Source organism: Pan paniscus, chromosome 8 (genome assembly GCF_029289425.2).
Source record: "Pan paniscus chromosome 8, NHGRI_mPanPan1-v2.0_pri, whole genome shotgun sequence".
In the NCBI taxonomy this organism is placed as follows: domain Eukaryota; kingdom Metazoa; phylum Chordata; class Mammalia; order Primates; family Hominidae; genus Pan; species Pan paniscus.
Window position 1 is genome coordinate 125,679,831 of NC_073257.2, and position 127,988 is coordinate 125,807,818.

A 127,988-nucleotide genomic window follows, 5' to 3' on the forward strand; every position below is an offset into this window, starting at 1 on the left:
CCAATTACATTCCAAGTACTAATCAAGGCACCAGAACTATAAGAGTTCGAGACCATCCTGGCCAACATGGTGAAACCCCATCTCTACTAAAAATACAAAAATTAGCCAGGTGTGGTGGCGCGTGCCTGTAGTCCCAGGTACACAGGAGGCTGAGGCAGGAGAATCGCTTGAACCCGGGAGGTAGAGGCTGCAGTGAGCCGAGATCACACCGCTGCACTCTGGCCTGGCGACAGAGCAAGACTCCATCTAAAAAACAAACAAACAACAACAAAACAGACCAAAGAAGTAAAAAAATTGCTGATCTCATGGAGCTTACATTTTGGTAAAATCATCAATTCCAGCATAAAAATTATAATAATAGATCTGTTTTCCACACAAAGTTCTTAGAAGCTATATATTTCCTGCCAATTATTTTAGGGACTTTTTAATGACTGACATCTGAATTGAAAGTTAATAGTGAGGCCGCGTGCAGTGGCTCACGCCTATAATCCCAGCACTTTGGGAGGCCGAGGCAGGTGGATCACTTGAGCTTGAGACCAGCCTGGCCAACATGGCAAAACATCATCTCTACAAAAAATACAAAAATTAGCCAGGTGCGGTGGCATGCACCTATAGTCCTAGCTACCCTGGAGGCTGAGGCAGGAGACTTGCTTGAGCCCGGGAGGTGGAGGTTGCAATAAGCCAAGATTGTGCCATTGCACTCCAGCCTGAGCAATGGGAGGGAAACACTGTCTCAAAAAAAGAAGAAAGAAAGAAAGAAAAAGAAGAAAGAAAAGGAAGGGAGGGAGGGAGGGAAGAAGGAAGGAAGGAAGGAAAGAAAATTAATAGTGTACTTATGCTAAAATTAAGTATAATTATGCTATGGACTAAATACACATATTTTAAATTAATCATCTAAAAATTTTCAATAGATTTAACATACTGATAACATCGAAACCCTTTTGTGAATTTGCTGTTACTCCTAAAATCTTGGGTCTTGCTAGATTGCGTTTCTGCTGCCAGCATAATCTTGCCTTTCTCCTTTTTTGTCTGACAAATGTAATCTTTTGAATAACTTGTCTTTGTCCTGAGAAATAGCAGTCCCACATAAGTACCCTTGTAAAGCCTCCAAATATTTTTTTGCTTCATAATTTTGCTGCATTTCTGCAAGGCGGTTGGAATGGATCAGACATTTCCTAGTGACATCTTTTGGAATAAAGAGCTCTGGAATTTAACATTCAAATGACAGAGTGCACAGTTTGAAAAAGGCAAGAAATTGGTTTAAAATCTGCAGAGGTTTGCATTTATCAAGAGAACTAAAATGAGAGTATTGTCACTAATGAGTTCAACAGCGGGGTTCCCAAGGCAATGGAACATTGGTGACCATCAAAACATCTGAATTTAGTCCCACCCTCCCCATTTACTCACTGTACAACGTTGAATATGTTTTAAGTTCTCTATGTCTCACCTTGATTTTAAACCTGTCTGCCCTCCAGATAACGAAACTTCCCTTCCAAACAATTTGGTGATGTTTAAATCCAGTAAACTGGATTTCCGTGAGTAATCCTGTTTAGTTTAAAATAGTTTAAATAGGTATGACAATTCATTTTAGTGATAATATTTTGGTTGAGATTGACACTAATCTCAGGAATTTAAAACTAGCTGTTTATATTTCAGTATCAAAGGGCGCTGAAATGGTTTCCTTCCATGTACAAAATAATTTTAACAGAAATTTTAAAAATCACATTATACCCCTAGGTCTATTGTAAATAATCAGAATTAGAATCTTAATCTAATCAAGTTTGGCTAAAAATACTCACCAAAGACATAGCCATTGTTCTAAGCCTCTAATTTTAATTAATATTGAGAAATTCACCAGGACAATCATTTAATCTTCTAGATAAAATAAGGGTGAGAGATTGGGCTAGTGGGTTGTTTTCAAATTATTTCAAGATCACATCTCTCTAGTTTTGTAACTCATTTCTTCAGCCATGGAAATAACTACACGATATTTTTAGAACTTAAGCCAAGTTGAAATCAGGCAATAAAATGGAAAACAACTGAATTTACTCTGCCTTTCTTTCATGTTGCCTTAATTTTTGTAAGGTTAGTATTTACTGGAAATCTTTTAAGTTCAGTGAAAATTTCAGATCCATCTTGTTCAAGAATTGCTTATGTTCTATTATATTATTTCCCCAAAAAGTTACCATTGGGGCTAACAGTGACAAGTCTCTCTCATCAGACTGAAAAATCACTCCTTAACAAGATTGTGAATTTTGTGTGGTGTTCCTAAAAGTTTTAAAGCTCAAAGTCTAAAAGCCAAAAGCTACTAAGTGGGTTTTTTGTTGTTTGGTTGGTTTGTTGGTTAGTTGGTTTTGAGTTTGGTTCTGTTTTTCCAGAAAGCTCACATAGTTAAGGAGAAAATGCCACAGCTTCGGTGTCCCTAGTTCCAGGTGGCTCAGCAAGTCAGAGGTACGGGCAATGATTAAAAAAAAACTGACATTCTCTACTGACAACATGGAAAGCATTCCAACAATTATGAGAATCTATTAGAATATGCACATCACATTTCCATTTGGGCTACTTGAGATTGGGGTTAGCTGGGGTCTAGGGGTGCTTCCTGACCCTCAGACCTACAGAATATCTCCTGGGAAAACAGGACTGATGCTTGCTTATTTTATTAGATATTCTTTGGATCATTTGTTAAATTCACTTCCAAGAATAGCAAACCCTTATTCCCACTCATTTGAAATATGTAAAAATACATAGGATCTGTACATAATGTATTGTGTGTATATAAAGCTTATATTATTTTCTTCTGCAAATTTTCAGTTTTCCTCATGATTAGACAGAAATTCAATCTCAAATAAATTGCCTTTTCAATCTATCTGCTTACAAAGTAATCAAGCTTCTGATTTTTTAGCCTAACTTCAATGTGGAAAAGGGATGCAACATTTATAGGAACATTAATATAAAATACAAGCCTACTTCTTCCTGAATTATACCTTTTTCAGAACTCATTTTATTTTTAGTACTTGTTTATATCATAGCTTATAATATGAAATGTGGAAAAAATAATAAAGCTGATTTACTTTAGGCTGTATTCCTGTTTAATCATGAGGAAAATCCTGAAAGACTGCAAATAATTGATTTCAATTTTTTAATCCATAAAAAGCACATAGAGTTGAAGTGAGTTATATTAACAGTATAAAATGAGTTGGAAAACTCATCTAGATATGACCAAATTGAATGCAGATTTTCCTTGGTTACATTAACTTTCCCATTATCTGTACTAGTTAGACTTGATTGTTTAGGCCAGTGGGTCTCACTGGCTACGTATTACGTATTAGCTCTCTGGTGAACTTTTCAGAAAATACTGGTGATCGTTTCCAAATTAAATGAATCTGAATCTCTAGGGGTGGGACTTGGGCATTAATACTTTTGAAAATGTCCCATATGATTCTAATATGCAGCTGGAATTGAGAATCACTTAAGTCTTACAGAGAGTCTGACCCAAGGAACACGAATGATCTTGTGGCTTATGTTCTGGAAGATGCCACTGCAGATGTACTACCAGCAGATGGCAGAAGAGGGAAATTAAAAACAGGCCGGACGCTAGCCCTGATTAAGAAGCACACCGGACACCAAAAGGAATCTTTAAGGACTGAAGAATTTCTTAAAATTATTCTCAAGGATTGGTGTGGAGTTTTCTGGCTTTTCCTGAAATTCATACTTGGGTCTGATATTTGGGAAGTTCAATGCATGCAACCGAGGCAAGGTATGTGAAAGCCTGGAAAAGTATGGGGAAGAAAAATGTCACTGAATAAAGGATTTCTTCTTTCTTGAGGACTTTTTTGTTTTGAGATGTAATTTTCACTCTTGTCACCCAGGCTGGAGTGCAGTGGCATGATCTCAGCTCACTGCAACCTCTGCCTCCTGGGTTCAAGTGATTCTCCTGTCTCAGCCTCCCAAGCAGCTGGGATTACAGGCACCTGCCATCACTCCTGGCTAATTTTTGTATTTTTAGTAGAGACGGGGTTTCACCATGTTGGCCAGGCTGGTCTTGAACTCCTGACCTCAGGTGATCCACCCATCTCAGCCTCCCAAAGTGCTGGGATTACAGGTGTAAGCCACTGTGCCCAGCCCTCTCGAGGACTTCTTTACCTCCAAAGAATGCAAAGTTATTAGGAGAAATATATCTATTTATCTATTCTTATAGTATGCATAAAATATAGATATTTATATAGATATGGTGATATATATAGATATATATGATGTTTATGTAGAGATATATGGAGATTTTTTGATATATGTATATATTATAGAATTATTAAATCAAATAATTGATGTATCCATCACCTCACATACCTAGCATTTTTGTGATGAGAACATTTAAAGTCTACTCTCGTAGCAGTTTCCAAGTATACTATCTATCTATAATTATTGATTATAGTCACCATGCTGTATAATGGATTTCCAGAACTTATTCCTCCTAACTGAAGCTTTGTACTCCTTAACCAGCATCTCTACCTGTGTTTATGTCTGCATTTATCTGTGTTTAAAATCATCAGCACTTTGGAAAGAATCACGGAATTTTAAGTTAAAGGTAGAGGACTCTTGATGCCATGAAAATGTGATCTTGAGCAGGTTAATCTCCATAAATCTCAGTTTTTTCCTTTGTAAACTAGGGTTTAGATGAGAAAATAATGGAAATGCAAACGACTTTTATAATGTTCAAGTGCACCAGTGTTAATTATTTTTTCTTTTTTCCTTTTTTTTTTTTTTTTTTTGAGATGGAGTCTTGCTCTGTTGCCCAGGCTAGAGTGCAGTGGCGAGATCTCGGCTCACTACAACCTCCACCTCCTGGGTTCAGGTTCTGCCTTAGCCTCCCAAGTAGCTGGGATTATAGGCATCCGCCACCATGCCCGGCTAATTTCTGTATTTTTAGTAAAGACAGGGTTTCACCATTTTGGGCAGGCTTGTCTTGAACTCCTGACCTCATGATCCACCCACCTTGGCCTCCCAAAGTGCTAAGATTACAGGCGAGAGCCACTGCGCCTGGCCTATTTTCTTTAATTCAAGTTGGCTTTCAGTTACACTGGAATTTCAGGGGAAATCCCCTAACAATAATTTTTTGAGGGTCTTCCATGTGGAGAGGCCTAAACTAAGGGCTGTTATTTAATGGGAACCCTGGTGCATTATCAAGTGTGGCTAAGAACACTCACCCAAAACGTAGCTATTGTTCCAAATACCTGTGCATGCCCTGACTTTTTCTTGGTGTTTCAAGAACTAGCTAATAGGAGTTAAGGTTCAATTAAAGTTACTTAACTGTGACTAAAATAGGACATTAACTTTTCAGCAACTGGAAAGAAGACTGCTGCATCTCCGAGTGCTGGCTTCTGGAGAGCAGCCGAGTTTTAAAATGTTTATATCCCCATGTCCGCCTGCCCCAAAGGCTTAATAAAGATTCTGGTTGGAATTAAATTTACAATATGGTGACTGGACATTTCATTCCAATAAAATCCCCTTAGAGTGTTGTATTTCATCCATGTAAATATCTACAATTTGCAAACATCTGTCCCTATGCTAACAAATTGCAAAAGACTTGATGATATTTGGCCTCCCAAGAGCTCACAGACTTGTTTACGAATTGCATTCAGTATTATTTTCCAGTGCTGCAGTCAAAATTGTGAGTCTCAGCCATCAACGGCCTGGGCATTCCATGACACATAGCCTCATACTGATAACACTGTGTGGTGCCTTCACTCCCCAACTGCACTCTAGTTACTGAGGAGCAGGTACCAAGACTCTGTCTCATTCATAACAGGCACTCAAAGCTTCTCTATAATACATGGCGTGCTGGGATTGGACGGAGTATGGGAGGCCATCCAATCTAACATTCTCATCTACAGAATGAGGTTTAAGGACCCCAGGAAGTTGAAAGACTTGCCCAAGTTGACTCAGTTAGTAGCAAAATAAGAACTTGAACCTAGGACTCCTAACTTCTAGATCTGTTGTTTGAATCAACAGGGAGCACTGAGAAGCTCGAAGATGATCTGGTGATTTCAAAGGCTGCTGTTGAAAAGGAGTAAAGGATGTGGAGTCCTTCTTCTTCCCCTCCTGGTTCTCTGCAGGCCCCCTACGATGGAAGAACACTAAGCTACACGTCTGAGTAGAACAAACAAAAGCAGAGTAGCAGCATTTGGGAAGAGATAAGGATATGGGGAGAAAGTGGGAGAATTCTTCTAACCCAGCCTGCTTCTAGGAACTTTCTTAGCTGGTCCAAACCTGGTTCTGGAAAGAAAAGAACAAACTGGTTTACCAAAGCTCTGAGTAAGGGCTATCAGGACAGCTGCACAGGTTGGTCTGGGTTTGGCTAAGTGAGATGACTGGGGCAAGGCTTTGTAAGTAATAAAGCAGTAGATGAGCAAGAGGGAGATTAATGTCAGTCATTTATTTTAATCCAAAAAAGGCTTGGCTTTCATTGTACTGTTGGAATTTGGAGTCAGAACAAAACAGTACCAAGAATGTTACAGAATCCAATCAATCTTGGCTTTTAAAATGCAGAATGGCTTCACTGCTATTTTTCTTTTTCTCTGTCTCTCTTTCTCTTTCTTTTCTCTTTCTTTCTTTCTTTGAGACAGGGTCCCACTCTGTCATGAAGGCTGGAATGGAGTGGTGTGATCACAGCTCACCGCAGCCTTGATCTTCCCAGCTCAAGAGATCCTCCTGCCTTAACTTCCCCAGTAGCTGGGACTACAGGCACATGCCACCACGCCCAGCTAATTTTTGTATTTTTTTTTTTTAGAAATGGGATCTTACTATGTTGCCCAGTTGGTCTCAAACTCCTGGGTTCAAGCAATCCTTCCACCTTGGCCTCCCAAAGTGTTAGGATTATAGGCATGAGCCACCACATGTGGCCTACACTGTTATTTCCATCACGAGAGACCCAGCTTGCTATCAGTGAAGTTCCCTTGCTACTTCCTCATTCCACGGTACATAGGAAGTATGTATCTCTTATTGGATTCACGTCCACACATGGTTAATCTTTCAAAGGCTGACAAAACACACAAACAAAAGAACAGCTTTGCAAGTAGTTCTTGTTTAATGTAATCATTTGGGGCATTCTGGCACTGGGAAGTTTACAAAGTTAAATATCAATTTCAGTTCTGTTGCTTGATTCATGACAAGAAATCTCTGAGGTAGTAAAGACAGGAAAACAACACTGGGGCTGTAATTCATGTCTCCCTAGCACAAGACCTAGCGTGGATATGCTGGCACAACGCCTGGCAGAAAGACAATTAGAGGAACGGCTAACCTGAGTGTGTCACTGAGGGTCTAAACTGAAGGCTGTGCTTATCCCCAGTCATGGGGCTCAGGAGCCAGAATGTAATCATGCAAAAAGCCAAATATCAGATATGGATAGAGTGACCACGTCAAGTTAAAATGCAAGTTAGCTCAGGCACATGGATTTAGTGCCTAAAACAAAATAAATCCAGGCCTGAAGAACTGAGAACTCAGCCAAAGACTGGGGAAAGATGGATGATTCTTCTTTGAATAGAAAAACTGCAAATACTAATGACCTCCCCCAGGCATTTGTGCTAGAATTAGTCTTAAATTTCTATAAGTAATTCAGAATTGAGAGCTCCAAGTTTGCACATCACGATACGTTTTCTAGAAGCAGAATGTCAAGCTACTAAGAATAAATGGCAAAACAGCTCACTAAGTTCTGAGAGCGGCCAGAATAGAAGTAGAAAATTTCAAGGTAAGCAAGAGAACAAGGAAATCACACTTAAATAATTATGGGATTCAGCAATCCCTGTGAGTTCTCCTTATGGAGTTTCCTGTGAGCTCAAAGTACTGGAACTAAAAACAAACGCCAACTAAATGTAAAGCATCCTCAGAAAGGGATATGCAAGCTAAACTCTCTGTAAATTACAGTGTATCTAGAATCTTTGAAACAATTTCAATTGCCACATTCCAAGGCTCATTGGAGAGGAGTCAGAATGCCTCTGAAGGGTCTGAATGGAATTGGGAGCGCGGGCTGCCATATCAAGATTCCACAGGATGAAAGCTTGGAGGGGCCTTCAACATGACATTCCGTAAAGTGAGAGCATGACTAGGGAAGGTCAGAGCAAACATTCCAGGGTGCTGATTGCACCTGCTCTGTGCTAAACACCTAGCACACATGAATCTTCTCACTTATAATGTAGTGGCTCCATGGAGTGAGGACTAATTAGTAGCTTATTTTATAGAAGGAACTAAGGTGTAGAGGAGTTAAATAACCTACTAAGGGGCAAGAATTCCAACCAAGGCTGTTTGACTCCCAAGCCACTGATGACACTAAACTGCTTTTCTTTAGTGTTTTTATAAAATGTTGATTTCCTTTCTTCCAGGAGTCCAAACCAGCCATTAGTAATCAGTGGCTCCTTTTTGATTTGTGCTTGGGTAATTGCACTCCTTCTGCATCCCCTCCTCCCATCCTCAACAATTTCTCTTCAAAAGGTACAAAAGGGGTTGCTCTCCCTTCTTCTTGCAATGCTCCTGAGAAAGAGAAGACACTGAGACACTGAGATTGGGTAGAGACACAGTACAGCACTAGTGATATTTTGAAAGTGTAATTTGAAAGAAGTGAATTTAGGATAAACAAATTTCTGAATTTCTAAAAAAAAAAAAAAAAATCGAGAAACTCCTCATCCCATGGGGAGGTGCAGGTTGAAAACATAGATGAGTTTAAGAAAGTTTTAAATAAGTTTTTGAGTCAATGATATATCCAAATGGCTTATTTGAGGACATGGGGAATGTCAGTGGGACATCTCTAATCCTTTGGAAATGTATAGTGTTGAAATTGAAATCACATCCCTCAGTGTTACCATCAAAGGTCATTTTTACACTGCATGAATTTAGAGGCTAGCCTAGTTGGAAAATTTTTACTTAGCTTTCTTTAGGATCCTGAGCATCAACAATTTTGGGCAGAGAGTATATTAAAAAAAAAAAAATGTAGTTAACCACTCCGAAATTCTGTAGCTATTTTATGACAACATTTTCCGTTGTTTCCATTCATTGGAGTCATATTTTCCTCCTCATGCAATTCTTTTGATAATGTTTTACAGACATTGCTGATTGACATTTATTATCTGAATGTCTCCTTCCCAGACTGAAGTATGATCTTCGTTAGCCATAAGCAGTCAGCAAGCATCTCCTACGACTTGGGGTCCTGGGCTAGTTGCTGGCTACCTTTTCAGTTATTCCCAAAGTGTGGTCATTGCTTTAAGAATTCATTTATTTCAAAATAATACAAGGTCTACTCAATTAGTAGCAACAAAGAGTCAACCAACCCTAAAAATCAAGATAACAACAAAATAGGGACTATTACATTTTCCTCTTATTCTTTTTATTTTATTTTGAGACAGGGTCTTGCTCTGTCACCCAGGCTGGAGTGTGATGGCACAACCTAAGCTCACCGCAACCTCTGCCTCCCAGGTTCAAGCAATTCTCCCACCTCAACCTCCTGAGTAGCTGGGATTACAGGCATGTGCCACCATGCCCAGTTAATTTTTACATTTTTATAGAAACAGGTTTTCACCATGTTGGCCAGGCTGGACTTGAACTCCTGGGCTCAAGTGATCCACACATCTCGGCCTCCCAAAGTGCTGGGATTACAGGCGTGAGCCACTGCACTGGCCTTATTCTATTTTTCTTTATTGCAAATTTTGAGAAACAAGTTTGTATCTGGAATATGTGGATCAGGTTACTCCCAGTGTGTTCTGTTAGCACTCTATCACCCTTAGCATAAAACTCAACTTCTTTGCTATAGTCAGCCAGGTCCTGTACAATAACATCACTTCCAGCATCGTCACTGTCTCCAGAGCGCCCACACTCCACACATACTGGTTTCCGTTTGTACCTCAAATGCTTCAAGCTTTTCTCCCCACAGCAAGCTGTTTGTACATGCTGTTCCCTCTTCCTTTCCAGCTTTTTCTTCCTCTGCCTTTGCCAGCTAGATCTTTCTCGTTTACTGCCTCTTTAGAAAAACCAAAATGCAAAACAAAAATACATGTATGGGGCCAAGAGGGGAGCACGATTTCCCAAAACTTATTAGGATTGAGTAATAATGGAAAACAGTTTAGCAACATAAACCTTTATCAATAAAAAGCAGAGAGCTGTCTTAAATTTTTAATCATTCATCTCAATTATTTATTTAAAACAGCTTATTTTTGATAAACTGCAGTTTGGTTTAAGTTTAAATAAATACAAGTCTTCTACTCCCACCCATGAAAAATGAAGTCTAACAGGTGATTAAGGAGTGTAAAATAGGCTGGGTGCTGTAGCTCATGCCTGTCATCCCAGCACTTTGGGAAGCTGAAGCAGAAAGATCACTTGAGCTCAGAAGTTTGAGACAAGCCTGGGCAACATAGCAAGACCCCCATCTCTACAAAAAAATACAAAAATTAGCTGAGCGTGGGGGTGCATGCCTGTGGTTCCAGCTACTCAAGAGGCTGAAGCAGGAAGACGGCTTGAGCCCATGAACTGGGGGCTGCAGTGAGCCATCATCGCACCACTGAACTTTAGCCTGGGCAACAGAGCAAGACCCCCAACCCATACCAAACAAAAAGGAATATAAAACAGAAAACACAGGAGCTTTTTTGTTTGTTTCTTTTTTGCCTTGGGTTATTCTCAGATGCCAGGTTTTCAGGTGTGTTTGGTGATATTTTATCTTTCACCACATTGTTAGCTGGGTGGTCCTCTCCCCTGATGCTTCCTTCCCTCCCCTCCCCTGTGTGGGTCATTTATGATCATCTTCTAGGAGCTCCTGCATATTAAGCCACAGGAGAGAAAACCCAGCAGCATGGGTTCCATGATGAGGCTATGCCAGCCACCTGGCTGGGCACTAAATCTCAATGTCTTTCCACCTCATAATACTATTAATACTATTAAAAGTTGGCTGTGGCCGGACACAGTGGCTCAGGCCTGTAATCCCAGCACTTTGGGAGGCAGAAGCGGGCAGATCACTTAAAGTCAGGAGTTCAAGACCAGCCTGGCCAACATGGTGAAACCTCATTTCTACTAAAAACACAAAAATTAGCTGGGCATGGTAGTGCGTGCCTGTAGTCCCAGCTACTCAGGAGGCTGAGGCACAAGAATCGCTTGACCTGGGAGGATGAGGTTGCAGTAAGCCGAGATCACGCCACTGCACTCCGATCTAGGTGGCAGAGCGAGACTTCATCTTAAAAATAAATAAATAGGCCAGGTGCGGTGGCTCACGCCTATAATGCCAGCACTTTGGGAGGCCAAGGCGGGTGGATCACAAGGTCAAGAGATTGAGACCATCCTGGTCAACATGGTGAAACCCCGTTTCTACTAAAAATACAAAAATTAGCTGGGTATGGTGGTGTGCACCTGTAGTCCCAGCTACTCGGGAGGCTGACGCAGGAGAATCACTTGAACCCAGGAGGCAGAGGTTACAGTGAGCCGAGATCGCGCCACTGCACTCCAGTTTTAATTCCTTATTAAAACTTTGTTTCAGGTATATTATCTTATTTATACATGTTTATATTCTTAAGCTCCCAGCAGATGAGGCTCCCAAATCTTATTCTTTAGAGACCTGTTATGCTGGTATCTTTTATGCTGTCTGTGGCGTAGCAATGCAGAAGCTTTTTCCTCTTTCGGTATTTGCACATACATATTTCTTTAATATTTCAGGAGGCTTAGAGCTAAGCAACACCCACATTTCTTGCCTGATGATTCAAGTGCTAAAAAAAAAAACTGCTAAATTTTCTGTGTTTTTTTCTTTTTCTTTTCTTTTTCTTTTTTTTTTTTTTAAGTCTTGCCGAATTAAGCAGAACTAAATTTTATCTTTTACAGGGAGAAAAACAGAGTTCTGGGACCTATGGATTAAAGCAGATTCTCGAATTTTTGTTGACATCAAGAACCATCTGAAGGCCTTGTCTCTTTCAAACAAAAGCAAAAAAGCCCTGCAGATCACAAATTCCCAGGTCCCACTCCTAGAGATGCTGATTTAGGCTCAGGAATTTGTCTATTTTTTTTTAAAGCTAGGGCCCTAGGTAATTCTGAGAAAGACTCACAGACTATGCTCTGAGAAACCTTAGAATGAAGATGAGTGGTTTCAGGTATTCTCACCTAATTGTCCAGCTGCCATCAAGGGTAATTTCGGTCTGAGCTCAGAAAGAAACCCACACAAGTCCTTCTGTGAGTGAACTGAATATTCTACAATAAGTGGTTTTAGATGCCTTGGGAAGAGAGAAAGGCAAATGTTTTGTTTCAGAAAAGTAGCCTTATTTCACGCTCTACCGTCTTGTTCTTCTTGTCCTCTTCTTCTTCCTTTTCTTTTGCCTTCTCTTCCTCGTCTCCTTTATCCCCCTCTTCTTCCTCTTCTTCCCTTTCTTCTTCCTTTCTTCCTGCTTCTCCTCTTTTGGTTCATTTGGGCAAATGTTATTTTCTCCTCTCCTTTTCCAATCTCCTTTTTCAGAGGCTGAAGTGAAGTCTGCCACAAAACTCTTAAGAAGATGAGGTAGGTACGTCTCTACTGCTAGTAGAACTTAAAGGTAGGACTCAGAACTTAAGAGACCACTCTCTCCAGAGTCCTGGAATTGGCTGGGAATAAATCACCTTTCTTATTTTTCAAGATGAATTCTGATAGGCATGATGTAAAATAGTGGAGAAATTCAGGAATGCACCATTGCTTGGATCCTAGCAAAGGAGCATTGCTCCCTATTCCACTCCATACACCATAACAGGAACAGGCAAACAGGTGGCAGTCCGTGGAGTGCCACTACATTCAAACAAGTTCAAAACCATCACACACAGGAGCTAAGGAAGAGGCTGCCACAAGATTCTCAGGCAGCCCCAGTAGTATCCTCCAGGAACTGATTATCAGGATTAGCACCCAGAGTATAACTCATAGCCTAGGAAGGGAGCAGTGCTTTTGAAGGAGCCACTGGGGAATGGGAGGGTAGCAAGACTAATTTAAGAGATTGTGCGCTGGGCACGGTGGCTCATGCCCGTAATCCCAGCACTTTGGGAGGCTGAGGCGGGTGGCTTGAGGTCAGGAGTTCGAGACCAGCCTGGCCAACATGGTGAAACCCTGTCTCTACTAAAAATTCAAAAAACTCTGGGAGTGGTGGTGGGTGCCTGTAATCCCAGCTACTCAGGAAGCTGAGGCAGGAGAATCGTTTGAACCCGGGAGGTGGAGGTTGCAGTGAGCCAAGATGGTGCCACCGCACTCTAGCCTAGGCGACAAGAGGGAAACTCCATCTCAAAAAAAAAAAAAAAAAGAGAGAGATTGTGAACACAGACAAAACTATTTACAAACAAGGTCCTTCATTCTTTTGTCGGTGAAGCAAATCTGCTGCCTGTTAGTCTTGACGCTGTCATCTGAGCGGACGGTTAGCAACATCTCTCTCACTGAACCAGGAAAGGGTGACAAAGTATCTCCATGGACCCCTTGAGGGATAAATGGGTGGGTTGAGGGAAGGAGTGCTCATTGTCTTTTGAACATTTAGCTGTTGGAAAGGGAAGAAAGGAGTTGCAAAAAATGGGTGAACAATGAACAGTGGGGTTTGAATCCCAGCAGTGTCTGTACTCACCTCCTTGCAGTCAGAGGTGCTGTCCTGGGAGAGAAAAGAGAACTTTTAACAACTACTCTTTTTTTTTTTTTCGAGAAGTGGAATAGCTCTGTCCTCTGTGCCCTCACTAGGAGTCAGACCCCTGGATGGACTTGCCAGATAGGGAATTAACCCATTTTCCATCTGGGAACCTGGCTCTCCTACGACTAAAGAGGGTATCTGGAGTACATGGCAGGGAATGGCATGAAAGAGCGCTCTCCTGTGAGTAGGAGATGAGCAGTTCTTACTCAGGGTCACTCAGCTTCTATAGGTTTCAACTTCCGATTCTCCCTAAAGCCACATGAAACCTTCAAATGTATCCTTTCTGTTCATGTCTCTTGGGCCATCAATTTATTCTACGTGCAGGGGAGGAGCAGATACTGCAGTGTGTTTATTGTCCAACAGGAATCACCAAAGACATTCCATAGGCTGCTAAAAGGCTGTTCATGTGTTGCACCACTAACTCGAATCTGGAAACTGCAGTTCTGAACTGTAAGCCATTGTTTGGCAACTGATGTGAGATACATAGGTTTCACCAAGTATTTGTATCAACACATTGCTAGTCAGAATGAATAATCTGTATTGATGGATGTGCTCAGTGCCTGTGTGCTCATCCTGGGAGTGCTGAAGAGTTAGTGTGCTGTGCTCTCTAAACTCTTTCACTCACTTACTACTGGGCTGCTCTGTTGCTGTCAGCTCACTGCCTCATTTTATGGTTAATACAACCATTTTACACTTTACACCACCATGAGGGATTGATTCTTCCACTGTTGTACCTCCAGGCCCCAAACCCCAGCTGGAGGAAGTTCTGCTGTTTTATTTTTTATCTTTTTATTTTTGAGACAGAGTCTTGCTCTGTTGCCCAGGCTGGAGTGCAAAGGCGTGATTTCAGCTCACTGCAACCTCCGCCTCCCGGTTCAAGTGATCCTCCTGCCTCAGCCTCCCGAGTAGCTGGGACTACAGGTGTGCACCACCACGCCCAGCTAATTTGTGTATTTTTAGTAGAGACAGGGTTTCACCATGTTGGTCAGGCTGGTCTTGAACTCATAGCCACTACACCCAGCCAGTTCTGCAGTTTATATATCAAAAAGCATTAGATAAATACATATTAATAAGTAAAATAAACATATTAGCTCAAAACATTTTCTCACCTGACATATCTTAATATTATAGCATACATCCATTGTGATAATTAGCTTGAAAAATATGATCATGTCCAAGCCCTGGCAAACCATGCAATACTTTGAAAAAAAAATAAATAGCAATGAAGCTAACAGACTCATAGAATCTTCCAGGCAGGAACTAAGATCAATTACTTCTCATTCTAGTGGAGGAAACTGAGATGCAGGATAGTGAACTAAGTTGCCCAATGTCACAAAGTTAGTGGCAGAACCAGGCCTACCTAAATTATAGTCTCTGAACACTAAGTCAACAGCTTTCATTACTATACTGGCTGATTAAACAATCTCTTTTCAAAGAATCCTAAATAATTAGAAGTTGTGTGATCATATCTATGGCCCGGGGACGGGGCCAAGATGGCTGACTAGAAGCAGCAGCATTTGCAGGCTCCCATTGGGAAAAAACATAATAAGCGTGTGAATCCTTCACTGACAACCAAGATATCCAGGTTCTCTCATCAAAATTGACTAGAAGCTGCTGTGACCCACGGAGGGAAGGAAGAGCAGTGTGGTACAGCAGCCCACCTGAGAGCCACACAGGGAAGGGGAACCCCCTCCCCCCAGCCAAGGGAGGCAGTGAGTGAGCGTGCTACCCAGCAGGGAAAACTGTGCTTTTCTCACGGAACTGTGCAACCCACAGATCAGAAGAGCCCACTTGTGAACCCACACCACCGGATATTCAGGACTTTAACTCGGCTCTGGATCAAGTGGACCTAGTAGACATCTACAGAACTCTCTACCACCAATCAACAGAATATACATTCTTCTAAGTGCCACATAGCACTTATTCTAAAACCAACCACATAATTGCAAGTAAAACACTCCTCAGCAAATGCAAAAGAACTGAAATCATAACAAACAGTCTCTCAGACCACAGTACAATCAAATTAGAACTCAAGATTAAGAAACTCACTCAAAACCACACAATTTCATGGAAATTGAACAACCTGCTCCTGAATGAATCCTGGGTAAATAATGAAATTAAGGCAGAAATCAAGAAGTTATTTGAAACCAATGAGAACAAAGAGACAACGTACCAGAATCTACGGGACACAGTTAAAGCAGTGTTAAGAGGGAAATTTATAGCACTAAATACCCACATCAGAAAGCTAGAAATATCTTAAATGGACACCCAACATCACAATTAAAAGACCTAGAAAGGCAAGAGCAAACTAATCCAAATGCTAGCAGAAATAACTAAGATCAGAGAAGAATTGAAGGAGATAGAGACATGAAAATCCCTCCAAAAAATCAAATGAATCTAGGAGCTGTCTTTTGAAAAAATTAACAAAATAGATAGACCACCAGTAGACTAATAAAGAAGAGAGAGAAGAATCAGATAGACACAATGAAAAGTGATAAAGAGGATATCACTACTGACCTCATAGAAATACAAACTACCACCAGAGAAATAATGCAAATAAACTAGAAAATCTAGAAGAAATGGATAAATTCCTGTATATATACACCCTACCAAGACTAAACCAGGAAGAAGTCAAATCTCTGAATAGAGCAATAAGAAGCTCTGAAATTGAGGCAGTAATTAATAGCCTATCAACCAAAAAAGTCCAGGGCCAGACAGATTCACAGCTGAATTCTACCAGAAATACAAAGTGGAGCTGGTACCATTCCTTCTGAAACTATTTCAAACAATGAGAAAGGAAAGACTCCTCCCTAACTCATTTTATGAAGCCAGCATCATCCTGATACCAAAACCGGGAAGAGACACAACAAAGAAAGAAAACTTCAGGCCAATATCCCTGATGAACATCGAAGCGAAAATCCTCAATAAAATACTGGCAAACTGAATCCGGCAGCACATCAAAAAACGTATCCACCACAATCAAGTTGGCTTCATCCCTCGGATGCAAGTCTGGTTCAACATACACAAATCAATAAATGTAATCCATCACATGAACAGAACCAAAGACAAAAACTATATGATTATCTCAATAGATGCAGAAAAAGCCTTTGAAAAAATTCAACATCCCTTCATGTTAAAAACTCCCAATGAACTAGGTATTGATGGAACATATCTCAAAATCATAAGTTATTTATGACAAACCCACAACGAATATCATATTGAATGGGCGAAAGATGGAAGCATTCCCTTTGAAAAATGGTAAAGACAAGGATGACCTCTCTCACCACTCCTATTCAACATAGTATTGGAAGTTCTGGCCAAGGCAATCAGGCAAGAGAAAGAAATAAAGGTAATTGAATAGGAAGAGAGGAAGTCAAGTTGTCTCTGTTTGCAGACGACATAATTTTATATTTAGAAAACTCCATCGTCTCAGCGCCAAAACTTCTTGGAACTTATAAGCAACTTCAGCAAAGTCTCAGGATACAAAATCAATGTGCAAAAATCACAAGCATTCCTATACACCAATAATAGACAAACAGAAAGTCAAATCATGAATGAACTCCCATTCACAAATCTACAAAGAGAATAAAATACCTAGGAATACAGCTAACAAGGGATTTGAAGGACCTCTTCAAGGAGAACTACAAACTACTGCTCAAGGAAATAAGAGAGGACACAAATGGAAAAACATTCCATCCTTATGGAATAGGAAAAATCAATATTGTGAAAATGGCCATGCTGTCCGAAAGTAATTTATAGATTCAATGCTGTTCCCATCAAACTACTATTGACATTCTTCGCAGAATTAGTAAAAACTACTTTACATTTCATTTGGAATCAAAGAAGAGCTCATATAGCCAAGACAATCCTAAGCAAAAAGAACAAAGCTGGAAGCATCACACTACCTGACTTCAAACTATACTACAAGGCTACAGTAACCAAAATAGCAAGGTACTGATAATAAAATAGACATATAGACCAATGGAGCAGAACAGAGACCTCAGAAATAACACCACACATCTACAACCATCTGATCTTCGACAAACCTGACAAAAACAAGCAATGGGGAAAGGATCTTATATTCAGTAAATGGTGCTGGGAAAACAAGCTAGCCATATGCAGAAAACTGACACTGGACCCCTTCCTTATACCTCATACAAAAACTAACTCAAGATGGATTAAAGATTTAAATGTAAAACCCAAACCCATAAAACCCCTAGAAGAAATGCTAGGCAATACCATTCTGGACATAGGCATGGGCAAAGACTTCATGACAAAAATGCCAAAAGCAATTGCAACAAAAGCCAGAATTGATACATGGGATCTATTTAAAGAACTTCTGCACAGCAAAATAAACTATCATCAGAGTGAACAGGCAACCTACAGAATGGGGGAAAATTTTTGCAATCTACCCATCTGACAAAGGTCTAATATCCAAAATTTACAAGGAACTTAAACATATTTACAAGAAAAAAAAACCATCAAAAAGTGAACAAAACATCTGAACAGACACTGCTCAAAAGAAGATATTTATGTGGCTAACAAACATATGAAAAAAAGCTCAACATCACTTATCAGAGAAATGCAAATCAAAACCACAATGAGATACCATCTCACACCAGTCAGAATGGCAATTATTAAAACGTCAGGAAACAATAGATGCTGGCATGGCTGTGGAGAAATAGGAACACTTTTACACTGTTGATGGGAATGTAAATTAGTTCAACCATTGTGGAAGACAGTATGACAATTCCTCAAGGATCTAGAACCAGAAATACCATTTGATCCAGCAATCCCATTACTGGGTATATACCCAAAGGAATATAAATCATTCCATTATAAAGACACATGCACACGTATGTTTATTGCACCACTATTTACAATAGCAAAGACATGGAACCAACCCAAATGCCCATCAATGATAGGCTGGATAAAGAAAAAGTGGTACATATAGACCATGGAATACTATGCAGCCATAAAAAGGAATGAGATCATGTCCTTTGCAGGGACACAGATGAAGTTGGAAGCCATCAACCTCAGCAAACTAACACAGGAAGAGAAAACCAAACACCACATGTTCTCACTCATAAGTGGGAGATGAACATTGAGAACGCATGGACACAAAGAGGGGAACAACACACACCAGGGCCTGTTGGGGGAGTGGGGGTTGAGGGGAGGGAACTTAGAGGACGGGGCAATAGGTGCAGCAAACCACCATGGCACATGTATACCTATGGAACAAACCGGCATGTTCTGCACATGTACCCTTTTTTTGTTTGTTTGTTTTGTTGTTTTTTAGAATAAAGAAAAAATAAAAATAATAAAAAATAGAAAATAAATCATACTGATGGCCTTTTTGCAGAGCTAACCCCTGAACCCTCTGATCATCATGAAATGGTGCTAACATCCTGTTATGATTTGAATTTTTTAACTCCTCAAAACTTCATGTTGAAACGTAATCTCCAATGCAATAGTATTAAGAAGTGGGGTCTTGAGGAGGTGATTCGGTCATGGGAGCTCCTTCCTAGTCAGTGGGATTAAGGCCCTAGGAAAGTGGCTTCTCACAGTATTTGGCTTTTTTGCCTTTCTATCCCTTCCACCATTTGAGGACACAGCCTTCCAGGTGCCATTGTGGACAAAAAGACAGGAACCTCATCAGACTCTGAACCTGCTGGCACCTTTATCCTGGACTTTCCAGCCTCCAGAACTGGAATTTCTATTATTTATAAATTTCTACTATTTCTATAAATTTCTATTACTTATAAATTACCCAGTCTCAGGTATTTTGTTATAGCAGCACAAACAGACTAAAGATATGTCCTCGGCTCATTTGGCTAATTTCACCTTGTTTAATTGGAGCCGGCAAAATCTTCCTCCTCTTTTGGTTGGTGGCCTTTTCAACCAAAAGTGTTTAGTCATCTAAAGAGCCAGGCAGGGCAGTGGGGGTGCTTTACCCATTCATGGACATCTTTAAAAGGTCCCCAGGACCTGCCATCTACCACTTTGTCTGCCCCTGTCTGAGTGTGTCTATTGGCAGAGACCACCATGTCCTTGAGGAAAGCTGTCATGGCTTTATCTCCAGGGCTTTCCAAGGGTGAGGGTCTAACCTCATCTCTTCCTCTCCCCCAAAACCTTCTGATGGTAATCATGGCTGCCTGAGGCTTCTCATTTATCACAGACTAATCGAACAGCTACTAGGTGCAAGGTACTGAGCTGAGACCTGTATCTGCTATTGATATCTACAGTACGTGCAGGGTACTTACTCACCACCCAGGTGGTGTCAATAAATCTACAGAATGTACAGGGTACTTACCACCCAGGTGGTGTCAATAAATCTACAGAATGTACAGGGTACTTACCACCCAGGTGGTGTCAATAAATCTACAGTACGTACAGGGTACTTACCACCCGGGTGGTGTCAATAAAGTGTTTTCGAATAAATTTCTGACAAAACAGGTAGTATACAATTAAAAACATTTTGTTTGAACATAGTACACTCTACCACAAAACAATCAGGCTCTTAATATTCCTATGCAATTTGCTAAATAATTTATTGCTTCCAAGAGTTATTTACAAAGGGGCCAGGCACAGTGGCTCACACCTGTAATCTCAGCAGTTTGGGAGGCCGAGGCAGGCAGATCACTTGAGGCCAGAAGTTTGAGACCAGCTGGCCAATATGGTGAAGCCCTGTTTCTACTAAAAATACAAAAATTAGCCAGGCATGGTGGTGCACACATGTAATCCCAGCTACTTGAGAGGCTGAGGCTTGAACCCGGGAGACAGAGGTTGCAGTGAGCTGAGATCACGCCACTGCACTCCAGCCGGGGCAACAGAGTGAGACTCTGCCCACCCCCACCAAAAAGAAGTTATTTACAAAGAAAAAATCATGAAACACAAGAGGGAAAGATGACAGACAGAATTCATGCTATTCAAGTGGAAGCAAGAAACAGGCTGGTTAATTGTAAGGGGAACAGTCCTGTTCTGGGGTGGTGATAAGAATAGAAATAATATATTGAAGGAAGAAAGAAGAGGGGAATAAAAGCTGTATTCAGGAAATAACTATGTGCTGAGAATATTCTTGGCCAAGAAAATTTGGAAAAATACACAATCCAAATGTCAATCAATAATCAAGAATATAATGGCAGCATAATTTTTCATGCCATAATTTTTCATGTCAGTCCTTTTCTGGAGTGCGTGTGTGTGTATCTTTGTTCTAGGAAAGATGAAAAAGATACACACGAACTGTAAATGCAGTCATAAAGCAAGAAAGCCAAGTATTTGGAGGCCTGGTTTTGTGGGACCCACGTTCTGAACCAGCACAAACAAGTCTCTGTCAGCTTACTGATAGTGACCTGATTAAAAATGTGACCAAGTGGAAAAACTTCCCTGCTGCCAAACTAGTCACTGGAACTTTGATAAGAAGGTGACAATCTAGTGGTGGGTATAAGTCCAGAGACTCATTAAAATTAAAGGAGAAAAAGTTAAAAAGGAGGAAAAAGTGGCAGATTAGTCATTCAGCCTTCTTAACAAAATGGTTCCCAGTCTCTAATTTTTTATATACATTCCAAAGCACCTCAAGTGATCATCACTAACAACTTATTTGTTCTAAATACAACGGACGATGTTTAGAGCCCACCTTCATGCTGTATCAGCAGCATTTCTTACTGCTGATCGTCCCTTCTTCTGTGACAGCAGATTGTCCCTCCTGCCTCTCTGCTGCTCCTTTGTCTTCTCCTCCATAGGCCCCTGTCCTTTAATTTTGGAATTGCTTGGAGGTTCTGTCCTATCGTCTCTCGTCTCTCAATGCTATATACTGTTTTTGTTTTGTTTTTTGAGACACAGTCTCACTCTGTCACCCAGGCTGGAGTGCAGTGGCACAATCTCAGCTCACTTGCAACCTCCACTTCATGGGCTCAAGCAATTCTCTTGCCTCAGCCTCCCAAGTGGCTGGGATTACAGTTGCCTGCCACCACACCTGGCTAATTTTTGTATTTTCAGTAGAGACAGGGTTTCGCCATGTTGGCCAAGCTGGTCTCGAACTCCTGGCCTCAAGTAATCCACCCACCTCAGCCTCTCAAAATGCTGGGATTACAGGCGTGAGCCACCATGCCTGGCCTATAGTGGCCTATTACTCTTCTAATAAAGTATTATTCACCCTCTGCCTAAAGGTACCATCTGTATGCTGAGGACCCTTAAGCCTATCCCTTGCCAAGATCTTCTAGACTTGGACAGCCAACTGCTCACTGATTACCTTCCCTGGAATGAACACCAGGCATCTACAACCCAGCAGGTCCAGAGTATCTCCTTCTACCCACACTGGACCTCCTGTCATGCTCAGTGAACAACCTGTGGTTCACCAGGCAACCTGGCCAGACTTCCAAGCCGCATCCTTCATCATTTTTTCTTCTTAAGATCACAAATATTTCCTGAGTGTCAATATGCACCCGCACTGTGCTAGGCAGGCCCAGGACAGAGTACTAAACAAGGTCAAAGTGGTCCTTGCCCTCATGGAGCTTATAGCCTTGGAGCCTTCTTCACTTTCGCCAAGACTGCCAACCCTCTGCGCTGTTCTGCAGACAGTCCTCTTCTCTCTGACCTGACTGCTGCTTTCCTGTTTTAAGCATCCATCATTTCTTGCCTTGATTGACTTAAGAGCTTCCTAATTATTTTTCTGATTCCAAGCTCGCTTTTTAAAGCCATTTTCACACATCTGCCTAAAAACAATCTTATACCACTGCTGCTAAACATACTTCACGGGCTCCTTACTGTTCTTAGGATAAGGGCAAAACTCCTCACTAAGTGGCTAAAAAGAAGGATTGGACAAAGGCCCGTAGGAGTTCTGGGAAGGAAGACACTGTGTTGTCCCTTGAAACCTGAAGTCTTTTAGTATTCATTCAACATTGTTAACCAGGAAACACTGGTTCTATTAATAAAAATAGCATATTCATTTATATCTAAAGTTAGGCATTGGCTGTGTGCATGAACTATAAAAGCATCTTTTTAAAGCTGTGTGCTTCATACATGTATAAAAATTGAGTCTTGCTCTACATATGATATATTGTCATATTATAGATGTCGTTCCATGTCATTAAGCATTCTTCTACCATATCATTTTAATGACTACAGAGTATTTATTTATTTACTTATTTAGAGATGGAGTCTCACTCTGTCGCCCAGGCTGGAGTGCAACGGCACAATCTCAGCTCACTGCAACCACCGCGTCCCAGGTTCAAGCGATTCTTTGCCTCAGCCTCCCGAGTAGCTGGGATTAAAGGTATGCACCACCGTGCCTGGCTAATTTTTGTATTTTTAGTAGAGATGGGGTTTTGCCATGCTGGCCAGGCTGGTCTGGAATTCCTGACCTCAAGGGATGCGCCTGCCTTGGCCTCCCAAAGTGCTGGCATTACAGGCATGAAGCCACCGTGTGTGGCCTCTTAATTATTTCTTAAATTTGGTCTTTTCCAAAATAATATATGCACAAGTTTAAAAATCTAATAGTATCAAAAAGTTTAAAAAAAAAAAAAAGCAGTCTGTCTCACCTGTTCTCACTTCAGCCCTGATCCCCAGAAGCAACCACTTAAGAATATTTTAGCTCTTGCTTTTCCTAATGTATGTCTGTATGTCCGAACAGGGTGCGTATGGCACTTTTTACTGATTTATTTACTTTATCTACTGACCTCCCATCTACTGAATTCCCATTTGATGCAGTCAATCGCGCAGCAAATATATATTGTGCACCCACTATGTGCCAGGCACTGTTCCACGCATTAGGAATCCAGCAATGAGCAAGACAACAAGGTCACTGCATTCATGAAACTTATAATCTAGGAGAAAGACAAGTAAAAAGCAAACAACGAAATAAAACGATTCCATATACTGCTATGTGCTATCAAGAAAATAAAAGAGTGACAGAGATTTAACCGCCTGACTTTCAGTAGAGTGGTCAGAAACATTTCTCTAAGGCGATGTCAGAGTTGAGCCCCTAAATGATAAGCAGGGCCTGCCATGTGAAGCTCTATGGGAAGTGCCGTGATAGGCATCAGCGCATGTAACAGAGACCCTCTTTAACAATGGCATAAGCAAGTAAGTCTATTGTTTGCCTCATGTAGTAGCCTGAGGATAGGCCATCCAGGGACCCAGGCTCCTTCAGTCCTTCATCTGTAAGGTCCCAGGTGGCTCCACCACCTCTGTGTTCCAAACAGCAAGACAGAGGAAGAAGGAGAAGGGCAGTTCTCTATAAGGACACAACTCAGCAATTTCCCATCTCTTCTGCTCACATCTTTTTGGCCAGACCTTAGTCACATAAGCACACCTAGCTGCAAGAGAAACTTGAAATGTAATTTCTATTCTGGGCAGCTACATGCTAAGCGAAAATTCTCTTACTGTGGAAGAGGAGGAGAACACTATCCGGAACCAACTGATTTTCTGCCAAAAGAACATTTTACACAGAGTTTCCGAAAGACTGAAGGCAAAGGCCCCGAGGAAGGAAAGTACTTGACTTGTTAAAGAGAAAAAACTGCCCCTGGAGGCGTTGCAGATGTGGCTGCTGTGTCACATTTGTGTCATTAGGTGGCAGCGATTAGAGAGGCTATGTCTATGCTCAGCGTTCTGCCCCGTGAACGTTTGAATGTTTAATAGTCTGACGCTCCTGTTTTGTGGACTTGGCATCTGTTTTCCTTCACTGGTATCTGGGAGAGTGGGTGGGCCTTGTGAGTGGGCTTTCTGACCCTCAGGCTGGGCTGGGCTGGCCACTAGGGGTCTGAAGGGACAGTGGGAAGGTAGAGGGTGCCTTCACCAGGAGCAGCCTTCATTAGTGAGTTTTAAGAGCCTGTGAGAGGATGGATCAGGTCTGGCGTGTGCTGGTTCATGCTGCACACCGTGTCAGGATCACGAAGGAAAGGACTGGGGAAGGGTTTGCTGGTGTCTCAGTTAATAGCAATAACGGCAGCCACTTTATTGTGTTCTTGATTCTGTGCCAAGCATTCTTGTTATTTAAAAAAAGAGAGAGAGAGAAGTCCAGGTCACTGAACAGAGGTTAAAGAAGGGGAGAGTGGGAGGATCTTAAATCAGGTAGCAGATAGGACTGAACAATGTAGAGATTTTAAAACCAGGCTAAGGAATTTCCATGACAGAGTTTTCAGCGGCTAACTGATTCGACCATTCTCTCTCATATCTACCTCTTTCCCATTCCTTAATAGCATTACAGCCTTAATTTTGACTAAATTATTAATCACTATTTACATGGTGGATCCAGAACATCTGAGACAGGTCTCAGCTAATTCAGAAAGTTTTTTTTTTTTTTTTTTTTTGCCACGATTGAGGACATGGGCCCATGACACAGCCTCAAGAAGTGCTGACGACGTGTGCCCAAGGTGGTCAGGGCACAGCTTGGTTTTACACATTTTAGGGAAGCAGGAGACATCAATCAATATACGTAAGAAGTACATTGGTTCAGTCTGGAAAGGCAGGACAACTTGAAGCAAAGGCAGGAAGACTCAAAGCAGGGAGGGGCCTTCTAGGTCACAGATAGGTAGAGACAAATGATTGCATTCTTTTGAGTTTCTGATGAGCCTTTCCAAAGGAGGCAATCAGATATGCATCTATCTCAGTGAGCAGAGGAATGACTTTGAATAGAATGGGAGGCAGGTGTGCCCTAAGCAGTTCCCAGCTTGAGTTTTTCCTTTAGCTTAGTGATTTTGGGAGCCCAAGATATTTTCCTTTCACGACCTCATCATTAGTATATAAATATTGTTCACTGCAGAAAAAAGTAGCATGCTGAGATTACATTTCTTTTTCTACACAACTCTTAGCTTGCCTCAAGTTAATAATATCCTTTGTTTCTCACACACAGACAAAACTACAGAATAAGTGGCTTGATAGGTGATATGGTGGGGAATCGGGAATGAATTGAAGCTGTGATTTGTGTGCATATCAGCTTCAACTCACTCCAGATTGTCCATTATGTCACCTACCAAATAGCTTATTCTGTAGTTTTTTCTGTTTTCCAAAATCTAGTTGAAATCTCTCATCGATTGATGCCTCCTCTACTATCTTATCCTTGTGAACGTATTCCTTTTTAATATCTTCCCTGCCATGTTAATGAATCTTGGCATGAAGAGGAGGAAAATAAGCATTATCTATGTACCAATTTAATTGAAATTCTATTAACGTTTTAGCTTAAGAATTCTCCTATTTAACAGTGACTGTTAACCTTGTAATATACCTTATGAGACTCCCTTTTGACATTTTTTGAGGCTACAGAAAAGATTTAAATGGCTTTCCACATGTCTTTGTGAAATGGTGGTTTCTTTGAATATGGCTGAATGACAGGAGGAGATGATGAGGTGGCTTGGTTTCAATGGGGCTGTCCTTCTCCTTATCATTCAACTCCCAGCTTTGACATCACCTCTGCCCACACCATTCTCCCTCCGCAGCAATGAATTATGATCTGCTCACTTCTTTGTATAGTCCACTAGCCCTTTAAAAGCTAGCATCTCTGTCTTTTTGGTTGTTTTTCTTTTTGAGATGGAGTCTCACTCTGTGGCCCAGGCTGGAGTACAGTGGCGCGATCTCGGCTCGCTGCAACCTCCACCTTCTGGGTTCAAGCAATTCTCCCGCCTCAGCCTCCCGAGTAGCTGGGACTGCAGACTGGTGCCACCACACCTGGCTAATTTTTGTATTTTTAGTAGAGACAGGGTTTCACCATGTTGACCAGGCTGGTCTCAAACTCCTGACCTCATGATCCGCCCATCTCGGCCTCCCAAAGTGCTGGGATTACAGGTGTTAGCCAACGCGCCTGGTCTTTTTGGTTGTTTTTCAGCTGCTCACCTTATTGTCCGAACTATTTCAGTGAACACTTAAATATTTCTTGCAAGTATGGATGCTGTCCAACTCTTCCCTGAGATGAAGGTTTTACTCACAACCATCTTTGATTTTTTTTTAAAGATATAATTGCCATTCTTAGCTTTTATCGCCCCTGTGAGTATCCCAGTTGTGCTTATGTTTAAAATTCCACCTCAGGGCTGGGCACGGTGGCTCATGCCTGTAATACCAGCACTTTGGAAGGCCGAGGCAGGTGGATCGCTTGAGGTCAGGAGTTCGAGACCAGCCTGGCCAACATGGTGAAACCTCATCTCTAGTAAAAATACAAAATTAGCCAGGCACGGTGGCGCATCTGCAGTCCTAGCCACTCGGGAGGCTGAGGCAGGAGAACTGCCTGAACCCGCCGGGAGGTGGAGGTTGCAGTGAGCAGAGATAGTGCCACTGTGCTCCAGCCTGGGCCACAGAGTCAGACTCCATCTCGAAAAATATATAAATAAATAAATAATAAAATAAAATTGCACCTCAAATGCTACCTTGTCCCTGAAGATTTCCCAAAGGAATGAATCTAAGTTCCCTGTCCTCTGTCCATCACAGTGTCTTACACATAACTACCATTCAGCAAATGTTTCCTGAATAAACTAAGTCACCTGATGAGGGTTCAAATAAACTTCGTTTTTTATGTTATATATTTTAAAACATTTTCAAGCTTCTATCACTAAATTAGATGAAAAGGCTACCACTGTTAACATCAAACACCAAGCTGATATGTAGCAAAAGGATATTTAATGTTTTCCCCAACTGTTTATTTGGCACAGCAACGATAATGTAACCAAATCCATCTGTTTCCTTTCGTCCAGGGATTTCAAACGCTGACCAAAAACACTTTGTGCTGAACTTCTAATGACTCCTGACTTATCTTACCTGTTCTTTGTCAAAAACTTGTTAAAAATTTTAATACATATGAATAAAGTACTAGGATACAACCTGGAATAAGAATAGAGTTCTTATATAAAAGTCAAGACCTTGGAAACAAAAAGATAAGTTTCTTGGCTGCTTATCTATTCTCATGACATGTGAATAGCTGGGTTGTTTAAAACTCTATGCTTTTACTATGTATGTTTTTAAAAACTTGATCTTAACCAGGAATTATATAATTATAGACTCTGAGCTAAAAGTAACTCAAATAATTTATCAATTTCATTATCCAACTTTCAGAGAAGATCTATAAGAGCCTGCTGCAATTTTAAAGTTTAAAAACTAAAGATTTACATTTTATATATTCACATCAACACTTTTTAAAAATGACATTGCTTATTCGAGGTCAGCTGATGTTATCTACCTTGATATTTAAAACTCCCCTATCTCAAGTTTTCCATTCCAACTGACAATTATGAATTCATTTTCATTACTTTCTGCAATCTGGAGCAGTAACTGTCCTACCTGCACTGCATATAACCACTTCATGACACCTGCAATGCTGCTGTGCCTTTTAACTTTACCCTATTATTAATTCAAATAATTCTCATTGAAACAAAATTGTAGGCTTCCCGTGATTAAACATCATAATCATATAGCAATTCAAGGCCAAAGTCTATAAAACTATTTTGCTTGGGTTTAAATAATACATTTTAGAACATCCATTTAATTGAGTTTTCTATACATTGTTCCCTTTCAAAACAGTTAGTGAAGAGATACTCAACATCAGTGGTCATTAGGGAAACGCAGATCAAAACTACAATGAGATACCACTTCACACTCACCAAGATGTCTACAAGCAAAAACAATAACAAGTGTTGGTGAGGATGTGGAGAAAATGGAACTCTCATACATTGCTGGTGGGAATGTAAAGTGATGCAACACTTTGAAAAACAATTTGGCAGTCCCACAAAAAGTTTAAAGTTACCATATGACCCAGCAATCCTACTCCTAGGTATATATCCAAGAGAAATGAAATGTATATCCACACAAAACCTTATACACCAATGTTCATAGCAGCATTATTCATAATAGCCAAAAAGTGGAAACAACCCACATATCCACCAACAGATGAACGGATAAACAAAATGTGGCATTTTCAAGCAATGGAATATAATTTGGCCATAAAAAAGAATGAAGTACTGACACATGCTACAACATGGACGAAACTTGAAAATATGCTAAGTGAAAAAAGCCATGTGTTATATAATTCTATTTATAAGAAATGTCTGGAACAGTTAAATCCATACAGGCAGAAAATTAGTTGTTGCCTAGGACCAAAGAAGGCAGGTGGTAGGGAACTGGGGCATGACTGCTAATGGGTCCAGGGATTCTTCTTTTTTTTTTTTGAGATGGAGTCTTGCTCTGTCACCCAGGCTGGAGTGCAATGGCGTGATCTCGGCTCACTGCAACCTCCACCTCCCAGGTTCAAGCGATTCTCCTGCCTCGGCCTCCCAAGTAGCTGGGACTACAGGGGTGCAACACCACACCCAGCTAATTTTTGTATTTTTAGTAGAGACGGGGTTTCACCATGTTGGCCAGGATGGTATCAATCTCCTGACTTCGTGATCCACCCGCCTCGGCCTCCCAAAGTGCTGGGATTACAGGCATGAGCCACCGTGCCCAGTCTAGGGATTCTTTTTGGATGATAAAAGTGTTCTAAAACTGATTGTGGTGATGGTTGCTCAACTCTGTAAATATAATAACAACCAATGAGTCATACAGGTTAAATGTGTGAATCGTATGGTATATGAATCATTTCTCAATAAAACTGTTTTAAAAAAATTTTTAAATAGAGTTTGGGGGCCGGGCACACGCCTGTAATCCCAGCACTTTGGGAGGCCGAGGTGGGCGGATCACCTTCGGGAGTTCAAGACCAGCCTGGCCAACATGGTGAAACCCCGTTTCTACTAAAAATACAAAAGTTAGCCAGGCATGGTGACGTGCGCCTGTAATCCCAGCTACTCAGGAGGCTGAGGCACGAGAATCGCTTGAACCCGGGAGACAGAGGTTGCAGTGAGCCGAGATCACGCCACTGCACTCCAGCCTGGGAGACAGAACAAGAATCCGTCTCAAAAAAAAAATAGAGTTCAGCACTCTCCACAGATAAAAGACACTAATAAAAAAAACTGGCTGACTTAGCAAACAAGGATATTTGGGCTTTATTCCCTGCTTCCAGATACTGTTGCTTTTAGTTTATTTTACAATTTTATCTGTTTATCCCATGTGATATGTAATCAGAGCTCAGGGCTTCAGCAGGAAATTTGTAACAGTCCTTTCAAACAAACTTAAAAAACAGTTTAGTAACATTATCTAATGGTGTATTAAAGCCCTGCTTTGATGCCATTTTATGATCTTAAGCACTTGCTTTCCATGTTGAAATAACAGAAGGGCTTACACAGATAATGAAATTTGACTTTGCTAAACTTCCTTTTCCTTTGAAAAAAAAAAAAAAAAAGCCTATCATATTTGGGACAAAGTGGTGTTTCTGAATCTCTACATAATCTACTATAGTTCTACCAGGATTTAAACCCCCCAAATTCAGTCTGAAACACAGAAGTAGCACTTATGTAAAACCAAGTTTGATTTAAATCAAATAAGTTGTTTAAAGATCAGTCCAATTCATCACTTACGACTTTACATACCGTTTTGTTTCTAAATTAGTTTCCTGTGTGTTCTATTTCACCAACTAGATCATACAATTTCAATCTACCCTAACTCTCAGGCTTCTCAAGATATGAAACCACACAGATTAATTTCTTAAGTATTTTATATATATTAGCTTTTGTCCAGCCTCCTAAGGAAACTCTAAATTCCTTAAAGGCAAGGACCTCGTCTTAAGCTTCAACACTTCACAGAGACCCCACAACTGAAATGTGTTTCTCAAGGTCTAAGGCGTGACCTTAGACCAGTCAAGCTACAATAATATACTGTATATATTATTAAGGTATGTATATATGTGTGTGTATCAAGTTTATATCTATATATCTTTATACCGCTACCATCTATTTTTCTTCTATACTTCATTTCCAACACATAATATATTGACTACCCCCAAATCTTTAAGAACTCCCAATTTTCTTCAGAATAACCCCCAAACACCTTCCTATGGATTTCAAAGCTCTTTGTCAACTTCCCCATCTACCCTTTCTAGCCTGAGCATCAGATGCCAACACACCAGTTACTTAAAGCTCCTCTTCCACCCCTGTGCTGTTGCACCTCCAGGCCTCTGCTGTCCCTTGGATTGCTATCCAGACTATGAAAAATCTGCTACACTTTTAAGTCCATGTCAAGAGCCATCTTCTGTATAGACCCTTCCTTTTCAGAATTTCTCCTTTTTAAATCCCTCCATAGCACTTTGTCTAATACTATACCCCTTATCACGCTTGACTTATATGGTGCCTAAGACATGCCTTCTCTCCTCGTATTAATTCTCTGATGTTTGCAACTGTTTATGTGTGACTCACCTACCAAAGCACTGTGCTTGTATCCCCTTCACCCTTTACATAAAAACCACTCAATAAATGCTTGCTAGGGATGACACATTGACAGGTGTAGCAAACCACCATGGCACTTGTATACCTGTGTAACAAACCTGCACAATCAGCACATGTATCCCAGAACTTAAAGTAAAATTTAAGAAAGGAAAATAAATGCTTGCTAGATTGAATTATTCTTATCTTGAATTCCCCAAAACACCAAAAATGGTATGGGGCATATAGCAGTTAATCAATAAATAATGTTACTTGATAGAATATACATTCCTGGGGCAACGATTCAGATGCCCAATGACTGATTTTAGTGGCAGCGAAGTGATAGATCATCACCAAAAAAAGTTTATTCTCTAAATTGTTCCTACACTGAATTGGGCTTAAGTAACAGATGCTTTAATGTACCAAAACAATTAGCTGAGTGTTTACTTTCAATATATTTTTATTTCCAGTGTTCCTTCTGGAATAAAACTATTTTCATGTGAGGAATACACATAAAATAATTTTGGAAGTCAATTCTTAGAATGTACATGGATTTTTGTCACTGTTTATTAAAGATTCATTCAAGTATTCATCACTTATGTGAACAGTCCCTGGGCAGACACTGGAAAAGGTACTGAATCATCAATAAGATACAGGCTCTGATCTTAAGTGTTTACAGTATACTAGGGGAAGGATCTCAAAGGAATCTAGGTTTGATGCTTCAGAAAAACTGGTACTAATTATCTTGATATTGATGAATTTGGAAGTTCTTTAAAAAGTACTCTTTTAAATTCAGATTTAAATGTTTATGTTTCAATGTGTACTAAAAACAAAGGTATAACAATATTTAGAAAGCCATTTTTATTCATGCAAACAGCAAAAGAACATAACTAGATGCTATGAGTCAGGGCTGGGACTAGGGTGAGTAAAGAGAGGTTTTCTAGAGCAAAATTTCATGAGGCCACTCACTCTCAGGGTCCCGTAAATACAGGGTCAGCCTTAAAAAGGAGTGCCTCTTTAAATTCATCACCCTAGCGGCCTCCTCTGCCTTACCTGAGCTCTGGCCCAGCTATGAATGTTTAAGAAATTAGTAATTTTGTGTTATACTTGGTTGCGTATACTTGGTATACTCCACAACAAATGCTTTATAAATTATTTCTGATTTATAGAAAATGGAACTGTGAAATTATGGAGGGAATGCATTATGATGCAAAGGGAATATGTTTACTTTTGGGAGGAAAGAGTAGATACTTAGGGAAAAGGAGAAATGAAACAGAATTAGCACATTAAAATGATTGCCAAGTTAAAAGCTTTCAAGTGTTCAGATTGGAAGTAATTCTCGTGACCAAACTGTTCTACTGTTATTTATAACCATTAACTTATGCTTTTGTTAACTTCAAATAACTTGTATTGGCATCTGTAATTGCCCATTCTTACGCTGCTATGAAGAAATACCCGAGAATGGGTAATTTATAAAGAAAAGAGGTTTAATTGACTCACGGTTCCGCATGGCTAGGGAGGCCTCAGGAAACTTACAATCACGGCTGAAAGCACTTCTTTACAGAGCGGCAAGGAAGAAGACGAGTGCCCGGCGAAGGGGGAAGCCCCATATAAAGGCACAGGATCTCGCGAGAACTAACTCACTATCATGAGAACAGGATGGGGGAAACCAGTCCCAGGATTCAATTATTTCCACCTGGTCCCTCCCAGGACACATGGGGATTATGGAAACTACAATTCAAGATGAGATTTGGGTGGGGACGCAACCAACCCTATCATTTTTCTAAGATCAATACCAAATGAACTAAATGAATAAAAAAACAGTAAGTTACAAGCTAATATCGACATTCTTTTAAGACAGATTGTTTTGGAGATTAGCACCTGAAGATTATTTTCTTAATTCCTTAGTGTAGTTATTGATGGTTATTCAAGACTGAATAAGGAAATTCTGGGTGCACTTGATCCATGGGAATACAACTCATTTAAATTTTAAATTTAAATGAAATTTAAAATTGAAATTAAAATTAAATTTGTTGTCCAAAGGAGAAATTTCATATTTAGGTACATTATTAAATATAGACTAAGTGATAATTTAAATGTAAAAGGCATTGACATTAAGTAAGAAAGGTTTTCCCATTAGATCAAAGTTAAAACAATTTGAAATCAGCCTTTCAAGTGTCACTACACCTGGTAATAAAATGTTCAATGTCAGATAAGCTTGTAAAGAAGCTTTCTGAAGGCCGGGCGCAGTGGCTTACGCCTGTAATCCTAGCACTTTGGGAAGCCGAGGCCGGCAGATTGCCTGAGCTCAGGAGTTCGCGACCAGCCTGGGCAACATGGTGAAACTCCGTCTCTACTAAAATACAAAAAATTAGCCGTGCACCTGTAGTCCCAGCTACTTGGGAGGCTGAGGCAGGAGAATTGCTTGAACCTGGAAGGCGGAGGTTGCAGAGCTGAAATCGCGCCACTGCACTCCAGCCTGGGTGACAGAGCAAGACTCCATCTAAAAAAAAAAAAAGCTTTCTGAAAAGTTCCAAGTAAATATAAAGCAAAACATTTCCTCCACCTTGGCTTGATTCTACTTCCCCTTCTCTCCACATATTTTAGGATGTTAAGAGCTGCCAGATATTTTGGGTTGGTGGTAGGTTTCTTTTTCTTTCATTTCGCTTAAAAATGGAAAATTTTTACCTACCAAAATGTTGTATCAGAACTAAGAATTTCATATATGCTGTCAATAGAACCTAGAAAAGTTTAGCTGTGGTTGTGACTTATTTATAACACTATTTGGTATGTCCCTTAAATGAGGTACTTAATTTGGTATGTCCAGCAATAGCGGGACATTATTCCAAGCTGCCACAAATGATGATTTTCACGTAGAAAGATGTTTTTGCATAGAATAATAAAAAGGCTGAGGCTGAGGCTGCTCTTAAAATAACACGCTTGGATTTTCAAAAACGTTCAAAATCATAAAAAATCTTCTTACCTATGAAAAATGACAATTCTAGTGGGAAAAATCATTCAATTAATAAATAAAAATAACCCCAGATGACTTGACTATCTCCCCTATGTTAAGAATATCTATAATTACAGAAATATAAAGTTTTTCTAATTATAACTCTTAATAGCTTACAAAAAGTTTAAAACATCAAGACAAGCTAAAATATTTTAAATTTGTAATTTAACTGAGAACATAAACACTACCACTGTGCCCCCCAAAAGCTTCTATTCTTCTAAATGTGATCCTCTATAATTCTTACCTCTACAAAGTAAAATCCAAACCCATGAAATAAAGTTCATGGAGAATACTATCCTTCTGATTGTTACTGAAAATGTTCCATGACTATTTCTATGAAAACGTTAAGAAATTCCTTAATTTCGTTGCTAGAGCTAATGCAAGAATACACAAATACACACATGCATACATTCATTGTACTAGCTATTGTCTTATTTAGACCATATAAAAAGATCTTTAATATGCATTGGCCGCAAATTTTCACTTTGGATCAACTATTCAGTCTATGTTGGAGAGATTAGGATCCATAAATAAATTATATAATCTCACTTTATATAAAACACTGCAACTTAAACTTTTAGTTATCTAATGTCTTGAGTTGAATAGTTCAGATAAACATGCAAACTTTTCTGCATCCTCTATTGGGTGATTATCTAAGCTTTTTGAATTGTCTTGTTCAAAGCCACAAGTTGAATTATTTTCACTGAGATTCTGTAAAATTTCATGAATGTCACAGCTATAAATCCTAAAATCCAAAAACAAAACACACGATAACCTCAAGGAAATGAGCCAATTCTTTAAAGACACAACCTGTCAAAACTCACACAAGAGGAAATAGACAATCTGAATAGGCCCATATCAATTAAAGAAATTCAATTAATAATGAACAACCTTCCAAAACATGAAGTACTAGGCTCAAATCAGTTCACTGGTGAGTTCTACTAAACATTTAAGGAAGAAATTACGCCAATTCTTTACAATCTCTTTCAGAAGATAGAAGCAGAGGAATATTCCCTAATTCATTCTAAAAGGCCAGCATTACCCTATTACCAAAATTGGACAAAGTGATTATAAGAAAACTCTAAACCAATATCTCTCATTAACATAGACACAAAAACCCTTAACAAAATATTACAGCAAATCCAACAATGTGTAAAGAGTTATAAATCATAATCAAGTGGGATTTATCCTAGGTATGCAAAGCTCGTTTGAAAATCAATTAACGTAATGTATCACAACAAAAGACTGAAGAAAAGCCACAAGATCATAGATACAAAAAAAAGCATTTTACAAAATCCAGCACCCATTCATGATAAAAACTTTCAGTAAACTAGGAATAGAGAGTAACTTCCTCAACTTAAAGAATATCTAAAAAGAGCCCTACAGCTAACATCATATTTAATGGTGAGAAACTAGCAGCTTTCCCACTAATATTGCGAATAAGGCAAATATGTCCCCTCTCACCCCTCTTTTTCAATATTATACTGGAAGTCTTAGCTAATGCAATGTCAAGAAAAGGAAGTTAAATATATACAGATTGAGAATGAAGAAATAAAACCATCTTTGTTCACAAATGACATAACTGTCTATATAGGAAATCAAGATTATACAAAGGTTGAAGAATACAAGCTAGTATACAGAAGCCAGTTGCTTTCCTACATACCAGCAATGAACAAATGCAATTTGAAATTTAAAACATGTTACAATTTACGTTAGCAGAAAAGAAATGAAATAGTTAGGTATAAATCTAGCAAAATGTACACAAGATCTATATTAGGAAAACTATAAAACTGATGAAATAAATCGAAGAAGAACTAAATAAATGGAAATATTCCATGTTTACAGGTAGGAAGACTCAATATTGTTAAGATGACAGTTCTTCTCAACTTGATCTACAGATTCAGTACAATCTTAATGAAACTCCCGGCAAGTTATTTTGAGGATATCGACAAACTGATTCTAAAGTTTATATGGAGAGGCAAAAGGCCAAGAAAAGCGAATATAATACTGAAGGAGAAAAAAGTTAGAGAACTGACACTACCTGACTTAAGACTTAAAATAAAGGTACAGTAATCAAGAGAGTGTGGTATTGGTGAAAGAACAAATAAATCAGTGGAACAGACTAAAGAGTCCAGAAACAGATCCACATAAATATATTCGGTTGATCTTTGTCAAAGGAATGAAAGCAATGCAATGGAGAAAAGATAGTCTTTTCAACAAATGATGTTGGAACAACTGGACATCCACATGCCAAATAATAAATTTAGAAACAGACCTTACACTATAACTCAGAATGGATCACAGATCTAAGTGTACAACACAAAACAATAAAACTCCTAAGAGACATTATAAAAGAAAACCTAGATGACCTTGTGTATGAAGATGAATTTTTAAATACAACACCAAAGGCATGATCCATTAAAGGAATAATTGATAAGACAGACTTCATTAAAAACTTTGGCTCTCCAAAAGACATTGTACACTGTAGGCCAGGCACGGTGGCTCACGCCTGTAATCCTAGCACTTTGGGAGGCTGAGGCGGGTGGATCACCTGAGGTCAGGAGTTCGAGACAAGCCTGGCCTACATGGCGAAACCTCATCTCTACTAAAAATACAAAAATTAGCCAGGCGTGGTGGTGGGCACCTATAGATCCAGCTACTCGGGAGGCTGAGGCAGAAGAATCGCTTGAACCCGGGAGGCAGAGGTTGCAGTGAGCCAACGTTGTGCCACTTTACTCCAGCCTGGGTGAAAGACGGAAACTCCGTCTCAAAAAAAAAAAAAAAAAAAAAAAAAAAAAAGACATTGTACACTGCCAAGAGAATAAATAGACAAGCCACAAACTGGGAGAAAATATTTGCAAAAGATAAATCTGATAAAGGACTGTTACCCAAAATAAACAAATAACTCTTAAAACTCAACAATAACCAGGTGCAGTGGCATGCTCCAGTAGTCCTAGCTACTCCAGAGGCTGAGGCAAGAGGACAGCTTGAGGCCAGGAGTTTGAGGCTGTACTGTTGCTATAATCGCACCTGTGAATAGCCACTGCACTCCTGCATGGGCAACCTAGCAAGACCCCATCTCTTAAAAATAAAATAAAATAAAACAGCAACTCAAAGTACTGTATTTTTTTAAAAAAAATAAGAAAAAATAAAATACAAATTTAAAAACCCTCAACAATAAGAAAATGGACAACCCAATTAAAAAGTGAGCCAAAGATCTGAACAGACACTTCATCAGAGATATATAGACGGCAAATAAGCAGATGAAAAGATGTTCCATATCATATGTCATTAGGGAAATGCAAATAAAAACAAAAATGAGATATCACTATGCACCTAGGAGGATGACCAAAATCCAGGAAACTGACACCAAGTGCTAGTGAAGATGTGGAGCAACAGTAATGCTCATTAGTTGCTGGTGGGAATATAAAATTGTATAGCCACTTTGGAAGACAGTTTGGCACTTTCTTATAAAAGCAAACATACTCTTATCAAGGACTGAGGTTGCTGGGTAGTATATTTACCCAAAGGTGTTGAAAACTTAGCCCACAGAAAAGCCTGGATCAGGATGCTTATAGCAGCTTTATTCCTCATTGCCAAAACTTGGAAGCAATCAAGATGTCCTTCAGTAGATGATGGATAAACAAACTGCGATACATCCATACAAAGGAATAGTACTCAGTGCTAAAAAGAAATGAGCTATCAAGCCACAAAAAGATATGGAAGACCCTTAAATATTACAAAGTGAAAAAAACCAATCTGAAAAGGATACCTATTGTATGATTCCAACTACATGACATTTTAGAAAAAGCAAATATGGAGATAGCAAAAAGATCACTGTTTGCCAGGGGTTTGGGGGGATGGAAAAATGAATAAGCAGAGAAAAAAGGATTTTGGGGACAGCAAAAATTTTGTAGGATATTACAATCATGGATATGTCATTATACATTATACAAACCAAGGAATGTACAACACCAAGAGTGACCTTAATGTAAATTGTGGACTTTGGGTGATTATGATGTGTCAACGTAGGTTCATCTCTTGTCACAAATGTACCATTCAGGTGAGCAATGTTGATCACAGGGGAGCTAAGCATGTGGGGGTGGCAGGAAGTATATGGGGAATCTCCGTACCTTCTACTCAACTTTGCTGTGAACCTAAAACTGCTCTGAAAAATAAAGTCTTGGGCCGGGTGCGGTGGCTCACACCTGTAATCCCAGCACTTTGGGAGGCCAAGGCAGGCGGATCATGAAGTCGGGAGTTCGAGACCAGCCTGGCCAACATAGTGAAACTCCGTCTCTACTAAAAATGCAAAAAATTAGCTGGGCATGGTGGTGGGCGCCTGTAATCCCAGCTACTCGGGAGGCTGAGGCAGGAGAATCACTTGAACCCGGGAGGTGGAGGTTGCAGCGAGCCATCGCACTACAGCCCAGGTGACAGTGCGAGACTCCATCTCAAAAATAAATAAATAAATAAATAAATAAATAAAATAAAATCTATTAAAAACAAACAAAAAAAAAACAAAAGACACCAGAGCAAATTTTATATTAATTTTATTTAAGTATACATGTCATATAAAAGTTTCATCTCATAACTTTAAAGACACATAATTACTCATATATATAATGCTTCAAACTACTTTATTAACTATCATTAATCCTTTTGGTCCCTGAATCTGCCTTTGCTTCCTCTTCTAAGGCTTGATGCAGAATATAACTGCCCATGGAGGGCAGGGGACAAGAAATTAAGGGTCCCAGGGAGACCCAGTTTCAGTTATCCTTGATGATGCTGAGAGGCATTCAGCACCACGAGCACGTTGTTCAAACATAAATGAGAAAATAAACTATCTGAACAATCTTCATGAGGTTTTTCCACACAAAGTGTATTTCACATTTCTATAGATTTAACTACTAACAAGCTACATCCAAGGAACTTAACTACTACTGAATCCTCGGAGGTATCATCAATATCCGGCTTCCAATTTCCACTCTCTAAAATATTTCTCCATTGTGCTCCTAGATTTCCAGGTGCCCACATTTACAGTAGGTATGATTTTCTGGGGCTTCAGCCACTGGACAAAGCGCTTCATTTCTAGGTAGCTGCTGTGTTCACTGTAAGGAATTCCTGTAACAAAAAAGAAACGAATTTGTACACTAAAATCAAACTAATTTAAACTTTCACAATCCTAAAATAAAATAGAATAAAACAAAAGAGAAAAGCAATCCACAGTATTTTTGTCAAAAACCCCTCAGTGCTTTAGTTCTGATAAGAAAACTTGATATCTTTTATGAATAATAAAGATTAAGACATTAAAATGATACCGATATGGTTTGGCTCTGTGTCTCCACCCAAATCTCATCTCAAATTGTAATCCCTATGTGCTGGGGGAGGGGCCTGGTGGGAGGCGATTGGATCATGGGGGCAGATCTGCCCCTTGTTGTTCTTCTGATAGTGAGTTCTTGGTCAGGCATGGTGGCTCACGCCTGTAATCCCAGCACTTTGGGAGGCCGAAGCGGGCAGATTACCTGAGGTCAGGAGTTCGAGGCCAGCCTGGCCAACAAGGTGAAACCCCGTCTCCACTAAAAATACAAAAATTAGCCAGGCGTGGTGGCACATGCCTGTAATCCCAGCTACTCGAGAGGCTGAGGCAGAAGAATTGCTTGAACCCAGTAGATGGAGGTTGCAGTGAGCCGAGATCGTGCCACTGCACTCCAGCCTGGCGACACAGCAAGACTCTTGTCTCAAAAAATTAAAAAAAAAAATAAGATAGTGAGTTTTCAGGAGATCTGATGGTTTGAAAGTGCGTGGCACTTCCCCCTTTGTGCTCTCTCTCACTCTCCTACTCCGCTAGGATAAGATGTAAGATGTGCTTGCTTGCCCTTTGCCTTCTGTCATGATTGTAAGTTTCCTGAGCCCTCCCAGTCATGCTTCTTGTTAAGCCTGTGGAACTGAGTCTATTAAACCTCTATTCTTCATAAATTACCCAGTTTTAGATAGTTCTTTAAAGCAGTGGGAGAATGGACTAATACAGATATGAAACTTAGAACATTCAAAAATCGATTACGTTATTGCGTGTATACTTAATAACATGCATTTCCAGAGAGTCCTATTTAATTAGGTTTTTCTTATTAAACAATTCTTCCTTTAGACACTTTACTTAGCTACAGGTTTCAGGAAAATATGGAAGAAATATGAGTCAAATGTGAAGAATAACAAGCAGGAGACTCTCACTTCCAGAGAAGGTAAGCAGATTTGTCCCCAAGCTTTGCACACATAAAAAAATAGGAAAAAAAGAAAAAAAACACACACCCTTTATCTTCTTTGTTGAAAATCAAGTACCACAGAGAAAGGTGAAAAGGGTCCTATTTTCAGTATACTAGGGTCTTCAGAGGCTGAGGGTAAATCACTGGTCTGGTGACACCCCAAACATGTTTCCATCAGCTGTCACTGCAATAAGCCAACTCAGAAGGCAGTGGTAAACCTCCTTCAAGGATGAAAACAGGCAAGTCTGTATCTCCTGCTGTCACCACATCTAACCCATCATCTTCCTGCTCCCAATCTCACATTGTCATCTATACTTCCAGTATACAACCACAGTAGTCCTTTCAAGTTAATTCTGCAATTTCCTCTCAATATCACTGATCACAAAGTGAAATGATCTGTATTCATTAATGTCTAACTACTAGTCAAGCTCCTTTATATCAGTTTACAATGGACTAGATACAGGATTAGAGTTGTAGAGAGATGAAAACTCTTGAATTATTAAATTCTTTGGTGCCTGTTTTTGTTGGATTTGAACCTTACAACATTTTTTAAAATGTAAAGTAATTATAAACATTATAAGTGAGAAAATTTAATAACTATACCATATATTGAAATGTTTCCTTTGGTCTGGGGAATAACATCTGCTATTCTAGTGAACTTGTTAGAGTGTGTCCATCCTGTAGGTCGAAATGCCAAAATCTGATTGTATTTCCCACCACACTTCTTCAAATGACTCTGTAAGCCCTGTTAAATTAAAATAGCATATTGAGGTCAATGGAGACGAGTTATATGGAATAAAACAGACTGATTAAAGATGTTATACTGGCACAGGCATGGGGAGTTTTCATTTTTAAGCATTAGCTTCAACAACCTAGTGCTATGCTTCTAAAAAATAATCACTGAAAAAATATATAAAATGTTTTCTCCTTTACTTATCTGAAGTTAAACAAGTACAGTCTGGAAAAAAAAGTATAGTGAGACAACTTTAAACACAAGCAATTAGGTATAAACAAATTACAATTCTGATAGCTACCAAAAACAAAAACTACTCTCCAAATCTTACTCTACAGAGATAATAATATCAACAATGGTAAACACCAATGCAAACATATCTCCATGCATATACACCAAAAGGGGATAGCTAGGTGGATAGAAATAATTTTATGTGAATGGCATTATACTCAACACAGAGATACATTTTACAGCTGCTTAATAGCATTCTTTTCAGGTGTTTATGCCTTTTACCCTTTAAACATGAACTAGATTTATTTTAAAACTTTTCATACCACTATTGTTGGAAGTAATATGCTCCCCTTATAAGTCTTGAGTAGAACAGAACTTCCCCAAACTAATCATAAATGATGACATTTGATAAAACTCTTAGAAAATCAATGACTGAAGTTCAGTCTTCGAAAGATAACAGAAATCCAGTTATAAATAATAATGGCACAAGGAATACAAAAAAATCTAATACTTTTGGTCTGAGGACTAAAATCCATAGTTTCAAAGACTTAGAATGAATAATAAAATTCATTTTATTGATGAATTGGTAACAATCCTTTAATCTTTTGTATCAAATAAGAGCCTTTTATTAATTAGAAGTGAATATAAAAATAACTACCATAAGACAACCATATTTCTTACCAATTACTATGCACACCAAAAAAAGTTAAAGTTATTGATACATAACTAAATTTCCATTTCAATATTCTTGGCTCTGCAAATTTGCAAGTTTTTGCCTTGCTTAGTCTAGGACCTAGCTAATGTAATATTATTTGTTTAATCACTATTCCTTCTGCCCTTGTCCTCACAAAGAAAGAAAATAATAAGAAACTGAGGTTTAGAGTAATTATACATATAATACATAAACTGAGTCCAACTTTCAATACACATCATCAAACCTGTCCATTCCTATTTGTCTCTGCAAAACCATCCAGAAGAATTAAATGATAACTAATATTTGCTTTTTGTGGGACAAATTAGAGTTACCACAAAAACATCATTAGCTTGTACCATAAACAAAAACTTTGGATACTATCATATAAGCCAAATCTACAGAAAAAAAGACTACCAGCAGCTACAAATAGTCCATTAACCACAATCTGAGAACTATTCTCATGAGGAAATTTATTAAGAATACTTTAGTCAATATGAAATCTCTGATTTATGACTTGTCTCTCTCCGTTTATTGGTAACCAGTTTGGGAGAAAAACACTTTTAGCAATGTTACTAGAATTATTTTTTCAGCATGCAAATAATCATCTATAACATCATTGTTATAACATTTTACCACAATCAATCAATCAGGTTTAAATCAGGTGGTAGTCAACTACGTAGCACATACGTGAACTTGGGATGTTGAACTAGATAGCATGAATTGAATTTATAGCCTTTCAAAGGCTTTCAGGCACGCCCTGGGCACCTTGAAAACTGTATTAGGATTACCTTTTCACAAAAAGTAATTATCTCTCATGAAACACAACTTTTGGCTGGTAAAAAAAAAAAAAAAAAAAAAAAATGGCTCTAATTACAAACATCAGCTTCTACTCCATCTGTGTTTTGGAGGTAAGAAATCTTCCGAGGCCGGGCGTGGTGGCTCACGCGTGTATTCCCAGCACTTTGGGAGGCCAAGGCGGGCAGATCACGAGGTCAGGAGATTGAGACCATCCTGGCTAACACGGTGAAACTCCATCTCTACTAAAAATACAAAAAATTAGTCGGGCGTGGTGGCAGGTGCCTGTATTCCCAGCTACTCGGGAGGCTGAGGCAGGAGAATAGCATGAACCCGGGAGATGGAGGTTGCAGTGAGCCAAGACCAAGCCACTGCACTCCAGCCTGGGGGACAGAGCGAGACCCTGTCTCAAAAAAAAAAAAAAAGAAAAAAAGAAATCTTCCGAAAATATTTGGGTAAATGAGGGACAGGGGAGGAAAAAAACTTTTCACAATAGGCCATTTTCTAGTTTTGTTTTTAACGTTGTGAATGTATCATCTATTCAAAAATATTTTAAATACATATTTCCATTATCATTGCTAGAATGTTTAATAAACAAATATTAAAAGAAAAAAAAAGAAGTCTTCAGAAAATGTGATCAATACCCAGTCACTTTAATGGAGGAAGAGGAGGGACTACTGAAGGCAATACCGGTAAATATCCATTCTGGTATTACATAGTTGCTAGGGTCAGTGTGGAGGACAAGAAGATACAGACTTCACTTTCTGAGAGCTTACAGCCTAGTGGGCAGGAGGTCAGTAAACCCCACCTTCTAATGGAAACCACCTGCCCTTTCTCAGCTTTTTCTATCTCTCATCGTCTATTACACCATCAGCAGCTAGGAGCCTTACAGACTGACCTTTTCACAAAGAACTTGTGTTTTATTATAAAATCCTAGACGTGGAAACATACAGACTTGATGACTATCAAAAATATAGATTTAATGACTCCAGATCACTCCTCCAAGGACACTAGCCTCAAAAAATCATTCAAAATCAACATTTCTGAGTTATTAAAACCAACTTGAATTCCTGTATTAAAAAGTTATGCTTAGGTCAGGCATGGTGGCTCACACCTGTAATATCAGCACTTTGGGAGGCTGAGGCGGGCAGACCACTTGAGCTCAGGAGTTTGAGATCAGCCTGGTCAACATGGCGAAACCCCATCTCTACTAAAAATACAAAAATTAACCGGACATAGTGGCACATGCCTGTAATTCCAGCCACTCAGGAGGCTGAGGCATGAGAATCGTTTGAACCTGGGAGGCAGAGGTTGCAGTGAGCCAAGGTTGCACCACTGCACTCCAGCCTGGGCAACAGGGTGAGACTCTGTCTCAAAACAACAACAACAACAACAACAAAATGTTTGAGTTTGTAGTAGTGAAAATCTAAACCTTGTTTAAGTTGGGATTTGTAAATATATGCTGTCTACAAGAAGGCCATATGCATCAGAACGCACAGTCTGTAGAGTGGTAGGTTGTGACGGAACTGTCAGAGAGGAAGAGGTGGCCCTCTTCCTGTTCAAAGTGGATGCACTTCATTACTTATTTTTCAGATCTTGCTCAGAAATCTTAGTTCATCAATTATTCTCTTATCTTAGATTCTGCCTGTCCATTAAAACATAAAAATCCTCATCTCTGATGGCCAACAGACAAGCAACCCTCCTCCCTTTGGCCATCAAAGTATCCAGCTCCTCTTCACGCCATGCTCTAGTCTTCCTGTCTCCATTGCCTCACCTCTCATTCATTCTTTTTATTTCATAAACACAATAGCAAATGTGAAAATACATTGTTTCATGCATTATGTTCTGAATTTATTTTATTATACAGGTTTGATGTATTCAATTGCCAGGTGTCAAAATGTTAGTATATGGAATAAACGTTAGTTAGCATATGAATAAGTCTGACAAATAAGCCCCCAAATCCCAGCAAGGTCATATCATATGTCTTAACTTACACCTTGGAACTAATGCTCAAACTTCCTCTTAGGATACACTTCCACTATTTCATTTAATTGTCGCAACAAGTAAATTTTCAATATTTATCAATCTAGAAAGGCTTAATATTAATACAGAATAGAACAGACCTGAAATAAAGTAAGAACTTCTTAGATTCTTCACTCATTTCCCCACTCATCCAGAAAGAACTGGAAAATTATCTTAAAAATTGAAGGTTTGAATGACCAGATAGCTGCATACCTTTCCATTTTTGTTCCTTCCTATATATTAGTTCTCTAGCTCCTAAACTTCTGGTGGGCATATGAATTACTCTACAGAGTTGCACATCTAGAAAAACTATGAACATTTAAAATTCCTCTTAAAAGATCGTCTAGGGCAAATTTTACTATGGGCGACTCTATTATAATTGAATTCCTCTAAGTTAAATGAAGCTTAAAATAATCAGATTACCTTTTTTGTTCATCCTAAAAGACATATCTCTTGAATGCTTACCTTAAAATTAATTTGCATCATTGGGAGAAGGTGAACCAATGAACTGCACATGTCGGTAGTGATGAGTGAATTAATTTCTGGTATATTGAGGCACTGTAGAGTTTTATATTTTTCCCGGGACATGCCCACTTTTGAACCTAAAACATCAGCAATGGCTATGGGCAAAAGAAAAGATTAAAAATAGTAAACTTACAGCTTGTGAAAAAAAAGTTACAGCTTAAGCAAATTTTAAGGTAAGAATTTACCAAATAAAAGGAAATTCAAAACATTCACACTTTTACCATGATATCTCAAAAAGGCTGAATCATTTTGTTAGTTTACTGTGTGGAATGAATTGTGAGAAAACCAAATAATTTATTTTTAAAGGCTTATTATTTACTATTTAAAAACTGCAAAAGTGTATAGAAAGTGGGTAGAGGAAAGGAAGGAACTAAATTTGAAGAAATTAAAAGCCCCAGCTTTATCATCTTTAATGTTTGATATAATGTGGCCATACGTAAGAAGAAATGGAAAGTATTTTGCAAATTAGTACAATACTACCTGGACAAACTAAGTTATACATCCAGAAATCATTTAGGAACAAAAATTAAAACTGATTGCCAATATAATTATTATCCTCAAAGAATGCAGCAATACAACTATGCATTAATCATCTTTCAAAGTTTACTAAATAACAATGTAGCATGGGCAGCTGCTCTATAAATTTCTTATATCTAGAAAGCCTAAATTAAACACAATTATCAAATGTTTCCCTAAAGTCAAACCTTTCAAAGATTAAATGTTTCAAACTGTCAAATTTTCCTTCAACTTCAAAGGTAATATTGAATCATTACAGGAAATAATTATCAAATACAAGAGTAGAAACTGAAAGGGCATTATGCAAAAAGAATCTGATCTTTATAATATATTAATGTAAATTAGATACACCTACCACTCACCTAGGAAGACTTTCTCTTTTCCAATAGAGTAAGTGCCACAGACAACAAGAGCATGTGGGTTTAGAGTTACAGCCTCAAAGGCAGTGTTGATGGCAAACCGGATAACCTCTTGCTGAGATGGAAACGTGTATTCTGGGCTACAATATCTGTGATATGGAAACATGGTACTTACTAAAAGAACAATAAAAAAGCCATCACCTTAAGCTGGATGCTATTTTAGAAAACAAGCGTTAGCAACTTACATACAATGTAATATATTAACATTGTATGTAATATATTACATACAATATATTACAGCAGTGTAATATATTAACACCACAAGTTATCTCACTGCCTGTGGTTGGAATTATTTACCAGTTACTACTAACTTAAGATCAAATTGTAAGTTTTCAATTTATCTTTTTCATTATATTTCTTTTATCACTCTCAAAAAATTGTCTTTTTGAAGACTTTTTTCCTCCAAGAATATTTCTAGCAAGCCAGCTATTTTAGTTATAAATTATAAACCTCACTGTCTTTTATTTAACTCCAAACACTATCAAAAAATCATATTGATAAGGATTATATTTGGACTAAAGACTGACAATAAAAAATGATTAAAGTAATGAAACTAAATATGAATTTAGTGAAACAGTTTTAAATCAGTTAATATTGACATGGTTGATATTAATATCATTTCTTACAGACACAAAATATATATACTATGTGTATATATATGTACATGTGTATACACACACACATGCACATACACACACACACACATACAAATACAACAGATCCAGTTGGGTCTATCTCCATGCAATATAATCCAGTGAAAAATTAAGCTACTATCTATCTATCTATATTTGAGATGAAAAGTAAGCACTTTTTCACTAAAAATGTAATAAACTGCAAAAGCCAAAGAAACATATTTTTCCCAATTTTCAGAATTGTTTTTGCTAGTCAACCACTAGAGAAGAGGAAGAATAACCTTTCTCCTATAAAAACCCATGAGGAAATTCAGAATCATATCAGAATAGAACTAGGTAACAAAAAAGGGTTTTTTAAAAAACTTATTTTCTTAATTTATCCAGTGCTTAAAACTCATATAGAACAATGGGAAAACCAGTTATAGTGTGAGAAAACTGGATGTGGAAAGACCATCTTTTACTAAAATATTGCATCCAAATGTACGTCTCCTTGAAACAGGTTGAAATGGTTAAGATAATTTCTAACAAGTTGATGAGATATTTTAATATATAAAATCACATCATATACCAGAAATATATACAATTTTTATTTACTTAATAAAGCTAGGGAGAAATACATACACAGTTAAAATGTAATGGCTTGTGCCATTATATTTATAGCACTCAGGAATTCAAAACTGTCACTTATAAATTATCTTTTTAAGAAAAGAACAACAGCAACTTCGGATACTCAAAAACAGAGTCACATTTTGACCTCTGTCTTCTCTTCACAATTAATAGCTACACAGTTACTCTGAAAGGACAACTTAAAAGGGTGTCTTCCTAAAGTTTGCTCCTAAGTTTTTCTTCCTTGTTTCAGTAACAGGATTCTCATGTAACATATTTTCAAAAATAAATCACACAAAAAAATGAGCTGTAGTCAGTTAACACATACAATCTCAAATTTGCCCTTAAGCAAGTATATATATATTTTTCAAACAGCATCCTTCTGATAAAGAGCCTTAAAATAATAATTGGCAATAAGCCATCATTTTGATAACCATAATACAGAGAGCAAAGGCTGTCAGTGGGAAAAGGAAACACACAAAAAAAGCCTGTCTTACGTGGTATCTAAGTACAGCATATGGACTTTCTGGTCCGCAAGAAGAGAACGTTCCATGCTGGGATCTGCTCTGAAGTCTCCCGTGTGTAATATGACAGTACCATTAGGAAGATAAAAGAGGATCATGACAGCACCTGGACAGCTGAACACAAATGTCAAAGGAATGTTCATAACACAGGCAAGCACCTAAAGGAACAGTATCTATTTCAATATCAACAAGTTAGCACGCTTTATTAGTTGACCACAATGACATGGCATTGCACTACAGGAAATGCGGCACTTCAACTCAAGGAAATTTACATCATAAAAAGAACTGGTGTGCAGGAAAGGCAGACCCAGGTTGCTCAAACTCCACACATTCCCAAGAAAAGCATGTCTTCAGGACTGGCCCTTGGCTGGCTCCTAGGAAATGAACTCTGAACCCTAGGAATATTATGCCTGGTAAGACTGTTTTGTATGCCTGAGACACTGAACTATGTGATACTAGCTTGACGCTAACTTTGTGATCTATGGTGAAAACCCCATAAAGTTGACTTTAAAAATCAGAACTCGGCCGGGCATGGTGGCTCACGCCTGTAATCCCAGCACTTTGGGAGGCCGAAGCGGGTGTATCACCTGAGGTCAGGAGTTCGAAACCAGCCTGGCCAACAGAGCAAAATCCCGTCTCTGCTAAAAATACAAAAATTAGCCAGGCGTGGTGGTGTGCGCCTGTAATCCCAGCTACTTGGAAGGCTGAGGCAGGAGAATCACTTGAACCCGGGAGGCAGAGGTTGCAGTGAGCTGAGGCTGTGCCATTGCACTCCAACCTGGGCAAAAAAAGCGAAACTCTGTCTCAAAAAAAAAAAAAAAAATCAGAATTCAAACTGGCAATTAAAAAAAAAAAAAAACAGCAGCAAAGTTAGCAGACAAAAACTTAAAGGCAACCTAATGTAATAGCTTGGCCTGGATTTTAGGTAACCTAGATTTAGTCTTCTTTCTCTTCATCTATGACCTCTATGTTACAGTGGGCTAACATTCTATGGAAAGTAGAAAGAAGCAGAGTTGACAGTTGTGTTTTGACAACATGAATGCTGATAGTACTTTATATTAAACGAAAAAAAGAGGGAAAAATGGAGGCCATTTCCAAGAAAAAAAAATCTTCCAAACCTTTAATATCTAAAGCCTGAATGATTTCTTAGTTTAAAGAGGGGTAGGGGGAGATAAAACCGACCTCTAGTATCTGAATGGAATACAAGCTGTTAATTTATGTAAATGATAAATGATACTAAAGAAAATGGCAAAATGTTATCTTGCAAAGAACAGCAACAACAATATGTTAAAGTATTTAAAAAAATAAGATGGAATCTCAGATGTCAAGTGCAGTAATTTAAACTGGATAAAAAATGGGTTAGATAACATTTAGAAGATCCCTTTAATTTTAATCTCTGATTCTATAATTGGGCACATTATTTTTCAAAAGGAGAAACATCTTACTCAACTTTTAAGAAATATCAAGCATATTAATTATAATGAAAAAAGTTATTAATCATGCCAATGTGTTGTCCTTTTGAACATTTAAAAAATGTGCTATTAAGATGACTTTAATACTTACTGATTGGCATCAAGCAAAACAACTTTGACACCATTCACAATACATTCAGTGTCCAGTGGCAATGGGTGAATATATTGTTCTTGCACATGAAGCTTGTTCTTCAACAAATTGCCAGTTATCTGCAAAACAGGACGTGCTTATTGCTGATGCAGTAAAACACTAAATATTTTATTTCATACCTAGTTTAGAACCATAGCATCTTAATAACATCCATTTTCCTACTTATATTTAAGTAAACACTCCACAAGGCCAGGAAGAATTTCCTATAATGGCCGTGCCACTACTCTGCTTGAACATCGTCACTGACTTCACCTCATCTGTGAAGAGTCCATCCTTCCCACCATGACATACAAAAGCCTGAGTGATCTGGTTCCAGCCCGTTCCTGTGGATTTGTCTCCTGTTATTCCCTACCTTGTGTTCTAGCCATTTTGAATTATCTGAAGTGCCTGGAATGGGCATATTTCTCAGGTGCCTGTGCCTTTACATAAACTTTACTCTCTACCTAGAATGCTCTTTCCTCTGCCTGGTCCTGGAATCAGACAGATTTGCATACAAGTTCAGACTCTGCCATTGCTAGCTCTGTGACCTGGGGCACATCACTTAACTTCTCCAAACCCCAGGTGTTTCATTAATAAAAAGAATTCCTGAAGCATGCTTCAAGAATGCTGTGAAGATTAAATCAAATTCTAGTTCAAGCCATTAGTAATGAGCATTAAAATGTTCACTTTTTAATAATTAGTTCGAGGTATCTTTTACCACAAAACTGTGTCTAACCTTAGCCCAGGACAGGATAAAGCACTCTCTTCTCCCTACTCCTAGGGAGTACTACTTCTATTATGATACCAATCCCAATATGGCATTATTTATGAATGTTTCCTCTGGAGGTTATAAGCTCCTTGAAGCTCGATACAGTCATGTCCCTCAGTATCTGCAGGGGACTGGTTCCAGGACCCCCTGAGGACACCAAAATCTCAGGATGCTCAAGTCCTTTATATAAAATGGCATAGTATTTGCATATAACCTACGCATATCCTCTTTAAGTCATCTTTAGATTAATTATAACACCTAATACAATGTAAATTCTATGTAAATAGTTGTTATACTACATTTTTTAATTTGCATTATTTTTCATTGTTGTATTATTTTTTATTTTTGAATGTTTTCAGTTGCAGTTGGTTGAATCCATGGATAGGGCACTCACAGATACAGCAGGCTGACTGTATTTTGCCTTGAGAATCCATTTAGGCTTTCAGTGAATGTTAACTAAATGAAACTTCTTGTTTTAAGTACATCGTGAAATAGTTTATCTTTTGTTTCCATGTAATAAAACAGATGTTTTCTAAAAACTGAAACTTGACATTAACTCGTTTTAAGTTTAGAACTTTTATGTGGAATATGTTTCCTCATTTTTTTTCTAGTAGAATGAAAGATCTTACTGGTTTAATTATTATTTTTGAACCAAATTGCTTAGAAATTCACAGCATTCTACAAAGTCAAAAGTTAGAATACTAAAACTTACCTCACTACAATAAACTGGAAATGTGAAGTGTTTAGACAATCCAGCATAATGATCAGAATGAAAATGTGTGAGAAAATAGGCTGTGCAACCTTCAACCACGCCATACTGAAAAGCATCAACTGTAAAGCCGGTCCCTGCAATAAAAATACCGACACAGTACGATGAGCAAGAGCTAAGATACCCAATTTGATTATAAATACTGAATGAACCCTCTATCCTCTTTACCTCTTATTTCCAATTTAACTATATTTAAAAACTTATACCACATAAATTTAACAAAAGGTAACACTAAAGATGAGAATGTCTTAAAAGTTTCTACCAAGTATCTCAGTATAGAGACTTTTATTTGTGAATAATTGCACCAAAATTTTTTTTTTTTAATTCTAGGTTACAAACCAACTACTTCTTTGTTTTAACTAATACTTTCATAATACTTAGCACTTTACTTCTGCAAAACAGTAAAAGGAGAATGCTAACTTTCTTCTAAAACATGAATTCTCAATGGGGGCAGTATTGATCTAAGGAAGCCAAAATGGTTGAGGGCCAACATAATCTCACATATGAGACAAACAATGTATCTACCATCTTTGAATTTTGCTGCACAGTCGAACTAGAGGAGGGGGTGGGAAACAAGAAAAAAAATGCCTAAAAAGGCTGCTTAGAGGAGCAGTAATGAAGAAGAGGTTGAGAAATACTGTTCTAAAATGTGCTCATGCAAGAAATAATTAAGTGTACTGACTGGCGATGTGCAAATAAATAAGCATAACTTCCCAATTCTATTGAGGCTTATCAACACATGGTTTTTGGATCATTTAAAGTATAGAAAATTGGCCGGGCTCGGTGGCTCACGCCCGTAATCCCAGCACTTTGGGAGGCTGAGGCGGGCGGATCACGAAGTCAGGAGATCGAGACCATCCTGGCTAGCATGGTGAAACCCCGTCTCTACTGAAAATACGAAAAAAAAATTAGCCGGGCGTGGTGGCGGGTGCCTGTAGTCCCAGCTACTTGGGAGGCTGAGGCAGGAGAATGGCATGAACTCGGGAGGTGGAGCTTGCAGTGAGCTGAGATTGCGCCACTGCACTCCAGCCTGGGCGACAGAGCAAGACTCTGTCTCTAAATAAATAAATAAATAAATGAAGTACAGAAAATTAATCAAAATAATTATTAAAAACACCACTGATGTTATGAAGTATATAAATGCTATTCTTTACATAAACATATTGAACAAATTATAGATCTAGAACATCAATAAAGCACTTTAAAAATCTTTCAGCAACCAAGTATATTTTGGCAGCAACCGAAGTATATGAAAGGGCAGAGAAACTAAGTTCTAATACGGTTTTAAAATTTTTGGCATTTACTATGATATGTAAAACCTGTGACATTTCCCATCTTTGAAACTATTTAGTACTTTGTATTTCTCACAAGCACTTAGAGGCTGCCTTTTATTATAGTTATTTACAGAGATGCCTTTCCTCCTTTTGTATTAAGCTGAATCCCTATTCCTCTCTTACTAATCTTTCTATAGCCCATAATATCTACCTAACTAGTATAGTCACTTACATAGAGGGCATGTTTAATAGAAACTTGATGAATTGAATGGAGCAAAAAAAATCAAATAGGCAAAAACCAAATCTACGTTAGAGGCTCATGAAGTATCATAAAAGCAAAGGAAACATATACAAAAAATTGTCTCATACACACACACACACAATGGGCAATAAACACAAAGTTCAAAAACGTTGTCTTTGTTGATATATCGAGTACTGACATTTCAACTTACCAGGTATTTTCTTATAGAATGGACATGTCTTTTTTCTTGATCCTCCTACATTAGATGACTCTGGGATTTTCTTGTTGCCCCTTTGCAGCCCACCATGAGCTGATTTTGTGAAGACTTTGACTTTACTTAAATTGACTGCTTCAGATTCTGTATTAATAAGGTGATCTGATCTCTTCTGACACGCTCCTTCCTGCAGTGAATTTGACTTTCTACATCTCTTTTTTTGACGCTGTGACCTCTCACTAGAAAGTTCCACAGAAAGCTGACTCTCATGTAAAGTACTTGCATCAAATTCTAAATCACTTAAAGATTTTTCTGCTTTCCTCTTGCACTGCGAGGACCTCTTTTGATTAGGACTTGGAACTGGATTTAAGTTTATCCCTTCTAATGCACTTTCCCCTAGCAATTTCTCTTCTTTTCCTTTGGGAGGTAGTCCAAAATACACACCTATATCCATTTGCTTCATTAGCTTGGTAGAAGGATGTCTTGCATTATACTTAAGACCAGAAGGCAATATTTTCAAATACTTCGGAGCAGGTGTACTAGACAAGTTTTCTGTATTTAAAATTGTAGCTTTACCAACTGGCACACCCTCTAATGCCTTTCTGCAGAAACATGCTGAGTTAGTATTATTCTTAGCATTCAAGTTCTCACTTGATAATTTTCTAATTGTATTTTGGGTTGGTTGGGAAGAAAGATACCCTTCTACCTGACTTTCAAAAGGTTTCAACATTAAACTCTTAACTAACGGAAGAGAAACTTGATTGTAAACAGATGATTCTTCAATTACCTGTTTCTGTTTATTTGATTGAGCTGAGTGAAATTCTGGCTCATCAGGTTTTGTTTTAGCTGCCTGATGAACAGAAGCAGCAAGCTTCCCTGCCAATGCAGGTGGAAACAACACAAAATCACCACCAGTACATGCCAGATCATAAGGCAAAGTACTCTCATTATTTTGAGAAATAGGTTGAGACAAATCATTTAGACTATTGAATCTATACAATCCTTCATCATACTTATCCCGAGTTAAGAAGCTGTTCAGTTCGGGGCAGCTCTCATCCTGGTCCTTCAGTAAGGGACCATGTCGTTTTTTAAAAAAACCACAGCTGTCATCAACTTCTTCGAGGCTGCCGTCTTTTGAGCTTTCGGTAAAAAATAGTTGTTCTTGTGAATCATCCGGTTTTTCATCGATATCATGAGTGTCTTCATCACTCTGAAGTGGAGAATAGGAGATTTCACAGTCACTGAAGTCATTTTCTGGCAATGGCAAATTTATGTGTTCTGAGTTGTGTGCAAGACGCAAAGCAACTCCCACCAGTTTGTCATTCTCAACAAATTCTGTAAATTGTAGAGCTTGTTGGGATGTTTGGATATGAGTAGAAATCTTTTCACTGGCTTCAGTCGGAGACGGAGACTTTTTAAAATACTGTGTCATTAATAAGGGATCATTTGAAACCGAGTTATCAGTTTGGTTCTGATACGAAGACCATCTTTCCTCAAGGCTACAAAGGACGCCTGACTTAGTCTCACTGAAACTGCCACCTGACGCAGGTGATGGGCTGCTAAAAGGATGATCACCAGCCCTGCTTTGAGCTAGCAGGAAGTGAGTGTATCTCTTGTAATGAAAAGGAATGGTTGAGGTACACAGAAGACCATCAGGACACTCTGAAATTTTAATAAAGAAAAAATATTACACGATCAAAGCATAGACTAAGCTTTGACAACATTAGCAGTATAAATTGGGTTCCATTATTTAATACCCACATTGCATATAATAAAAAGCAACAATTTTAATAAGATTAGTTATAATTGTTGATACACGGAACAAGTTTTAGATTCTATTCTAAGAATAGAATTTGAGAAATTGGTTCATTATAAGGCTTTACTAATTTGGAAACTATTCCCTATCATACTACCATGATTGAGAAACTTTCTATAAGCCATCTTGGTATATCCCTGTGTATGTTAATTTCCAGATTTATCAAAAAATGACACCTCCCTCCCCTCAAAAAAGATGTTATATTTGTTATATTAAATTAGAAAACTCCATGGCTTACAACCTAACTTAAAAATGCCTCTTAAAAGCATTTGTTATAGAACGGAATTTAATTCAAGAGCCATCTGAGAGTCTACTCAAAGGAGTTTAGTGAAAAACCAAAAGCAAAATTTTTTGAGGTGGCTTCATCTATATGACATTTTACCATGGTCTTCAACCATGGACTCCAATTTCCATTCTTGATTTTCAAGTTACATGAAAGCAAATCACTAGCAAATTTATGAGGTTTTCACTTGCTATCCTTTTCTGGGAAAGGCTAATGCCAAATTTAAAGAAGAGTTTTTTTTTTTGTATCTTCATGCAGTACTTTAAAATAACTACAGGTTAATAATAAAATGTATTCTGAATCATAGCTAACATGAAAGCCATATTGAGTATTTTTTTATTTTACTGAATTTTAACTTTTTCAGATTAAAAAAATCCATATATGGAATATAAATGATTTCAAAATATATAAATCATCACAACAACCTGTTCTCCATATATATTCCAAGTAGGATTTTCTACGTTAAATACTTATTACATATTTTAAAAGATAAAAAACATAGCATACTTTTATTATCATTTGACACGTTTTTTGTTAGAATCTTAATCACCTAGGACTCCTTCACAGTTCCTCTTCCTGTATACATAGCACGATGACTAAAACATAACCATATTTAGAAACCACACTATATCTATACTTTTTTTTTTTTTTTTTTTTTTTCAGACAAGGTCTCCCTCTGTCGCCTCACCCAGGCTGGAGTGCCCTGGCATGATCACAGGGCCCTACAGCCTCGACCTCTTGGGCTCAGGTGATCCACCCACCTCAGCCTTCCAAGTAGCCCACCACACCTGGCTAATTTTTGGTAATTTTTTTTGTAAAGATGGGGTTTCACCATGTTGCACAGGCTGGTCTTGAATTCCCAGGCTCAAGTGATCCGCCTGCCTCGACCTCCCAAAGTACTGGGATTACTGGCATGAGCCACTGTGCCCAGCCTATTTATAATTTTCTATGGAGTTCCATAATAATAACCAACTGCGGCCGGGCGCGGTGGTTCACGCCTGTAATCCCAGCACTTTGGGAGGCCGAGGCGGGCAGATCACGAGGTCAGGAGATCGAGACCATCCTGGCTAACACGGCGAAACTCCGTCTCTACTAAAAATACAAAAAATTAGCCGGGTGCGGTGGCGGGCGCCTGTAGTCCCGGCTACTCGGGAAGCTGAGGCAGGAGAATGGCGTGAACCCAGAAGCAGAGCTTGCAGTGAGCCAAGATAGCGCCACTGCACTCCAGTCTGGGCAACAGAGAGAGACTCCGTCTCAAAAAAATAAATAACCAATTGGACAAGTTATCTGACTTTTAAGAACTTTCATCTATAAAATGTCAATACTACCTACCTTATATGGTGATTGTGAAAGTTGGGTAAGTAGACAGTGTGAAAGTACCCAGCATAGTAAGGATTCGGTTAACATTTATGGAAAATAATCCAGATACTTCGGAACTTTTATGAAATAACACAACGTATTTAAACTGTTTTCTAGTCTGCCATTTGCTTTACAATTATACCGTTGACTGGTATGGTGTCTCCCAGTGTCTCATCTCTCTTTTAGGTTACTGCTTGCCTTCCTTGTTTCACTGAATTGGTATGTCTGACCTAATGAAGACTTTTTAGATTATTTAGAAACTACTACGTTTTCTGCAGTCTTACCTGTTTCAGAGCGTGGTGGAGAATCTAAACATTCAAAAACATGCCATCGAGGTGTCTGCCCTATCAATGAGGAAAAAGGCATCTGGCAATTTGGACAGTATCCATCATAAACTGGACGTATCTTTGGGGACACGTGTCGGCTTTTTTGAGTTCTACAGAGTTTTCCTGGAGTGGTTTCCTTGTCTTGGGTCTGCTGAATACCATCTCCACAACTTGAATTCTGACTAGAAGCTACAGAAGTCTGACAACCTGCATTTCCAAGGGGCATTTCATGGTCCTTCACCTCTTTAGCTTCTGTGGCTCTTTTTCTGTTTCTACTCCGTTTTGACTGGTATTTTCCATCTGTTGCTTTTTCAACAGATTTTAGAATATTTTTAGAGCCATTATTTGGATCAACTCGTTTTGGTTTTCTTTTCGATTTGTATTCCCAAATGTCTTCTTCGGAAATGTCTTCTAACATGGCAAAATGATGTTATCATTCAAGAAGTATTAATCTTAAGTAAAATGAAAGTCCATTTCTTGTCACAAACAGAAAGTTATAGAATTATTTTGCTGAGAAAAAAAAAAACAAAGGTAACAAAACCCCCACCAACTCAATGGGAATCTGCAGTGTTGGTAATGAACATATTGGCAAGCTACAAACCTTGTACCTGACAACACCTGCTATTCCATTTATACCACAATGAAACTAAGATAAACCTATCACAGGAGTAGCAACTGTGAAGTTCTCCATTATGGGTGCTATTTCATTCAAATATCTTGTCCTTTTCCAGGGCTTGATTCATAAAAATAATACTTCAAAAATTAAGCACTAATGGGAAATATAGGTTCAACAGCTTAATCTTAGAACGAGATTTGTAACATTGTTATGAAGCTACTGTCAGTTCTTTCAAGTGGACAACCGTCCAAATAATTCATAAATCCAACCACAGTCCCTGGACAAAGGGCTTAACAGGTATCCCAAACACTAAATAACTATCTAACAAAACTAGTCACAACATAATCAAAGAGATGTGTAATTCGCAAAAAACTGCGAAGTCACTGCCCTCATCCACGACTAGTGGAGACTCAACCACTTCAGTTTCCCGGGACAGTCCATGATCTTCCTCCAGCAGCAATGAACAATCCCTGCACAGTGAACAAAAAAAGTTGATATGTGAAAAAAGTTCAAATATGTGAAAGGGTGGGCTTGTATTGAGGTCTGACTCCGTATTGCACCCATGGTTCCGAAGGTGGCCAGCCCTCTGTCCACCTGACTCAAAACGGGGTCACACGCCAGCCTCTCCCTTATCTTTTGGCATTAGAGGCTGGAAGGCCAGGAAGCGGGGCCTTAATCATCTCCAGGTTAAGCACAGCGAGCTCCAAAAAGCCCTCAGAGTCCTCCCCTTCTGAAGACTCTAAGGCCCGCCCTCAAGGACCCTCGCCGCCCCCCACCTGCCACTCGGCACCCCAAGGGAGCCGCTCCAGCTGCATCCGCTCCTCCCGGCACCCCCATCTAAAAATGTGTTCGCGCCCGCACTTTCAGCACTCCCAGATGACAAAACGCTGTGTTTGTGTATAAGTGAAAGCCACTCGCGCCAGTCAATTCCAGTTTACAAAGCCTTCTCTCTGGAGGTTATCCCTACCCCCTTTACCTTTAGGGTCTTGGCGGGAACAAGTTCCCGCTGCCAGTGCCGTGTCGAATCGGCGGATGCTGGTCAAAGAGAGAGACTTTAAAAATAATTTTTAAAAATACATTGCCCTTTTAAGTCCTACGGATTTATTGTATTTTATTTGTGTTCGAAAGTCCGCTAATTCCCAATGTGGAGGGTTGGGGATGTTTCCCTTAGCGCCTCTGGGACGCTGTCCCTGAGGCCTTATTCCATGTTGAATCTGACGCTCTCAATGTCCAGGCTCGGCTGCGGCGTGGGGACCGAAAAGGGGCGGGGTGGGTCGGGACGGCAGTTTAATTACGTCCCCGGGAACTGCGCCGATTTGGACTTTTGGCACTTGGACCTATGCTTTAAAAAGAAAAAAGTGTCATTGGCGTGGAGTGGGGCTAGTGGAGGGTGAGGTGAATGCGCCGTTTGGAAACCACAGGACAGTGAACGTTTCGTCTCTCCCAGCGAGACTCTCCCGCGGGCCCGGCGGCCGCATCGGGAGCCCGGCGGAAAGATGGCGGCGCCCGGAGCCCGGGGCCGCAGCCTCTCCGGCCTGCTCCCCGCGCAGACCTCGCTAGAGTACGCCCTGCTCGACGCCGTTACCCAGCAGGAGAAGGACAGCCTGGTCTACCAGTATCTGCAGAAGGTGGACGGCTGGGAGCAGGACTTGTCAGTACCCGAGTTTCCGGAAGGTGAGGGGCTGGCGTCGGGGTGGGGGCCCCTCCCGGCACCTCCCCTTCCTCGGGGACGGCGCCCTCCCGCGAAGCGGTGGGCTAGGCGGGTTTGTGTCGCTGGCGCCCCGGGGAGTGGCCCTTCGCCTAACTTGGGCCGCTGTTCGCGTGTTCTGCAATTCCCAGGGGTCCCCAAGCGTCCACCGACGGGGGTTTCCCTGGCACGGGGATCCACATACTCGTCTGTGTATCCTGAGTCCCGCCCGCGCCTGATATTAGCCAAGTGGACAATCCGTGAATATTTAGTGTCCCCGGTGGCAATGATTGCAACGTCCACACCATTCTGTCCATTCAATCTGGTTCCCCAGTGTCTTCTGGTCATCTTTCTGCATCATCTTGACATTTATTGATCACTTTTTCATGTATCACACACAGTTTTTTTTTTTTTTTTTTTTTTGATACGGAGTCTCGCTCTGTCTCCCAGGCTGGAGTACAGTGGCGTGATCTTGGCTCACTGCAACCTCCGCCTCCCAGGTTCAGGCGATTCACCTGCCTCAGCCTCCGGAGTAGCTGGGACTACAGGCCCGCGCCACCACGCCTGGCTAGTTGTTTTGTTTTGTTTGTATTTTTAGTAGAGACGGCGTTTCACTATGTTGGCCAGGCTGGTCTCGACCTCCTGATTTCAAGTGATCCTCCCGCCTCCGTTTCCCAAAGTGCTGGGATTACAGGCGTGAGCCACCGCGCCCGGCCTGCCACACACAGTCCTAAACACTTGAGGGGATACCTAAACACTTGAGGAGATATTACCTTATTCAATTACCTCTATATCCCAGTGAGGTGCTCCTATCATTCCCCTTTTACAGTTGAGGAAATGGAAGCACAGAGAGGTTAAGTAACATGCCCAGGGCCTCACAGCTGATAACTGCCCCAGTTGGATTATACAGACCCTAGATTTGCTGGTTTCTTAGCTGTACTGTGCTTCTCCGTTCAAAGTCGTGAAACTAATACTTTTAAAAATAGGAATCAATTATAGCCTATTTCCAGGGTTTAAATCCTGGCTGTGTGAGCTTTTGGAGCATGAAGGAACAGATATTCCCGGCAGGGATGTTTGTGAAGCATATCTTGCCATGATAAATGAAAACGTATTTTACCTTCTTTGGATGGGAGTAGCATTGCTTTGCCTGATGGTGCTGGCATGTGTCCTGGCGTGACACTGAAACCACATGTATAGTTAATTGGTTGGATGTGGCAGAATTCAGTTATCTCATGGGAGGTATATCGGAACCTGCCTCCGACAACAGAGTATTGGTGTCTTTCCAAGTCTTTTGCACTACCCACCTTGAGAAGTGCTTATTTTTCCTGCTATTAATCTTATACTGGATTTGAAATATTGTGGAATTCTTACAAAAGAATTGGGTACATGAATGCTTATCCCATCAAATAAACTTTAAAAGATTGTTTACATCTATACAAATATATGATTTAAAAAAGTTTTGGTGCAGAAGGTAGTTATATAGTAAGTACACTGTTATAAACAAGCAGGCCATCAACTGGGATTTGGGGAATGTTTTTTATTTTCTAGTCTTGTTTGTATTTACAGGGAGTGTATTTTATTCCCATGAGATTTGACCTCTGTGACTCATAACTAAAAAAACATAAAATAAAATATTCAGGCTTTGTGTTTAACACAGTATGATTTTCTCCTGGACCCAATTATTGAGGACAGAATGCTAGAAATGACTGTTTTCTTGGTTTCTTTAGCAGTAAACTATAATCAGGAAGTCATAAACATAACTTTATCTGAAAAACTGTATGCTTTGTTCATTTCTTAGAAGACTTACATGTTTATAGGAGACAGTGCAGTGTAATGGATAGATTCACAGAGACCTGGAATTAGATCCTTGTTATTTCCATTTTGTTGGTTGTGTGATTTTGAGCAAGTTACTTGACCTCAAAGCCTTATATTTCTCACTTGCAAAACTGAACTATTATTTACCTTTCAGGATTATTATTTGTATTGAAAGTAATATATGTAAAATTCTTAATTCACAGAAAAGCTTACTAAATGTTAGCAGCTTTTTATTGTATTCATTGTAATTATTGTTATTGTAAAATACATTTTATTAAGCCTGGTAAGTATCTAGCACGGTGACTAAGATGTAGTCATTCTTTCTATACCCCCTGATCTAAGCCACTCTTGACTATTTACAGAAAAGTCACAGAAGACAGATTAATAAATATTTTGCAAGTAGGATATGAAATATACATTAATTAGTGTGAAGTTTTGTATGATCACTTGATCTGGTGTATAATTAATATTTTAACAAAATGGATAATTAAGAGGTCACTGTACCCTGAAACCTCATTCGTTTGGACTAATTGGCCCAAATACTAGTTTGATCTGCAGATTTTTTTTTCTAGAATTTTGTTACGATTGAGTAACTACAGTTATTGTTGTTAATCATTAGCTGTTACTGTTTACTTATTCCTCCCAAGTTTGGCTTTCAGTTGCTAAAAGCTATTCTAAATACCTGCTTCAAGGTATAATTAATAGTTGTAATAGCTGCATTGAGTTATTTATAAGCAGTAAACTTTGTTTTCTTAAATTGGTTAAATAGGGATGCTGTACTTTATTATTAGTTAACAAAATCTTTCTTCATATACAGAGCTTTCTTTTTTTGGAGGAAAGGGAACACGTTCTTCATTAATATTAATGTTACCTCAATGAAATCTGTGACAATAATAAGTGTATTTTGCTTAACTTTACATTTAGCATATTTTATTTTGTATTTACGGTCTCATCCAAATCCAGAATATTTCAGTTTCTTCTCCTTTAGGAAACTGTTTTAGGCATTTTGTATGTTTATCCTTACACACATTTCACTCCTTTTTGATGTTTAGTTATATCTTACTATTCTTAAGCTTGACCTTTATTCTCAGTAGCCCATTTGTATCTAATTGTTTATGTAATTAGGTTCATTTACTATTTGATATTTCTTCCTTTTTTTTTTTTTTTTTGCCTAAGTGTGTTGCCTTTACTCCTTTTCACAGACTGTTACCCTATTTCTGAAAGAATTTAGTAGCTTTTTCTTGCTTTATTTGCAGATGGCATCATAATAGCAGCTTTCCCATCCTCTACTCCTCCTGCTCCCCCACCCGTACCCCCATCCCTTCCTTTGCTTTCTTCCCTTTTTGGGCTTTTAATCTCTGCTAATTTGCCTTTTTGGTATGTTCTTCCAAACCCAAATACCTGTTTAGTCACAGTCATAAAGATATGTCTTTTATTTCTTTTGTTGATAGAAAATGATGGTTCATAGTAAACAACTATAAATACATGCAACTGCCACAGCCTTTATATGGTGCTACTCTCTCAAAGTGTTTATTTGCATTAGTCTTAAAAAAAAAAAAGGTCACATTTTAATGGAAAGTTTTAGGTAAATTTTATCTTTCTCTTTAATCATTGTAATTTATTTTATGTAAATTTCAGGATTAGAATGGCTGAACACAGAAGAACCTATTTCTGTCTACAAGGATCTATGTGGAAAAATAGTCGTCCTTGATTTCTTCACCTACTGCTGCATAAACTGTATTCACCTATTGCCTGATCTCCATGCATTAGAACACACATACTCTGATAAAGGTATCTGCTCTTTAATTAGTTTCTAACAGACTGTCCTGGCATAGTCACTGGAAGAGTGGCTGACTCATTAGCTCATAGGAGAATGAACATTTGGCAAGACTTCAGGGATTCTAAAAGTAATCTCTTATCTATGAATTAAAGACTTCATGTACCTTTTCATAAAGGATTAAGCTTAGTGATAGTGGTTTGCCTATCTAAAGAACCAGCATTTAGTATATGGTTTTTCTCTGAGGATAGGGGCATAATTTGCTATTTTTCATGATCAGATATTTTAAAAGGTCTTTTTGTATGTTGAGGCTGACTTAAATTTGTTCTATTAAAAAAATAAAATATCTGATCTTAATTTTACACTGTTTTCACTGTGATACAAAGGTTTAAAGTTCTTATTAGGAAATGTGACTAGGCTTTCATGAATATTGAATGACATGAACTGCAGTGGAATGCAAAATATAACAGATACTCTTTCTTTGACCCTGCTTCATTAAAAAATGATTTATTACAGCTAATGTTTTTCAAAGCACACTAGGAAATCCATTTTTATGGTATTACAAATTCTAAAGATGTAGGAGATTATACTTATTGGCTTTAGAAGTTTGAAAAATTAATCAGATTTTTTTTTGTCTACTTTCTAAAAAAAGAGCATGGGAGTAAATGAAATTAATTAAAAGTATCATTTAATTAGGTTTAAGTGAATTGAAGCACTAATCTTGGAGTGGATTAAAAAAAAGAGATAAGGTCGATCCTGTGTTAGTAAAGATGAGAATAGACTATATACGTATGAAAGTAAAGGATATTCTGAAACTTAACTTTAAAGGGGAAGTGATAGAGAAATCTTCAGTGCAACTGAAACTTCAGATGCTTTTGAATTGTAATACATTGTATGTTAAAATTACCAGTCAAATGATTTATCAAGAACTCAAATATTTCTACTAGCTAAATCCTGTTATTAAAAATTTATCTGTATGGATTTAAGAAATATGGATATCTTATCTCCTAGGTTTTAGATGCCAGTGTTTCTTGTTCAAGACATCACATTTATTGAACATGTTGTTATGTGCAGGGTACTCTGCTAACTGCTGAGGAAATATGTAACAAAATTGAATAAAAAACATTATGGAACCTAAGGAAAGGAATAAGTCACTTTGCCTAGAAACATTGGAAAAGATTTCTCAGAGAAGGAGACAATTGGGCTAGAACTTGAAAAATGAGCAGGAGTGCAGCTGAAAATGAAAGTGGGGCAGAAGGGACACTCCTGGCTGAGGAAGCTTCAGGTAAACAAGCATGGAATCACAGAGGAGTAGGATTCTTGCTCCAAGAACAGGTAAATAATTTAGTGTGGCAAGATTGTAAGAGTTCATGGTAAAAGTAAAAGGAGACAAAGGTAGGTTAGGTTAGGACCACATTGTGAAATGCATTGTATAGCGTTCTTAATAGTTTAGACTTTTCCTTCTGTGAGGATACAGAGATTGAAGTTTGTTTTTGATTTGTTTTTTTAGTAGACGGATGACATTTGTGTTTTAGAATGGCATTACACATGGAGTTAAGAATCTCAAAGTTTACCAGTTCCATACCTAAGATCACCCCTGAAAGACTATTTGGTGAACTCATGGTTAACCCCATACCTTAAGCAGATTCAGTGACTTCCTAGAATGGATCCTTATAATCTCCTACTAGTTTACTGGAAACATTGTTCTTATAGCACATTGTGACAAAAAAATTAAAAATATTTTTATATACAAATATGCTTCTGAAAAGCTAAATACTTTGTAAGTGGAGCAAGAATTCACTGTCAGTTTCAACAAAGAATCACAAAGCATACACAAAGAACAGGGAAGTACAGCCCATTCAAGAACAGGGAAGTACAGCCCATTCAAAGGAAAAAAATAAACCGATAGAAATTGTCTCTAAAAAATACCTGATACATATCTATGAGACAAAGACTTTAAAACACTGTCTTAAAGATGCCCAAATAACTAAAGGGAAATATGGAAAAAGTTTTAAAAAAACAATGTATGAAGAATATGAAAATACAATAAAGAGATAGAAAACCTAAATAGAAGCTAGAAAGAAATTCTGGAACTGAAAAGTGGACTAACGGAGAGGAGAAACTCACTACAGAGGCTCCTTGACTTATAGTGCAGCTGATAAACCCATGGTAAGTTGAAAATATCATGAAGTTGAGAAAGTATGTTTAATGCTTGGTAGCACAGCAGATGGTCCCTGACTTAGGATGATTCGACTTAAACTATTTTGACTTGATGGTGGAAAGGTGATACTCAGTAGAAATCATAACTTCCTAAATCCTAAGGAGCTCTTTGACTTACAGTGGATTATGTCCAGATAAACTCATCGTAAAGTTGAAAAATTATAAGTCATACCCTCATAGGTCAGGGGCCATGTAGAGACTCGAAGACAGATTTGAGTAGGCAGAAAGAAGAATCAGTGAACCTGAAGATAAGGCAATGGAAATGATTAAGGAACAAACAGAACAGAGATTGAGGAAGAGAAAACAGAGCCTAAAGGACCTTGGAAAACCATCAATCAGACCAGCATGTGCATTTTGGCAGAGAATATTTGAAGAAATAATGGTTGAAAACATCCCAAATTTGATGAAAAACATGAACACAAACATCTAAGAAGTTTAGTGAACTCCAAGTAGGATGAACTCAAAGAGAATCATGCCAAGACACATTATTATCAAACTGCCTAAAACCAAAGAGAGAATTTTGAAAGCGAGAGAGAAGCAACTCATCACATACAAGGAATCTTCAATAATCAGCTGATTTCTCATCAGAAACTTTGGAGGCCAGAAGGCAGTGGGCCAATATATTCAAAGTACTAAAGGAACAAAACTGTCAACCAAGAATTCTATGACTGGCAAACTGTCCTTCAAAGTGAGAGAGAAAGTGAGACATTTCCAGATAAATAAAAGCTAAGGGAGTTCATTAATAGACCTGTCCTGAAAGAAATGCTAAAGGAGTCCTTCAGGTTGAAATGAAAGGACACTAGACAATAATTCAAAGCCAGTGAAGAAATAAAGATCTCAGTAAAAGTAAATAATAGGCAAGTATAAAAACTAGTGTTATTGTAACATTGGTATTTAACTCCACTTTTTGTTTTCGACATGATTTAAGAGACTACTATATTTTTAAAATTATTCTAAAAGCTAATGTTATTGTAACATCCCATTTTGTTTTCTATGTATTTTTTTTTTTTTGAGACAGAGTCTTGCTCTATTCCCCAGGCTAGAGTGTAGTGGCGCATCTCGGCCTACTGCAACCTCTGCCTCCCAGGCTCAAGCAATTGTCCTGCCTCAGCCTCCCAAGTAGCTGGGATTACAGGTGCCTGTGACCACGCCCAGCTACTTTTTGTATTTTTTTTAGTAGAGACAGGGTTTACTATGTTGGCCAGGCTAGTCTTGAACTCCTGACCTCACGTGATTCGCCCATCTCAGCCTCTCAAACTGCTGTATGGGATTACAGCCATGAGCCACCGAGCCCGGCCTATTTTCTATGTAATTTAAGAAACTAATGCATTAAAGTAATTATTAGTTTATATATTTGGAGATATAATGTACAAGGATGTAATTTGGGGCCATCAACAACTGAAAGGGATGGGATGGAGGTGTTAAAGGAGCAGAGTTTTTGTGTGTTATTGAAGCTGGCATAAATTCAAATTAGAGCGTAATAACTTTAAGATGTTAAATGTAATTCCTCTGGTTACCACAAAAAAAAAGAAAGAAAGAATATACACAAAATGAAATAAGAAAAGAATTTAAATGTTTCACTACAAAATAAAAATCAACTAAACAAAAAAAAAACAGTAATGTAGAAAATGAGGGACAAAAAAGCTCTAAGGCATGTAGAAAACAAATAGCCAAATGACAGATAAGTCCCTCTTTGTCAATAATTACTTTAAATGTAAATGGATTAAGTCCTCTAATTGAAAGGCAGAAATTGGCAGAATGAATAAATAACATATTCCAGCTATATGTTGTCTTCAAGAGACTCACTTTAGATCCAAAGATACAAACAGGTTAAAATTGAAAGGATGGAAAAGGATATTGTATGCAAATCGTAACTAAAAGAGAGCTGGGATGGCTATGCTAGTATCAGACAAAATGGACTTTAAATCTAAAAAGGTTACAAGAGACAAAGAAGGACATTATATACTAATAAAAAGCCCAAGCCGAGCACAGATTTCACCTGTAATCCCAGCTACTCAGGAGGCTGAGGCAGGAAGATCACTTGAGGCCAGGAGTTGGAGACCAGCCTGAGTAACATAGCAAGACCTCATTTATTAAAAAATAAAAAAAATTAATACATAGATGATATGATTATAATGATAAAATGATTATAAACAGGCACTTAATAACAGACAAAATATATGAACAAAAATTGACAGAATTGAGGGGAGAAATAGACAATTCTACAATAGTAGTTGGAGAATTATACCCAATATATACAGGACACTCTCCCCAACAAGATAACACTACCCAACAACAACAGGATTGCATATGGGACATTTTCCAGGATAGACCATTAGTTATGCCACAAGTTAATTTCAATAGATTTTTTTTAAAGATAAATATTAAAGTATCTCTTCTGATCACAGATGAAGTTAGAAAACAATAACCAAAGGAAAATTGGAAAATTCACAAATTTGTGGAAATCAAACAGCACACTCTTAAATAACCAGTGGACCAAAGAAGAAAACACATAGGTAATTATTAGAAAGTACTTAGAGATGAATGAGAACACAATGTAACAAAACTTATGGCACATGGTGAAAACAGGGCTAAGGAAGAAATTTATGGTTATAAATGCTTATATTAAAAAACAAGAAATATCTTAAATCTAAGGTGTAATATCTTAGAATTTTACACCTTAAGAATCTCGAAAAAGAAAAACACAGTAAACGCAAAGCTAACCGAAGGAAGGAAATAAAGATTCAAGCAGGGAGAAACAAAATAGATAATAGAAAAGATCAATTTGGGTACAACCAACCAAAAGTTGGTTCTCTAAAAGTACCAGAAAAATTCCTAGACCTTTAGCTAGCTACACTAAGAAAAAAGAAGACTCAAATTATTAAAATCAGGAATGAAAATGGGAACATTACTACTGATTCTACAGAAATAAAAAGGATTGTAAGAGTACTATGAGCAATTGTACATTAACAAATTGGATAACCTAGATGAAGTAGACAAATTTCTGAAAACAAAACCTACTAAGACTAAACTATGAAGAAATAGAAAACCTGAATAGACCTATATCTGGTAGCATTATTCTCAATAGCCAAGATTTAGAAACAACCTAAGTGTCCATTGATGGATCATGGGTGAGGAAAATGTGTGTGCATACAGTGGAATGTTATTCAACCTTGGAAGGAAATTCTAACATGGATGAACTTTGAGGACATTATGTTAGGTGAAAAAAAATTCACAATTTATGCCACTTATAAAAATTCAAATACTACATAATTTCACTTACACAGGGTACTTAGAGTAATCTGAATCATAGAGACAGAAAGTAAAATGGTGGTTGCTAGTGACTAGCAAGAGGGGAGAATGCAGAGCTATTGTTTAATGGGTACATTTTCAGTTTTGCGAGATGAAATGAGTTCCGGAGATGGAGGGTGGCAATGGTCGCACAGCAATAGGAATGTACTAAATACCCTGAACTGTACACTTAACAAACGGTTAAAATAGTAAATTTTATGGAAGAAACTATAAGAACACAAAAATGAGCCAGGCGTGGTGTCTCACGCCTATAATCCCAGCACTTCGGGAGGCCAAGGCAGGCAGATCATGAGGTCAAGAGATGGAGACCATCCTGGCCAACATGGTGAAACCCTGTCTCTATTAGAAATACAAAAATTGCTGGGTGTGGTGGCACGCCCCTGTAATCCCAACTACTAGGGAGGCTGAGGCAAGAGAATTGCTTGAACCCACGAGGCAGAGATTGCAGTGAGCTGAGATTGCGCCACTGAACTCTAGCCTTGCGACAGAGCAAGACTCCGTCTAAAAAAAAAAAACCACACACACACACACAAATGGGTTTTTAACAACTATTTTAAAAATGAACCTTACAAGGTCAGAATTGTGCACCACTGGGAGGGGTACAGTCAGTGGTGTGTTGGAGCTGGCTCCTGTAGGCTGGTGAGAGCCATTTGTTAAATATGTAAGAAATTTTAGGAGCCAGTGGTAATCTTGAAATCAGCCATAGTGGGAGTATTTAGACCATGGAAATCAACAAATGCTACAAATCAGAGGTTTTTTGGTTTTTTTTTTTTGAGACAGAGTCTTGCTCTGTCGCCCAGGCTGGAGTGCAATGGCGCCATCTCAGCTCACTGCAAGCTCCGCCTCCCGGGTTCAAGTGATTCTCCTACCTCAGCCTCCCGAGTAGCTGGGACTACAGGCGCTCCTCACCACGCCCAGCTAATTTTTTGTATTTTTAGTAGAGACAGGGTTTCACCGTGTTAGCCAGGATGGTCTCGATCTTCTGACCTCGTGATACGCCTGCCTCGGCCTCACAAAGTGCTGGGATTACAGGTGTGAGCCACGGCGCCCGGCCACAAATGAGAGGTTTTTAAAAATCGCTTTTCATCCCCCCCTCCCCCGTTCCTCTCACCATATAATAGAGCTGGTTTATTAGCATATTACTGGGTATGATTTGCTGGCCCAATAACTCACTTGTTAATGTGGTAGAGAATACTGACTAGTGTTTTTCTGTATTTGGCTTAGAATATTGTTTGTGGAATATATTTCTTTTTTAGATTACCGTAGAACTTTTTCTTTAATTTGCCACAGGTTTGTGAAGAATATTGGAAAAAAGGAAAAGCACGAGAAATAGTTGAGAATGCCATTGTGATAAGTGTTCACAGAGGCTTTCTTTTCTTTTTTTTTTTAAATATAACTTCGACTTTTTTTTTTTTTTTTTTTAGTTTAAGTTCTGGGCTACATGTGCTGAACATGCAGGTTTGTTACATAGTGGAATACATTTTTAACCATTAAAAAATATTTTGTAAGTAGTCTCAACATTGTATTTCAAAGAAACATTGCTTCTGTAATATGCTACTATGTGAAAATCCTGATAACTTAAAAGATTTTTATATTGATTAGAAGATAAGTTCAGTTCATATTAATAAAAGCAGACATAACCAGAAATGATCACATGGCAGCTCAATAAGCTGTCACTAAGTCACTAAATTGAATTTGCTTTTTTGTAGTTAAATATCTTCTCCCATTACTATTTGATGTACTTCTGAATGTATCTGCAGCAGTGCTATTTATGTTCTCGAAGTGACATTTGGCAGTATATTTAAAATTCCATGAAATGTTCTGCTCATTTTACCATAAAGCCAAAAATGCTCCACTGAATAAGGAAGTGTTTATTAATTCAAAACCTTGAAAGAGGCCCAATTTCATAATCAACTTGCTTCCTCTAAATCAGCTTTTAAACGCAGGTTTGTAATAGGGGCCAGTGCCACTTTCACAGTCGCAAATGAGAAATCGCAAATGCCAAGAAGTTTGAAAGCAAAAAGCAAAACGTACTTAATAGGAATGAATTGTTCTGATGTTTAAACATTTTTAAAGAAGCAACTATGCCCTAAGATTGTTATTAATTAATAATAACAGTACATATTTATGTTAAACTGCAAGTGATATTTTACCATTTTCTACTTGAGAACTTCTAAGTTTTTTATTTATGGTGTATACATTAATGGTATGTTATTATATAGTACTGAAATTGAACATAATGGCTATTATCTAAGGAAAAGCACTTTTGTTTTATAAGAAAACTTCTATTAGGAAAGCCTTGTGTATTTTAATGTGATTGCTAGGTGTATGTTAATGTATAACTAAGTCAGACTTCTAAAAATCTGAATTTCATATTACTATTGAGTAAATGCTAGTATTATCATATAGTATATGCTTTTTTCTGTTTTATACTTTATTAAAAATTAGAAGAATGCACTTTTAATTTTATAGTAAAACTAAGCCTTTAAATAAGTCTATATATAATTTCACTTTGTGTCATTGTTCTCAAACCTCGCCTGCCCCCCTCCCCGCCTCCACCCCCGGCTCCTTCACCAGGTTTGATAGTTTTCATTAGGAGTACTCACAAGATTCAGCATATAATTGTACTCATGACTATATTATAGCAAAAAGATACCAAGCAGAATCAGGAAAGGGAAAAGATGCATGGGGCTGAGTTGAAGGGAGACCAGGTACAAGATTCTAGAGTCTTCTTTCAGTGGAGTCAACCCAAGGTGCTCTTAATTTCCTCAGCAATGTGTTGTAACAGCACATTTGGGATGTTGCCAACCAGAGAAGCTTAGAAATAACCAAGGCTTTTATTGGGGGCTGGTCATCTAGGCAGCTTCTGCCTGCTGTCATGTTTCAAAATTCAGATTCTCAGAAGGAAAGCAGGTATTCAGTATAAGCTGTATTGTTTGTACAAACATTTTAGGCAAAGTGAGCCACTCATCAGTTGTAGGAATGGTGAAAACCCTCCTGAAATCTAAGCTCCCAGAAGCCAGGCAAGAGCCAATCTTGTTTGCACACCTTTTAAAGGATAGCAGTCAGGGCTACTATGTTAACTCTTTCTGCACACACTTTATATTTTCTTTATTCAGTAGTTTGTCTATTTATTCTATGTTCTTAAATAAAGTACTATGAAAACATTGCCAATTTATGGCACATTTTCAGATGTTTAGTGTGGACAACAGTCTGATATCAGTGTTTGATTGGCTTTCAAATTTGCTTCTCATTTATTTCCCAATTTAGTGTTCAGCGATTTTGATCCTTTCATTTTTATGTTTCCATTGTTCTTAGTATAAAAACGAAAATTTTCCCTCTCCAGCATCTTTTCCACACCCTTCTCATCCTTCCTCAAGGCTGTTCTAGCCTCCCTGGCTTTCCTTCAGTTCCTAAGTATCATTGTTCCTCTTGCTTTAACACCTTGACACAGTGTTCCCTCTGCCTGGAATCATCTTCTCATCCTTTTTGTCTAGTGAAGCCATGGTTGTCTTCTGGATCTCAGAATGTCTCCATTACAGGTTTTTGTTTTTGTTTTTGTTTTTAGCATCTTTCGAAATGCCTCAAATAGTCTCAATCCTTGCATTTAACTAGGTTTTTACATTGCCTGTGATTAAACTACACGTTCTACTATAGTATATACAATTGTAATTGAGTGCATTTAGAAGTATACGTCTCTCAATAAGACTTTTGAAGCTTTAAAAATATGTATTTTAAAAAGTGGTTTTATTACTAATATTTTAGAAGCAGTTATATATTTATCATGTTTTTGGTTTGTTAGTCAGAGACAAGGTCTCACTCTGTTGCCTGGGCTGGATTTCACTGGTGCGATCACAGCTCACGGCAGCCACGACCTCCTGGGCTCAAGTGATCTGCCCGCCTCAGCCTCTCAAAGTGCTGGTATTACAAATAGCCTGAGCCACCATGTATGTGTGGTTTTTTTATTGGTGGTGATGGTGGTGTTTTACTTCACTGAGAAGAAGGAAGTTACAATTTTTGATATAGTTTCTCCTTCCGTCATTCCCTTCTTCCTTGCCCTCTTCTCTCCCTCTTTCCTGTCTCCCTCTCTTCTTTCCTTTCTTCTGTATTTTCTCTTAAATGGAGTAATTTTGATCCCTATGTTGGCAAAGGATTCATAAAGGGAAGAATCTTTTACATCCACTTTTCAGTATGCATGATTAACAGAAAAAGCTAAATAATTTAAGAAAAATCTGCATATTGAGGTTCTTACAGAAAAAAATGGGAGTGGATATTTGGCAATTGTGTTTGTACGTAGATCAATATAGATCTCCTATTTGGACAATATGATATGGTTTATTATACAGATTTATAAATTCCTTCAGTATTTATGTCCTGTGAAATCATTTGTTTCCTACTTACGTACTAGGCACTGGAAAATAATAAAACATGCGTGGGACCTATGTAATTAGTAGGCATTATAGTCTAACAAAAGAAGGCATATAATTAATCATACATATTTTTATAATTTCTGATTAGTGATCTATAGGAAAAATTATAGGCTGCTATGATGACATTATACAGTTTAATCTGGAAGAAATCTTTCTTATGAAAGTAAAAATTGAACTTCTGTTCTAAAAGACAAGCGTGGCTTTAGTAGGTGAGAACAGATGAGAACATTCCAGTCAGAGGGAACACTGTATGCCAACCCTATAAAGCAAAAGGAATAATATTATTGAGGAACCAAAGGAAGTCCTAGAATATACTGCAGGAGGAAAAGAGTGTGGAGAAGATACTGGAGAGATGAGATTTGTTATACTAGGAACAATTGAAAGCCAATGAAGGATTTTCTGCAACAAGGTGACATGATCAGATTTGTGTTTTTAAAAGATCAGTGACTTCAGGATGGATAACTACTTGGTGGGCAAGAATGGATATGGGAAATCTGTGACAAGGCTGTTGTGCTCTCTGTGAATAGGATAACAACTTGAAACTAGTCATAGCTGATAAGAGCAATAGGACTTGATTGTGGATTAAGTATGGATGATGAGAGTGGGCTGTTTGATTACTATAGAGATGTCCTAGACTGGTTTTTTGCTTCTATAATTGGATGGATGATGGTGCCATTCAGTGACAGGAAACACTGAAAAGGTCATATTTGGAGGAGAGGGTTATGAGTTTAGTTTGAAATATCTTTGAGACTTGCCCTTCATTCTCCATATAACTTCCCATTTTTCTTAGGATAAAGATATAAATCTTTACCATGACTTACAAGACTGATCCCATCTGTATGTTTGTTCTCATTTTGTCCCACGTTCTCCATTGTTCTCTGTGCCTAGTCACTTACCTTCTTCAGTTTCTTCTATCCTTCCTGCTTCCTCTTTGTAGGTGCTGTTGTCTCTCTCTGGAATCTCCTTCAGCGTTCTCTGCACCTAACACCTCATCATTCACATCTCACTTCAGTCATCACTTCTTCAAGGAAATGTTGGGATATATTTATCAGTAGGAAAATGTGTGATACATGATAACATACTTTATGATAAATATTACATATATATAATGTACATAAAATGTATACAGATTTAACTCACGGATTCTTATTTAAAATTCATTGGGTTATAAATCATTACTGTGATAATTTATTTTGGTATTCAAATGGTCCAAGATTTGACTAATAGGATCCCCTTCAGGCTGTCTTCTGTGATCTTTTGGTATTTCTTTGTCGTTTTTTGAGCCCTTCCTTACTAAACACACCAAAATATTTCCATATGTATCTTGTGTTTTTCCAGCCCAACCCTGAGTCAGCTATTTCTTTAAGGAGCTTTGATCCCTTTTAGTAGGGAATGGTATTGAGAAACCAAGGTCTGGGAACTAGATGTGCTCATTGCTACTATGGTGTTTTTGCTTCTAGTTTCTCAAATAATTCAGAAATTACTTAGGCTATTCCTTCCCACTTCTCAGCTTCCCCCATTAAATTATGTTATTCATCTGAAGTATCGTTAGATTTATTTTTTTCTATTTGTATTTCATTTTAAGTCCCCCCCATCTTTGTTGACTTAGTTTTTGAGTGTGTAAGACAACATGGTCTTCAAAGTGAGGATGAAACAGATATTCATTCTATCCACCCATCCCTTCTAACTGTTCTTGCCTTCCCATTTCTGTCCCATATTTTTTAAAATTTCCTTTTTTTTTAAACAAAAGGTGACATAATGTAGACATTTTTATACACTTGCTTTTTTCATGTAAAAATTTATCCCAGGAGTCACTTCATAACAGTTCATAGAGAACTTCTTGACTTTTAAAAATAACTGCATAGTACTCCGCTGTATGTGTGCCATAACTCATTCAGCCACTCTCCTATCCTGTGTGTTGGCTCTTAGATCATTCCATATTTAGCAATTATAAGCAATAAATAATCTTGTAGATATGCTTTTGTCTTGCTGGTGGAATCACTTAAGGATAAATTCCTAAAAGTGGCATTGCTGGGTCAAAGTTAAGTACATATGTAGTTTCGTTAGGTATTGCCTAGTTCTTCATCAGGAAAGTTGTACCAGTTTGTATTTCTGCTAGCAGTGTGTGAGTGTACCTCTTTCTCAGATGCTGCTTCAATAAACTGTCTTGACATACTTTTTAATTTTTACCAATCTAATAGATAGGAAGTGGTATCTTGGTGTAATTTTAAGATGTATTTTTGAGTTGGGTTAATCTTATGTTTATATGGCTATTTATTGTATATGAAGTTTTGTCTGCCATTATATCCCCTAACTGGTTATTGTTTGAGTATATAAAGGCTATTGATTTCCATGTGTTAATTATTCTTGCTTCCTGCATCTTTTTTTTTTTTTTTTTTTTTTTGAGACAGAGTTTTGTTCTTATTGCCCAGGCTGGAGTACAGTGGCGTGATCTCGGTTCACCGCAACGTTTGCCTCTCAGGTTCAAGCAATTCTCCTGCCTCAGCCTCCCGAGTAGCTGGGATTACATGGATGTGCCACCACGCCCAGCTAATTTTGTATTTTTAGTAGAGACAGAGTTTCTCCATGTTGGTCAGGCTGGTCTTGGCCTCCCGACCTCAGGTGATCAGCCAGCCTCGGCCTCCCAAAGTGTTGGGATTACAGGCGTGAGCCACTGCACCTGGCCCTGAATCTTTTATTATTTGACTTAGTTTTATAATTGAGTCTCTGGGCTTTTCTTGATATACTGTTATAGCTCCATATAGAAATTTTTCAGTCTTATGCCTCTAATTGATTTCACTTGTCTAATTATGTTGGCTAATCCCCCATGCCCCACCTCAATTTATTGTTAAACAATAGTAGAGATGGTAGGCATTTTTTTCCTTATTCTTTATCGTATTGGAAGTACTTCTGTTTTTATACTACTGGAAATACTTCTATTTTATACTGTACTTCTGTTTTTATACCAGTTTCTGGTTTTATACTTAGTTAAGTTTATTTAATCAACCAACAAAGTATGAAAGATTAGTGTAAGTAATTATATGTCAATAAACCTAATGATTAAAAAGAATCTATCTCTGCTACTTCTGGGTTTGGAGGAGGATGGTGGCCACCTGATCTTGAATCTCCCCACTGTCCCTCCCCTCTGTTCCAAACAATAAAAAAGGGGAGAACAAGTAAAATCTCACTTGGCCCTGCATTTCACAATACTAGGAGACAGAGAATATCATGGCCTTGACATTAGATGTAAGTTCAGAAATAAACTAAATTCCCATAAAGGTTCTATTGCTGTAAGTCTGTGGATGCCAAGAACAAGTGTAGGGGAGACTTAAAAGACTCCATGAGAACAAGTAGAGTGGTTCAGAGTATTTAGACAACGCACAAACAGAATAGTCTCCTTACCCCCAGAAAGAGAAGCTCCAACACAAAGTATAAAATACTGAACACAGGTTTGGACATACTAGACCATATCACCAGCACTTACAAGAGCGCAGGACTAGGAATCGAAGCCTCAGAGAAGCATTGCTCCTGGGAGATAATCAGCTATATAAGAAAGATGTGGTTTCCCTTGGAGATAGGCCACTGAAGGGAAAAAAGCGTATATGAGGGAAAAGGTAAGGTTCTAATGGAAACAAAAGAGAAAGAAGATATATCAACCCCTCCTTACACCAATGCTATTCATAAATGAAACTGCCCAGAAAAAGGGAACTGTCAAAAGAGGGCACTCTCAAACTAGGAACCCTATTCGCAAAATGAACAGGAATAGAAAAAAGCAGATCACACCTATATAAAAACTACTGCAAAAGAAGCTGAAAATGCAATTCAGAGTTAAAATGCTGATACAAAATTGACAAAATTGTAACACCTTGCTTCATACTGGATTAAATATCCTTAGTCAGCATTTAGGAATAATGAAAAAAAAACAGCTTGAATCAGAAATTTCAAAATAAGAAATGGACAAAAAAGAAACAGGGAAATGAGTGTTAATTGAATCCAGAAAAGAGAAGACAAATTCAAAATTGTGTTACAAATGAAAACTAAATTTGACCAAGGGACAATAAATTTGTATAAAAATTTATTAAGGGGCATTAAAAGCAGGGAGGGAAACCCCAGAGAATGAAAATGAGCTAAAAAAAAAAAAAAAAAAAAAGGTTAAAAGGTTTAGAGAAAAAAATGATTGAATTGGAAAACAGGCAGAGGAGGTCCAACATAAGACTACTTGGAGACCTTCAAGAAAATCAGAACAGCTGACTGGAACAAATATCTAAAATTAGAATCCAAGAAAACTTTCTGGAAAGAAAAGAAACCTTGAATCTACATATTGAAAGGGCCTACCAGGTACCAGGGGTGATTGACCCAGAACAGTCCAAGAAGTATCCTAGTAAAATTATTATACTTTAAACATTGAAAAACAAAGAACGTAACTTACAAAGACATGTAAGTTAGACTGGCCATGCTTTTCACAAATAATGTACAAAGCAAGGCAACAGTAGAGTGACATTTCAGGAATCTTAATGAGTGTAAACCATAAACCAAAGAGATTATATCCAACCATTTGTCCTTCAAGAATCAATCAAGGTTAAAGAAAAACAGTTTGAATGTCCCAAAACTGAGAGAATACTGTGCACATGTGCCCTTTCTGGTGAATCTACTATAGGGAGAGCTAGAGAACCATGGGTGAGTAGGGAAACTGCTAATGGATGGATGGAGATTTTATACATGTAGAGCTAACACCAAAACTAAGATGTAGAGTTTTGGTATATTAGTCATAGTTTGATCAGAGAAGCACAACTGGGTATAATAATGAGAGAACTAATAGAGAATTCATTATAGGTAGTTGACCTTATGTTATTGTGGAGCTACATGGCTAACTAGTATATGTGAGGCTGTTGCTTCTGTGTGCTCCTGCAACCTACCTAAGTTTACTAACTTTTCACAGTCTTCAAGCAGAGGTGTGTGTGCGTATGTTCCTGTGCTTTGGTTTGGAATTAAAGTTGTAATTACTGGCAAATTATATCTCCTGATGGCAGGTCAGGCAGTTGAGAAGGAAAGATGGATATAAAGTAGCAGAGAACAAGGGCAAACCAGAAGGAACGTGCAAACATGAACTAGAACTTGCAAGGATAAACTGAAACCCATGTAAGCTTTAGTTTAGATGATGAAGTGGAGCAAAACACTCATCTGGCCCAGAAATTAGAGACACGGAAGGAGGAGATCTACAACCCTTATATTCTTATTGCTTTCATTTGCCTTGCATATCTTTTTCTACCCCTTTACTTTTAGTCTTTCTGATTCACATTTTCTTAGATGTATCTTTTATGTAAAGAACTTATCCAAATCTTTTTCTTTTAATAATGAGTTAAGCCCATTGGTATTTATTCATATGACTGGTAATGTACAAGTATTATGTGTATTTGGTTATATTTGTTGTGTTTATCAACATGATGCACTTTCTTTGCTGTTTTATTTTCCTAATCTCTTCTGATATTTATAAATGTTTACATTTATCTTTTATTAATCTTTGTACTTACAACTTTAAAAAATAATTATAGCAAAATTTGTTGAAATTTTACTCTACACTAGGTACTATGCTAAATGCCTTACACAGATGATCTCTTTTAATCCATCTGACTTATAAGGCATTTACTGTTATTTTCCTTGTTTTGCAAATGAGAAAACAGATGAACAGGTTAAGTAACTTGCCCAAGGTAACAGGTGTGCAGTCCTTCCCACTCCTCCCCACCACCTTTACCCACATCCCCCAGGCAACCATTCCTCATTGCATCTTTTTTCCCAGCTGCTTTCAAGGCATGTGTTTGTGTGTGTGTGTGTGTGTGTGTGTGTGTGTGTGTGTGTGTGTGTGTGTTTAGCCTTTGGTTTTCAGCAGTTTGTTTATGATGTGTCTAGACATGGTTTTAATGTATTTTATTTTGTGTGTGTTGAGCTTGAATTCTCTAAATTTGTATATTTAATCAAATTTTGAAAGTTGGGGCATTACTCAGTTATTTTTTTCTGCCCCAATCTTATTTATTCACTTTTTCTGGGATTCCAGTATACTTATTTAGATATTTTGAAACTGTTCCACAGGTCCCTGAGGTTCTGTTTATTTTTTTTCAATCTTCTTTCTCTTTTTATGTTCTTTAGATTGGATTAATTTCTGTTGAGCTGTCTTCAGGTTCATTAACCTTTTCTTTGTCATGTCCTTTTTGCCAATGAGATCATCCAGTGAACTTGTGGTATTTTTCAGTTCTAACATTTTTAGTTTTTTTTTTATAATTTCCATTTCTCTGTTTATATTTCCTGTCTTTTTACTTCATTTGTGTTTTTCTTTACCTCATGGAGCATAGTTATCTAGTTGCTTGAAAGTCTTTGGTAAGTCGAACATCTGCTTTATCTTGGCATCGATATCTGTTGCTTGTTTTTTTTGCCCCCCACCTTGATAACTGACCATATTTTCTTGTTCTTTTCTTTGAATATCAGGTAATTTTTGATTGTATCCTGGACATTGGAATGTGATGATATGTGAACTCTGGGTTCTGTTATAGTCCTGTAGGGAACATTGGTAGCCTTATTTTAGTAGGCATCAACCCTCTTAATTCAAATTATAACTTCTGTCTTATCTTCCATCAGCTCTCGCTCCTTCTGTAAACCCAGTTATTCAGTTCTCAGCTCCCCAAGCATTTGCTACACTTTTTAAAATCTGTTCCATGTACTGTAGTTTAGGGGTTAAACAAAGACTTCTGAGTGTTCATACTCAGAAATAAGGAGCCGCCTTCCCCAGCTGTTCTCCTCAGGGTTTCTCCCACACTGTCCAGGTTATGTGGTTTCTTGGGCTAGAGTTGCAGTGGGATTTCTGTTGGAGTTTTGGCTCTCCATACAGCTCCAAAACTGGAACCCACTCTCAGGACAAAGCTAGGAAAAGGATTGGAAAAGAAAATAAAATTGGCAGCTCACTCTTCTGTCATTTGATCTTCTGTCATTTGCTTTTCTGAGATTTGGCCCTCCTGTACAATCTATCTGGTCGGGTTTACTTTTCTCCATCTTCAAGCAGGGTGTGTCTTCAAGCATGCATGTCTGTGTTTTGATTCGGAATTGATAGTTATAATAGAAGCATGAGCTGCTGGGAAATTATACCTCCTGATTTGTGTGGTTTTATTTGTTCATCTTGCAGGTTTGAGTAGTTTTTGGTGGATGTGTTGGGAGATTTAAATGTTACTTAGCTGTTATTATCTCTACTACTTTGGTAGTCTATATTGAATTTTTTCACTGAATCCAGCCAAACACTTTTTTTTTTTTTTGGTACTAATTTCTTGAAATAATGTATTGATTAGATAAGAGAAGTATGTTTTCAGCAGTTCTGTCTACAGAAAGGCTTGTTCTAAGAACCATACAATAGGAATTTTAAATAAATCAAAAGCCTTATATTATGGAAACATCTTGCTTATATTTATTCTGTTAATCTGTAATGTAAAGTTAGATTAAAAAAAAAAAAGACAGTGATACAACAATAAATACCTCCCAAAAGCAGGCATAGTCAACTCTGAATTTCAAAGGGGCTTATTATAGGTAGAAAAAATTTCAACATTTATTAAAAAAATAAAGATAATTTTTATAGCATTATCTAAATAAAAGAAAAAAGTTTTAATCCTGCAATAGCCGTATGAATTTGATCATGTGTGTTTTTATGTAGTAATCAAGATTGTTATGAGATTTAAATTTGTTAGTTTTTTATGTGTGTTAAAATGCAGTTGAAGATCCCAGCTTAGTTCTACTTTTCGTTTTTTTTTTTAATCTATGGACTTTTAATATTTGTGATCCAAAACCTAATGTGTAGATGATGATATTCAAACTTAAATATTTAATAATGTTTAACATATAATTTTTTCCTTTCAGATGGTCTTCTCATTATTGGTGTTCACTCGGCTAAGTTTCCAAATGAAAAAGTCCTGGATAACATTAAGAGTGCTGTTCTTCGATACAACATCACCCACCCTATGGTTAATGATGCAGATGCCAGCCTTTGGCAAGAACTAGAAGTTTCCTGCTGGCCAACTCTAGTCATACTTGGACCTCGTGGAAACATGTTGTTTTCTTTGATTGGAGAGGGACACAAAGATAAATTATTTTTATATACTTCAATTGCTTTAAAGTATTACAAAGACAGGGGGCAGATCAGAGATAATAAAATTGGAATAAAACTCTATAAAGATTCCTTGCCACCTTCACCATTGCTATTTCCTGGCAAAGTAACAGTAGACCAAGTTACTAATAGATTGGTAATAGCAGACACTGGACATCATAGAATTTTGGTCGTTTGGAAGAATGGACAAATTCAATATAGCATTGGAGGTAAAACTTGCTTCTGATTATGATATATAATGTGTTTTACAGTAAAAAAAAAAGTTCAAGGTAAATATAAAAGTTGAAATGTCTAAATGAAAACTAATTATAGAAAAGTGATATACATTGACTTAATTTCCTAATAAAAATTTTTTGTTAATTAATATGATGTCTGAATTAACCTCTTCTCACTCCCTCATAAAACAAACAAAAACACTGAAAAAGCTCCAGGTCAAAAAGAGGAAATAATTCAGCTTTTAGGTATATTTGTATATTCTATCTTTTTTTTTTTTTTAAACTGCTGTACTTACTGTTTCTTATGAAAACATACGTTTTGGATTTCAGATGTTTTAAGTAGAAGTATTATGTTTCACTTTCCAACAAAATATAGCCGTATCTTTTTAAAGATCATGTCAGTGCCCCATGAACTTGAGATGTAGTTTATAAAATAAATAAGCTAGAATTTCTGCATAGTTTTACTTTTCTCTCCTTTCTTCCATAAGAACTTGAACATGTTTCTGGATCTATTTCCAGAATAGAAATAGCTGTAGCAGAGTATGAGTATCATGCAAGTATAGATCATTTTGTTCTATATCTCCCTGGTCTTAGCTCTAAAACTACCTCTTGGTTACATCTACATAATAAACTCTACTGAGTACATTCTTATTAATCTTTCTTATCTAAACTGAGCTGACATCTGACAGCATGTTAGTCAAAGACAAAAGTAATTCATTTCTTTGCAATCCTGCTTTAGTAATATATGCAGCATTAGTACATAAAGTAGAAATGTCTGAGTTCCTAATATAAAAAAGCTAGTTGTGGTCCTATGCCCTGATGTTATTCTTAATATACCAAGATACAGTATGTATTGTGTTTTGTGGTGTTTGTTTTGTTTTGGCTACTTGGTATTTTGATTTATGACAGGCAGTTATGAGAATTGAATTGTTACTCAAAAAGTGTCTTTTGTAGCACTTTGAATTTAAGTGGTTTTAAAAGTTAATAGATTCTGTGATTTTCAGAATAGTGTAAATGAATATTCTTTGTTAAAAGAGAAACCAGCAGCAAGCTACACTACCCAAACATAGTTCTAGAAATACTGTTATCTTTTGATACAGTTATTCTTTAATTTTTAAAAAAGAATTCTTTGGTCAGATACACTCAGGAAACACTTTTAATGTTATCAGATTTTTATTGGTGATGGTATCATAATATTTCCCAAATTTTTTACTCTCCTAATTTTCCTTATGGGGGGGTATAGTACACAATATTTTCCAATCTCATGTAACCACAGAACTCTCCCTTTTTTTTCAGGGAACTCTTATCAATATCAACACAATAATAGTATTATTAACAATTGTAGGTACAGTAGACACTATATGTCTGGCATTATTCAAAACATTTTACTTGTATGAACTCATTTTTGCCTGCACAATGCTATGAGTTAGGTAATTAGTTCCATTTTACAGAAGTAAAACTGAGACACAAAGAACTTTCCCAAATCACCAGCTAGAAAGAGACAGACTTGGGATTTAGACAAGGTCTATTGGGCTCTTGAGTTCGTTTTCTTTTTTTTTAAGATGGAGTCTCACTCTGTTGCCCAGGCTGGAGTACAGTGGCATGATCTCAGCTCACTGCAGCCTCCACCTCCTGGGTTCAAGCATTTCTCCTGCCTCAGCCTTCCAAGTAGCTGGGATTACAGGTGCCTGCCACCATGCCTGGCTAATTTTTTGTATTTTTAATAGAGATGGGGTTTCATTGTTTTGGCTAGGCTGGTCTTGAACCCTTGACCTCAAGTGCTCTGCCTGCCTCGGCCTCCCAAAGTGCTGAGATTACAGACGTGAGCCACTGTGCCAGGCCTTGGATTTGTTTTCTAGCCACTCTGTTACACTACCTTTTTATGGTTGCCTAGGACAATGGAGTTCCACAAAGCAGTTTGAACTGCTGATTTAGAGGCCTTGAATGGCTTGTCTGCTGGCCATGGAAATAATAGTTACATTTTATTGTGTTATATTCTCCACCCTTGAAACTCTACATGAATTGTAAAAACTGAGAAGTGGACTAGAATCACTCTCTCTTACAGTGTGTATGATATATCGTAGGACTTTCTGACAAAGTGAAATAGTAGATAAGAAGGATTCTTAATCTGGGGTCGTTGGACTCCTGAGAGTCTTCAGTGGTCCTCAGGATCTGGGATTGTTTGCATCAATTTGGCCATGTGTATTTTTCTAGGGAAAGGGCTCATAATTTTCATTGTATTATCCAAGGAGCATATCTTTCAAAATTGTTAAAAATTGTTCATCTGTTGAACAATTGGAGTTATTTTAAATCTTTGTAGTCTAGGTAATGGATAATTAGAATGCTTTTAAAATTATTTTCTTCGCTATATGCTACTATGCTTAAGTGCACTAGTAATTATACTATGAGCCCTGTCATTAGCAAAACTCACTCTTAAGAAAAATGTTCCTTGGGGAACATTTTAGTTTTTAGATGGACATACCATGTTTTTATATTAAAATCCCAGCGTTAAATACAAGTTTGTTTTGTTTTGTTTTACCTTGAGATCACTTCTTAAGTGGCAAATTTTATCTTATTTTAGGACCCAACCCTGGAAGAAAAGATGGAATATTTTCAGAATCAACTTTTAATTCTCCACAGGGTGTAGCCATAATGAATAATATCATATATGTGGCAGACACTGAAAACCACCTTATAAGAAAGGTAATTTTCATTTTAAATTTGTTTTAATACTTACAATCAGAAAAAGGAAATGTATTTGCTACATTAAATATTTGAAGTTAAAGCGTGATGCTTATGTATGTCAATGTCCTTGTTCTGCTTTTCTTGAGGTACGTACTTTAGTTTTATTCTCAAGTATCCTGTTTCTATTTGTGTCAGTATGTATTTGTCACAAAAGAAAACCCCATTCAGTTCTTTTTTTAACCCTTGTTTCAAAGCTGTATCCCTAATCACTCAAAAGCTTCTCATTTTGAAGTATCTTCCTAACCACTAGTTTACAATGATCCTTTGTCCTTTTTTAGTTGAATTTTCTCAAACTAGAAAAAAAATCCTACCACTCCTGCTTCTCTTCAACTCTTATGCTTTGGCTGGAAATACTGATTAGCCAATTCGTCTTAAAACTTGTTTGATTTTATTATGTGTTCTTATTTCTAAAAAGTCAGCTAATACATAAAGGTAAAAAAAAGTCCCCTGACCATCAATTCCAGTTTCCCAGAGGTAACCATCCACTGTTAAAGTGTGTGTCTTTTTGGAAATTTTCTACTCTTATAAAAATAAATCGATATTAAAAAGCCTTTTTGTAGAGAATTTTTTAAACAAATGTAATGATGCTGTGCATACATAATGTTTTGCAGGTTTTTCTAACTTTTTTTTTTGGCATGTTAGTCACCTGAATGATATGACTGTATCACATTCCATTGTAGATGTACTCAGTTATTTCAAACATTTCCTCCTGATGGTTGTTTTGGCTAAACCATTGGTCTTTAAGTTGCCATGTGTTTGGAAAATAAGTAACCAAGTTCATCATACTCATCCTGTCTAAATACATTGTTTCAGATACTGCCTTGTTTTTCTCACTGTTTCTTTCAGTATTGACATTTATCCTCATTTATTTGACAATATTTTCACTTATATACACATAGTAGAAAAAAATACATATAATATATAATAATATCCACTGTACTGTAAGTCTTCCTGAGGGCTAGAAATATGTTTTGTCTACTAATGAATCCTAGCTCCTAGAAAAGACCTGGCCTATGGTAGGTGTTCAACAGATATTTGTTGGATGAATTTATGAGCAAATAATACTGTTTCAGGAAGCACTTTTGAAAGTGTGTATTCCTCAATATAAAAGTGTTACATGAAAAACAGATTTTGTGGGTTAATACATTAAAGCAGATGTGTTTTTTAAAGTCTTGCAGACTTTCTTCCAGACTTAAATATGCTAATGTATTGTTGAGTGCATTAATGGGGGGATATCTGTGCAGCATTTCTAAACTTATTTGACCAGAGAGCCCTTTATAGGCAGAGCTGCTTATGGGACTGTTTCCATGGTGTATATTTTAGGGAAAAGTGGTTTTTTAAATTACTAAATTCTTAATGATTAATATTTCTTTATCATTATCTTTTTGGGGTTGTATGTCTCTATAATTCATCAGAGGGGCTAGACCTCTAATGGTGTATTGAATTAGTAAAATAGCCAGCCTGCAACATTCAGGGAGTACTTGTCCTTCTTTTTTAATTGTATGTCATTTCTCTTGCTTTACAACTTATTGGGTTTTGGAGTATTGACCATGTGCTCCATTTCAAATATTTATGCATTTAAGTAGCATAATCACAACAAATTTAGGTTACCTGAAATTGTTTTATATTCTGTGACTTAATATGGTGTCTGCAGAAATGGAAAGTGGAATTTTTTCCTTTTAAAAATACAAGAAAATTTATTGTGTTTTATTTTTGTTTAAGACCTCATTTGCAGAGGATTGAATTGATTATATTCTCATTCATGGCTCACAAACATTGTTTCATGCAGACCCTTCTCATTTAGAATAATTTATTTAAATTATAAATTCTCCTACTTCCCCATACCCCCAACTCTCACTCCCCTTACATTAGCATACCTATAAGCAGCCATTGTGATACGTTTAATGCATGTTTTTATTTGTATGTGATCTTGTAAAACAGTGTTTTGTGTATTTTTTTAATTACTTTATTGTGCTATATTTTATGTATCATAAAATTAACCCATTGCAAATCTATAATTCATTAGTTTTTAGTAAATTTAACAGGTTTTGCAACTGTAACCATACGTTGTTTTTAAAACATTTCATGCCCCAAGTAAGAACCCACATGACCACTTACAGATAGTCCCTGTCCCCTCCCATCCCTAGGCAACTGTTAATTTACTTTCTGTCTCTATAAATTTGCCTTTTCCAAACATTTTATTAAATAGAATTATATATATTTTCTTGTATTTGGCTTCTTTCATTTCACATAATGGAAAGTTCATGTGTGAAGTAGCATTTCAGTAGTTCATTCCTTTGTATTGCTGGATAGTATTCTGTTGTGTGAATATATGACATTTTATCTACCAATTCACCATTGATATTTAGATTGTGTTTTGGCTATTTTGTATATTTTGTTATTTTGGGCTGTTATGAATAATCTTGCTGTGAGCATTGATACACAGGTTTTACATGGACATACATTTTTATTTGTCATGGGTAGATACCTAGAACTGGTATTGTAGAGTTATATGTTTTATGTTTAATTTTTTGAGAGCTGCTGAATTATTTTCCATAGCAATTGCACCATCTTACCTTCCCACTCGAAATATATGTGGGTTCCAATTTTCTACATGTTCACCGTCACTTGTTATTTTTCATTTTTTAAAAATTCTAGCCATCCTACTGGATATGAAGTGGCATCTCATTGTGGTTTTGATATGCATTTCCCTTATGACTAATGATGTCAAGCACCTTTTCCTGTGCTTATGGGCCATTTTTATATCTTTGAGAAGTGTCAATATTCTTTGCCAAATTTTTAATTGGGTTGTCTTTTCTATAATAGAGTTGTAAGAATCCTTTGTATATTCTAGGTACAAGTTCTTTATCAGATATATGATTTACAAATGATTTTTCACATTTTTCTGCTTGCCTTTATACTTAGTTAATCATGTTCTTTGATACATTGAAGTTTTAAATTTTGATGATGACTGATTTGTCCATTTTTTCCTTTTGTTGCTTATGTTTTTGTTGTTGTAAGAATCCATTGCTAAATCCAAGGTCACAATTATTTACCCCTGTGTTTTATTCTAAAAGTCTTTTAGTTATGGCTCTTATAATTAGGTCTTTGATCCATTTTGAGTCGATTTTTGTATATGGTGTGAAGTAGGGGTTCAACTTCATTCTTTTACATGTGGATATACAGTTACCCCAGAAACATTTGTCCAAAAGACTGTTCTTTCTCCCTTGAATAGCTGTAGCAGCCTTGTTAAAAATTAGTTGATCATAGATGTATGGAGAGGTCTATTCCATTGATCTCTCTGTCTGTCTTTATGCCAGTACCTTACGGTTTTGATTGCTGTAGCTTTTAATAATGTTTGAAATTGGGAAGTATAAGTCCTCCCACTTTCTTCTTTTTCAAGATTATTTTGGCTATCCTAGGTCCCTTGCAATTTGATAAGAATTTTAGGACCAGCTTGTCCATTTCTGCCAAAATCTTTTGATTGTTTCTTATGTAAACATATTGTCTCCAAAAACAAATTCCCTTTTGATTTTTAAACTTCCTGTTTCCTTTTATTATATTGCTGGCTAGTACCTCTCTTGCTTTTAAGCATTAGCAATGATGGTGGGTATCTTGTCATGCTTATAATCTTAAAGGGAATACATGTATATTTTCTCCAGAAGTTTAATATTTGCTGTAGCTTTGAGGAATAAGATATCTATGAAGTAAGGAAAATTTCTGTCTATTGATAGCTGGATAAAATGTGCAATAAAGCAATTAAGTGAAATATTGAATATCATCTAAGTGGTAGGTATATGGATGTTTGCTACAAAAATCTTTTAACTTTCCTGTGTGTTTGAAAATTTTCCCAATACATTGTTGGGGAGAGGGTCTCAGGAGATGAAAGCAGAACATATTTTCCCAGTAGAATACATTAGTTTTTCAGTTTATAAAGTAAAGTCCGTAAAGTGTCATGGAACTGCCTGGGTTCAGGTCCCAGATTCTTGACTTACTAACTGTGGGACATTGAAAAAGTTACTTAACGATCTGTGTTTTAGTTTTCTCTAAAATATTAAAATCGTCACACAGTTATGAGCATGGCTGGATGGCTGGTTGGCTTGCTCACTATTGGATCAGTGCTTGGCACATGTAAGTTTTAATGTGTGTCAATTACTAGCTGAGCACAACTGAAATATGTGCATTTAATTTTTAGAAACATGTATTTTGCTACATTGTGTTTTAAAATTTCATTTTAAAATTTTTGTTTAGTTAAGATGAGGTCAATGCCAGATCTGCTGGAGGCATGATGGGAGATGGGGATAAGAGGGGAAAAGTAGAGGAATGGACAGGTGGGATATGAAAGGGACTGATTATGTGCATTTGAATAAGAAGTTCATTCTATAATTGATTGGCCTTTTTTCAAAATAAAACTTTGTACTGCACATACACTCTAAATGTTCTATTGACTATTGAAAATCTTTACACAGCAAAAGACAAAAGCAAAAGTAACATTCATTGCATAAAACCATCCTTTGAATTTCTATAGATTGACCTAGAAGCTGAGAAGGTGAGCACTGTAGCTGGTATTGGAATTCAAGGTACAGATAAAGAAGGTGGAGCAAAAGGAGAACAACAACCCATTAGTTCCCCTTGGGATGTAGTTTTTGGAACATCAGGTATGTGAACTTTTGATATTAAATGTAAAGGTAAATTTTACTTCATGTAAGATTTAAAAATATTCTTGAGGTGGTCATTTGGATTCCATTACTAGTTATTTTATTTTATACTTTTATACCTATGCCTCGGAGTTTGTTAATTGTGTAAAAACAAAGCTAGCAGTAATATAGATATATATATACTAGAGTATGTATTATATATATTACATATTTTATCTATAAGATAGACTATGTGTTACTCTAAAGAATTATATATTAGATGCACCCTCCAATTAATGTAGTTCTGAATTTCTTATACTGAAAGGATTATAGTATCAGAACTTCAAAAGGTTATTCATGAACAGTAATCAGTAATAATAAAAATAAATTTATTCATAAATGAGGAACTTATAGTGTCATTATATACTCTAGTTTGAAAAAGAAATCAAAGAGGCAGCTGCTTTTGCTTTAGATTTAAAAAATTTATATTAAAGTATGATAACTTCTTTAAACTTTTACCCTACTGAATTGTGTAGACATTGATAATGAATGAAACTTAATGTTATCTTTATTATCTATATTAATTGACTAAAAGAAGTCCAGGAGTACTCTTATTAGTATTTTTATTTTTTATTGGCTCTCAGTGATACTGAGATGGTCATCTACATGTCTAAAATTGGATTGATGAGTAAACAAAGTTAGAATATGTCGAAAATGGAATTTTGGACTAAATGGTTGGTGTTGTCTTCATACATTTAAAGAGTATATAAGTACCAGCTTAGTTGAAAAGCTTTACATTTGAGGTAATTTTCTTTTATGATGCCAATTTAATTATGATTCAAACACCCTACTTTTTGGTTGTTATTAACTTTTATGAAGCACTTAATATTCATAAAATAAATGAGTGAACTTCTAGTACTACCCGCACTTAACACTTAAGTATTTTGTGTAGGTTATTTTTGAGAATTCTACTTATGGAATTGTATGTTGTAAACATAATTTGTTTCATAGCTCACTGAGGGGGATAGTATAGTAGGAGCAGTGCATCCGACTAAAGGGATACTTCATATGTAGAGAATTTTGAAATATTAATACAGTGAACTGAAACTCCGTCTCCATTTTATTACCATGCATTAGCAATTCTAAATAATTTCAGGGCTAAATCTTCACCAGTACTTTTCACTTTTACCTCCCTGCCTTATTTGCTCTACTTTTGATTATTTTTGCTAAATCGTATTTTAGTATGATGTTATTTATTACATGAGTTGTTCTATAGTGCAAGTAAACAAACTACAGCTACATCTAGCAGCATGGACAAATATAGCAAGGGATATTTTGAGTGATAAAAGAAAGTTACAGAATATGTACAATATAATTTCTTTGTATGTAGAAATCTACAATATGATTTCTTTTATAGCAAGTACAATAACATTTAATACAAGCATTGGGAGATCCATTCAGACATAATAAAGTTAAAAAGTAAGAAGAATGATAAATGTACATTTTTATACTAGTGGTTCCTTATGGGAAGAGGAGCAGTTAGGTAAGAAAAAGAAATAAAAGGCATCCATATGGGAAAAGAAAAGTGAAATTGTCTCTATTTGCTGATGACATGATTTTATATGTAGAAAATCCTTATGACTCTACCAAAAGACTATTAGAGCTGATAAATTTTGTAAAGTTGAAGATTACAAAATCAACATACAAAAATTAATAGTGTTTCTATATACTAACAGTGAACTATCCAAAAAGGAAATTATGGAAACAATTTCATTGACAGCAGCATTTAAAAAAGTAAATATTTAAGAGTAAATTTAACCAAGGAGGTGGAAAGATCTGTACACAGAAAACTATAAAACATTGATGAAATAATTTGAAGAAGACAAATAAATGGAGAGATATTCCATGTTCATGATGGGAAGAATTAATATTGTTAAAATGTTCATACTACCCAAACCATTATACAGATTCAGTGTAATTTCTATCAAAACTGTGTTGTGATTTTTCTTAGAAATAGAAAAAAACTATCTTAAAATGTGTATGGAACTAGAAAAGATGCTGAATAGCCAAAACAGTCTTGAGCAGAAAGAACAAAGCTGGAAGCATCACACTTCCTGATTTCAAGCTATGAAGCTATTGTAATCAAAATGGCATGGTACTGTTATAAAAACACACGTATCAACCAATATAACAGGATAGAAAACCCAGAAATAAACCCAAGTATTTACAGTCAAATGATTTTCAACAAAAGTGCCAAGAACACACAATGAGGAAAGGACAATTCGTTCCATAAATGGTGTTGGGAAAACTGGATATCCACATGCAGATGAATGAAACTGGACCATATCATATACAAAAACCAACTCAAAATAGATTAAAGACTCACAAGGCCTGAAACGGTAAAGCTACAAGAAGAAAACAGGAAAAGCATTGATCTGGGCAATGAATGATTTCTTGGATAGGACACCAAAAACACAGGCAACAAAAGCAAAAATAGACCAGTGGGATTGCATCAAACTAAAAAGCTCTATACAGCAAAGAAAACAGTTAACAGAATGAAGAGACAACCTATGGGTTGGGAGAAAATATCTGCAAACCATATAACCAATAAGGGGCTAATATCCAAAATATGTAAGGAACTCAACTCAATATCAAGAAAACAACCTGACTAAAATATAGGGAAAGGGTATCACAAACATTTCTCAAAAGAGATATGAATGTAAGCAGATATATGAGAAAATATTCATCATCTCTAATCATCAAGGAAATGAGAATTAAAGCAATGATGTGATATTACCTCACACCTGTTAGAATGACTTTATCAAAAAGACAAATGATAAATGTTGATGAGGATGCGGAAAAAAGAGAACCTTTGTACACTGTTGGGATTGTAAATTAATACAGACATTTTGGAAAATAGTATGGAGATGGCTGAAAAAACTAAAAATAGAATATTTATATGATCCAGCAGTCTGACTTAACAAAGGCATTTAAATTGCTGTGTCATAGAGATATTTGCACTCCCATATTTATTTCAGCAGTATTCACAATTGCTAAGATATGGAGGCAACCCAAGTGTCCATCAGTGGATGAATGGTTAAAGAAAATGTATATCTAAGGCTGGGCATGGTGGCTCATGCCTGTAATCCCAGCACTTTGGGAGGCTGAGGTGGCCAGATCACCTGAGGTCAGGAGTTCAAGACCAGCCTGGCCAACGTGGTGAAGCCCCGTCTATACAAGAATACAAAAATTAGCTGGGCGTGATAGTAGATGCCTGTAAAAATCCTAGCTACTTGGGAGGCTGAGGTGGGAGAATCACTTGAACCCGGGAGGCGGAGGTTGCAGTGAGCCAAGATCATGCTACTGCACTGCAGCCTGGGCAACAGAGCAAGACTCTGTCTCTAAAAAAACAAAAAGAAAATGTATATCTATACACTGGAATACTATACAGCTTTAAATACTGTCATTCATGACAACATGGATGGAAGCAGAGGACATTATGCTAAGTGAAATAAGCCAAACACAGACAGACAGATACTGTATGATCTTACTTGTGGAATCTGAAAATGTCAATCTTAGGCTGGGCATGATGGCTCATGCCTATAATCCCAGCACTTTGGGAGGCTAAGGTGAGAGGATTTCTTAAGGCCAGGAGTTTGAGACCAGTCTGGTCAACATAGCAAGACACTATTTCTACAAAAGAAATTTTAAAATAAAAAGTAAATTTAAAAAAATTGTAAGAAAATCTCAGAAAAAGAACGTAGGAAGGTGGTTGCTAGAGGCTAGGAATAAGGGAAGGTATGGGGAAAGGGAAGAGGTTGATCAAAGGGTACGAAGTTTCAGTTGGAGGAATAAGTTTTAGAGATAATTGTGCACTGCATGGTGACTGACTTGTAGTTATTAATGTGTATTTCACAGCTGCTAAAAGAATAGATATTTAACATTCGCACCACACAGAAAAAAATGTTGGTAAGTTCATAGATATATTATTTAGCTTGATTGAATCTTTCTACAGTGTACACATAGATCAAAACATGACATTGTACCCCACGAATGTACACAATTATTATTGGTCAATTAAAAATTTGAAAAAAGAGATGTAGGAAAGGGACTAGAAATATCTCATTATTTTAAATCTACATGTAGTATGTAAATGCATGTGTTTATGTATTTCAAATGGTATCTGAATATTTAACCTAACTATGCCATATAGTTATAAAAATAATATAAAGTGACTTTTACAAAATTACGTTTTATCTGTGTTCATTTTTTAATTGTCATTCTTAATGTGGTCAGAACATCATGCACCAAAAATAATTACTACAGTAAGTTCATTTTTTCAGCAGATACATTGTAATGTTTCTAAAATGTGTATCAGGTCTGTGTTGACTCCATTTGTACCAGACAACAACCTGAAAGACGTTTAGCATAAAGGTTGAAACTCCTATCAGTATCTCTTTTTTTTTTTTTTTTTTGAGACTGAGGCTCGCCATATCACCTAGGCTGGAGTGCAGTGGCGTGATCTCGGCTCACTGCAACCTCTGCCTGTCGGGTTCAAGCAATTCTCCTGCCTCAGCCTCCCAAGTAGCTGAGATTACAGGTGTGCACCACCATGCCTGGCTAATTTTTGTATTTTTAGTAGAGATGGGGTTTCACCATGTTGGCCAGGCTGTTCTCTAACTCCTGACCTCTAGTGATCTGCCCACCTTGGCCTCCCAAAGTGCTGGGATTACAGCCAAAACCCCTATCAGTATCTAAGTACTTTAAGACTTTACCTGATTTTGAGTCATTTATAGAAAGGATAACGTGCCAGAATCCCATTAACCTTTCTTGGCCCTTTAATCAACATTTTCCCTAGATAGAAGTTTAGCCATTCTTCTACAACCTTTAATGGTTGAAATCCAACTATTTAGTATGCTAGTCTGATAATCTACAGTGTTCGTATTTATGTGCTTCAATAAATGCTTCTCTGACTCGCATTATTAATATGATATAAAATACCATGAAAATATTTTTGCTTTAAAAAAATCAGATGACACGGAGTTTTGAAGGAATAAATTTGATGCAGTATGACTAGTACATTTTTATTTTGTTAAAATAAGTTATATCTTTATGTCTAAAATTTGAGAGAAGATTCTTATACTGCCTTATCACATTGACTTGGTGTTGATTTTTTTTTAGGTTAATTAGGTATAATTTGTATACAGTAAAATTTACCCTTATTAGGTATATAATTCTATGAAATTTGACAAAGATGTGCAGTCTTGTAACTTTTACCACAGTCGAGATACAGAATATTTTCATCCCAAAAAGTTATTTCATAGCCTGTTGTTGAGTCTCCCCCCGCCATCACCACACTCACTGCAGCAGCTGGCAGCAGTGATCTCTTTCCTGTTCTCTGTCGTCTTTCATGTCTGGCTTCTTCCATTTAGCATAATGTTTTTGAGATTCATCCCTGTGGTTCCATGTATCAGTAATTTGTTCTCTTTTATCACTGAGTAGTAGTTCGTTGTATGGCTCTACCACAGTTTGTTTATTCATTCACCAGTTAATAGACATTTGAAGGTATTTCTAGTTTTCAGTGGCCATAGAAAACCTCCATAAACGTTTGTGCACAGTTTTTGTTTTGTGGTAATATGCATTCACTTCTCTTGGGCAAATGCCTAAGAATGAGATTACTGGGTCATATGGTAAGTGAATGTGTACAAGAAACTGCCAGACTGTTTTCCACAGTGGCTGTTTTCTTAAAGTCCCAAATGTCTGTTGGGAGTCATTGCTTCTGCCTGAAGAACTTCTTATGACACAGGTCTGCTGGCAGTGATTTTTCTTGCCTTTATTCTGGTCTGAAAAAGTATCTAGCTTTCATTTTTGAAAGTTATTTTTATTGCGTATGTGAATCTGGATTAACATTTTTTTCTTTTACTATTTTAAAGATATTACTCCATTGTCTTTTGACTTACATAGTTTTCCACAAGACATCTGTTTTAATATTATCTCTTGTTCTTTATATGTAAAGTGTATTTTTTTCTCTGGTTGCTTTCAAGATTTTATCTTTGGTTTTCAGCAGTTTGATATATCTAAGAATTATCCTGCTTGGAGTTCTTGAATCTGTGGTTTGATGTTCATCATTTTCAAGAAATTCTCACTCATTATCTCTTCAGATATTTTTTTCTGCCCCTTTCTGTCTTTCTCTTTCTGGGACTTCAGTTACTCATGTTAGATTTCTTCTTAATATTATATTCAATAACTCTTGCATGTTGTGTTCTTTTTATTCATTCTTCTTTTTTTTTCTTTTTGTACTAGTAATTTCTACCAATTTATCTTCAGTCATTAATTCTTTCTTCAGCTGTGTCTAGTCAACTGATGAGCCTGTTGTATTAGTCCATTCTCATACTGCTATAAAGATACTACCTGAGACTAGGTAGTTTATAAAGAAAGGAGGTTTAATTAACTCACAGTTCCACATGGCTGGGGAGGCCTCAGGAAACTTGAAATCACAGCAGAAGGTGAGGAGGAAACAAGGCACATCTTACTTAGCAGGCAGCCAAGAGAGAGTACCAAGGGGGAAGTGCCAGACAGTTACTAAGCAACCAGATCTCGTAAGAACTCATTCACTATCATGAGAACAGCAAGAGGGAAACTACCCCCATGATCCAATCACTTTCCACCAGGTCCCTCCCTCGACTTGTGGGGATTACAATTCAGATTACAATTCGAGATGAGATTTGGGTGGGAACACGGCCAAACCATATCATTTGTAGAAGGAATTTTTCATCTCTAATATTATGCCTTTTTAATATAGCATTTGCATTTCTTACAGATTCATCTCTGCTGAAATTCCTTATCTATTTAGGTGTGTTGACCACCTTTTTCTCTAGGTTCTTTAACATACTATGCATAGTTATTTCAAAGTCTGTATTAGATAGTTCCAAATCTGGGGACTGTCCTCGAGTCTATTTCTGATCATTCCTTTGTTACTCGGAAGTGGGTAATGTTTTTGCTTTTATGTGTGTCTTCTCATTATTTATTATATGTCAGTCATCTTGTATAAAACAATAGAGGCTGAGATAAATAGTACTTATGTTATAATTATGAAAGATTGAGTCAATTTGGTCAGGAGCTGAGCTGCGCCTTGGTTTTATTATTGCTATGTCAATGCACCACATGTTTTAAATTCCTCTAGCTGGGCAGTTGTTGCCTTCTGATTTTGCCTCAGTACATGGGCCTAGATTAGCTGGAGGGTTTTCTTAGTGTTAGTGCTCTACCCTCAGCTTTCAGTCGTCCCTGTACAATGAAGCCACATGGTGGTTCCCTCTCTCCACTCTTGCAGCCGTCCCAGGGATAGACTGCTACTCGTTGTTATTCTGCCCCAGGCTTGTGTTGTGGATGGGGGTGTTCTCTGTTGTTCAGCCTCAGCCTTGGGAAGGCCCTGAGTGCCTAGGCCTTGAGGAAAGGATGTGGGGAGCTTTTTCATTGTTGCTGTTCCTCTCTCTGGCAGCCAGACTCTGTCTTGTGTCTGTGATTGGTTTGGGGAGCCTCCTGTTTCTCCCCTAGCAGAATGAGAACTCTGCTTGGTGTCAGTAGAGCATTTTTTCATCTACCTTTTCCACAGCTGTAAATGGTATTTTCCTGTGCTCTGTGGAAAGTGACAGGCTTTGCTGCCCTTCCCTAGTGGCTTAAGACTTTGATTCATAAGAGGTTTAGAGACTTTGTAGAAACAAATCTGTGTAGAAGCACTGATGGAGAATTTCACGGATGCTGTTAGGAGGGTTCTAGTCATAGGTACTTAAAATGACAGAATTTTTTTAAAACTGGATTTCAGGTAATTTTCATGTTGATATTTCTTTTGTTGATTTTATTTCTGTTTTCTAAAAATATGTCTAATCTCTACTGATAATTATGAGTGAGTTTTGCCTTTAAAAATATTTTCAGAACCTTTTCAGCCTCTGTCATTGTCGTTTTACAAATTTTTTAATTTGTGATTGTTGGAAGTCAGTAATATTAAGTGCACTCTTTTTTGTAATTTTACCTTCTATTTGAGATTGGGAGGTATGTGTGCAGGTTTGTTGTGTAGGTGTCAGTATACTCTTAATTTAAAAGGGAAATGTTGATGATTACCACATTCTTTTTAGAGGGAACAAATCTAATACCCATACTCAGTGATGGAACTGTGTGCTTTGGAGGCCACACTCCAGGATGAACAGTTGTAAATTGTTGATATGACTCTTGTTACTTTGATAGACATTATAAATGCCAGCCCTCTTTTTTTTTTTTTTTTTAACTTTCATTTTGTTTACAAAAACAAACTCTTCAGTGCTCAGGGTAAAAATTTCTGGAGAAGTGGTCTAGCACGGTGGCTGTGAGCAAGGACTCTGGAGCCAGACCAGCTAGGTTTGCAGCTCCACATCTTAGTAGTTGTGTGACTTTGGACAAGTTTCATAGCCTCTTTATACCTCAACTTCCCCATCTAAATTGATGATACAAATAGTGCCTACCTGAAAGGCTTACCATGAGGATAAGAATTAATATATGTAAAGCACTTAGAACAGTGTCTGGTGCATAGAAAGCATAATATAATATACGTGTTTGCTATTATCACTGTTTTCTGTAAGATAAGAAGTTTGTCATAAAGTGTCATGAACAGATGCTGATGATCTGAACCAAACCAAAAATGGGAAGGCAAGGGACTAGAAAATAACTTTAAAGACATTATCCAACCATAGACCATTCCCAGGGGTACAGGGAGAGAAAGGCAGAGGGGTAAACCTCACTATGCATCCCGGATTAGGAGGCTGTGGGTACATTTAATCAGATCCCTGTTTCTGATCACAGACAGAAATGCACTTGAGTACTTGTTACCAGAGCTAAGTCTGCATGGGTCAGAGGCAGAAGGAGGGTGAAAAACGGGCAAGCAGAGAACTAAACCAAATAGTTCCTTCATTCTCATCAGAACACTCATAATCTAGAGTCAGATTCACTAATGAAGTCGTTTTCCAAGTTTAGCTGGGTGAATTTCAGCAGATTATTTAGCCTCTTTGAAGCTGGCTTTTTATAAAATGAAGATGATGATAATAAGACTTGTTAAGGTTGTTAAATTGAAGGAAATAATCCATGTAAAATTATTAGCTCGGTGCCATCAACACAGAAAGTGACCTGGGTGATGATTATCATTATCCTCATAAGTTGGTATGTAGAATTCCAAACACCTGAACCCTGACCTGACACTGCTGCTGCTTCTCTACTTTTTCTCTTTCCTCGGGCATCTGAAGGAAATAAGTACACAGAGACCAAAACTAAACCAATGCCCATACTTTATCTATCACTGGGAAGCTTTTGCCTTATTATAGTAAGCCCCAGCTGAGCTAGACCGACCTGTTTGGAGAACTAGATAACAAAGTTAAATTTGATCTTTCACTCAGCTATGCACCAACATAGCTCTCCTTTGCCAAGACAGAGGCTCTAAAAGCAAGCTAAGAAAAGCAAATGTTTTTGTTCCTAAAGCTAGAGCTAAATTTGCCTAACTCACCCTTCTGAGATTTTCTTAGAGTGGGACATTGATGTGAAAGAGAAAGAAAAATGCAGTTTTCAAGGTGGGAACAGGATGACAAACCAGTTCAGAAGGAATTCTTGCAGTAATCCCTGATAGTGGCTTAGGTCAAGGTGGAGGTGGTGAGAAGTGGTCAGATTTTGAATATATTTTGAATAAGGAGCCTACATAATTTGCTGATGAATCATGTGTGACATGTGAGAAAAAGGAGGAATTAAAGATGACTCCAAGGCTTATGACCTGAGAAGCTAAAAGGATGGAGTCCTTTTATTTTCATTTACTTGGTCAACCTTCCAGTCTTGTTACCCATAAGGTCCTAACATTGGCTGGAGCTGACTTTTCAATCAAGATAAGTTGTATAAAAATATCTGTCTATATTTCTCTCAATAATGATTCTTAGTGTAGAAGGCTTATAAATCTTTTTTACCCTTAGGTGTTTGATGTTTTTGAATGTCGTTATAAATTTTCTTGTATATTTGCTGCTGTAAACCGATAAAAGAATTTATCCTTGCTTATTGACCCTGTACCCAACAACATTGCTAAATTCCTGTATAAAATTGTGAAGATTTTGTGTGCATAATTATGTCATCTGCTAATAACTACAGTTTTATTTCTAATCTTTTTGTGCTTTGCTGCTTTTTCCTTCTTTGTTGCACAAACTAGGACCTCCATAAGGTGTTAAATAGAAGTGTTGATAGTAGGTATCTTTGTCTCATTTTTATTCTCGGGGATGTTTGTAGGATTTTGTTCTTAAGTAGGATGTTTGCTGTGACTTTCTTAAAAATGTTCTTTATAAGATTAAATAAATTGCCTTCTGATCCTAGTTTGCTGAGTTTTTATCATGAATGGAAGCTTGTTGGAGATGTTGAAAGGCTTTATTGTTATGTGTGGCTTTGGAGTTCTCAGCCCTATCAGATCCCAGATCCCCTTCCTATAATACATTTTATGAAAAGCCTCCTTTACCATACCTAAAGTGAAATTCATAGGTAGTATAATCCACCTGTGCTATATATTGATATATACATACTATAAATATAGAGAAGAAATTAGCATAATTTATAATAAAATAGTGTAGTCATTATGTAAGTGATCTGGCATGACTATATTATCATATGATATATTACCCCTCAAATATCCACAGCATTTTTTAGGGTGGACTGCCACTCCCATTCAGCGTCATTGTTTGAGAGGATAATAGTACAGGTTCACATCTATAGCAGACTTCTGGGATTAGAGATGAATCATTAGTACTATTAGGAAATACCAACCATCATTAGGATAGCTTTAGGGCTTTTTTTCTTTTTTTGTGGTTTCTAGGGGAAAGTTTACTCATTCAACAAATACCTACTGAGCATTTGGCATGTGCCAGGCACTATTCTATGTGCTGCTAATAAAACTGTGAATAAAACAAAGCTGCTGGCCTCTTAGACCTTATGCTCAGTAGAGGAGAAAGGCAGTAAATTAATAAATATGTAACATGTAAGATAGTGATAAATTCTACAGTGAAAAATAGGCAAGGTAAGGAGCTAAGAATGATGGGTGTGTGGTATTAGATAAGGGGAGTAGGGAAGAAGCTTGAGCAGAGATCTGAATGTTCATATCTGGTGTAAGCTTTCTAGGATGAGAAAGGAGGGAGCACACTAGGTATAGAAGTTGAAAGACAGCAAATTATTTAGCACCTAACATGATGCCTGGCACCATGTTAGGTGCTTTGCTTACACTGTTTTATTCCTTCCAGTAATCTTATGTAGAGAGTGATGATGTGCTCATTTTACAGATGAGGAAATGGAGGCACACACATTAGAAAGTGATGTAGCTACTACAATTCAAATCCAGACCCACCTGGTTCCAAAGCTAAGGAATTGGTGAAGGAATGCTTTCAGGAGCCCTCTTCTTTTAGTGGTCTATCACATTACCATAGGAATAATTACATTTCATTGAGAAAAATGGGAGAACTGGGTAGAGGACTTGAAAACATAATCATTTACATTTTTTCATGTAGCATTTTAAAAATATTTGAACCTCCACAATGAGATACCATCTCACACCAGTTAGAATGGCAATCATTAAAAAGTCAGGAAACAACAGGTGCTGGAGAGGATGTGGAGAAATAGGAACACTTTTACACTGTTGGTGGGACTGTAAACTAGTTCAACCATTGTGGAAGTCAGTGTGGCGATTCCTCAGGGATCTAGAACTAGAAATACCATTTGACCCAGCAATCCTATTACTGGGTATATACCCAAAGGACTATAAATCATGCTACTATAAAGACACATGCACGTGTATGTTTATTGCGGCATTATTCACAATAGCAAAGACTTGGAACCAACCCAAATGTCCAACAATGATAGACTGGATTAAGAAAATGTGGCACATATACACCATGGAATACTATGCAGCCATAAAAAAGGATGAGTTCATGTCCTTTGTAGGAACATGGATGAAATTGGAAATCATCATTCTCAGTAAACTATGGCAAGAACAAAAAACCAAACACCGCATATTCTCACTCATAGGTGGGAATTGAACAATGAGAACACATGGACACAGGAAGGGGAACATCACACTCTGGGGACTGTTGTGGGGTGGGGGGAAGTGGGGAGGGATAGCATTGGGAGATATACCAAATGCTAGATGATGAGTTAGTGGGTGCAGCGCACCAGCATGGCACATGTATACAAATGTAACTAACCTGCACGTTGTGCACATGTACCCTAAAACTGAAAGTGTAATAATAATAAATAAATAAATAAATAAAAGAAAAAAAAGTATTTGAACTGGCTGGGCATGGTGGCTCATGAGCGCCTGTAATCCTAGCACTTTGGGAGGCCGAGGTGGGCAGATCACGAGGTTAGGAGATCGAGACCATCCTGGCTAACACAGTGAAACCCCGTCTCTACTAAAAATACAAAAAATTAGCCAGGCATGGTGGCGGATGCCTGTAGTCCCAGCTACTCGGGAGGCTGAGGCAGGAGAATGGCATGAACCTGGGAGGCGGAGCTTGCAGTGAGCTGAGATTGCTCCACTGCACTCCAGCCTGGGGGACGGAGTGAGACTCCGCCTCAAAAAAAAAAAATTTTTTTTTGGACCAATAAATGCTTTGAAATATTGTGAATGGAAAACATTCCAAATTAAGTTAGAATGAATAAGATTATTCATTTTCGTGGGCTTTCCATGTTTTTATTTCTCTTACCTACTGAAGTTTTTGTCTTGCTTGGTCATTTCCATAGTTGATAATATCATTGACTATGCAGGAGCATAAAAGTCATTTTCATTGTTTAATACTAAAAAGTTTATTATCTTAGATTTATGGTAGATTTAACAGAAATAGGCAATTCTAAACTGAGTGCTTTCTTAGGTACCAAATATCATCTGTTGGTAATACATGCATTATTAATACTCACTGTAAAATTAATGAACTTCTTAAGTGGAAGAGGTTGTATTATACTTTTTACCCTCTATGGTGTCTATTGAAGGGCTGTTCAGTTTGTAAATGTATTTATGTTTTCCTAGTACAAATATGTAAAATTAAGGTCCAGATTCACTAAATGATCATGGCTAACATTTGAGTGATATTGCCTCCAAGCATTACTCTAAGTGCATCATGTGCTTTGAGCCTTTTATTTGAATGTCAGTATATCTAACATAACAGAATATTTTATTAGCTTAGGTTTCCTGTTCATTTTAGTAGTCCCGGGTTGTGGCTCTAGAATAACTGAAACATTGTGGTATGCTAAAAATTAATTGTGGAAAGCTTTTGATGTAGTTTTAAGGTGATTAAGCAGAGACAGTCCCCAGAATATATGTGTGCCAGTGTCACTTTTAATAGTTTATGTCATGTAAAATAAGAAATCAGATGTTTAAAAACATTGTTAATGCTCATTGTAAAATTAACAAACTGCTGAGGCAGAGTTCAGATGCAGAGATGCAGAGGACTTATTGCTAGTAAGAATACTTTGGATTCCTGTGAAATTGTTGTGGGTAAAATTACAAGTCTAAAAAAGTAAACCTTTCACAAGAAAACAAAATTTTCAAAGATAACTTGAAACATTGCAGATATTTTTATTTATCAGATGATTCACAAACATATTGTTATCCTCCATAAATTTAACATTTTAAAACCATTGGAGTGTTTGTATTAACCAGATATGTATATAATAATAATGATTTATTTTTATAAAGGTTCAGAGGCCCAAAGAGGTGACATTTTATGGATAGCCATGGCAGGGACTCATCAGATATGGGCACTCCTGCTGGACTCTGGCAAACTGCCAAAGAAAAAGTAAGTGACAGCCTCTCTGAGTAGACTGTACTACTTGGTGTTCATATAATTTCTTTTTTCAAAATCACCATCCTCACTGTACCAGTCAGGATGTGCTAGGTTGTACTGCCATAGCACACAACGCAGATTCTCAGTGACTTAAAACAAGGCGTGTTTATTGCTCACTCACATGGGTTCACTGGGGAGCACTACTCTGTTGCCCAGGCTGATGAAACAGCCTGGAGCTTTCGGGAGCTTCGCCAGTCATCCTGGCACAGTGAGAGAGAAAGAGGTAGTAAGTCACTCACTGACTGTTAAAATTTCTACTCAGAAGTGACACACGTCACTTCTACTTACATTTTATCAGCCAGAGTAAGTCTTAGGGCCACACTTCACTTCACGGAACCTGCAAAGAATCATTCTCCTTACTGTCTAGAAAGAGAACTAAGAATATTCAGTGGACCCTTATCTTTTAAGACATGGTTGAACTATCTCTAATCATTCATTCAAACAGTTGAATACCACATAGCAGAGTGCTTAATAACTCAGTTTTTGTAGTCAGGCCTGAGGTTGAATCCTGGCTCTGCCATTTACTATCTGTGTGAGTTTAGGAGAGCCACTTTAACTTTCAAAGCCTCAGTTTCCTTATTTATATTACCTCATAGGCTTGCTTTGAGAATTAATAATATATGTGGAGAGCTTGGCATAGTGCCTAACATGTACAGTAAGCATAGGTAGCTTTGCTGTCACAAGGATATAAGGATGAAAGGGTAGTGTCTGCAAAGTTTCTCATGTTTTTTTCCTTAGACCCTTTCCTCTTCCCCCAATACCCCAGGCAGAACTGGCCATACTCTTCTCTGTGACCTCACTGTACCTGGTGTGTAGTTACATCACTGCACTAAGTTTTCCTTCCCCAGCCCGCTGCCCCTTCCTCTTTTCTCTCTCTTCTCTCCTTTTGATTGTTTTTATTTTTAGCCATTTCCTCCTACTAGTCTCTTAAAGGAAAGGATCCTCTCCCATTCATTTTTCTGTCCCTTGTACCTAGCACAGTATTTGGTACCTAAGAGGAGCTCAGTAAGGGTTTGAGAATAAATGAAAAAAAGCCATTAACCAGAAAGGCTGTCAAATGGCCATGGAAAATGATCATCTCAAGTTACCGTTATTAATAGAAAGCCGCATTTATATAGATCCTTCAAAATAGCAGATATTCCAAATAGTGTGTATGTTTGTGCATGTTGCTTTGGACACACTTATGTAATGTTTTAAGACATTTAATCGTTTAGCAAATATTTATGCTAGGCAATAGGGATGAAATATGCTCACTATGTTAAGGATACAATGAAAAGATGTGGTTGTCATCAGTGAACTTACAGAGGAAGAATCAGATCAGCAAACAATTAAAAGTTAGTGTGCGCAAAAGGAATCGCTGCAAATTGAAATTGTTCGGCTGGGTGCGGTGGGTCACGCCTGTAATCCCAGCACTTTGGGAGGCCGAGGCAGGCAGATCACAAGGTCAGTAGTTCGAGACCAGAATGACAATATGGTGAAACCCCGTCTCTACTAAAAATACAAAAAGTTAGCTGGGCGTGGTGGCGCTTGCCTGTAATCCCAGCTACTCAGGAGGCTGTGGCAGGAGAATCGCTTGAACCCAGGAGGCGGAAGGTTGCAGTGAGCTGAGATTGTGCCACTGCACTCCAGCCAGGACGACAGAGTGAGACTCCGTTTAAAAAAAAAAAAATTGAAATTGTTCCTTATATAAGTAAGAGGAAGACGCAACATCAGTAAGATTTGAGTTGTCAAGGAGGGCTTCTTGGAAGAGGCAACTAAACAGTGACCTGATAAGAGTAGTAGGAGTTAGGGAGAGTGGAAAGTTTTCCAGGCAAGAATTGGCACTAGTGATGTCAGTAGAAGCCAGATCACACTGTGCCTTGTGAGTACTTTTAGGGATTTGAATATTCTACAAGCCTTTCTAGAAAGGTTTAAGCTGGGAAGTGACATGATTAGATTTGTGTTTTTGAAAGAACATTGGCAACACTCAGAGTGGAACAAGACTAGAGACAGAGATAAGAGATACCACTGAGGAGCCTATTGCTGTTATCCAGGCAAGAGATGATAGTAGCCTGAACAGTGAGATTACCAATAAGATTTTACATGAGGCATAATTATAAACAGCAAAGAGAAGTAACAGAAGTTGCCAGAATATGCTGTTCTGGGTGATGGCTGTTTTAGGCATAGATGGTTCAGAGCTGCCTGAATTTCCTCATAAGTAGAGTTGTCACTCTCCTTCTTAATAGGAAATTGGCACTAGGACCACACTGACCTGTGTTTTAATTTTAAGGATGTATTATCTTTATTACCGATCTTCAGGTAGTAATGACCCTTAGCATTTTAAAAGTTATTGTTTCTCCCTACTCTTTTCTTTATTTAATTAAGGAAACTCCTTTTGAAAGTATTAAGACTCCTTGTAGACTCCTTTCAATTAATTTGTTCAGCATATTAGTTATTACATATATTGTACTTGCTGTGTTTATACGTTTCTTGAATAAGTGGCCATATTTTATGCGTGCCAAATCCCTTTGCCTCTGTCCCCTGCTCCCTACCTAACTTATTATGGGAACATATTAGCCAGTAAGTGATGGTGAGTTCAGACTTTTGCATGTTGTACCATATTCAGAAATGATTTACACAGACTCTCATTTTGTGTCCCGAGTCAGCTGCTTCCCTTCCCTCAACACAACACACTACCATGTCTTCTTTACAGTCTCTCTGGAATAAACTTAGAAACCAGGATCTAAAGCTTTCTCTGCATTACAAAAGGAATCATTGCAATAGTTCTTTAAATAGAAATTTCCCTAATGTGTATAAGAAATTGATTTGTACAATCGATGTAATTGTACATAATTATCCCATGTAATTTTAAGATAATTATGTACAATTATATTATTTTTCATATAATAGTAATGTCTGACCTGGCCAACTTTCAAAAACTATTCTTTAATTCCTTTTGCTAGTCTCTGTTTATATATAAGAACACAACACATTTTTAATGAAAATTGAAGCTTTAAACTATCAAGAGCTAGGTAATCTTTTTAGTTCCCTTTCCGAACCTCATATTGCATGAAACTAAGAAGTTAAGAATTTAAGGTAGTAAAAACAACCTATCTCATCAATAATCTGATCATTATTTTTATCTTATAATTCTATCAGGGATTTGTCGTTTAACATTTGAAAGTGATTTCAGTTTTGTGTGTATCAAAGTAAAGTAAGAAGTTCCCTACACAGTGGGTAAATAAGTTAATGGTTGGAAAAATGATAATGAAAGCTGACTTGAACAATTTAACTAGGCCAAGATCACTAGTTTGTTTTTTTACGAGGCTTATCACTATTGATTTGATTATTCACATTCATTTATTTAAGAACTGAATTGCACACAATATACCGCATGTTGACTCCACCTATGAACTTGTCTTTTTCAGTGAGTTAACAAAAGGAACCTGCCTTAGGTTTGCTGGAAGTGGAAATGAAGAGAATCGAAACAATGCCTATCCTCACAAGGCAGGTTTTGCCCAACCTTCAGGCCTTTCCTTGGCCTCTGAAGATCCCTGGAGCTGCTTGTTTGTAGCAGATAGTGAGAGCAGTACAGTGAGAACCGTTTCACTGAAAGATGGAGCAGTGAAGCACCTCGTAGGAGGAGAAAGAGACCCCATGGTAATGACAGTCACTCTTGCACAGTGCGCTCGGACACTGAGCAAGCTGTCAATTTTGTGAATTATGGAAAGTTAATAAGATTTAAGAGAGACCATCCTTGGCCTATCTGCGAATCAAATTGAAAGTCAGACCAAAGGAAATGTGAATGTAAAGCAACGTGAGGAACACACCATCTAAGAAAAGTGAACTGACTCTACTTTATTATGTATAAATGTTAAGGTTTCAGGGAGAAAGAAAGGATGAAGCATTGATTATTGGAGAAAAGAAAAAAATGTAAATTAGATATTGGGCAGTGGGGTGGAAAGAGCACCAGACTAGTGGACTTGACCTATTCCTGACCAGATGTAGTATTGTGAGTAAAACTACTAAGCACCACCGATTAATACAGGTTCAAAATACTGTCATTTTTTTTCTAATCTGAATGAAGTATCCAACCCTATTTACATGAAAATCAGCATTTTCCCTTTTAACTTAAATACCATTTATAACTGTTTGAATTTTCCTTCATATTCTAACAAAACACTGTAAAAATTATAATAACTGCTGTTTCTTTTCTTTTAAAAAAAATTAAAGAATCTATTTGCTTTTGGTGATGTTGATGGAGTAGGAATCAATGCAAAGCTTCAACACCCCCTTGGAGTAACATGGGACAAAAAAAGGAATTTACTTTATGTGGCAGACTCCTACAATCACAAGGTGAGTCGTGACAGAATTATGTAATATCTTGCTTTTTGTGTGTGGCATTTAAAATGCTGAAAGATCTGTGAGCCTCCTACAACTGCCACTCTAAAATATAGAAAGGAGTAACAGTCTTTGACAACTATAACCCAGCCTGTTCTGCTCTTTTCTTGGTCCTTTCTTTGCCAAGAGGTTATGATGGTATTCTGAACTAGGGAAAGCACAGAACCAGTTCCAATGGCAATAGCCAACAGTTGTGAATTGCAACCCATCAAAGCTGCTTAGTAACATATTCAGTATATCAAGAGAAGGCAAGTAGCAGGGAAATTTATATGTCATCTAACAAATGAATGTTTTTGAGCTGTTGCATAGTTACAATGCTTGTTAGTAAATAATTTTGTTTTCAGCATTTCCATTTTTGTCTATTAAATTGTCTTAAGTTTTATTGCATTTTTACTTTTTACAAAAATCAGTGGATAATAAATGTTCATACAGTACTTCATGATGTGAGACCATAAATTTAATATAATTGAGACATAACTGTCAATCATTAAGTTTAACAAAGGTAGCAAATTCTCAGGCAATGCTAGATGCTCAGGAAGACAAAGTCAGTTCAGTTGTGAAAGTGTGTCCCATTGTGAAGAAAAACAATTCAATCAAAAAAAATTTTTTTTAATTCCAGAAATAATTTCATCAAAGATTGCTTCCAGAAGACAAGATGGAGCTAAGGATTTTACATAGTCTTTAGTTCTTAGAATAGAATATCTCCCCTTAGACTGCAATTTGAATGTTTGGCTTTTCAAGAAAATATGGAAATAACTATTCCTTTTGTGAGACTTATTGAGAATATTAATGGCAATCAGAAATTAGCTTGCTTGATACCATACTCTTCCATACAACAAACATGAGATTGATCTTCAGTTATATAAGTTTTTGTTCTTTCTTTTTTAGATTAAAGTTGTGGATCCAAAAACAAAAAACTGTACAACATTAGCAGGAACTGGAGACACAAATAATGTTACCAGTTCCAGTTTTACAGAGTCAACTTTTAATGAACCAGGAGGCTTGTGTATTGGAGAGAATGGACAATTATTATATGTAGCAGACACCAATAATCATCAAATTAAAGTGATGGATTTAGAAACTAAAATGGTATCTGTGGTAAGTAATTTTAAAATATAAGTTAAAGAATGTGGTTTTAAGAATGATACTAAGATCCTCACAGCACTGACAGAGGCATTTTTGGTTAGACCATCTCCAGGAGAGTATTAAGTGGATGCTTCTGTTGTATTCTTTGACAAAGAGACCAGCAGGACTGCTTTAAGGATATCCTTTTATTCTTAAAATAAAAGTTCCATCTGTGCTGAGAGTTTGAGAAAAATACTGGAAATTGGAGATAATCTAATGAACCTTCAAGAAAAAAAAAAGGAGAGGACTCAGATCTGTTTTTAAGTGTACAGACATACTGACATACACTACATACACCTGCTCTGTGGGTTGGGTTATTTAGCTTATTGTTTTTGTTTTTTTTTTTCAGTGATCTTTAGATTAACATGTAACCTTTGTTTGCCTGTGATGAATCCATTACCAAATAATCTAACAAAAGCTTTAGAAGCCACTTTCTCAAGACATCGAAAATAAGATTGTGGAAGAAACTTAAATGAGTTATAGTCAGTTTTTAAAGATATGGACGTGGTTTCTTATAGAATTTTCAAGGGGAAATGTCTATTATAAACTAACTCTTGATGTATGACATTTACCTGAAAAAAATGCAACAGTTTTTTTCTGAAAAACTGGTAATTTGCATGGTATATTTTTAAAATAAACATAGATTACTATTGCAACATAAATATCATTTCTCTTCACGTAGATCTCTGATATAAGATGAATAACATCTTCTTATAGTTGACAATGAAAATTATAAGAAAATGGATATCTAGTGTGTTTAAATTTATAAACTTTTGCTTTAATTTCCTGCCGTCTATATACATTGGACAGTTACTTTAATTCTGCCTCATTCATAAGTGTTGGGTTTTGTTGTTGTCGCTAAGATAAACTTTCTCTGTGTCTACGAAAATAATCTTGAGGGCATCTAACACATTCTAATTCAAACTAGAATGGTGATTAGTTTCATTGACATAGAACTTCATTATTCTACTAAAGTCTAAAAATATGCTCTCATTCTATAATTAATATAAAGTTCTTATGTTTTAATAACAGATTTTCTTATTTCCTAGCTCCCCATCTTCAGATCTGAAAATGCTGTGGTAGATGGCCCGTTCCTAGTAGAAAAACAGAAGACATTACCCAAACTACCTAAATCTGCTCCAAGCATTAGGCTTTCCCCCGTGACTGCGTGTGCTGGCCAGACTCTTCAGTTCAAACTCAGGTTAGACCTCCCATCAGGATCAAAGCTAACTGAAGGAGTATCCAGTTGCTGGTTTCTAACAGCTGAAGGTATGAGTATAAGCTTGCAAATACTAATACATCATATATTCTTGATGTTTAATCTAGTTATTTTTTATTTGTTAGGTGATATTTTTACTCTGTATAGGCAAGAGTTGAAGATCATATGAACAAATGAATCCAGATCCAACCCCACATTGGCCATTTGCTTTACTCATCAAGAGTCTTTCTTCCCTTTTATTAAAGAACAGTGTAACTCACCAAAAGTTACAAGTCAGTTGTTAGCATGATTTCTTGGAATGTGGGTTTTCCTATACCTCATCCCTTATTCTGATCCTGTTCTTCATTCTATTCTTGTTCCAAAAAGAATCTTAGAGTTAAAAAGTCTGAAATAGAGAAATAAAGTGGAGCCCTCGTATTTAACATCTTTTTCTGTGACTCTTCCTTTCAGTCACTCTTAGGCATTCCTCCCTTTCTTCTATTTGTGAATCACAGTATGAGCTAGCTCCTTATTTCATTAATCTGTGGTAAGGAATCAGTATACTGCTTGCCTTGCAGTATGCATTCCAACATCTGTAACCTGGTGGACAAAAATTTTAAAGTGAAATTTTAGTGGTTCAGAACTTCTAAATTACAACTTGTCTCTAATGATATTCCTCTGTCCTGGTCTCCCACGCTCTTTCACACTTTCTCACTCAATTTTCCATTTCCTTCCCAACTCCTCCTCCTTCATACCCTCTCACACACTTTTCTTCTGTACATTACCCAAATCCTGGGTAATTCATTCCTTCTTACCTTCAACTTTCTCAGGGCAGCAGCCACTGGCCTGCAATTATAATATCAACTTAGTGTCTAAACCAAGAGGATAACGGTATCTTGGTAGACTGGCTGGGAGGAAGTGCTGGTTAGTGTTTGGGAGGCTGGTTCTAGGGTGATTGAGTCTGTAGGGAAACCACCCCTTGTCACTTCCCACAAGGGAGAGGGCTAACCATGTACTAGGACCTTTGGAGCTTGCTTTGTAGACAGAAGAATACTCAAACCCTGGCCACTCCATAGCCTTTTGTAGGTTCAGAGCAAGTTCTAGACTGCCAATTTAAGTCTGGAAGTATTACATCAGTTGGAGAACATGAATTTTTCTCAGTGTAACTGTAAGAGCAGTCACTGTTAGAGCAGTGTATTAAATGGTGTCACTGTAGGAGCAGTGTACTAATTTTTAAAATAGGATATTGACAGATTAACATTGGTCTGCATTGTCAGACACACTAATTAATATTGAGTCATTGGGATATAAAATACAGATAGTATTCAAATAAAGTAGTCTATAGAGACTTCATCTAATTTGTCCAAGATATGGGCCCCATTTTTATTATATAGTAGCAGATAATTTTCAGGCAATAATCCTAATAATTTAAGGTTTTTGAATATTATAGAGTACATTTGTACACTTATGTTTAAAGGACATTTTCTCTTTTGGCTTGTTATTTAGAAACACTTCTTTTTAGCCAAATTTTCGTCTGTATAATCTTAAAGAAGTTAGAATATATGCAAGTTTTAAGCCAAAAAAAAAGGCAGCATAAAAGCACCGCATGTGTTGTAACTTCACAAATTGTGTGTGTGATATATATGACAAATATCTAAAGAAACATTTTCTGTTTTATTTCTAGATTTGGACATTAAAATAGCTCAGTATTATTTTCTTTGTTTGATTTAAAATATAAGAAATTGGCCAGGCGTGGTGGCTCACGCCTGTAATCCCAGCACTTTGGGAGACAGAGGCAGGCGGATCATGAGGTCAGGAGATCGAGACCATCCTGGCTAACACGGTGAAACCCATCTCTACTAAAAATACAAAAAATTAGCCGAGTGTGGTGGTGGGGTAGTCCCAGCTACTCAGGAGGCTGAGGCAGGAGAATGGCGTGAACCCGGGAGGGAGGCAGAGCTCGCAGTGAGCCAAGCTCGCGCCACTGCACTCTAGCCTGGGTGACAGAGCGAGACTCCGTCTCAAAAAATAATAAATAAAATATAAGAAGTTCTCTACTAATCTCTCTAGCAAAATCATGCATTAGATAAAAGATACTCTCTAACCCAGGAATAAACAAAGAAAGCCAAAGAGTTTTAAAGAGAATTTAAAAAGAATTCTTTAAAAGCTTCAGCATAGAAGTTTTGTACTTATCTCTCTAGATTCTTATCTTTCACCTTCTTACTCTTATTTGACATATTTTTCTCAAATTTGATTTTTCAGTAAACTAAAGCAATAAACTAAAAGAGACATCAAGAGGACTGATAAAGGCAGGCACTCTGAGTCGGTTTACTTATCCTGAGAACAAAAGAAAGAGACAGAAAAGCTAAAAAGTAGACAGCATTTCATCACACTCAGTAGGTGGTCCAGTTTTTGTACAGATGAGTCATTAGAAAATGTTCAGTGTTCTCCATTTACATGGTGGGAAAGCATTTCATATATTTCCCAAATGCTGGCTCTTGAGGGCTGCCACCTTTTTAGGCTGAATGTCTGTATGTGTCTGTGCTTCCCCAGTATGACATGTGTGTTCCTTCTAAGAGAAAGTCGAGATGAATAAAGACATTTAAAGATGATTTTAATTCTTGAGGGCTTAAAATTTGTTAGTGGTTTATTCGATTTTTGTTATAGATAGTCTGTTTATTTCTAGGAAGAGTTTTACGTATTATAATGAGATATACAAAATCTCTTGGTTTTTACATTACTTAAGCCCACAGAGAATAGATATGCAATGGTACCTGTTTCTAAATAAAGTGTGTGTGTATTTTTAAATTATTTTTAGATATTCAATAATTCATTATTAACCAGAAAGTCACTACAGAGTTGCACATACATTTGTATTCCCTAGATAAAATTTTATTTTGTAGTTTTTATATCCCTAAAGACTTTCATCTCTTTGGTAAAAATGATCCATTTTCTCAAGTGTCGTATGTTTATTTCTAAAATTTAATAGGTTTTATTTTTAACTTTAGAGATTAAGGCTTTATAGCCATATTTGCAATATTCAGCTTGATTTTAATAAGAGTAAATGTGTAATTTATTTTATAGTATCCAAACAAAGGAAGAACTATAATAATTAGATGTAATAATCATCAGACTGGGAACTTCTAATGAGTGGTCAGTATATGTTATGTATATTTATGTCCTTCCCACAGACCGCAATGCCTGGCACTTAGAGATTTTTTAATAAATATTTGTCGATTGAGTTTATCTAGTCTTCATAAGATGTTCCCAGTTTTCTACTTGTCTTATACAGTCTTAATAATTTCGTTTTTGATTTTTAGGCAATGAATGGCTACTTCAAGGACAGATAGCAACTGGAGATATAGAGAACATTTTCAGTCAACCAACAATTTCACTACAAATTCCTGATGATTGCTTATCACTTGAAGCCATTGTATCTATCAGCGTGTTTCTTTATTACTGTAGTGCAGACAGCAGTGCTTGCATGATGAAGGCAATTTTGTTCAGTCAGCCTTTACAAATAACGGATACACAGCAAGGTTGCATAGCTCCAGTAGAGCTCAGGTATGTATTTTAGTCAGCCAGCTAGCTAGCAACCCATTGCCACCACCTACTGTCTCCCATCCTATCACTGTAATTTAAGGAAAGAAAACTTCAGTTCTGCCTCTGGATACCAAGATGCCCATTGCTCAGTTCAGACAACTGATATTAAAATAAAGCTATGCTCCTTACTTACTTCTTTTATTATAAACAAATTCCTTTGCTTTGGCTGATACTAGCTGAGTCATTGATCATCATTGGTACCATGATATTGTAATCTATGCTGCTATTTGGCACAAGACTGAAGTTCACACTACAGTAGAGAATACTATAAGATAATTTGCAATAAATACTGATAATAATAATACCAGATATTTTAACTAACTTTTTCTACCTTTATTAATAGCAATCAGCACACTTGAATGTGTAAATTTCACAGTAACTTTAGGCAGAACTTAAGCTCCAGTCCACATTTGTATAAGAACACCAAGTATTCAAGGCATAAAGTCTGTTGTAAGCCAAAAAAATGTCTTTTCATCACTGTAGAAGCTTAAGGAGTACATCAGTGGTAAATACGATCTTTATTCTCTTCTGTGGTTTTCTCAGTTGAGATATTTTTAAAAGAGAGTTTTGATCTATTTTTATTATAAATTATTTGTTATTTAACATACCATTATGAATGCCTTAAAACTTTGTACAGATAAAGTTGGACATAGAATCTCTAAGGACTGACTCCTTTAACTGTTTTTGAGTGACTACATTACCAGATAATGAATGAGTCCCCAGAAATATTATGACTTTCAAGGAAAAAGGGACTTTAGGACACATTACTTAGTGTCTGTGATAAATAATTTATTGTGACAGCTAAATCTGATGGTTACATATCTTGTTTTGGAAATGTACATTTCACTTGTAAGCATTAAATGCAGATTTGTTGTTTTGAGGTTTTTTTCGTTCCCATATTCAGAATTTAAATTATGATCATTTATTGTGATGTTTTTAAAAATCACTTTAAAGCCTTAAAAGTGAAATTTTCAGTGTGAGGTGCTTTCATGCTATTAATAGATACAGTATATCCTAATATATTAGTCTTCAAAATATTAAGGCCGAAACAGTGATTTAATGATACTATTTTTTAATTTTTGTTGTTTTTTATCCCTAAAAAAAGATATTGGAAAGGTTTTTTTTCTATTGTCATAATTTATAACTACTTAAAAGCCTAATCTTGTTTTCCTTAAGACCTATTCAACATGTTTGTGATTTAATCAGCTTACAAGGTTTTAAAAACATCAGGTGAACCATGTTTATTTATTCAGTAAATATTTATAGACAATATGGCATAATATGCTTCCTTTCCCTGTGAAAACAGTGCTAAATTTGAAGTGTAATCTTTTTTAAACATCATTGTCTATTTTTAATTTTGTTTGAAATGTAGTATTAGTTTGTTTTATTCATAAGGTTAGCTGAATCTCTGAAGTAAGGATGTATAAATCATGACATTGATTTAATTAGTCATCTACTGAAGCTACTTTTAAAGAGAAATATAGATATAAAATTAAAAGGAATCCTGTTTAAAATTATATGTAATTACCTCATAAACCTTTTCTCTCCACAAGCAATCAAAAAACTGAAATGTTCTGTAATAAAAGGGTGTATAACATACTCTCTTTTATGAGAATAGGCCTTAGTTATTTTATTTTATTTTTGAGACGTAGTCTGGCTCTGTAGCCCAGGCTGGGAGGGCAGTGGCACGATCTTGGCTCACTGCAACCTCTACCTCCTGGGTTCAAGAGATTTTCCTGCCTCAGCCTCCCAAGTAGCTGGGATTACAGGCGTACACCACCATGCCCAGCTAATTTTTTTGTGTTTTTAGTAGAGACAGGGTTTCACCATGTCAGTCAGGCTGGTCCCAAACTCCTGGCCTCAGGTGATCCGCCTGCCTCTGTCTCCCAGAGTGCTGGGATTACAGGTGTGAGCCACCTTGCCCTACTGGCCTTAGTTATTTTTTAATCTCATTTGACTTATTATGTTTCTCATTTCTAGATGGACAGGATGAGAATATTTTGGCCCAATCATTTTCTGTTTAAGGACTTAAACAATTTCACACTCTAAAAGAAGTATATACAATTTTAATTTGCTAATTTAGAAATATCTGACAGTTTATTTTTCAATATAATATACAAACACAGTGTTTGTTATACATGTTCATGTACAGTGAAAATGCAAAGGCATTTTTTAGACTCTATTCCCCTTCATTTGTCTAGACAGTTTTAGGTTAGCCTTAGCTTATACTTTTCTTGACTTTCAAAATACAGTTTTATTGAACATTCTTATTCTTACCCACTGCCAGTCTGCATTGTTTTTTACATTAAAAGTATTATTTATAGTAGACTAATATGATTTTGAATAAATCACACTTAAGCAATATAGATAGGTTCCTAGAATTTATGACGAGGATAAACCTCTCACATAAGAGGAAGCACTAGAAAGTTTATTTTTAAAACTTGTTGATCCATATTCTATGAGGACTAATGCATATTTTTTATCTTTTGCTTTTCTTGTTGGATAAATTATTATGTCCAGTGATAGTTTAAAAAGAACAAGATTTTAGTATAAGTCACCTCACTTGAAATGCCAGTAATGTGGTATTACACACATTTTATATAATACCTGGAATCTTTGCCCTAAATTATTCTGCTGGTTTGTCGCTATTTTTTTCCTCTTCACTTTATTATTTCACAAATGGTAGAATTTCTTGATATGATTCTTGTAAAGAATCATAGCTTATCTTGAACATTCTGTCTTAAGCAATTATTTAACAAGAGAAAACTTTGTAGTTTAGTCACCCATAAGTGTAACTTTAGCAAAATTCAATGACTATGAAAAATAATTTTTTTCTTAACTGTTCTAATAATATTTAGTTATAATATTATCAAACCTTCAGAAAGTTATAAATCCTAACAGCCAGAAAAAAAAAATTTACTATGTGTATATTTATATAGGTGTGTGTATACACAAAGATTAAGAATTATTCATGATTCTTTTATGGCCAATATACTTTTGAGCTTATATAACTGAGATAAGTTACTCTTTGCTTGTTTTTCTGTAGTTGGAAAATTTAGGAAGATATTAAAAATACATATCTCTATAATGTAATAATTTTCTGCCTGCACAAAGTTTACTATTAATTTATGTCTACCGGTTAAAAATACGATAGTTAGATTTGGCATCACGTTTAACCACAATCATCAAAATCTACTTAAATTCTATAGTTAACAGTTACATAAGAATATATGCAGAGGGAAAATGTCAATGGTTCTTGTGAATGAAGGAATTATGGATGTTTTTATTTTAATTCTACTTTGCTGTTTTTTTTTTTCTTTTCAGTGAGCAATCTGTTATTTTTAAAATCACGGTGGGGGGAAACCCATAAAGTTTAAAGAGTTAAAGTTAACTGAATCGTAAGCACTTATATAATAACTTTTTAAAAGTCATTTTTATTACCAGAGCTCAGAACATTGTTTGGAGTCCTTTGATCTACCGGTTCTCTTAAGTACGTGATTTCATGAAGATAGCAATGGTTATGGCTTTTTTGTTCTGTTATTTTTATTGTGTAACGTAGCATAGTGGTTAAGAGCTTGGATTTTGCAGTAACTTGGATTCTAATCCTTTAAAATGGGGCTGATATACCTGCCTCATATTCAATGAAATATTGTGTGTACAGCACTTAGTAATTAATGAAACTGGTAATTATTGGCTTAGTTACTGTAATGATAATTTGGGACCATAAACACATACCACCCTACATTTTCTTTGCAACTACAATTTGTGAAGGAAAATCTCCCACTAACTATTGGTTATGTTAATATTCTTTATAGAGTTGGGTTCAAGAAGAGAAATGTTTTATAATGAAGCATATAACTATTTTATAAACAACATTGTAGTTATAAAGAAGCATGCCTATAGTGTTATTAAAAATTTTTTGTAAGACTTTCTGGAGCTACAAGTAATGAACTTGCTTTGAGAGGGTCCAGACATACTCATCCTGAACCACATTCCTATAACATATGCCCAACAACCTGCACCAGAGTACTTATATCTTAACCAAAAAGTTTCACTCCAATGGTGGTGCTTCACAAAATCTTCAAAGTGCTTTCATGTATATTGCCTCATTTGAGCTTCAAATAACCTTATAAATCGGGCAGGTAGATGTTAGTTTACAGAGGAGGAGACAGCTTTGGAATAGTGGTGACGTATCTGAAGAATAGAAAACTCCCGGAATAGTGCTCAATGCCTGAAGTGGTGCCTGGCGCCAGCAGATGTTCACTTCTGTCAAACAAGGGGAAGTAGTGGTGGAGCCTTTATTCAGGCACGGGTCTCCTCGTTCCTAACTCCAAGATGCAGAGGGAAAACAAACTGCTCAATTAAGAGTTCTTCCATGGACACTTTCTTAAGCCTTCACATAAAGTAACAAGAATAATAGATATTTATTGAGTAGATATTTATTGAGTTCTTACTATTTGCCAGCACTCATCTATTAGGTGCTTTTATGTATTAACTCATTTAATCCTCACAACAACCTTATGTGAGAAATACCATTTTTCCTTATTTGATTGGTGAAGAAACACACAGAGAGGGTAAGCATGATCAAATACACCAGCATAACCAAAATCACACATTTAGCGAGTGGCAGGGCCTGGATGGGAGTCTGTTCAACTCTCTGCTGTATTGCCTCTTAAAGTAGGTTTTCTTAAAACATAAATCTTTCATAACTTTATATATTTATAGTAACTTAATCCAAAGAACCCCAAAAGTACTAGCAATGATTGTTTCTGCAATTTAAATAAATCCATTTAATTATACAACTTTGCATTATATACTGTTATTCAGACCTTGGAACAGTCTATAATTGTTTGTCAAAAGATTTTATGTACTACTTTTTCTTAATTTCAGATATCATCCAGAGTTTTTCTTGGCAGATGGATGTATTAAAAAAATAGCTTTCCAATGTTATTTCTAACAGTGCTGTTTCAAAAGTTGTTTTAAAAGTTCTAACGGTTGGTCTTCAAAACGTAATTAAGACCTTATCATAAAGAGCCTTTTGCACAGGACTATCTCAAACCCTAAGAAGCTATTCATATTTAAGAAAATTTTGTTGTATTAAATATTAGTCCAAGTGAGCTCTAGAAATATAGTCTTCTGCTTTCTTGTTTCATACATAACACTGGTATGCAGACCCCTCCCCATGACTCAAATATTAATATATGCAATTCTATTACAGTAAAGTTTTCACCATGGTCAACCTGTTCCAGCATTAGGTACTTTTTGTTGTTGTTTTGTGTTTTTTTGTGAGATGGAGTCTCACTCTGTCACCCAGGCTGGAGTGCAAGGGTACAATCTCAGCTCACTGCAGGCTCCACCTACCGGGTTCAAGTGATCCTCCTGCCTCAGCCTCCCAAGTAGCTGGCGCTCACCACTACTGGTGCCCACCACAATGCCCGGCTAATTTTTGTATTTTTAGTAGAAACAGGGTTTCTGTTGGCCAGGTTGGTCTCGAACTCCTGACCTCATGTGATGCGCCTGCCTTGGCCTCCCAAAGTGCTGGGATTACAGGCGTGAGCCACCGTACCCAGCCTAGCATTAGGTACTTTGTTTTGTTTTGTTTTGTTTTTGTTTTTGTTTTTGTTTTGAGGTGGAGTTTTGCTCTTGTTGCCCAGGCTGGAGTGCCATGGCAACACAGCCTCTGCTTCCTGTGTTCAAGCAATTCTCCTGCCTCAGCCTCCTGAGTAGCTGGGATTACAGGCGTCTGCCACCACGCTTAGCTGATTTTTTGTATTTTTAGTGGAGATGGGGTTTCGCCATGCTTGCCAGGCTGGTCTCGAACTCCTGACCTCAGGTGATCTGCCTGCCTTGGCCTTCCAAAGTGCTGGGATTACAGGCGTGAGCCGCTGCGCCCAGCGCACTAAATACTATTAAAAGGAATTAAGCAAAATGCTACGTACCAATGATTATGATTCATGATCACCTAAACACAGAATGCAGACTTAACTTTTCATTCTTAGTGTGCTAATTAAGTAGTATTATGGTGCAGTAAGGAATTTTGTTAATTTTGTTATAAACTCCCTCTCCTGAAATCCGTAAGGAAATGTGATAATAAGAAAGTGATAATAGTGTCATATTTTAAAAGTAGAATCCACTGTTAAGCACCAAGATTACCTTTTCTTCCCCCTGTGGCACAGTTTATTTAAATGAAGTATTAGCAATAATCATGTCACTATTTTGTCCTGAATAATTAAGAGTTTGCTTTTTTCCCATGTCTTTGCAATAGGATAATATAAAGAATAGTATTAAAAGTCAGAGGCTTTACTAATCTACCTATATGAATTCCATGGCTAACAAACCCTGGCCCCTTTACATATGAGCGCTGGAGGTTCGCCTGGCTGCCTCAGGTTTGCAGAAGGCTGCCCCAATCACAGAGCCTGGGTAAGGTGGAACAGGAGGCAGCCCCACTCGGCTTTTCTGATTGCATCCCACCTGTTTCTGAGTGTGTTGGTTTGGTTTAATTATTTTCAAGGGTTGGAGTTGGAAAGTGAAAACCCTAGACACTTGCTGTGGAATGTTTGCCTGGTTGTTTTGGTGTGTCCCTCTTCTTCACTGGCATGTCGCTTTCAAGTGTACCAAAGGACATTTTGTTCTGTTGAAAGCCACAGGACCAAAAGGAAAGTATTGCAACTATTTGCAAACATACTTCCCTACCTATACAAGCAGCCATATACTAAAAAGCACTAAACAAGCACAAATGAACACTAAATAGCCTTATACCAAAAAGCATTCTTGTAACTGTCAGGGCATGGTATGAATTCCTTCCTCTTTAAGCAGCAACTTACCACAGGCTTGGTGGCTTTAAGTAATATAGAATTAAGCAAATGGTCAGTTATTTTTTAATGTTGAAAACTTCCAAGTGTGAATAATACGGACATAGTTTACTACCTTTTGCTTTTAATATACCTGGTTATCTATTTCCATTTGAAATAAAATGAAAGGAGACCTCAAACTGATGCTGAGAAGTAGACAAAATCAGCTCTCAGATTTAAATCTGCCCAATTTAAATAGTTTTTTTTTTTCCCTTCCCATTTTTTTGTTTTTAAGAGATAGGGTCTTGCTGTGTTGCCCAGGCTAGAGTGCAGCAGTGACATGATCATAGCTCACTGCAGCCTGGAACTCCTGGGCTCAGGATCCTTCTGCTTCAGCCTCCTGAGTAGCTAAGACCACAGGTGTGTGCCACCACACCTGGCTAATTTTTTTTAAATTTTTTGTAGAGATGGGGTCTTGCTATGTTGCCCAGACTGGTCTCGAGCTCCTGGCCTCAAGCCACCAGCCTCTCAGTGCTAGGATTACAAGCATGAGCCACCACACCTGGCCTGTTATTCCTTCTTTATCTAATGTGTGCTAAGCTTGTGAAAAATATATGTTGAGGTAAATAGGGCAAAACATTAGTTGATAAATTATGCTAATTAATGGGAAAAATAGACATGTTCCTCTCTGAACATTTAGAAGGACTCTGCCCTACAACTATCTTCTGTTTTTAGAATTTGTAGTCACTGTTCTTAGTGCCACTGGAAATATATTCATTCTTTGAGCATGTACAGGATGGGCTCCCTGTTGTATTTATTACACTTTTCAAAATGCCAGCAAGTTTTTGTTTGTATAGAGTTGGAATGTATTGTTCATGCATGCCTGTGATATTCATCATCAAAATATACCTGTAAAAAATAAACTACTGCTTCCTCTCCACACCTTAGGCCTCCCTCTTACTAAAAACAATAGTAGTTTCTGTAGAAGTTTCAGTGAGAAATTATGGTTATATAAATAACAGATATGGCAGAACAATTTTGTTGTATTTTTTTCTGTAGCATTTCTTAATAATAGCTCAGTTTTTAAAGGAGGGGAACAATACCCCATGTGAGTTCAAATTAATTTTCTCTACTTTGAGGTATACCTTCCTAATTATATTTTACATAGGCTAATTTTTTTTTAAGTTTAAATTCTCACTGTTAAGTTGCATTGAGAGACAATTAGAAATGTTGTAATTGTCATCTCTTTACATGTGGATTATGAACAAATGAAAGTTTGCTGTGTGATTGCAGTTTTAAATTATAACATTTCATAAATATGTCAATTTTAGAAACTCAAACTCTTTCCCATCTTTTGTATGGATAAAGTTTATGGTTTCATTTCTGAGAACAGAGTTGGTCTGCTGTGCTAACTTCATGTTTCTCATTCCAAAGGCTTGATTATATTTTTTTCTCCAGTGATTAAAAATGCAGCGAAAATCCAATTTACAAGTTCATATATTGATATTTCTAGACATAGTCTAGTTCTAAAAGAATGTACTTGGTGTGCATTTTTAAGTGTTTCATGTAGACAGATTAATAAATTTTTTGTACAACATTGTATTTCTACATTTATTTCAAGACTGTACTTTTCAGTGACTTTTTCAAGTGCATGTGTTAACAGAAGATTGTTTGGAACGAGAGTGCAGTGGCTTCTTTACTAGCAAAGAGAAGTGTAATACAAGTGATCATAGAAGGTGAGAATATGTTTATACTGTACATGGAAACCTAATGCCTCTTTTCTAAAGCTTTGTACATTTTTTTCATGAAATAGATTAAATATTTTCTCTCTAAAACCATGTTTCTGTTTTAATGTGCTTTCTAAGTATATCATGAGGTAACTCTACTACTTAGAAACCTGTAAGCTGTGATTTACTTGAGCTTTTGGGGAAATGGAAAGCAGAATACTTAGTTTAAAAAAAAATTTTTTTTAAGTGCAAGCAGATACCTCAAGATCAAATCATGCAATCATAATTACTATAGAGATTTTTAATATATATATTGGGAAAGGGTAATCTATTCAATAAACAATACTGGCAACATTTGAAAAGAACAACAACAGAAATTAGATCTCTACCTAACACTGCACACTGAATTTGAAAGGAATTAATGACATAACATAAAAAATAAAATTACAGAAACGCCAGAAGAAGATAAAGGAGATGACCTATAGTGTTGAGGGTGAGGATGGCATTCCTGAGAGTGACCTGAAGCCCAAAAGCATGATTGGAAAAGTTGACATGTGTGACCCCATAAAAATTTTAACCGTCTGTATAATGAAAGAACGGAAATGAAAAGAGGAAATGCAAACTGTGAAAATATTTTCAAGACACAGAATGGACATGGGATTACTATGTGTAGTATCTGAAGAGCTCTTATAAACTAATCAGAGGAAGACATCCCAATTGGAAAATTGCCAAAGAATATGAGCATGCAATTCACAAAAGAGATAAAATAATGAAACATGTTCAGTCTCACCAAACCAAGAAATGCAAATGCATTCATTCAGCTATCTATTGAGCACGTGTTTTATGCCATATTCCAGGCCCAGAGATGAACAAATTAGACAAGATCTCTGCTCTAGAACTTGTGTTGTAGTTGGGAGGAGAGACAAGAAAATGAATAAAACAAAAAGGATAAATGCCATAACAAGGTAAATAGGGGAGTCCAGGCCTCACAAATGAATTTGAATGATGAGAGAAGCCCAAGTCATGCACACCCACCTGTGGGAAGTGCGGAGGCGACGTAGGCGTCTGTTTTCCAAAGGGATTCCACCAGTTAAACTCACACTGGCAAAGTACGTGACAGCCAGTGGATCCACGTATTCACCATTATATTGTCAGACTTGAATTTTTGCCCTTTAGTTATAAGATGGTATGTCATTGTGTTGATTTGCATTGCCATGACCACCAGTGAAGCTGAACATTTTCTCACTGATCCAGTAGTTGCACTTGTAGAAATTGATTTAGTAGAATACTTGCCTATGTGCACAAAAGCGTATCAACATTGTAATAGTGAAAAACTGAAAATAACCTAAATGTCTCAATAGGAACATATTAAGTAAACAATGGTCTGTCCATACCATGGAATATAATGCAGCCATTAAAAATAGTCAGACATCTACTTGTACTCACATGTTGTGAAAAACAAGTTTCTGAATAAATGTAAATCTTATTTTTAAAAGCTCTATACACGTCCACATATGTACATCTATAAACCATCCTTGCTTTGCACAGTAATGCATGACCATAAAAATGACCTTGCAAGCTGAAGCTGTGCAAAGCAATCTTAACAGTCAATGAAGGAAAAGATGATTGTCTCATGACCTTTAAAAACATTAGTGAAAATATTAAAAGCTCTCTGCCAATTATAAATGGGGAAATGAAGAACATAGTAAAGCTAGTATTTATTTAATAGACCATAATTTAAAGCATTGCAAATATTAAGAATCTAAGTTTTTGTCAAACTTACCAAGAGCATTTGAACAGTGCTTGCTTGCATCTCATAATTTGAAATACAGAGCAAGGACCTTTTCTATGCCTTGGCAAATTGTTACACTCCTTTCAGTTGTAAAATATCTCTAAGAGTTCTATGATGTATTTAGGCCAGCATCACTTCCTTTGGGACATCGTCTCTTCATTATAACCAATATCTTCACTTATGTTGATAAATGTTAAGTTCCCTTTCACTAAGTGTCTCTGGCTTCTTACCTAGAGTCTCTATCAAAGAGCACTGTATCAGCATTCCCCCAGTCAGCCCAAATTTTATTTCCAGTGTTAACCGCTTTTCATTTCTTTGCTGTGTTTTTTGTCTTTTTTGGCCAGTCCCTGTTTTAACTCTCCAGTTTTGTAAAATGTCATGTGCCTCTATCACCAGGACACAAAAAGGCAATACAACTACACACGTTGCTGTCTGTGCATAACAGATGCATAGTGACCAGTCACTGACGGATTTTGAGATAAGTGACATTATTGGTTACTGATCATGGGACACACCTGTTATTAGTGAGTTGTGGGTTGAAGAGCTAACAGTGAAGTTTGTACTTAGTAATTACAGCTAATATGCCATGGGAATGAAATTTGAACTGTGTTGTTTGGGGACTGGTGTTATTTAAACCATGTAACTGAAATTGTGCCTGTCAGAATTGTTCAAAGCAAAGACTGCCTGCATATATATATATATGCAGGATATATGTATATATGTGCATCTACACACATATCTTATGGAAATATATAAAGGAATAGAAAAAAGAAATATAGTAGGACACAACAAATTCCTAATTAACAATACAGAGTTGAATTTGGGGAAGGGGATAGGGAGGAACTAGTATTTATTGATCCTACAATATTTTTGTATTGTTTGAATTTTCATAGATTAATAATTTTTTTAGAACAAAATTGAGTAGAAGGGCTGGGTGTGGTGGTGCACACCTGTAATCCTAGTACTTTAGGTGGCTGAGGTGGGAGGATCATGAGGCCAGGAGTTCAAGACCAGCCTGGGCAACATAAGGAGACCCTGTCTCCACAAAAAATCAGTGGGAAAAAGATTGCTTCCGTTTCCCACAGTCACAAGGCTTGCTTTGTGTACATTCTGGAAAAGGTAACCAGAATTGTAATGAGAATATAAGAATGCTGAATACATAAATGTTTGGGGAAAAAAACCCTATGATGTTTATCTTAGAATATAGGGAGAGAAATATAAAATGAGAGTAAGCGTGCCACAGCTTAGTGCAGTGTCTAAGATACCAACTCTGTGCCAGCTGACCCGACACTGTCACTTAACAGAATTGCTTCATCTCCATCGACATTCAGTTTCCTATCTGTATCTGGATATTAATACCCCAGAATTATTTTATGATAAAGTTAGAAAAGCACTTAACACAGTGACTAACAACTACTAAATGCTCAAATCATTGCATTATTCATGCCATGGAGAGGAGTGAGTTTTCTGCCAGTGAATGTCTTCAAATAGAGTCTGGGAGGTGGCTGATCGGAGTATTTATCACATTGGGAGAAATGGAACCAGATGACCTGAAGTTCTGAGCCATTCTCAGAGACCGTGATGTGAGATATTTATGGAAAAATCTGTTTCGTTTTATTTTGTTATTTATGCCTTCGGATTTTATAATACTTTTTGGAATGAGACATACGCTACAAACCAATTCAAGTAATAGTGCATTTTACAGATACACAGAGTTTTAATAGGGCTCAGAAAATTATTTAAAATGCTTTTAATCAAATGCAACTTTATTAATGGATACAATTTTGTATAACTCTAATCTTGCTAATTCGACTTATATTTTAAACTCTTAACTAGGTAAGAAACTTAAGACTTAAAAGGATTTTGAGGGAAAAAAGTGAAATTCACCCCTCCCTTTTTTCTGTATAAGTAGTTGATGAAAAATATTTGCAAAACTCTTTATATACATAAAACTTAAGCTATTTTAAAACTCCATTAAAATGAAGGGTTTTTTTTTAAATCATGGGCTATTCAACATACAATAATCAAGCTATTTTACAAATCTGTGACCTCAGTCTTAACAGTTTTCCAAGGAATATGCTGTTCTTTATTGAGTTTTTTTTTCATGACATCTGGAATACATCTAGATCTTTATGATATTTTGTGCTCATTTCTTATCTTGCCAGCTGCTAAGGAGCAGAAATTATCAAAGAAGATCACCGAACTGACAACTGTATTTCCACACTCCTGCCCTTTGAAATCTGCCTTCTAGTATGTGAGGCAACCTTCATCAGCATGTAGTAGCATGTCGGTGCTGGCTAGTTACTTTCCAAGAGGGAGATAAACACCTCAAAATAAGCAATGAAATTGCTTCAAGTCAGTTTTAAAATCGTTAGTTTTAATAAAACTAAAATGAGAAAGTGTTTTCACATTAACTGCTGTGGGCCATTTTGTTGTTCCTCAAACCACTTTAAGTTTACTTTCTTTTAGTTCAGATAATTTAGCTTTTTATTTAAAAACATCTCCACAACTTTTAAACTATGCTTATATCTCTCTTGTGAGATATACAATACACAAATTGTATATACTAAATTATGTATGCCAACATTTTATATGTGTGTGTGTATATATATATATCTTGTGAATTTGACCAGTTGCAGTTTCTAATTTCTGCTTTGTGATGCTAGAGTCACAATTCTAGTCAATCTTAGGGTATCATTTTAGTAAGTAGTAACTTTCATCAAACTTTGAAAATTGGGATTGCATATGTTAAGCATATTTTAATTTCAGTTGCTCAGAGAAGCTAACAGATTATCACTGTATAATGTGTCTGCTGTTACTTCCGCTTATTGAAGAAATCACTGAACTGCCACTGAAGAGTGGGAGACGCCTAAGAAAGGCTGAGTTCTGGAATGCTGCCAACACATGAGAAGCATACATTTCACCTAAGATGTTTAGGGTTTTCATTTGAAAGGAGTCATCTCATTCAGTAGTATCTATTTAAATTGACATGGTTCTATATTTGGCATTTCATTGGAAATGACATCACAATCAAGTTCCTTATTAGAGTAGGCAAGATAAGGAGGATAGGATAAATATTTGAAGTATAGTTTATCTGCCCATCCTGGAAAGGAAAGAACAATAGCTTGTCCATGTTCAGGAAGCTAACATGACCTAAAATTCCTAGCGTTGCATGGGAGCTAATGAGGCTGTTTACCCTGTTCCCTCGTCTTTGGGCAGTATTACAGTAAACTTAAGTCAGCCTTGCAGAAAAGTAGGAAAAAACACCTGCTTTTATTTGTGTAACTTTCTGGAGGAAGAACAAGATAATCATCTACATGGCCAAGAACCTTCTTTGGTTCCCTTGCACCTTGCTGTTACAAGTTGTAGGATACCCTTGGGTGTTTTTGCTGTGGTTCAGTGTTGTAGGTGGAAGGTACAGCACTGAAGTCATTTTAATAATTTGTGTTAATAAAGCCCTTCTGTCAAAACTTACCACAATGAGTGAGGCGATAGAGAAGCTGCATTTTAGCCACTCATAAGGTTAACTATGTGAAGATAAGGATCTAGCCTATTTTAAAATGCTATTCTGCAAACTTTATGGGAAGTATATTCTTATTTAACAGCCCTGCCAGGAGATGATTCCTTGTGTCTAATCTCTGTACCCTGCTCTGTGATGTAAGCATTCCACTTGCTTGTTGTTCAATGAACATGTTTCCTAGCTCATTATAACCTTAACTTTCTCATTTCAAAGTGAATCATTACATATTTTTAACATTTTCTTCAGTTCAATATTAATTCCCCACACATATGCCTGCTAGATCTTCTTTCCCAGTCTTATGTTTTCTGTCAGCCTTCCCTGAATTGTTCACAGCCACCTGGAGTTATAAAGCCAAGAATTAATGCATTCTGTGGACAGGAGAGCCAGTGCTGGAGATGAAGGTATATTCCTGAATGGCACACGAGGAACTCTAGTGAACAACCATAACTGGTAAAAATTATTTTTAAAAGAGCTATTTAAAGTCTCTGGAAATTGTCCCAAAGGCATGTAGTTAATGAAACGTTTATTCAAGAAAATTTAAACCTCGATAAGAACTGTGAGAGTCTGTGACACTAGAGTCATGACCATTCCTTCCCTTTCCCTGCCCCAGAACAATGTGATGGAAGCTCCACTCCAGCTGTGGCCAAGAAGGTGGGACTCCCCCTTCCCCAGTTCCGAGTAAAGGGCTACAGGAGTTCCCCAGGAGGGGCAGGCTGCCAGCATCTTCCTCTCCCCAAGCTGTGTGTTGAAAAGGCTAAACTCCAGGTGAGGGCAGCCTTGAGTCCACGGGTCCTCTCCCTTCACTAAGCCCCCACTCATAAAGTGGAGCTTCTTCCCCAGGCATGACGAGCTGAGATTACAGGAGCTTTGGACACCCTCATCTCAGCTCGCTGGCAGGACAGTGATTTCACACCAAGAGTCAAGCAAAGAAGACCAGAGGCTGCCGCCACCACCTAGTGCCCTGCTCACAAAGCACAGGTGTCACTCCAAAAATAGCAGGGCACTGACTTCACTCCCATCTCCAGAACAGTGGCAGAGAGAATTGGAAATAAAAGGGAGCATGACAACTGACCTCACAAGACTACAAATGAATACTATGAACAATTTAACTTAGGTAAAATTTTTAAAATTCCGTAAAGACAAAAAGGCTGCAAATGACTCAAGAAGAAATAGAACAACTGAATAGACCCATGAACAGATTGAATTAGTAATTTTAAGACAGCCCACAAACAAAAGAACAAATGGCTTCCCTGGTAACTTCTACTAAACATTTAAAGAGTAAGTAATATCAATTCTCCACAAAACTCTTCCAAAAAATAACAGAGAACACTTTCCGACTCATCCTATGAGCCTGATACCAAAACAAGATAAAGACATCACAAGAAAAGGAAACTACAAACCAATATTGCTTGAATATAGATGCAGAAATCCTCAATGAAAAATACTAGCAAGCTGTATCTAGTAACACATTTTTAAAATTATGACTGTTACCTGGGCATAGTGGCTCATGCCTGTAATCCCAGCACTTCAGGAGGCCGAAGTGGGAGGATCACTTCAGGTCAGGAGTTGGAGACCAGCCTGGGCAACATGGTGAAACCCCATCTCTACTAAAAAACTACAAAAATGAGCTGTCTGTGGTGGGCACCTGTAGTCCCAGCTACTTGGAAGGCTGAGGCAGGAGAATCGCTTGAACCCAGGACGTGGAGGTTGCAATGAGCCGAGATGGAGCCACTGTACTCCTGTCTGGGCAACAGAGTGAGACTCAGTCTCAAAAAAAAAAAAAAAAAAAAAGGTGACAAGCAGGGAAGGGGGATGAGATGTATGGGGAAGAGGAAC

At 37.2% G+C, this 127,988-nt stretch overlaps 2 protein-coding genes and 1 non-coding gene across 5 annotated transcripts; 2 read left to right on the forward strand and 1 right to left on the reverse strand.

Annotated features, from left to right (window-relative positions):
- The first annotated feature begins 24,161 nt into the window (after window positions 1–24,161).
- LOC112441081 (small nucleolar RNA SNORA17) lies at window positions 24,162–24,293 on the forward strand. The gene has a single exon (XR_003029059.1). It is a non-coding gene; the product is annotated as a small nucleolar RNA SNORA17 (small nucleolar RNA).
- A 14,172-nt stretch (window positions 24,294–38,465) lies between these two features.
- On the reverse strand, window positions 38,466–58,645 carry DCLRE1A (DNA cross-link repair 1A). 2 transcript variants are annotated; one of them, XM_008950932.3, is made up of 10 exons: window positions 58,135–58,645; window positions 56,501–57,628; window positions 52,756–54,420; window positions 50,973–51,106; window positions 49,453–49,571; window positions 47,863–48,003; window positions 46,071–46,216; window positions 45,133–45,287; window positions 40,796–40,937; window positions 38,466–39,053 (listed from the first exon to the last, which is right to left on the reverse strand). In XM_008950932.3, exons 2-10 carry the CDS (start codon window positions 56,958–56,960, stop codon window positions 38,893–38,895), a joined length of 3,123 nt encoding a protein of 1,040 aa, XP_008949180.3. In that variant the 5' UTR covers window positions 56,961–57,628; window positions 58,135–58,645; the 3' UTR covers window positions 38,466–38,892. The 2 variants fall into 2 exon arrangements, with proteins under 2 accessions (XP_008949180.3, XP_034787413.2); XM_034931522.3 differs by lacking the exon at window positions 58,135–58,645 and adding an exon at window positions 57,935–58,092.
- Window positions 58,387–120,948, forward strand: NHLRC2 (NHL repeat containing 2). Of its 2 annotated transcripts, none has more exons than XM_003825604.6 (11): window positions 58,387–58,832; window positions 62,299–62,451; window positions 80,293–80,748; window positions 83,336–83,457; window positions 88,028–88,157; window positions 101,869–101,968; window positions 105,424–105,655; window positions 106,229–106,351; window positions 107,285–107,494; window positions 108,571–108,790; window positions 112,040–120,948. In XM_003825604.6, the coding sequence occupies exons 1-11, from the start codon at window positions 58,655–58,657 to the stop codon at window positions 112,294–112,296; spliced, it is 2,181 nt and encodes a 726-aa protein (XP_003825652.1). In that variant the 5' UTR covers window positions 58,387–58,654; the 3' UTR covers window positions 112,297–120,948. The 2 variants fall into 2 exon arrangements, with proteins under 2 accessions (XP_003825652.1, XP_063463601.1); XM_063607531.1 differs by lacking the exon at window positions 112,040–120,948 and adding an exon at window positions 110,982–112,024.
- The last annotated feature ends 7,040 nt before the right edge of the window (window positions 120,949–127,988 follow it).

Bases quoted from the DNA above. Each gene is read 5' to 3' on its own strand.
- DCLRE1A (XM_008950932.3), bottom strand. From the start codon at position 56,960: ATGTTAGAAGACATTTCCGAAGAAGACATTTGGGAATACAAATCGAAA. The intron at 40,938-45,132 runs GTAAGCATTCAA...TTAATTTAACAG, and splicing joins TGATGCAAATTAATTTTAAG to GGCTTACAGAGTCATTTGAA. The intron at 39,054-40,795 runs GTATAGTTATTA...TTTTTGTTACAG, and splicing joins AGGAAACATTTCAATATATG to GAATTCCTTACAGTGAACAC.
- NHLRC2 (XM_003825604.6), top strand. From the start codon at position 58,655: ATGGCGGCGCCCGGAGCCCGGGGCCGCAGCCTCTCCGGCCTGCTCCCC. The intron at 58,833-62,298 runs GTGAGGGGCTGG...TGTAAATTTCAG, and splicing joins AGTACCCGAGTTTCCGGAAG to GATTAGAATGGCTGAACACA. The intron at 108,791-112,039 runs GTATGAGTATAA...TTTGATTTTTAG, and splicing joins CTGGTTTCTAACAGCTGAAG to GCAATGAATGGCTACTTCAA.